This window comes from Tachyglossus aculeatus, chromosome 2, assembly GCF_015852505.1.
Source record: "Tachyglossus aculeatus isolate mTacAcu1 chromosome 2, mTacAcu1.pri, whole genome shotgun sequence".
Lineage (NCBI taxonomy): Eukaryota > Metazoa > Chordata > Mammalia > Monotremata > Tachyglossidae > Tachyglossus > Tachyglossus aculeatus.
This window is the reverse complement of record NC_052067.1, coordinates 90,076,812-90,220,990: the sequence shown is the minus strand read 5'-3', so window position 1 is coordinate 90,220,990 and position 144,179 is coordinate 90,076,812. Positions and strand designations below refer to the sequence as shown.

General features: G+C 45.7%; 1 protein-coding gene and 2 non-coding genes across 6 annotated transcripts; 1 reads left to right on the top strand and 2 right to left on the bottom strand.

The window, feature by feature from the left end:
- Nucleotides 1-17,854: 17,854 nt before the first annotated feature.
- Nucleotides 17,855-17,992, bottom strand: LOC119924990. Its single transcript, XR_005449663.1, has one exon. It is a non-coding gene; the product is annotated as a small nucleolar RNA SNORA7 (small nucleolar RNA).
- A 17,623-nt stretch (nt 17,993-35,615) lies between these two features.
- On the top strand, nt 35,616-35,748 carry LOC119925021. Its single transcript, XR_005449693.1, has one exon. It is a non-coding gene; the product is annotated as a small nucleolar RNA SNORA7 (small nucleolar RNA).
- A 17,853-nt stretch (nt 35,749-53,601) lies between these two features.
- SOGA3 (SOGA family member 3) lies at nt 53,602-139,142 on the bottom strand. 4 transcript variants are annotated; one of them, XM_038769246.1, is made up of 8 exons: nt 138,028-139,142; nt 136,612-136,836; nt 134,362-134,520; nt 94,920-94,991; nt 92,005-93,180; nt 88,900-89,221; nt 71,941-72,067; nt 63,836-63,886 (listed from the first exon to the last, which is right to left on the bottom strand). In XM_038769246.1, the coding sequence occupies exons 1-6, from the start codon at nt 138,802-138,804 to the stop codon at nt 89,111-89,113; spliced, it is 2,520 nt and encodes an 839-aa protein (XP_038625174.1). In that variant the 5' UTR covers nt 138,805-139,142; the 3' UTR covers nt 63,836-63,886; nt 71,941-72,067; nt 88,900-89,110. The 4 variants fall into 4 exon arrangements, with proteins under 4 accessions (XP_038625190.1, XP_038625198.1, XP_038625174.1 ...); XM_038769254.1 differs by having other exon boundaries at nt 92,005-93,177; XM_038769262.1 differs by lacking the exons at nt 92,005-93,180; nt 94,920-94,991; nt 134,362-134,520; nt 136,612-136,836; nt 138,028-139,142 and adding exons at nt 53,602-54,605; nt 57,642-58,992; nt 62,258-62,337; nt 62,425-62,748 and having other exon boundaries at nt 63,657-63,886; nt 88,900-89,100.
- Nucleotides 139,143-144,179: the final 5,037 nt, after the last annotated feature.

Here is a 144,179-nt window from a genome sequence, read left to right as displayed (position 1 = left end):
GTTGGACATAGTCCCTGCCCCACATAAGGCTCACAGTCATAATCCCCATTTTACAGATGAGTTAACTGAGGCCCAGAGAAGTTAAGTGACTTGCCCAAGGTCACACAGCAGACAAGTGGTGGAGATGGGATTAGAACCCATGACCTTCTGACTCCCAAGCCCATGGTCTATCCACTAGGCCATGCTGCTTCTCTAGGCCTCAGTTATGTCATTTGTTAAGACCGCAAGACCCATGTGGGACAGGAACTGTGTCCAACCCAATTTGCTTGTATCTACTCCAGCATTTAGTACAGTGCTTGGCACATAGTAAGTGCTTAACAAATACCACAATTATTGGAACTGTGAATAATAATAATAATGATGGCATTTGTTAAGCGCTTACTATGTGCAAAGCACTGTTCTAAGCACTAGGGAGGATGCAAGGCGATCAGGTTGTCCCTCGGGGGACTCACAGTTTTAATCCCCATTTTACAGATGAGGGAACTGAGGCCCAGAGAAGTGAAGTGACTTGCCCAAAGTCACACAGCTGACAATTGGCGGAGCCGGGATTTGAACCCATGACCTCTGACTCCAAAGCCCGGGCTCTTTCCACTGAGCCACGCTGCTTCTCTGTGAACAAGAAAAGGAAGGTGCCGGCCTCTCGAGGGAAGCTTACCATCTCATGAGAGACATATGTTCTAGGAGGAAGGACAGATAGTGCAAAATCAGAAATTTTCAAGTACATATGTGTCCTAGGTCTTGGCTAAAAGGTTTGCAGCATTCAGAACGGGGTTACTATTAATTAAATTCTCCCCTGGAAAGACAGTAAAGACAGTTCAGGGGGACACCCAAAAGCAGTCACTGTGAGCACCTGGAGAAAATGGGTCCAGCCCAAACTGAGCTCTGAGTGTGGTTTAGTGGAAAGAGCATGAATTTGGGAGTCAGAGGTCATGGGTTCTAATCCCGGCTCCACCACTTGTCTGCTGTGTGACCTTGGGTCACTTAATTTCTCTGTGCCTCAGTTACCTCATCTAGAAAATGGGAATTAAGACTGTGAGCCCCACGTGGGACAACCTGATTACCTTGTAATATCCGAGCGCTTAGAACAGTGCTTGACACATAGTAAGCGCTTAATAAATACCATCATTGTTATTCTGTTGTCTGGGCTACTGTTGCCCTCCAGTCCCTGACCCTCTAATGGGGAACATGGATAGAAACTGTTGAATAGATAATTGTTAAAAGAGCCAGAAGGCAGGTGTAAAAGCTTAGCACAATCCACAAGAAAAAAAAATGGATGCACCAGAGTAAGCTCATCTCTAGACAAGCTCATTGTGGGCAGGGAATATGTCCGTTTATTGTTATATTGTACTTTCCCAAGAGCTTAGTACAGTGCTTTGCACACAGTAAGTGCTCAATAAATAAGACAGAATGAATGAATGAAAGGCTGAGGTGACTGAGGGGATGTCAAGCTTGTTTACCAACTACCCAGTGCTTAGAACAATGTTTGACACATACTAAAAGCTTATCAAGTACCATAAAAGAAACAAACAAAACAACAGAATGGAGTCCCAAGCCTGGCCCAGGTTAAGGTTCCTTAGAGGTTGGGGAGAAGTGTGCTTCGAAGAGGGGAAGCTCTTTGCAGCATGGCTTAGTGGCTTAGTGGAAAGAGCATGGGCTGGGAGTCAAAGGTCGTGGGTTCTAATCCCGGCTCCGCCGCTTGTCAGCTGTGTGACTTTGGGCAAGCCACTTAACTTCTCTGTGCCTCAGTTACCTCATCTGTAAAATGGGGATTAAGACTGTGAGCCCCACGTGGGACAACCTGATCACCTTGTATCCTCCCCAGCACTTAGAACAGTGCTTTGCACATAGTAAGTGCTTAACAAATGCCATCATTTTTTCTTTTTACTTCCCTTTTTCAGCTTTATTTGGGTCCAAGTGCTAGCCAGCTCTGAATGTTTCTTTGGCTCTGTGTCTATTAGAGTGATGAAACAGCTCCTAAAACTCTTCCAGGAGCAGCTCTGTCTATCCAGGCCTGCACTGGTGCACCTGACTTCCTCTGTGGGGCTCCTACAGGCCCGGAGCCTGGAACAGAGGCTCTATTCCACCTTGCTCCCCCATCCACCTAATGTCAGCAAAGGTCATCCTAGCATTTTTTTGCCTCAGTTCAGCTTGGTATTCAAAACATGGTAGGCAGAGTATTATTTTTCTGAAGAGTACATCCTTCTACATGCCACCTGAACAAGTTAGGATACAATCAATCCATCATTTGGTATTTATGGAGCACTTTTTTATGGTTGCTGTTTAGCGCTTATTATGTGCCAGGCAGGCACTGTACTAAGCGCTGGGGTAGACACAAAAATCAGATGGGCACAGTCCATGCCCCACATGGCGTTCACAGTCTTAATCCTTGTTTTCCAGAGGAGGTAACAATCAATCAATCGTATTTATTGAGCACTTACTGTGTGCAGAGCACTGTACAAAGCACTTGGGAAGTACAAGTTGGCTACATATAGAGACAGTGCCTACCCAACAGTGGGCTCACAGTCTAGAAGGGGGAAACGGAGAACAAAACCAAACATATTAACAAAATAAAATAAATAGAATAGGTATGTACAAGTAAAATAAATAAATAAATAGGTTAATAAATATGTACAGACATATATACATATATACAGGTGCTGTGGGGAAGGGAAGGAGGTAAGACGAGGGGGATGGAGGGGGGACGAGGGGGAGAGGAAGGAGGGGGCTCAGTCTGGGAAGGCCTCCTGGAGGAGGTGAGCTCTCAGCAGGGCCTTGAAGGGAGGAAGAGAGCGAGCTTGGCGGATGGGCAGAGGGAGGGCTTTCCAGGCCCGGGGGATGACATGGGCCAGGGGTCGACGGTGGGTCAGGTGAGAATGAGGCATGGTGAGGAGATTAGCAGCAGAGGAGTGGAGGGTGCAGGGTGGGCTGGAGAAGGAGAGAAGGGAGGTGAGGTAGGAGGGGGTGAGGTGACGGACAGCCTTGAAGCCCAGGGTGAGGAGTTTCTGCCTGATGTGCAGATTGATTGGTTGGCATAGAGAAGTGAAGCGATTTTACCCAAGGTCACGCAGTATACAAGTGACTGAGTCAGAATCAGAACCCAGGTCCTTCTGACTCTCAGGCCTGTGCTCTATCTACTGGGCTGACTGCATAGCTGGGGAAACAGGCACAACAAATAAATTAAAGGTGGGCGGAAAGTCACCGAGTTTAAAGATGTGTGCGTCGGTGCTGTTCGGGTGGAGGAAGTGGAGCAATTACTAAGTGCTTAAAGGGTGAGGAGGTAGCTCAGTTCAGGGGAAATAGAGTGGGGAGATACGAGTTGAGTCAGGAAAGGATTCCTGGAGGAGATGGGATTTTAGTTGCGCTCTGAAGATGGGGAGAGCAGTGATCCTTTGGATGTGAAGGGTGAGAGGTCCAAACAGTAGGAAGAGTAGGAACAAGGGATCAATGGTGAGTGAGGGAAGAACAAGGCACAGTGAGTATGGTGGAGTTAGTAGAGCAAAGTATGTGGGATGAATTGTACTAATCATCATCATCATCATCAATCGTATTTATTGAGCGCTTACTATGTGCAGAGCACTGTACTAAGCGCTTGGGAAGTACAAATTGGCAACATATAGAGACAGTCCCTACCCAACAGTGGGCTCACAGTCTAAAATGACATTTGTTAAGCGCTTACTATGTGCAAAGTACTGTTCTAAGTGCTGGGGAAGGTGATCAGGTTGTCCCACGTGGGGTTCCCAGTCTTAATCCCCATTTTACAGATGAGGTAACTGAGGCACAGAGAAGCTAAATGACTTGCCCAAGGTCACACAGCTGGCAATTGGTGGAGTCGGAATTTGAACCCATGACCTCTGACTCCCAAGCCCGTGCTCTTTCCACTGAGCCACACTGCTGGGAGAGGAGTGTTAGGAAGGAGAAAGAAACAGCATGGCCTAATGGAAAGAGCACAGTCCTAGGAGTCAGAGGACCTGGATTCTAATCCCAGCTCTGCCACTTGTCTGCTGTGTGACCTTGGGCAAGTCACTTCACTTCTCTGTGCCTCAGTTCCCTCATCTGTAAAATGGGGTTTAAAGCCGTGCATGCCATGTGAGCCCCTCTAGACTGTAAGTTCGTTGTGAACAGGGAACATGTCCAGCAACTCTCTTACGTTGTACTTTCCCAAGAGTTTAGTACCATGCTCCACACACGGTAAGTACTTAATAAATACGATTGATTGATGTGGGACATGGACTTTTTCCAACCTGATTATCTTGTATCTACTCCAGAACTTAGTAATAATAATAATAATAATGATAGCATTTATTAAGCGCTTACTATGTGCAAAGCACTGTTGCCTGGTAAGATCCTTTAGACTGTGAGCCCGCTGTTGGGTAGGGACCGTCTCTATATGTTGCCAACTTGTACTTCCCAAGCGCCTAGTACAGTGCTCTGCACACAGTAAGCGCTCAATAAATATGACAATGAATGAATGAACAAATGCCATTAAAAAATGAGAGAGCTAATAAGAAGCAGTGTGGCCTAGTAGAAAGAGCACGGGCCTGGGAATCAGAGGGCCTTGGTTCTAATCCCAGCTCTGCTACTTGCCTGCTGTGTGACCTTGGGCAAGTCACTTAGCTGTTCTGTGCTTCAGTTTCCTCATGTGTGAAATGGGATTAAATTTCTGTTCTCCCTTCTACTGTGAGCAACGTGTAGGGCAGGAAATCTGTCCCACCTTCTTATCTTATACTTAAAAAGGGCTTAACAAGTACAATTATCATTATTATTAACAAGGTGCACACTTGGTACAGTACTCTGCACAGATTAAGTTCTCAATACTTTCCATTGACGATGATGATAACTGAGTGCCTTAAAGTTGATGATCAGGAATTTCTGTTTGATGTGGAGAGGATGAATAATGATTAAAAGATTTTGAAGAGTGGGGAAACACAAAACAATAGTTTAGAAAAACACAGATTCAATTGGTTGTAATAAAACCATGGATAAATGAGTATGTATTTGACGCTTTATCATGGCAGGAGAGTTTGCATATGCAGCTTGGCTCAGTGGAAAAAGCACAGGCTTTGGAGTCCGAGGTCATGGGTTCGAATCCCGGCTCCGCCACATGTCTGCTGTGTGACCTTGGGCAAGTCACTTAACTTCTCTGAGCCTCAGTTACCTCATCTGTAAAATGGGGATTAAGACTGGGAGCCCCACATGGGACAACCTGATCACCTTGTATCCCCCCAGCGCTTAGAGCAGTGCTTTGCACATAGTAAGCACTTAACAAATGCCATCATTATTATTATTATTATTATATGTTGATGAAGCTTAGAGCTATGCCATATAGGGTTTCCCATAATGGGAAGGTCTAAGCCGAAGCATCAGGCAAAGTCACTTCATTTTTGCTGGGTGGCAGCAGCATGAGAAAGAGTCAAAGGTGGATAATAATTAATAATTATGGTATTTGTTAAGTGCTTACTATGTGCTAAGCACTGTTCTAAGCCCTGGGGTAGATACAAGGGAGTCAGGTTGGCCCACGTGGGGCTCACAGTCTTAATCCCCATTTTACAGATGAGAACTGCGGCGCAGAGCAGTGAAGTGATTTGCCCAAGGTCACACAGCAGACAAGTGGCGGAGCTGGGATTTGAACTCATGACCTTTTGATTCCCAGGCCCATGCTCTAGCCACTATATCATGCTGCTTCTCCATCAAAACGCTGATCAAAGACAACGGCAGAAACTCAAGCTTTTCCTGTGCGGAAGAAAGCAATGGTAAACCACTTTACCTTTGCCAAGAAAACCCTGTGGATACACATATTCATTCACTCAATCGTATTTATTGAGCGCTTACTGTGTGCAGAGCACTGCGCTAAGCGCTTTGACTATGACGGAAGTGGGGACTGTTCTGAAGAGAGTGTGTTCATGGCGTTGCTATGGGGCAGAAACGACTCTACGGCATTTCAAGAAGATTCGAAGGACAGAGCAATACACACAAAAGCGCGAAAGGTTGCTGAACGTATATGAGTATTAAGGGTGGCTGTCGGAAGACGCAGCCTGGGGTGGTGGATGGCAATCAGAGAAGAAGGTTTTTCCTTGCAGAGAGGAGAGCTGTAGCTTGCAGATTTGAGTGGGGTGGGAGTTCCCAAACATAACCAATTGGTCAGAGATGGGAGAGTCAAGGTGGAGGCACCCCAAGGATGTTAGTTTGAGAGGAGTGGAAGGCATCCCCCTCTCCATCCCCCCCATCTTACCTCCTTCCCTTCCCCACAGCACCTGTATATATGTATATATGTCTGTACATATTTATTACTCTATTTATTTATTATACTTGTACATATCTATTCTATTGATTTTATTTTGTTAGTATGTTTGGTTTTGTTCTCCGTCTCCCCCGTTTAGACTGTGAGCCCACTGTTGGGTAGGGGCTGTCTCTATATGTTGCCAACTTGTACTTCCCCAGCTCTTAGTACAGTGGTCTGCACACAGTAAGCGCTCCGTAAATACGATTGATTGATTGATTGATCAACAGGATGACCCATCGCTGGGGAGCTGAGATCTCACAACCATCGAGAACAGCAGCCAGCCCTATGGCTCAGCGGGCGTTTCAGTTTGCTCTGCATTATACCTCTGTGGAGTAGCAGTCATGCTGCATTCCCTCATCACCATGTGGCAATAATCCAGTGACTGCCCATCTGCTCACTTCACTCATTCCTGGCACCAGAGGCGGCCTCCCGTCAGAGGTCACGAAATACGAGGGGCGATGTTAGCGGAATACCCCTCTAAAGCCAGGCTGGGAAATGCAAAACATTTGTTAACGGCTCCATCCCAAAATACAGTACAAGGGTGCTAAAACATCAGAGTGAAGGTATGTTTCCACACTGCTTGGACAGATGTGTTTTTAATTTGAATGCTTCCTTATTCCTTTGAAGGAGAGCACCCTTTTCTCCCTTCCCATTTCCGAAAAAATGGTCAACGGGATAGTTGTTTCCATTAAATAAGGTCAATCTTCCATCTTGATTTGACAGAATGGGTTTGATGAAATTTTAAGGAAGAGCATTCTGCATACCCTAGGTTGGTTTGGGAGATTGCTTTTCCCCCACTTCTAGACTGTGAGCCCCTTGTGGGCAGGGATTGTCTCTGTTGCTGAATTGTACTTCCCAAGTGCTTAGTACAGTGCTCGGCACAGAGTAAGCACTCAATAAATGTGATTGAATGAATGACAAGAAGCAGCTTGGCCTAGAGGAGAGAGCACGGGAATGGGAGTGAGAAGGACTTGGGTTGCAATCCCCGCTCCGTCACTTACCTGCTGTGTGACCTTGGGCAAGTCACTTAACTTCTCTGGGCCTCAGTTTCTTTGACTGTAAAATGGGGATTCAATACCTTTTCTCCCTCCGCGACTGTGAGCCCCATGCGGGGCAGGGACTGTGTCCAACCTAATTAACTGGTACCTACTCCAGCACTTAGAATGGTGTTTGACCCATAGTGAACACTTAAAGCAGGAAGGCTCTTATAGGTTTAGAATTTAGAACCTTCTTGGGGTGAAAGGGGGAAAATGTACAAAATGATGAAGATGATGAAGATGACATGATGGCCCATTTACATCTTCTGTAAAGTTCTTAGTTCTTCCTATGTGAGAGTCTTCAAATCAAATGTGAAGTGGGATAAAATAATTTCACAAGGGGGTGGACTAATAATCATCATAATTGTGTTAAGTGTTTGCTCTGTGCTGAGCACTGTGCTAAGCACAGGGGTAGATTCGAGATCAATCAGATTAGACAGCTCCTGTTTCCCATGGGGGCAGGATGGTCTGGGTAAACAGGGAAACTTGGGGGTTCTTATGGGATCTTTGAGCATGCAGGACCTTTTAATTGCTGCTACTGGTTATCTGTTTCCCACCACAGTATCATGAAATATTTGGAAGACCCAATTACTGTTAGTTTTTTTGTATTTGATAAGCACTTAGTTTGTGCTAAGCACTGTTCTAAGCACCAGGGTAGATACAGGGTATCTGGCTGTAAAATGGTAGTTGTTAAAGTGCTTATTGCGTGAGAGGCGTACCATGTGGGGCTCACACTTTCAATCCCCATTTTCCAGATGAGGTAACTGAGGCACAGAGAAGGTAAGTGACTTGCCCACGGTCACACAGCAGACAAGTGGCGGAGGCGGGATTAGACATCCTCTGACTCCCAAGCCCATGATCTTTCCCCTGAGCCATGCTGCTTTTCTAAAAGAAAGATTAAAATTATTGGTTGCCTTCCTGGACATCCATGGGTAGGAATGGACCATCTAACTCCCCTAAGTTTCCCTTCTTCATCCTTAACTTTCTTTTTAGATCTATGGTCCATTAACACATCCAAAATCTTCTGGAACATGATATTGTCAGCCTACACAACTCCAAATGGGAACAAATTCCTTATGTGCGCTCTCCACTCCTGAAGGGTCAAGTGTAAATAGGAAACTGGAAGTGGGTTTTCATGACACATTGTTTTAGGGACCATTACTTTTTAAAAAAAAAGGTAGTTGTTAAAGTGCTTATTGCGTGAGAGGCACTGTACTAAGCACTGGAGTAAATACAAGATAGGTTGGACACAGTCCATGTCCCATATGGGGCTCACAGTTTTTCATCCCCATTTTCCAGATGAAGTAACTGAGGCACAGAGAAGTGAAGTTACTTACTCAAGGTCTCGCCGCAGACAAGTGGCAGAGTGGGATTAGAACCCGGGTCCCAGGCCATGCTGCTTCTCAGCTTCTCTGTTATCTTGCTGGATAGGTTCAGTTTTGAAAAATCCAGTGGGCCCAGGACTTCATTCCCTTTGAATAATACGCATTGCCCCTTCTTTATTATTATTCCCTTTCCAAATTTTTCAGGGATCGGTTAGCACCAGTGGTATTCCTATGCTTTGGCACTGTCCTTATTTCAAAGGGCCACTCTTAGGAAGTCATGTCCAATGACTTTTTCAGGTACGCGTGTTTTCCTGGTCTGCTCTAGACCAGCCCTATCTATAGCCCCTTCTGAAAGAGGTAATAATTGCACCTCAGACCTCTCCCTCTAAACTGTAAGATCACTGTGGGCAGGGAATGTGTCCATTTATTGTTATATTGTACTCTCCCAAGCACTTAGTACCGTGCTCTTCACACAGTAAGAGCTCAATAAATATGACTGACTGACTGAATGAATGGAGCTAGATTGTAAGTTCCCTGAAGGCAGGGATTTTGTCTAACTCACTCTTTTGTACTCTCCTAAGAGTTTAGTACAGTGGTTGCACACATAAGTGCTCAACTGATATGATGGATTGATTGAGTGATTGAGAAAATCAGGCTAATGTTAGACCAGGACCACATGGAGAAGCAGCGTGGCTCAGTGGAAAGAGCACGGGCTTTGGAGTCAGAGGTCATGGATTCAAATCCCGGCTCCGCCAACTGTCAGCTGTGTGACTTGGGACAAGTCACTTAACTTCTCTGTGCCTCAGTTACCTCATCTGTAAAATGGGGATTAAAACTATGAGCCCCCCACCGTGGGGCAACCTGCTCACCTTGTAACCTCCCCAGTGCTTAGAACAGTGCTTTGCAATAGTAAGTGCTTAACAAATCACCATTATTATTATCTTTCACACTGCAAACAGTAGATGCTCAGTAAGTACTACTGAATTGAATTGAATGTGATAACAATTGATCAATCTTGCTCTTTTCATTAAAGAAAAAATTATGGGTTTGTACTCTGCAAGACTTTTCTGACTCTCTTCCAGGAGAACCAGGAGAATATGAGACAGGAACATTTGGTATCTGTTTGGGGACATGACAACTGGTTGCCCAGGGAACGAGTGTTCTTTTCTTTGTTGTTCCTCAGCCTTGAAGGTCAGAGTAAGGGGGAGGGAATGAAGAGGGCACTTTTCCAAGATTTTGGGGTAAAAGAAGAGTTGTTTCACAGGGATTTCCCCCAAACATCTTTTGAGGGGGGATGGTTCCTCCAGGAAAGTGTCTGAAAAACCAGTTTTACTAGACCATAAAATGAGGCACAAAACCAAGATCTTTGACCATCCTCATTTCTTCTGGCTGTCAGAAAAGCCAGGGTGCAAGACAATGTTTCCCAGGGTAACAAAATGTTGGGAATCAGCAGGCATTTCTGTAGCAAGGGGCAATTTTAATGTTTTTTGGCCCACAGTCACTATGATTATTGCTATCTCTCTGTTTTTAATTGAGAGTTCATATAAAACATTAAATACTTACAAAATTATTCATTACAAAAATATTTCTTCCACTGTGAAATTTGGCTGACATTTCCTAGTACAAGCCTTCACCTTCAACAAAATTATTAATGATGTCAAAGGATATCAATTATTATAATTCCGTTAGATCCATTGAGATCCAATCAAACTTTTTCTTCCAACCCACTTTTAAAAAATGTTTTAATTTCCATATGCTTTATTTTCCACTGTTCCTGGGAATAAGCTCAGTCAGTCAGTCAATCTTATTTATTGAGTGCTTACTGTATGTGGCACATTATACCAAGAGCTTGGGAGAGTACAATATAACAATAACAAGCCCACACTGAGCTTACAGTCTTGGGGCTGTCAGTCAAACAACAAATCCACTGCATAGGCTTTGTGCTGTAATCACGTTTAGATCATTTGAAGGATGCAAATTTCTATTAAAAATGCATATAGGGACACTATTAATAGGAAAGTTTTTCTTTTCTTTTTTTCTGAAAATTGCCTCTCCTTGCAAAATTTGCCAATGTAGGTTGGGGCGATACAGCCTTTTGGGAAATCCACCACTGCCTACCCAATCTCAAGTAACCAAATTTTTCCGTTCCTTTGATTATATAAGTCCTCCTCCCTCCCCCCCAGCCCGGGGCCAGATCTTACCAGAAACCCTGATATCACACCAGGACATATGTAAATGGAAATCAGGTAGCCACACAACAACACAGCAAACAAAGGGGAACAACACAACTTAACTTAGGCCCCTCAGGAAGGTGGGCGAAGCCCAGAAAAAACTGAAAGGTGACAAAGCAAAGTTGTCAGAACTTCACAACAAAAATGCCTTATTGATACAAGAACCCCAGATTGCTGGGAATAAACTAGCTAAAAAGTGCATGACTGAGGATAAAATGTTTTAACAGAAGAAATCTCAGCATAGGGACACTAAGGGTCTGCTCCTCTTTGGGATAACGAGGAAAAGGTAATATGCACTTAGTTCTCTCCTTACATGCACTGAGCTACATGCTTCCAATATCTGTTGGCCAGCAAGAGTAACTAACGATGTATAGGCAGGGCCAGTTTTAAACTATAGTAATCATAACTGTGGTATTTGTGTGGGGAATATGTCTGCTAATTTTGTTGTACTGTGCTCTCCCAAGCACTTAGTACAGTGCTCTGCAGAAAATAAATGCTCAGTAAATACTGATTGATTGATATTTAAGTGCTTACTATAATCATAATAATAATAATAATGGTACTTGTTAAGCGCTTACTATGTGCCAAGCACTGTTCTAAGCACTGGGGTAGAAACAAGTTAATTAGGTTGGATGCAGTCCCTGTTCCACATGGGGCTCACACTCTTAATCCCCATTTTATAGATGAGGTACTGATAATTTAAATGACTTGCCCATAATGACGAAGGTATTTGTTAAGCACTTACTATGTATCGAGCACCGTTCTAAGTGCTGGGGTAGATACAAGGTTATCAGGTTTTCCCACATGGGGCTCACAGTCTTAATCCCCATTTTACAGTTGAGGTAACAGGCACAGAGAAAGAAGTTAAGTGACTTGCCCAAAGTCACACAGCTGATAAATGGCGGAGCCAGAATTAGAACCCACGACCTCTCACTCCCAAGTCCATGCTCTTTCCACTAAGCCACACTGCTTTTCCATGTCCCAAGCGCTGGGGTAGATAAAAGATAAAGATAAAAGATAATCTGATCAGAAACAGTGCCTGTCCCACTTTGAGGTCAAGATGTAAGTAGGAGGGAAAGCGGGCATTGAATCCCCATTTTAGAGATGAGGAAACTGTGTCACTGAGAAGTGACTTGCTCAAGATAGCATAGCAGGTAAGTGGTGGAGCCAGGATTAGAACCCAGGTCCTCTGATTCCCAGGTCTATTCTCTCCCCAATAGTCCAGGCTGTTTCTCAAGCTACAGGGAAGAGAAGCAGCCGTCTCAAAGCACACTGTCAGATGGGATGGATAAGAGGCTACTGTGGTTGAAAATAAGAATAAGCCCAGGTTCCCTCCACTGGAAGCAGAGTCCGCACCTGGGAGGTGTCACTGGATTATGCCCAGAGACTCAGGGGCATAACCTACTATTCATTCATTCATTCATTCATTCATTCATTCATTCAATCGTATTTATTGAGCGCTTACTGTGTGCAGAGCACTGTACTAAGCACTTGGGAAGTGCAGGTTGGTAACATATAGAGACGGTCCCTACCCAATAGCGGGCTCACAGTCTAGAAGGGGGAGACAGACAACAAAACAACACATATTAACAAAATAAAATAAATAGAATATTAAATATGTACAAGTAAAATAAATAGAGTAATAAATCTGCACAAACATATATACAGGTGCTGTGGGGAGGGGAAGGAGGTAGGGCGGGGGGATGGGAAGGGGGAGGAGGGGGAGAGGAAGGAGGGGGCTCAGTCTGGGAAGGCCTCCTGGAGGAGGTGAGCTCTCAGTAATGCTTTGAAGGGAGGAAGAGAGCTAGATTGGCAGATGTGGGGACGGAGGGCATTCCAGGCCAGGGGGAGGACGTGGGCCGGGGGTCGATGGGGGGACAGGCGAGAGCTAGGTACGGTGAGGAGGTTAGCGGCAGAGGAGCGGAGGGTGCGGACTGGGCTGGAGAAGGAGAGTAGGGAGGTGAGGTAGGAGGGGGCGAGGGGATGGACAGCCTTGAAGCCCAGGGTGAGGAGTTTCTGCCTGATGCGTAGGTTGACTGGTAACCCCTGGAGATTTTCGAGGAGGGGAGTAACATGACCAGAGCGTTTCTGCACAAAGATGATCCGGGCAGCAGCGTGAAGTATAGATTGAAGTGGGGAGAGACAGGAGGATGGGAGATCAGAGAGGAGTGTTCCAGGCACTGTACTAAGCACTGGGGTGGATACAAGCAAATTGGGTAGGACAGAGTTCCTGTCCCATGTGGGGCTCACAGTCTCAATCCCCATTTTACAGATGAGGTAACTGAGGTACAGAGAAGTGAAGTGACTTGGCCGAGATCACAAGGCAGACAAGTGGCAGAGTAGGGATTAGAACCCAAGATCTGACTCCCAGGCCTGTGTTGTATCCACTACGTCATACTGTTTCTCCTAATAATGATGGTATTTGTTAAGCACTTACTATGTGCCAAGCACTGTTCTAAGCACTAGGGTAGATACAAGGTAATCAGGTTGGACATAGTCCCTGTCCCACATGGGGCTCACAGTCTGAATCCCCACCTTACAGAAGTAGAGAAGCAGCGTGGCTCAGAGGAAAAGAGCTCAGGCTTTGAGTCAGAGGTCATGGGTTCAAACCCAGGCTCCACCAATTGTCAGCTGTGTGACTTTGGGCAAGTCGTTTAACTTCTCTGGGCCTCAGTTACCTCATCTGTAAAATGGGGATGAAGACTGTGAGCCCCAAGTGGGCCACCTTGTAACCTCCCCAGCGCTTAGAACAGTGCTTTGCACACAGTAAGCGCTTAATAGATGCCATCATTATTATTATTATTAACTGAAGCACAGAGAAGTTAAGTGACTTGCCCAGGTCACACAGCAAGACATGTGGCAGAGCTGGAATTAGAACCCACGTCCTCTGACTCCTAAGCCCGTGCTTTTGTCACTAGGCCTTGCTGCTTCGCTGACTTGGGTTTGTCTCCTCTCTGCAGGCCCCCAAGGAGTAGCAGAGAACACTTCCCCCAACAATTATTCACCTACTTAGGGCTCGGAAACTCAGGATCAGACTGGTGAAGTGTCCTGGAGATTCCTAGCAGTGTTCTGGGGATTCGTCTGGCTTTATGCCAGAAGGTTTAGTTTTCAGCTGGCCTGTCTCCTGTTGGATTAACGTTGTGGGTAGGGAATGAGTCTGTTTATTGCTGTATTGTACTCTCCCAAGTGCTTTGTACAGTGCTCTGCAAACACTAAGGATTCGGCAAATATGACTGAATGAACTGAATGCTTACCGTGTGTAGAGCATGTGTGGGAGAAGCAGCGTGGCTCAGTGGAAAGAGCCCGGGCTTTGGAATCAGAGTCATGGGTTCAAATCCCGGCTCCGCCAATTGTCAGCTGTGTGACTTTGGGTGTGAGCCCACTCTTTTAGACTGTGAGCCCACCCTTTTAGACTGTGAGCCCATTCTTTTAGACTGTGAGCCCACTGTTGGGTAGGGACTGTCTCTATATGTTGCCAACTTGTACTTCCCAAGCGCTCAGTACAGTGCTTCGCCCACAGTAAGCGCTCAATAAATATGAGTGATTGATTGATTGATTGATTCTCTGGGCTTCAGTTACCTCATCTGTAAAATGGGGATTAAGACTGTGAGCCCCCTGAGGGACAACCTGATCACCTTGTAACCACCCCAGCACTTAGAACAGTGCTTTACACATAGTAAGCGCTTAATAAATGCCATTATTATTATTATTATTATTATTAGAGCATGCAACTACTTGGGAGAATGCAATGTAACAGACTTTCATTCATTCATTCAATCGCATTTATTGAGTACTTACTGTGTGCAGAGCACTGTACTAAGCGCTTGGGAAGTACAAGTTGGCAACATATAGAGACGGCTCCTACCCAACAGTGGGCTCACAGTCTAGAAGACTTGACAGACATGCACACTATTCTGTGTATAGGTTGGTCTGTAATTCATCAGTGCCATCCGTGGTCACCCGAGACCTTGTTATTCTTTTTCCTGAGAGATTTGGAATAAATTATTTAACTCAAGACTATGAGCAATGCCTAGTGGGAAGAGCCTAGGCCAGGGAATTAGAGGACCTGGGTTCTAATCCCAGCTCCGCCGCTTGCCTGCTGGGTGACCTTAGCCAGGTCACTTAACTCTTCTGTGACTCAGTTGCCTCGTTTGTAAAATAGGGATCCAGTTTATGTTCTCCCTCCTACTTAGGCTTGTAAGCATTATTTAGGACAGGGACTTTGTCCAACCTGATAAACCTGTACCCACCTCTGTGCTTAGAGCAGTGTTTGACATAAAAGTAAGCACTGAACAAGTACCATAATTATTGTTTATAAATAATAATAATGGCATTTATTAAGTGCTTAGTATGTGCAAAGCACCGTTCTAAGCGCTGGAGAGGTTACAAGGTGATCAGGTTGTCCCACGGGGTGGGGGGCGCACAGTCTTCATCCCCATCTTACAGGTGAGGGAACTGAGGCACAGAGAAGTTAAGTGACTTGCCCAAAGTCACACAGCTGACAAGTGGCGGAGCAGGGATTTGAACCCATGACCTCTGACTCCAAAGCCCGGGCTCTTTTCCACTGAGCCACGCTGCTTCTAAATGTCACACTGCAGGACAGTGTGGCCTAAGAAAGCAGCATGGCCTAGTGCAAAGAGCAAGGTCTTCAGAGTAATGACTTGGGTTCTAATCCTGACTCAGTTGTCTTCTGTGTGATCTTGGGCAAGTCACTTAACTTCTCTGTGCCTGATTTGTCAACTGTAAAATGGGAGCTCCATCCCCGTTCTCATTCATTCATTCAATCGTATTTATTGAGCGCTTACTGTGTGCAGAGCACTGTACTAAGCGCTTGGGAAGTACAAGTTGGCAACATATAAAGACAGTCCCTACCCAACAGTGGGCTCACAGTCTAGAAGACTTCCTAGACTTTCTTCTCCTTCCTACTTAAACTGTAAGCCCCATGTGGGACAATGCTCAGATCAGTCATTGAAACATAGTAAGTGCTTAGTAAATACCATAATAATAACAATAATAATAATAATAATAAATAATAATAATAGTAAGTGCTTAGTAAATACCATAATAAATAATAATAAGAAAAACACAGAGTCAGATGTCTGTCCAGTACGGCCCAGGACCCCGTTTTTATAGTGGCAATAAGACACTTGGAAGAATCATGTGATGGTTGCCCTCTTGGACTCACATTCTTATGGTTAATATGGATCTTCCAATATTCCTCTTCCATTTCTAACTTCTTATTCAGCCAATTTCTCTGTGCCTTTACTTCCGTGCCACTATCAATCCCTCGGTCAATTGTATTTACTGAACGCTTACTCTGTGCAGAGGGCCGTACTAAACGCTTGAGAGAGTACAATATAACAGAGTTGGTAGACGCGTTCCCGGCCCACAGTGAGCTTACATTCTAGAGGGGGGAGACAGACATTAATATAAATAAATTACGGATATGTACGTAAGTGCTGTAAGGGTGAGGGAGGGATGAATAAAGGGTGCTAATCCAAGTGCAAGGGAGATGCAGGAGGGAATGTGAGAAGAGGAAACCAGGGCCTAGTCAGGGAAGGCCTCTTGGAAGAGATGTGCCTGAGATAAATCTCTGAAGGTGAGGAGAGTGGTCGTCTGTCGGATATGGGAGGGATCATCATCATCATCATCATCATCAATCGTATTTATTGAGCGCTTACTATGTGTAGAGCACTGTACTAAGCGCTTGGGAAGTAGGAGTTCCAAGCCAGAGGTAAGACATGGGTGAGGGGCAGGTTCTTTGCCTGACCTATCAAGTGATAGTGCCACTAACACTAGGTAGTAGTAGTAGTAATGCTAACATTTATTGAGCACCCACTGGATACGCGGCATTGTGCTAAACTCTTGGAAAGTACAAAAAGCAAGCAAATGACTACCTTCTTGCTCACAAGGAGCTTGCATTCTAACGGGGGAGACAGACATAAGAGAATTTTCAGAGCAATTAAAATAAATAATTGAATGTATAATTTAATTGCTTAATGGTATTTATAAAGCCCTTACTACGGGTCAAGCACTCCTCTAAGTGCTGCGGTAGATGCAAGTTAATCAGGCTGTTAAACTCCCTACATGGGGCTCACAGTCTAAATTGGAGGGAGGAGAATTTAATCCCCATTCTACAGATGAGATAACTGATGTACAAAGAAGTTAAATGACTTTCTCGGTGTCACACAGCAGGGAAGTGGCGGGATTCAAAACCCAGGACCTCTGGTTTTCAGGACCGTGCTTTATCCACTTGGCCATTTCTTTCCAATAATAAAATGTATATATGTAAGTATTAAGGATGAATATAAGTAAATTAGTAAGTGCTACATACAAAATGGTGTACGCAAGATGGCTGGTAGGTTTGGGTGATTTGGGATGCTGAGAATTCATTCATTCATTCATTCAGTCAAATTTATCGAGCGCTTACTGTGTGCCAAGCATTGTACTAAGCGCTTGGGAAGTACAAGTCGGCAACATATAGAGATGGTCCCTACCCAACAACAGGCTCACAGTCTAGAAGCAATGCAGGGAAGGCATGTTGGAGGAGGTGGCCTTTCAGGGGGACTTTATTGGGAGGGTTGAACCTATTCAGTGGTATTCATTGAGTACTAACTGTGTGCTGGGTACTCTAATAAGCACTTGGGAGAGTACCACACAACCGTATAACAGACATAGTCCCTGCCCACAACTAGCTTACCGTCTAGAGGATGAGCTTATGCTATCATGGTTTTAGTGCACATTTCCTTGTCTCTCCTCAAGTCTTGTCTTGTCTTACGCTGTTGAGTCGTCTCCGACCCATAGCGATACCACGGATATATCACGCCCAGAATGCCCCACCTCTATCTGCAATTGTTCTGGTAGTGGATCCATAGAGTTTTCTTGGTAAAAATACAGAAGTGGTTTACCATTGCCTCCTTCCGTGTGTCTCCGCCCTCGACTCTCTCCCACGCTGCTGCTGCCCAGCATAGGTGAGTTTTGACTCGCAGCAGATTGCCTTCCACTTGCTAGCCACTGGCCAAGCTAGGAATGGAATGGGTATGCCTCTGCTTGACTCTCCCTCCCATAGTCGAGACTGGCAGAGTACTGGAAACTCTCCAGGTGTTACCCCGAGAGGGGATCTCCTCAAGTACCCCCTATCAAGCTATAAATCAATCAGTGGCATTTGCTGAGTGCTTATTATGTGCAGAGCATTATATAAGTACTTGGAACAGTACAATAGGATCTGGCCTTTACTCCACGACACTCACAATCAGCTCTCTCCCTCCCCTTAACCTCTCTCTTCTCCCACTACAATCCAACCTGCACACTTTGCTCCTCTAATACCAACCTACACAGAGCACCTGGCTCTTGTCATTCATACATTCAGCTGTATCTACTGAGTGCTTACTGCATGCAGAGCACTGTATTGTATGACACAATAATAAAACAGACACATTCCCTGCCTACAGTGAGCTTACGGTCTTACCTATGCATTGGCCTCTTGCTCTCCTTCTTGCCTGGAACTTCATTCCCCCTTCACATCGGACTGATTAGCCCCATCCCTACTAAAAGCTCATCCCTCCCAGAAAGCCTTCCCTGACTATCCTCTCATCTCCCCACCATATTTCCCTCACTCTATCTCCCCACATTGCACTCGTGAACATATCCTTACATACCCGGTTCCCTCAACTATAATTTATTTTACAGTTCGTCTCCCAAGCTGGACTGTAAGCTCCTTGAGGATCATGCTTAGCTATCATACTATATCCTCCCTAGCAGTTAATACAGTGCTCTGTCCAAAGTAAACATTCCTTAAAACCCACTGACTGAATATTGATTGAGAGCCTGCTGCGTGCAGAACATTGTATTGTTTTACATGAATGCAAGGCATTGTTGTGAAATGACCATTTAAAGGTTTTTTTGCAGACTATTACGGGGATAGGTCCTGAATGAACAGCATTTCCCACAATTTTTAGTGCTCTCTTCTGTCAATATAAAATCCAAACAGAGCTCTGTAATATGAATAATCCATTCCAAATTGCCATATTTATCCACTGTCTTAGAAATCTCTGGCTCCTTTTGACCAAAGTGTTCTAAGACATTTAAGCTCATTTCTGTCTGCCAGACTGTAAAAAGTGAATCACTCTCTCTGTCATTATCTTCATCATGGCTGTAGCCACTCAAATTCCATGAGCCAAGTTTCTCTATATGTGTCCTGGATGACAGTGAAAGAAAAAAGTCTAATAAACAAAATCATGTTAAAAAGTCTTTTAAACTATGTTTCAGAGAAGCAGTGTGGCCTAGTGGGAAGAGCTTGGGCCTGAAAGTTAGAGGACCTGGGTTCTGATCTCAGCTCTGTTGCTTGTCTGCTGGGTGACTTGGGCAAATCATTTAACTACTCTGTGCCTCAGTTACTTCATCTGTAAAATGGGGGTTCAGACTATGAACCCTGTGTGGGAGAGGGACTGTGTCCCACCCAATTATCCCTCGCAGGGTTTAGTAGAGTGTCTGGCACAGAAAGCACTTAACAAATGCTATTAAAACAAATTTCTCCTTTCTGTCACGAATGGAAACATGCATCCTCTAACCCAGACAACTTTACTACAACTTGGAAGGAAAATTTCCTAAGCAGCAAGCGGGCAAAGAAAGCTGAACCTTGCCCTGTCAAGGGAACATACATTTTTTTGATGTGTCAGATAGAAATATTAGACCCCCAAGACTCGAAGTTGCAAACTACCAAAGCTCAGCATGCAGCAGATGAAAATAACAAACAATATAGGTCAGGGGAAACTTTTTGCCAGGCGTCCTACAGCTTCATCTCATTGACAGGACCCTCCCTCAGAACTGGCAGCAGCTCATAGCTTTAGTGCTAACCTGGCCTTTCCTCCTACCATTAATTTCTTTCCACTCCACCCTGAGTATCCTCCAAGGCTCCAGATGGGAGCAATTGGGCAGATGTAGAACTGACAGTGCCAACTGGAATCTGCCTTTTATAACCATCACTGGATAATAATAATAATAACAATAATGATCGTGGTATTTGTTAAGCACTTACTATGTGCAAGGCACTATACAAAGCACTGGGGTGGATACAGGCATATCAGGTTGGACACGGATCCTGTCCCACATGGGGCTCCCAGTTTTCATCCCCATTTGACAGATGATGGAACTGGGGCTCAGAGAAGTGAAGTGACTTGCTAAGGTCATAGGGCAGACAGGTGACGGAGCCGGGATTAGGAGTGTGGCCTAGTGGATAAGGCCTAGAATTGGGAGTCAGAAGGACCTAGGTTCTAATCCTGGCTCCAATTCTGTCTGCTTGAGCAAGTCACTTCACTTCTCTGGGCCTCAGTTACCTGATCTGTAAAATGGGGAATAAGACTGTTAGCCCCATATGGGACAGGGACTGTGTCCAATCTGATAAGCTTGTATCTACCTCAGTGCTTGGAATAGTGCCTGGCACATAGTAAGCACTTAAGAAATACCATAAAATGGTCCTTCTGACTCCTAGGCCTGTGGTCTGCCCACTGTGCATCACAGTTTCTCTTCAGCAGCACTAGCAGTGCGGTCAGTTGGATGGGGCACTGGGTTGAGAGTAAGAAAGACTTGGGTTCTATTCATTCATTCTTTCATCCAATTGTATCTATTGAGCCCTTACTGTATGCAGAGCACTGTACTAAGCATTTGGGAGACTACAATATAACAATGAACAGACACATTCCCTGACCACAACAAGCTTCCAGTCTAGAAGGGGAGACAGACATTAATAGAAATAAATAAATTAGAGATATGTACATAAGTGCTATGGGGCTGGGAGGGGGGATGAATAAAGGGAGCAAGTTGGGGAGACGCAGAAGGGAATGGGAGAAATGGAAAAGAGGGCTTAGTTACGGAAGGCCTCTTGGAAGAGATGTGCCTTCAGTAAGACTTCGAAGCCTGGGGAGAGTGGTTGTCTGTCAGATTAGAGGAAGTAGGGCATTCCAGGACAGATGAAAGACGTGGGCGAGGGGGCAATGGCAAGACAGATGAGATTGAGGTACAGTGAGAAAATTAGCATTAGAAGAGTGAACTGTGTGGGTTGGGTTGTAGTAGGAGAGTAGTGAGGTATAGCAGGAGAGTAGTGGGGTGAGATAGGAGGGGGCAAATTGATTGTATGCTTTAAAGACTATGGTGAGGAGCTTTTTCTTGGTGCAGAGTTGGATGGGCAACCACTGGAGTTTCTTGAGGAGTGGGGAAACTTGACTTGAACGTTTTCGTAGAAAAATGATCTGGCAGCCGAATGAAGTATGGACAAGACAGACAAGAGGCTGGGAGGTCAGCATCAAGACTAATACAGTAATCAAAGTGGGATATGATAAGGGATTGGATAAATGTGGTAGCATTTTGGATGGAGAGGAAAGGGAGGATTTTAGTGATATTGTGAAGGTGGAACTGACAGGATTTAGTGATGGATTGAGTATGTGGGTTGAATGAGAAAAGAGTCAAGAGGAGCGAGATTGGAAGGATGTTGGTGCTGCCTACAGTGATGAGAAAGTCAGGGGGATGACAGGATTTGGGAGGGAAGATGAGGCAGCATGGCTCAGTGGAAAGAGCCCGGGCTTTGGAGTCAGAGATCATGGGTTCAAATCCCAGCTCCACCAGTTGTCAGCTGTGTGACTTTGGGCAAGTCACTTAACATCTCTGTGCCTCAGTTACCTCATCTATAAAATGATGATTAAGACTGTGAGCCCCCCATGGGACAACCTGATCACCTTGTAACCTCCCCAGTGCTTAGAACAGTGCTTTGCACATAGTAAACACTTAATAAATGCTATTATTATTATTATTATTATTATTATTATTATTATAAGGAGTTCTGTTTTGGACATGTTAAGCTTGAAGTGACCTGAGGACATCCAAGTAGAGATGGCTTGAAGGCAGAAGGAAATGTGAGACTGCAGAGAGGGAGAGAGATCAGGGCTGTAGATAATAATACTAATAATAATGGTATTTGTTAAGTACTTACTATATGCCAGGCACTGTACTAAACACTGGGGTGGATATGAGCAAATCAAATTGGACACAGTTCCTGTCCCACTTGGGGCTCACATTCTCAATTCCCATTTTACAGATGAGGTAACTGAAGCCCAGAGAAGTTGAAGTGACTTGCCCAAAGTCACACAGCAGACAAGTGGCAGAGCCGGAATTAGAATCAATCAATCAATCAATTGTATTTATTGAGTGCTTACTGTGTGCAGAGCACTGTACTGAGCGCTTGGGAAGTACAAGTTGGCAACATATAGAGACAGTCCCTACCCAACAGTGGGCTCACAGGTCCTTCTGATTTACAGGCCTGTGCTCTAACCACTAGACCATCCTGGTTCTTACGGTACTTTCTTCATATGGTGTGGTGCTGGGTTGCTGTAGAATTACAGATTAAAATCTTTGGAAGATTTGGCCATGGTAACCAGACAGCAGCTACTCAAAACTGGACTCGGGTTTTGCCATCCATTATGTAGCTGACATGACGAAACTCAGAACCTTTTGCTGGGTTGCAGTCCTGAACCATTCTGCAGAAGTGTTTCTCTGGGGACTGGAGATTTATCAGATTTCTGCAGCAAAAACTGGTGAGTTGGGCAAAGCTACATCTTCAAAGAAAAAAAAACATCATTGGGCCATCTGTCCTCAAAGAAAATCTACCCCAGACTGCCTTTGTCAAGATGAATGTGTCTACTCACATTCTGAGTGGTGGAAAGTGCTGGGAGTCAGAACAACCTGTGTTCGAACCCCAGCTCTGCCACTTGTCTGCTGTTTGATCTTGGGCAAGTCACTTCACTTCTTTGTGCCTCAGTTCCCTCATCTGTTAAATGGGGATTAAGACTGCGAGCCCCACATGGAACAGGAACTGTGTCCAACCTGATTAGCTTGTATCTACCCCAGTGCTTGGTATAGTGCCTGGCCTGCCTTGCAAAATACCATTAAAAAAAAGAGCCAAGACCTAGTGACACAGCAGTGGGTGGGCTCAGTGGCTACAGATCAGGTCATCAACCTACTAGGTCACTGAGGGTGTGGCATCTTACTAGGGTGACCTGCTCTATAATGACCTGCTTACCCCTCACTAGAGAATATCATCATCATCATCATCATCATCAATCATATTTATTGAGCGCTTACTGTGTGCAGAGCACTGTACTAAGCGCTTGGGAAGTACAAGTTGGCAACATATAGAGACAGTCCCTACCCAACAGTGGGCTCACAGTCTAAAATCAGGATTTCATTCTAAGGATACCTAGTCCTCCAGGGAAACTGGAAGAATAACACATTCAAAACCTTCCAAGCACCTTGGAAGACTTTTTGGAAAAATCAAAATTGCACTTGAGAAGGTATAGCTCATCTGGAGAATAGAGAAGCAGCATGGCTTAGTGACAAGAGCACCAGCTTGGGAGCCAGAGGACATGGGTTCTAATCCCAACCCCGCCACTTGTCTGCTTTGTGACCTTGGGCAAGTCATTTCACTTCTCTGGGCCTCAGTAACCTCATCTGTAAAATGGTGATTTAAGACTGTGAGCCCCATTTAGGACAACATGACTACCCTGTATCTACCCCTGTGCTTAAGCAGCGTGGCTCAGTGGAAAGAGCACGGGCTTGGGAGTCAGAGGTCATGGGTTCTAATCCCAACTCCGTCACATGTCTGTTGTGTGACCTTGGGCAAGTCACTTAACTTCTCTGAGACTCAGTGACCTCATCTGTAAAATGGGGATTAAAATGGGGTTGTCCATGTGGGACAACCTGATCACCTTGCATCCCCTCCAGCGCTTAGAACAGTGCTTCACACATAGTAAGCACTTAATAAATGCCATCATTATTATTACATAGTAAGCTCTTAACAAATACCATAGTTAGTAGTAGTAGTAGAGAAGTTTATATATGAGAATAGAGAGGAAACATTGGGACTTTTCAGTTTGGAAGGACAAAGGTTGAGATAGGACTGGATTGAAGTCTACAGAACCATGAAGGGCATAGACATGGGGAACACAGACTTGTTCTTCACCAATTTCACAGAATGACACAAAGGCACCTACTGGAGATCAACTGTGTGTCTTTATCCTTCTATTAAACGCTGAAGCTCTTGTTTCTTATGATTGAAATTGAGACCTCTTGGCTGTATAGACTCCAAACTAGAATGAAAACTAGCCTTCCTGTATTTGGGGAGATCCAAGGAAATCATATGATTAAGGCTGTCCATCACCTGGCCCCCTCCTACCTCACCTCCCTTCTCTCCTTCTACAGCTCACCCCGCACCCTCCGCTCTTCTGCCACTAATCTCCTCACTGTACCTCGTTCTCACCTGTCCCGCCATCGACCCCTGGCACACGTCATCCCCCGGGCCTGGCATGCCCTCCCTCTGCCCATCCGCCAAGCTAGCTCTCTTCCTCCTTTCAAGGCCCTACTGAGAGCTCACCTCCTCCAGGAGGCCTTCCCAAACTGAGCCCCTTCCCTCCTCTCCCCCTCGTCCCCCTCTCCATCCCCCCCATCTTACCTCCTTCCCTTCCCCACAGCACCTGTATATATGTATATATGTTTGCACATATTCATTACTCTATTTATTTATTTATTTTACTTGTACATATCTATTCTATTTATTCTATTCTGTTAGTATGTTTGGTTTTGTTCTCGGTCTCCCCCTTTTAGACTGTGAGCCCACTGTTGGGTAGGGACTGTCTCTATATGTCGCCAACTTGTACTTCCCAAGCACTTAGTACAGTGCTTTGCACACAGTAAGCGCTCAATAAATACGATTGATTGATTGATTAAAAGTTCTCACAGAGTTGAACCATAGCGTCCAGTCACGCAACGACTTTTGAAGCCACTGAGATTCAGAGTTACAAGATCAAGTTTGATCATCTGCTTCACAGAAATCAATTACAAGTGGCTTGCCACGTGGTTTTGTTGGAGTAGTGACTGGACAAAATTTTCACCTATAATCACCCCCAAATTAACTCACCTCTTTTTTTTTATTCCAGAGAGAAATATTTTACTATCTGGAACTTCTTTTGCTCATTGTGGGCAGGGAATCCTTCTGTTATACTGTTATGTTGTAATCTCCCAACAGTTAATTACAGTACCCTGCACACAGTAAGTACTCAACAAATACGATTGATTGATTGATCAGGAGATTCACTCATTCATTCAATCGTATTTATTGAGTGCTTACTGTGTGCAGAGCACTGTACTAAGCGCATGGAAAGTACAATTCGGCAACAGAGACAATCCCTACCCAACAATGGGCACACAGTCTAGAAGGGAGGAGGCAGACAACAAAACCAAACAAGTAGACAGGCACCAATAGCATCAAAATAAATAAATAGAATTATAGATATATACACATTATTAATAAAATAAATAGAATAATAAATATGTACATATACACACAAGTTCTGTGGGGCGGAGAGGGGGGTAGAGCAGAGGGAGGGAGTAGGGGCGATGGGGAGGAGAGGAGCAGAAGATGAGGTAAGGTCAGATGAAATGAGGCAGGCAAGCACAGCAAACCACATGAAACTCCAAATGAATGTCTTTTCCTTGCACTTCTAGAGGAGAACTCAGCCTTGCCCCCAGGGGAGTGGGTTATTCTCTTCTATTGGCAGAGGCGGCAGTCTTCTTGCACAATATTCCAATAGCCTCTGGGGAGAATGTAGGCAAAACCAGCCTTTTTATACCATAGAGTTTTATAGTCAAAGTAGGCTGGTTTTGAAAGGTTTCTAAAACAGCCCATTCCTGCCACGGCCTTGTACTCAAATAACTCAAATAACTCAAATAACTGACCCCTTTCTCCTCCCCTGGAACCCTGTTTGCCTCATTCGTATTTATTGAGCGCTTACGGTGGGCAGAGCTCTTTACTGAGCGCTTAGGAGAGTACAATAGAGCAATAGAGAGATGCATTCCCTGTGCGCTTATGGTCTAGACGGGGGAGACTGTAAGGTCGCTGTGGGCCGGGAATGTCTGTTATATTGTTGTGATGTACTCCCCTAGCACTTAGTACACTGCCCTGCGCTCAATAAATACGATTGAGAGTGTGCCCCTGCGACTCCCTTCCTAGGCCTCATTGGTGTCCCTTTTTCCTTTTCTCTCCTCCCCATCCCCCCCACCCTACCTCCTTCCCCTCCCCAAAGTACCTGCATATATGTTTGTGCAGATTTATTACTCTATTTATTTTGCTTGCATATATTTACTATTCTATTTATCGTGTTAATGATATGCATCTAGCTTTATTTTATTAATTCTGATGACTTGACACCTGTCCACATGTTTTGTCTTGTTGTCTGTCTCCCCCTTCTAGACTGTGAGCCCGTTGTTGGGTAGGGACTATCTCTATATAGCGCTATTCCAGCACTTAGAACAGTGCTTGGCACATAGTAAGCGCTTAACAAATACCAACATTATTGTTATTATTATACGTTGCCAACGTGTACTTCCCAAGTGCTTAGTACAGTGCCCTGCACACAGTAAGTGCTCAATAAATATGATTGAATGAATGAATGAATGAATAACTTCCAAGTGTCCTGAGGACCGCCATGAGCAGACCTCTCAACCTAGGCCAGACAATCATGTTTAAGGGGATTCTATCTGGCCACCTGATAGACCAAAGACAGGGTCCATTATGTGTTCTGCTTTAGGATAAAGTGGGGAGAGAAAGGACACAAGATCGATTTCCCTAATCACCATTGCTGAATGAACAACTTTGATTAACACAGAGGTGTTTCCAGTGTGGCCAGTTTTACTGTGCCTGGGCACCTGCGGTGGAAACCAGGGCTGCCAACAATTGCCCACTTAACAAACAGGTGGATAATGCAAATATGATTTTCAAACACTTTGATCAATGATATTTGTTGAGCACTTACTGTGTGCAGAGCACTGTAACTGAACACTTGGGAGCATACAACAGAGCTGGTAGACACAATCCTTGGGAGTCAGAGGTTGTGGGATCTAATCCCGGCTCCGCTGCTTGTCAGCTGTATGACTTTGGGCAAGTCACTTAACTTCTCTGTGCCTCAGTTCCCTCAGCTGTAAAATGGCGATGAAGACTGTGAGCCCTATGGGGGACAAACTGATCACCTTGTATCCACCCCAGTGCTTAGAACAGTGCTCGGCACATAGTAGGCGCACAACAAATACCAACATTATTATTATTATTTCCCACAAGGAGCTTCCAGTCTACAGATTAGGAGCATAATATTAGTCTTGCCTTCTGCAAACCCAGGCAGTTTCTGAGTTCATTCTCAATAATTACTTGTTGAGTTGTGAGCTACGACCAGCTCTTATCAAAAGGGAAAGTATTCTGCCTGGCTACCTCCAGATCAATTAGTAGTTGGTGCAATCTGCTTATTCACTGACCCTCTCATGGGCTGAGGACACATCTGCTTAAATGAATCTTCCACAAGACCTCTAGGTGTTTGTTAACATGGACCCAGGTGCTAATCAGATAACTAAGTGATGCTGAAATGACTCAGGAGCAGGAACAAAGTCTATATTTGCCTAACATCTGTTCTTCATTTGCTCACCATGTCTATTGATTCCAGAACGCATGCTCTTCGTAGCCTGCTGAAATGGTCTCATCCAACATCCAGACGTGGTTTATTGCTGATTTCCAGATGATACGTAATTCCATACGGTATTTTTCTGAACTTGACCTCTTTCTGAAAATTTAAAAAGAGTTTTTTTTTTATTTTGAAATCACACACGCTATAGGAGTTGATGAGTGGAAAAAGATCTGTTCTTTAACCAACCATTCTCAGTTACCCATTCTTGAGGTTGAAATATATTAAGGGAGAGCAGAGTTTCATTCAGACTTCCAAAGCCACACAAGCGATGTGCTCAGCTTGTGAAACCCACATCGAGTTAACCTGGTTTGCCACTGGTCCAATCTGATATTGTGAAGCAGGCTGCTTAAGAAGATGACAAGTTCCAGCATGAAAATTTCCAAATTGTGTGGAGTACCATGATCTTGGGCTGTCCGTCCATCGGAAGGATTAGATGGAGCTCATTGTGGGCAGGAATGTGTCTGTTTGTTGTTATATTGTACTTTCCCAAGAGCTTAGTATGGTGCTTTGCACACAGTAAGCGCTCAATAAATATGACTGACTGAATGAATGTATGCTTAGAGAACTGGAGCAAAATTTGTTTTGAACCTGTTGAGTGATGACCCAGCTCGTGATAAGCCTTATGTTTAACCAGTTCTTCTGGAGAACAACGTGATCAATTCAAACCTCTGTTAACAGAGAAATTGATTTCTTTGTTACTAATGTTTGCATTCAATATTTCAATAAGTGCTTAGTACATTGCTCTGCACACAGTAAGCGCTCAATAAATACGATTGAATGAATAGAAAAAAATAGGGTCTTCAAGACCCCACTTCAAGGCCACTGAAGTGGGAAAAGATGGTTCCAACCCTAAACCTTCCTACTCGTACTGTCACATCAACTGTGGCCGATGGATCTGTGACCTTTGGACATTTGGCATTCACCTCAGCCTCAATCCCACAGAACTTTTTTTAAATTTGTTAAATGCTCTGCACACAGTAAGCACTCAATAAATAACCCTGATTGATGGATCGTACTTTCTCACTTTTCTGGCAGCCTTGGGCTAGTTTTTGTCCATATCCTTGTATTTGATTGTTTCCCTTACCTGTAATAATAATAATAATAATAATAATAATAATAATAATAATAATAATAATAATGATAGCATTTGTTAGGTGCTTACTATGTGCAAGGCACTGTTCTAAGCACTGGGGAGGATGCAAGGTGACCAGGTTGTCCCATGTGGGGCTCACAGTCTTAACCCCCATTTTACAGATGAGGTAACTGAGGCCCAGAGAAGTTAAGTGACTTCCCCAAAGTCACACAGCTGACAAGCGGCGGAGCCAGGATTAGAACCCATGACCTCCGACTCCCAAACCCAGGCTTTTTCCACTGAGCCACTGCTTCCCCTAATCTGTAATCTATTTTAATGTCTGTTTCCCCCAGATGGACTATAAGCTCCTTCAGGGCAGGAATCATTTCTACCAACTTCATTCAGTCTTATTTACTGAGCACTTAACTGTGTGCAGAATACTTTACTATGTGCTTGGGAGAGTACACTCAAACAATAAGCAGACATATTCCCTTCCCACAACAAGCTTATTGAACTGCACTCTCCCAAGGGTTTTGTACTGTGCTCTGCACAAAGTAAGCACTCTATACATACCACTGATTGTTTGATAATTAATAATAAAATTGGTATTTGTTAAGCACTTATTATGTGCCAAGTACTGTTCTAAATGCTGGGGAAGATGCAAGCTAATCAGGTTGGACACAGTCCCTGCCTCACATGAGGCTCCCAGTCTTAATCCCCATTTTACAGATGAGGTCACTGAGGCCCAGAGAAGTGAAGTGACTTGGCCAAGGTCACACAGCAGACATGTGGCAGAGTTGGAATTAGAACCTATGTCCTCTGACTCTCCAGCCCATGCTCTTTTCACTAGGCCACACTGCTTCTAGATGTTGCCTCTGCTTAGCTGGAAACAGCAGTTTAGATACAAGGATAGAACCAATTTTTGAAAGTTAGTGTCCAAAGAGCCAGGGCATTGTTTAAACTCAAGGAAAGTCAATCACATTTACTGTGCTTACTGTGTGCAGATCACTGTACTAGGATCTTGGGAGAGTACCATCTAATAATATGACACATTCCCTGCCCACCACGAGCTTACAGTCTAGAGGAGAAATTGTCATCAGCAGTGAACAAACTTTCAAATTGCCCCTTACATGCGTTTCAACATCAAGATGTCAAATATAAAAATAGAGGGCAGGAAAAGTTAAAGATCCCAGCCCTCTGAAAGATGTAATCCCAGACTAGAGAAGCAGCATGGCCTAATGGAAAGAGCACCATCCTGGGAGCCAGAGAACCTGGGCTCTAATCCCTGCTCTGCCTCTTGTCTGTTGTGTGACCTTGGGCAAGTCACTTTACTTCTCTGTGCCTCAGTTCCCTCATCTGTAAAATGGGGATTAAGACTGTGAGTTCCATATGGAACATGTACTGTACCCAACCTGATGATCTTGTATCTTCCCCAGCACTTAATACATTACCTGGCACATAGCACTTAAATACCATTTAAAAAAAGATTGAGTCTAGAATATGCATGGGGAGTGTTACCCTAAGGCACCTGTTTCAAGCCTCAAACCTTAAGGCACCTGTTTCAAGCCTCAAATAAGTTCTATCCATAGAAGTCTTGGATATGTTCTCCCTAGTGCAAGAGTTTATGCTGCATCCCTGAGGTTCACATGAGAGGTCTGGACTCCTCTCCTAGGCTAGGCCTCAAATCTTAAGCACATTTTTCCCAGTTTCTTTTGGAGGTGTTGGAAGAAGCCACCCCAACATTCTCTCTCTCTGGACCCCAGACAGACATCACAGAATTCAGCCAAATGGCCAGAAGGCCCCACCCCCTGCATGTCTTGACCCATTGTCGAAAGTGACGGGCTTTCTGTCAGTCTTATAACTGCACCAGCTGTTAGTGTCCCTTTCTCCTTGCTCATGATGTTGCAAATTTCATCATTTGGATAAGAGATGATTAGCTACCGAAGGAAAGGTTAAGCAACTGATTGAAGGTTAAAATTGCCTCTGAGCCCCTGTCTTGCACAGACATCAAGGGCATGAAAGATCTACCCCATATCAAATGTGCTGCTGGCAGAGAAACTAACTGCCAAACTGTCATAAACTGGTTTGACCATCTGCTCTGCCTGAGTAATAACTATTGTGATATTTCTTCTGAGTGGACTGGGTCCTAATCCCAGCTACTCTACTTGCCTGCTGTGTGATCTTGGCAAGGAACTTAACTTCTCTGTGCCTCAGTTTCCTCATCTGTAAAATGGGGATTAAGATTGTGAGCCCCACGTGTTCAACCTGATTAGTTTGCATCTACCCACGCTCTCAGTACAGTGCCTGGCACAGACTAAGTGCTTAACAAATTCCATAAAAAAAAGCTAAACAAAAAAAACCCCACTGTGCTGGGGTAGATACAATATAATCAGATCAGATCAGATACAGATCAGACTTAGTAGACAAGTTCCCTTCCCACAAGGAGCCTAAAGTGTAGGGGAGAATTTACCCTTTCCCGGGTTTAAGTAAGGGAATGTGCATGGTCTTTCCCAACTGCCAAAGTATTTAGCTGGGCGGGCTGGGCTTGCCACAGAGACCACTGTCAATTTCTAGAGCAGTTCCCAGACTTAATGTCAAGTGGCCCAACAGGATCACAAATGATGAGGTCATTCACTCATTCATGGAACTAAGGCATTCAATTAGCATCAAAGCTATGCCTACCACATCATTCCTCACTGGGCTGGTCATGAGAATAGAATGGAAGTCAGAAGGAGATCTAATAGCATCCTTATGGTGGGCTGGAACGGGGGAATTGTAAATAATAGTAATAATGGTAGTAATTATAATAATAAATGTGGCATTTGTTGAGTGCTTATTATGTGCCAGCCACTGTACTAAGTGTTGGGGTGGATACAAGCAAATCACATTGGACTTTAGTCCTTGTTCCACATGGAGCTCACAGCTTTAATCCCAGTTTTACAGATGAGGTAACTGAGGCCCAGAGAAGTGAAGTGACTTGTCCAAGATCACAAAGCAGACAAGTGGCAGAGCTAGGATTAGAACCCAGGTCCTTCTGACTCTCAGACCCGTGCTCTAGATGATGAAACCAAGACCACAGACCATGAAGTAGTTGTGGAGAGTAGCAGACGGACCACTCTGGCGTGTGGCAAACAGAAATAGAGAGACTGCCTTGGAGCAGTGACTTTGGAAAGACCTATACTCTGCTCTGTTGGAACATGTTCGCACTGCACATTTTGGCTAGAATGGAATGTGGGTTCTAATCCCAGCTCCACCACTTGTCTGCTGTGTGACCTTGGGCAAGTCACTTAACTTCTCTGGGCCTCAGCTACCTCAATTGTAAAATGGGGATTAAGACTGTGAGCCTCACGTGGGACAACCTGATCACCTTGTATCTACCCCAGCTCTTAGAACAGTGCTTGGCACATAGTAAGTGCTTAACAAATACTATTATTATTATTAATTCTCAGAATCTGCAAAAACTCAACCTCCATGTTATAGGGGAACAGAGTGTATGTTAAAAATAGATATGGTCTCTGCTCTCTGGAGCTCTCTCCCTCGAAGGGGGTCATTATCTTCATCCCTCTCCTTTCGAGATTGTGCTTGTCAATTACAGAAGCCCTATTTGTGTTCTGTACCCCGGGATCACATTAATTTTTTTTAATGTTAGTTATTAAGCACTATGTGCCAGGCACTGTAGTAAGCATTGGGGTAGTTACAAGGTAATCAGATTGAACACAGTTCATGTGATAATGACAATAATGATAGCATTTACTAAGTGCTTACTATGTGCAAAGCACTGTTCTAAGCGCTGGAACCACATTGGGCTCACAGTCTTAATCCCCATTTTACAGATGAGGTAATTGAGGCACAGAGAAAGTAACTTGCCCAAGGTCACACAGCAGACAAGTGGCAAAGTTAGCATTAGAACCCAGGTCCTTCGGACTCCCAGACCTGTGGTCTATCCACTAGGCCATAAAACCTATTCAGCTACACTCACTTGGAGGACTTTTTTTGGACACAGAAGGGGTGTTGAGAAAAGACACAGCAGTAGGAAAATCTGGTTTGAAAATACCAGCTTTCCTTTTTCTTTCCGAGTTTCATCTTATCTCAGTTGGCTGGGTTTTGGGGCCTTTTCCTCATTCTCATCCCATCTGAGAGCATTGGCCGTAACCGCTAGGCACTGTTTAGAGGCAGGCTCTTCATGGCAACATAATTTATCTCTAATTATGTGAGAAAGCTTGTTGGAATCTCAGCTCTGCATTGGAAAAAGAATAAAGGATTTAGGCACCAGACGTCAACACCAAACCTGACCTTTTCTCCTGGCAATGGACAGAACAGGAATCATTTTGCTTCTAGGGCTTTGGATGGAGCCTGCTTGGCAATCTTTGAGGGTCTCTGTGCCTAAGCCTGCTAACTTTAAAGTTTCTTGACTGGCGATTAAACAAAAAAACCAAAAGACGGCTCCTAGTAATCACACAATAATTTGGAACCCTGAAGCATTTTCCACCTTAGAAACCAGGCTGAAGAGTGAAAGCATTGCTTCCATTAAGCCATTAAAGAAAATAAGATCAATGGCCATTTGAGGGTGGGTCCAACGAGGTAAACAGGCAGGATGGCTACATTGGATACGAAGCCCAGCATGGCCTAATGGAAAGCTCACGGGCCTAAGAATCAGAGGATCTGGGTTCTAATCCTGGTTCAGCCAGTTGTCTTCTGCTTAACCTTGGGCAAGTCACCTAACTTCTTTGTACCTCAGTTTCCTCATCTGTAAGATTTTTTTCTAGACTGTGAGTCCACTGTTGGGTAGGGACTGTCTCTATATGTTGCCAACTTGTACTTCCCAAGTGCTTAATACAGTGCTCTGCACACAGTAAGTGCTCAATAAATACGATTGATTGATTGATGGGGACAAAATATCTGTTCTTCCTTAAACTCAGACTGCGAGCCCCTTACGGGACAGGGGCTGCATTCGACCTGATTAACTTATACCTATCTCAGCGCTTATCAAATACCACGATACCAAAAACCATAAGAGACCAATCCACTGGGCGTGTCAATTCAACAAGGACTATCATTTGGTAAATCAGCCTGGATCATTCCACCCAGGGCTGGCTTCAACGTTAAGCCATTGTAAGGTAAGGAAAGTTTTACTGGCCCTCCCTTTCAAAATCATCTGCACCTCGTACTCTCCCAAGAGTTTAGTATAGTGCTCTGCACACAGTAAAGCACTCAATAAACATGATTGAATCGGGAGGAGTTGAAGTGGAGGCAGAGGATGTAAGCAAGCCACCAGAGGAGGTGGAGTGGAGAGATGGGAAGATAGCTGAAGCATGCAGCAGTATTCAGAAAAGGAATGTTTATGATAGGGGTGATATGAATGTGTTTGAAGACAGAGGGGAAAGAGCAAAGGAGGGAGCGGTTGATGATGGTAGTCAGTAGGGGTGAAGAAGAGTGAGAGTAAACTGTTTTTAGAAAATCAAAAGTGATGGGGTCAGAGGCACAGGTAAAGGAGCCAGACTTTAAAAGCAAGTGGGAGAGCTCTTGAAAGAAAGTTGAGAGGGTTGAGAGAGTGGATTTGGGCATGGGAGGCAGTTGGAAAGGGGAGGAGGGGATTTTGAGGTGCTCATGCCTAGTGGTTTTTAATAGGTCCACAAGGTAGACAACCAGGTCATCAGGGGCAAGATGTAAGCAGGGGTGGGGGCTTCAGAGGAGAGTAAAGGTGGGGTGTGTGGAAATGGGAGTAGTTGGCAGAGGAGAGATGAAATTTCCACATGGAAGAGAGCAGACTGGAAACTAGCTAGCAGTAATTCAGAGTGGCCCAAATTGACCTGGTGTCTGGATTTCCAACAACAGCACTCCACAGCAAGAGCCCGGGAGCTGAGTAAGAACTCTGGGGAGCTGGGCCTTGGTCGTGCGAGACTGGTCAAAGGGACTGGAGGATGGAGAGTTGGGTTTCGCAGAGGGGGCAAAGTTGAGGGCATGCATTTGTGCATAAGGATGGAAGAGATTGGGTAGGGAGTTCAAATGGGGCATGAGGGCCTTAGATAAAAAGAGAGGGTAAAGAGGTCAGAATTTTCTGTGAGGGAAGGAGACTGTTTTGTGAGGAAAAGATTTTCAACCAGCAATTATTTTATTAAGCCCAGAGGACTGCTCAACCTCTCTACTCTTCTCTGCTTCTCTTTGTGCTGTGTTCACTTACATTTAGAGGAGACTGGAATCAGCAGCAGAAACAGAATCACTGCGATTGACTGATGCAGAGAACTGAACTAGGTTGCTTGGGTTTCATGTGGAATAAGTAAAAAAACTTAACACCTGACTCCGTGGAGTTTACCGTTTAATGGAGGAGGCGAGACACTTCCATTGATAAATCTACAGTAGTTAAGAGAGGGTGAGAGTAGATATGAATGAAAGTTGCAAGTGGACAGATAAAATGCTAACTCACAAATAAACATAAGGTTGCTGAGTTGGCTAAAGAAAGGCAAGACCAGGACAATGGGAGGACTGATGGGGGAGGGCTCATTCATTCATTCATTCATTCAATCGTATTTATTGAGCACCTACTGTGTGCAGAGCACTGTACTAAGCGCTTGGGAAGTACAAGTTGGCAACATATAGAGATGGTCCCTATCCAACAATGGGCAATTCTAAAAGTACCCATAGGCGTGAGAGGATTCTACTGAAGAAACTTTGGGACTGCTTCCCTTGCTTCATGAAATCAATCCTCCCGAGACCAAAGCCTGACCCCATCTCACCACGGGGAAGGGTGAAGAGGGAGGTGTGGAACAGCCAGGTGGACAGAATTCTGGCTCCTTGGAGGAGGCGTTTTTACAAGGATTTTGAAAGCAGAGAGGGTCATGGTGAGAGGTGAAAGGGAGAAATGATGTGAAAAATGGGCCAGAGACAAGTCAAGAAGGGGTAATGTTTCAAAGTTCAGCTTGGGAGGAATGAAGAGCATGATCTGTGTTGAACAGACAAGCCCTCTGTCAAGGGAAAGTTATTGTGCAACATTATTCTTCTTCCCCAATTAGATTAATCTTCAGAAAGTCCCACAGGAGGTCAGCATACACCATAACAATAATGGCCAGTGGATAGAGCAGAGGCCTGGGAATAAGGAGGTCATAGGTTCTAATCCCTCCTCTCAGGGTCACACCTGGAGAGTCTCCAGTCCTCTACCAGTCTCAACTATGGGAGGGAGAGTCAAGCAGAGGCCATTCCATTCCTAGCTTGGGCAGTGGCTAGCGAGTGGAAGGCAATCTGCTACAAGTCAAAATAATAATAATAATACTTATGGTATTCGTTAAGTTCTTACTATGTGCCAGGCAATGTTCTAAGCACTGGGGTAGATACAAGTTAGTCAGGTTGGAAACAGTCCCTGTCCCACATAGGGCTCACAGTCTTAATCGACTCACCCGTGCTGGGCAGCAGTAACATGACAGAGAGTCAAAGGTGGAGACTCAAGTTGAGTGCGCCAAAGGAGACAATGGTAAACCACTTCCATATTTTTTATCGAGAAAACTCTCTGGATCCACTACCAGAATGATTGCAGATGGAAGTGGGGGGTTCCGGAAGAGATGTGTCCATGGCATCGCTGTGGGTCGGAGACGCCTTGATGGCATAAGGCCAGACGAGGTTCTAATCCTGGCTCTGCCACTTATGTGCTGTGTGGCCTTGGGCAAGTCACTTCACTTCTCTGTACCTCAGTTACCCCATCTGTAAAATGGGGATTGAGACTGTGAGCCCCAGATGGGACAGGAACTGTGTCCAACCCAATTTGCTTTTATGCACCCCAGAGCTTAGTACAGTGCTTGGCACATAGTATGTACTTAACAAATGCCATGATTATTATTATTATCACGTGCTGGTAATTGCACTAAATGCTATGACGACACCTGTCCACATGTTTTATTTTGTTGTCTGGCTCCCCCTTCTAGACTGTGAGCCCTCTGTTGGGTAGGGACCATCTCTATATGTTGCCAACTTGTACTCCCCAAGTGCTCAGTACAGTGCTCTGTACACAGTAAGCACTCAATAAATATAATTGAATGAATGAATGAATGCTAGGGTGGATAACCTAATTAGACACTTTCCCTGTCATTCATTCAATTGTATTCATTGTGCGCTTACTGTAGAGCACTGTACTAAGCACTTGGAAAGTACAATTTGGCAAAAAATACTGTCCTACGTGGGGCTTGCAGTCTCAATCCCCATTTTACAGATGAGGTAACTGAGGCACAGAGAGGTGAAGTGACTTGCCCAAGGTCACACAACCGACAAGTGTCAGAGTTGGGATTAGAACCCATGACCTTCTGACTTGCAGGCTCATGGTCTATCCACTACGCCATGCTACGTTCTCGGGTGGGAACAGGATATGTCCTGTGTTGCAATGCTGTTAATGCTAACAGCAATACTTCCCACCTAAGCTTTCTTTGCTTTATCATTTACAAAACATCTGGCAGGCATTAGCAGAGCCAACAGTGCTCCCTGGATTGATCCAACCTGATCTTCATAATGCAACCATTCTGTATCAATATCAGAGTGTTGCCTGAGTCCCCTGCTGTTTGCCAAACAATGAACTGGGCCATTGTGGGACTTACAGGAGAAGTATAAAATGCAGTTCTCCACCTTGGAGGGGCTTAAAATTTAATGGTAAAGATGATAGACATGAATCAACAAATAGATGGAAATTAAGAAGAGAACAGCTTTAAAAATAGACAAAAGTGAATAAATTACATCAATACAAACCTACTCGTTGTACTTCTGTCCCATCTTTCTCACCGCTGACCCCTCTCCCCATGTCCTGCCTCTGGCCTGGAACTCTCTCCCTCTTCATATCTGATAGACCACCACTCTCCCCACTTTCAAAGCCTTATTAAAATCACAGCTCCTCCAAGAGGACTTCCCCATCTAATCCCTCACCTACCTCTTTTGTCACCTTTGCACTTGGATTTGAACCCTTTATTCACCCCACCCCCTGCCTCCCAGCTCTTAAATACCTTCCATAATTTATTTTAATATCTGTCTCCACCTCTAGACCGCAGGCATGCTGTGGGCAGGGAACATCTCAACCAATGTTATATTGTACTCTCACAAGCACTTAGTACAGTGCTCTGCACATAGTAAGCACTTAGCAAATATAATTGATCGATTACAAATATCCAGGTGCTGAAGTGACTGAGGGGGCAACATTACTGGGAAGAAGGGAGGACTAAAACAGAGAAGGCCTTTAATAATAATGATGGCATTTGTTAAGTGCTTACTATGTGAAAAGCACTGTTCTAAGCGCTAGGGGAATACAAGGTGATCAGGTTGTCCCATGTGGGGCTCACAATCTTAATCCCCATTTTACAGATGAGGTAACTGAGGCTCAGAGAAGTTAAGTGAGTTGCCCAAGGTCACACAGCAGACATGTGGCAGAGTCTTTAGAGGGGTTGAGTTTCCAGAGGGTCACCCATTTCTCTGATAACATGGAGGTTATGATCTTGCCAAACACCTCATTAAGGAAAACTCATGCTGCCATTCTCACTCGGACTGATGCCCCACTCAGTCACCCAAACCCATAGGCCCACAAATGTTTCCTTCCAACACCACAGTGCACCGGATCCAAATAATAATAATAATAATGATAATAATAATAATAATAATAATGGCATTTATTAAGCACTTACTATGTGCAAAGCACTGTTCTAAGCACTGGGGAGGTTACAAGGTGATCAGGTTGTCCCACGGGGGTCTCACGGTCTTAATCCTCCTTTTACAGATGAGGTAACTGAGGCCCAGAGAAGTTAAGTGACTTGCCCAAGGTCACACAGCTGACAGTTGGAGGAGCCGGGATTTGAACCCATGACCTCTGACTCCAAAGCCCGTGCTCTTTCCACTGAGCCACGCTGCTTCTCGGTTCACAATAGGTTCACACAGTCAGGAGAACGTTCCCTAATTCCCCAACAACGTTCTAGCCAAAACACAAAGTGAAAACACATATTACGGCAAATCCTGTGTGGTTGATTCCACAGCAGACAGTGGATTTTGTGGGGAATGATTGCCCTATGGGATTCTGACAAAATTAATAGCCAGTAAGCTGTGAGCAATGACTTGCCTGTCTCTCCCTTTTTTTCCTCCACCAATCTTCTTCCAGATCATGTGATGGGAAACAAAATCAGTATTAACACGAAACTTTGGGGGAGTCCACTAGGCCCCTTGGGGAGATACTGCAAAGAACGAGGGACTGGAAGTCAGGAGATTTGGACCTTTTTTTCCCTTTAAGGTATTTGTTAAGTGCTTACAATGAGTCAGGCACTGTTCTAAACTCTGGGGTAGACACAAGGTAATCAGGTTGGACACAATTCCTGCGTTACATTGGGCTCACAATCTTATTACAGATGATGGAACTGAGGCACAGAGAAATTAAGTGACTTGCCTGAGCTAACACAGCGGACAAGTCGTGGAGCCAGGAATAGAACCCAGGCCGTTATGATATCCAGGCCTATGCTCATTCATTCAATCATATTTATTGTGTGCAGAGCACTGCACTAAACGCTTGGGAGAGTGCAATACAACAATAAACCGACACATTCTCTGCCCAAAATCTAGAGGGGGAGACAGACGTTAATATATATAAATTACGGATATGTACATAAGTGCTGTGGGGATGGGAGGGGGGAAGAACAAAGGGAGCAAGTCAGGGCAAAGCAGAAGGGAGTGGGAGAAGAGGAAAGGGAGGGCTTAGTCAAGGAAGGACTCCTGGAGGAGGTGTGCCTTCAATAAAGCCTTGAAGTAGGGGAGAGTAATTGTCTGACAGATTTTAGGAAAGAGTGTTCTCGGCACGAAGCAGGACACGGTCGAGGTTTCAGTGGCGAGGTAGGAGAGATCGAGGCACAGTGAGAAAGTTAGGATTAGTGTTGTGAAGTGTGCTGGCTGGGTTGTAGTAGGAGAGTAGTGAGGTGAGGTAGGAGGGGACAAGGTGGTTGAGTGCTTTAAAGCCAGTGGTGAGGAGTAGGTTTTTTTTTTTTTTTTGATGTGGAGGTGGGTAGGCAACCACTGGATATTTTTGAGGAGAGGGATGACATGTCCTGAATGTTTTGTTAATAATAATAATAATAATTATGGTATATGTTATGTGCCCAGCACTATTCTGCTTAGGCACTGGGGTAGATACAAAGTAATCAGGTTGTCCCATATAGGGCTCACAGATTTCATCCCCATTTTACAGATGAGGGAACTGAGGCACACAGAAGTTGAGCAGCTTGCCTAAGGTCACACAGCAGACAAGCGGCAGAGGCAGGATTAGAACCCATGTCCTCTGACTCCCAAGCCCATGCTTTCTCCACTGAGCCATGTTGCTTGATGAAAAATGATCTTCTCTGTCACTGACCTACTTTTGACCTTAAGCCATTTATTTAATTTCTCTAGGTTCTTCATCTGCTTCTCACAGGGATGCTCTGAGGATAAGGATGTGAATAGCACTTTGGAAAAGATAAAGATATAAATCCTTGAGCAAGTTGAGAAGCAGTGTGGTCCAGTAGATAGAGCATGGCCTTGGGAGTCAAAAGGACTTGGGTTCTAATTTCAGATCCAGCACTTTTCTGCTGTGTGACTGCGGGCAAGTCACATAACTTCTCTGTGTCTGTTACCTCATTTGTAAAATGGGGATGAAGACTATGAACCCTATATGGGATCGGGACTGTGTCTGACTAGATTATCTTGTATCTACCCCGGTGCTTAGTAAGGTGCCTAGAACATAGTAAGTGCTTAACAAATACCACAATTATTATTATGATACAAATCTGAAATATTATTGATGCCCAGAAAGCGCCTGCTTATCCTTACCCTTTGCTTTCCACGTTTTTAGCTTTGTTCATCGCAAAACGTTCCCTCCAATCCCATGATAATGCATTTTTGTTCATTTTCTTTGCAGTCTGGAACCTTGTCAAAGGCTTTTGGAAAATCTAAATAATCTCGTGCTTGTTGACCCCTTCAAAAAACTCCAGCAGATTGGTGAGCGTGGTTTCCCATTACAGAAACCATGTCGCATTCCCAAAACAAGTTGTGTGTGTCTCAATGCACCCTGAACCCCACATTTCTATTGGTATAGTCTACCAGTCGAGGCAGGATCTGACCTTGATTCTGTTCCAGAATGGTAGTCTTGTATTCCAGATCCAATGGACATGAAATGATGAGTGGATCTGTCCCACTCATAATCTTCAGACCTCTTAGATGTATCAAGGAGCACAAACACTCACATCACTAAAGATAAAATGCACCCCAAAGAACTCAGATTTGCTTCCCCATTCACCTGTTTGTAAGCAAAGAGGAAGGGAGAATATTTAGGTGTGAGGAAGTGATTATTTTTCAATAAAAAAATTGGATATACCTTTCATACATGTACTGTCTTTTGCTCTGTAAGTCAAGCTAGCTCACTGATCAAAAACAGGCCCATTCCCTTTCAAAGGGGGTTTCTTCACAACACTACAGCCATGACTTCATGGGGCATTTATTGACATCGTCTTGTTGCCCGGCTGCAGGCTGACTTGAAACTCAACCTGTTTGAGGTTGTCTGGGCAGTCCCAACATGGGCTGTAATTGGAGCTTCCAAACAGCTGATGAGAAATTGGAATAGCTATTGGGAAAAAAAGAGACAGGGTAAGAAAGAAAGACAGAGACAGAAAGAGACCAAGGTGCAGAGGGAGGGAGAGAAAGAGAAAAACAGACACAAAAAGAGGCAGACACATGAAGAGAGGGAGAGAAAGAGGGAGGGGGTGGGGGAGGGTGCAATAGAGTGATAGAGGATATTTTGGATCACAGCCTTAACTTTTCTCCATTAATCAATTAATTATATTTACTGAGTGCTTATTAAATGGTGTAGAGCACCGTATTAAGCTCTTGGGTGATATGCATTTATTCATTCAATCATATTTATTGAGCATTTACTGTGTGCAGAGCACTGTACTAAGCGCTTGGGAAGTACAAATCGGCAACATATAGAGATGGTCCCTACCCAACAACAGGCTCACAGTCTAGAAGGGGGAGACAGACAAATAATAAAACAGCTAGACAAGGAGCTTACAGTCTTGCCTAGTTTTTTTTATGTTATTTGTTAAGTGTTCACTATGTGGCAAGCACTGTACTAAACTCTGGGGTAGATACACGCTGATCAGGTTGGACATAGTCTATGTCCCATGTGTGGCTCACAGTTTTCATCCCCATTTTACAGATGAGGTATTTGAGGCATTTTTACTTGAGGCACAGACAAGTGACTTACCTAAATCGTACAGCAGACATGTGGCGAAGCTGGGATTAGAATCCAGGTCCTCTGACTCTCAGTCCAGTGCTCAATCCACTAGGTCATGCTGCTTCCTGTTACACAGTAAGCACTTAATATACAACCATAATTATTATTACGATCAGTGCTCTGCCTCGGGCATTACTTTAATATCTCCAGTGGATCCTCAATAAACACTCCAGGCTGACCTTGATGGTCTGCTCAGCTCCAGAATTAAACTGCCCTGCTGTGCTAAATCCGCAGCCCCAACACCGAAGAAGCCTCCATCTGACCACAATCACTGCAACAGCCTCCCTCTGGCAGAAACAAAGAGACTCTGTGGAAAATTCAAACTTTGCCGAGTTACTCTCCTTACTGCAAAAATTGAGTTCTCTGTCTGTTTGCAGGAAACCAAAGGGAAGATTTTATGCTGAAGTTTTTGGGGAAATCAGTCAATCAATGGTATTTTTGAGCACTTACTATGTGCAGAGCACTGTACTAAGCTCTTGGGAGCTTAAAATACAAAAAACTAACAGACATGTTCCCTGCCCATAATGAGCTTGCATGAACCAAGGGTTTCCTTGAGGCCTAAGCTTTCTTCCTTGCGCAGGACACTAAACTGCTTAGGTGCAGCATTGCTGGAATATTTGGAGTGAAAGGTACCAGACTGCTAGCATCCTCCCACATATCCCTGGACACAAGGACCATGGTTCATCCATCTTTCAGAGTCCTGACCACTTCAACCTGCAGAACACCATCCACTCATGATGTGCCCTATACGTGTCAGGTGAGTCTTTGGCTGGAGTTTCATTTTTCAAACAAATCTGGCAGAAACCAGGTATGCAGCTGAAAAGGGAGTGGGTGTGGGGAGGTGGAAGGCAGACAGGCTCTGCATTCTGGAATATACCGGCAGCCTTGGTGAAAATCACCCGGCTCTAAGGAGAGTCTCTCAGATGTTCCTTGCACACAACATTCTGTTAGTATGGGCCAGGGTGGTCTCCTGAATAATAACGATGATATTTACTAAGTGCTTACTATGTGCCAAGTACTGTTCTAAGCGCTGAGGTAGACACAAGGCTATCAGATTGTCCCACGTGGGGCTCATAGTCTTAATCCCCATTTTACAGATGACATGACAGACACAGAGAAGTTAAGTGACTTGGCCAAAGTCACAAAGCTGACAAGTGGCAGAGCCAGAATTAGAACCCACGATCTCTGACTCCCAAGCCTGTGCTCTTTCCACTAAGCCACACTGCTTCTCAAGGAGAGCTTCTCATCACTGGGGGAAAGGCTGAGGCTGTGAACTGTTGTCATCTGTTTCTTCTACAGCCACTGCCAATGCCCTAACCCTCAATCAATCAATCATACTTCAGCACTTACTGTGTGCAGAGCACTGTACTAAGTGGTTGGGAGAGTACAACAGAGTGGAGGCAGGGAATGTGTCTGTTTATTGTTATATTGTACTTTCCTAAGAGCTTAATACAGTACTTTGCACAAAGTAAGTGCTCAATAAATACAACTGAATGAATGAGTTGGAAGAAATGTTCCTTGCCTAAAGGGGTAGTTATCTCAGCTAACAAGTCCTTGGCCAGTTTAATCCTGTCTTTCAGGGAAAGTTCAGCGGGGCTACTGGGACCCGCTATTTAAAGAGGAATTGTTCTCTGGGGACATTTTCCAATAGCTCTCGTGTATTTTTTTATGGTATTCGTTAAGTGCTTACTATGTACCAAGCACTGTACTAAGCACTGGGGTAGATGCAAGCTAATCAGATAGGACTCAGTCCGTGTCCCACTTGGAGTTACATTCTTAATCGTCATTTTACAGATGAGGTGATTTAGGAAGAGAGAAGTTAAGTGACTTGCCCAAGGTCACACAGCAGACACGTGGCACAGCTGGGATCAGAACCCAGGTCCTACTGATTCCCAGGCCCATGCTCTATCCACTAGGCCACACTGCATTTATGTGAGAAAGCAACAATACAGAGGCCAATTCCTCCCTCCGATACAGGGAAAGTAGGAAGAGGAAGAGGGGAGAGGAAGGATCTGGGCAGAGGGAGGCTGAGGTAGCATCAGTTGTAATCCTGCAGAAAAATGGATTTCCCTTCACCTTCAGGATCCTCCTCTGTTCAAAGGGGAGAACCGGGCAGCATGAGAAATAAATACTACATGCATGTTCTGATGACAAGCGTGGCTTGCTACTGTGGTCTCTGCTGTTATCAGCACAAGAACTAACCTCTCTATCCTCTCAGCTCTTCAGATTTAGAAGGCCTGGGGAAAATTAAAATGTCTAAGTCCAAGATATAGGTCTAAGGATTCACCGTACTACGTTATCTGTAAATCAGTCAATCAATGGTATTTATTGAGTGTTTACTGTGTGCAAAGCACTGAACTGAGTGCTTTGGAGAATGCAAGACAACAAAGCTGGTAGGCAACTTTTTCTACCCACAGTGAGCTTCCAATCTAAAGGGGGAGACAGACAATAATAGAAATAAATTACAGATATATACATATCTGAGTGTGAGATACAGAAGTTCCCAGAAGGTACAGAATCCAATCAAAAGTGGATGTAACAGGGAGAAGGAAATGGGGGAAAGAGGGCTTAATTGTGAAAGGCCTCTTGGAGGAGACATGACCTTTGTAAAGCAAGACAAAGGTCCACATTTTGAATCCATTAGCCATGATACTTACAGTTGTAGCACCAATCCTTCAGTGCTGAAACCATTATCATCTGGGAAAGATAATGGCTCAGAAAGAGGTGGCATTCAAATTTTATAAGCATCCCAAAAGACTTTGCATTCATTACTATGCTGCCGAGATATGCAGCAGAGAGGTGTGTCCGTCTGTGCCCCATGCAAGGAAGGGTGGGGACAGGGGTGGGGACAGAGTTGAACATCTCCTGTCTGGAGCCCTCCTCGGTTGCCCCAAGACCCTGTCCAAGGGGAAGGAGGGAGGAGAAAGGGGCTTTGGATCTAAGCCCACCCTGCTGCCTGGATCGGTACACCAGTTGTCCAAGTGGGGTGAGCTGTGACCTCTGGTAGCTCCATCACTCAGGACCCATGCTCGTGTATTTGCTGTGCAGAATTGGCAGATTCTGAGCTCTTTGTGGGTGGAGCTCATGACTATTAACTCTGTTGTACCCTCTCAAGCGCTTAACACAGTGCTCAGCACATGGTAAATGCTTGATAAATACTACTGATAGACTAAAATATTCTCACATACCTCCTGCCGTCCTGGTTCATTCATTCATTCATTCAATCATATTTATTGAGAACTTACTGTGTGCAGAAAGCTGAACTAAGCACTGGGGAGAGTACAACAATAAACAGTCACATTCCCTACCCACAATGAGCTCACTGTCTAAAGGGAGGGGGAGACAGACATCAATACAAATAAATAAAATAACTGATATGTACATAAGTGTTGCGAGGGTGGAGTGGTGAGAGAAGAGCAAAGGGAACAAATCAGGGTGATATGCAGAAAGGTGCGGGAGATGAGGAAAAGTCGGGCTTTCTTTGGGAAGGCCCCTTGGAGATGTGCCTGCAATAAGGCTTTTAAGGGGGTGGAAGAGTAATTGTCTGTCATATTTGAGGAGGGAGGGCATTCCAGGCCAGAGGCAGGACATCAGCACTGAGACAGGTGAGATCAAGGCACAGTGAGGTTAGCACTAGAGGAGCGAAGAATGCAGTCTGGGTTGTAGGAGGAGAGAATTGAGGTGAGGTAGGAGGGGGAAAGGTGGTGGAGTGCTTTAAAGCCATTCATAAGGAGTTTTTGTTAGATGCAGGGGTGGATGGATAACCACTGGAGTTTTTTGAGGAGTGGGATGACATGTCCTGAATGTTTTTTGTAAAAAAAAAATTATCTGGGTAGCAGAGTGAAGTATGTACTGGAGTGGGGAGAGACAGGAGGCTGTGAGGTCAGCAAGGAGGCTGATGAAGTAATCCAGGCAGAATAGGAAGAGTGGTTCTCTTGCTCCTCACTGTCCTGTGCCCACCCTGCCCTCTTAGCTGTAGTCTCATCATCTCATCAATAGCCAGAGGAAATTGAAGCACAGAGAGCATAAGTGGTTGACTTGCGCTCCCACAGCAGAGCAGTGGCAAAGCTGGAACCAGTTGACCACAACTCTCCCTGTTTTCAAAGTCCTACTAAAATCAATCCATAAAATGGGGGTAAGACACCTCTTCTTCTGTCCTTTTAGTTGGTGAACCCTGTGTAGGATGGGGGACTTTGATCTGATTATAGCAGATCTATCCCGATGCTTAGCACAAAGTATGCATTGAATAAGTACAATAACAAGCCCCATTTGCCCCATAAGTCTTTGATCTTATTAACCATTGTTTTTCCAACCACGGAGACCAGGAAGCCATTCTCAGGGGTTAGTGAAAGACATCTGAGAATATTTTTAATAGAGTGAAAAGCCCAGCAGAAAAGTAACCTTTCACTGCCCCTCAACCCCAAGGTTCATGCGATTCCAACTAGTCAGCTTCCTGTATAATTTACCAGTAACATAACAGGACTGTAGTGTAGCTCCACAAGCCATACATATAAGACAAAGAAATTGGAGAGGACCACCACATTAAAAATTATGAACTATATTAAGCACTCAATGCCATGCCAAGCGTTGCAGATGATACAAGATAATCAAATCGGATCATAGCCTCTATTCCACACAGAGTTCATAGTCTAAGAGGGAAGGACAACAGGTATTTAATCTCCATTTAACAGATGAAGAAACTGAAGCATGGAGAAGTTAAATAATTTGCTCCAGAGCACAGTGCCCTACACATAGTAAGCACTCAATAAATACAATTCATTGATCATACAGAAGGCCAGAGCTGGCACTAGAATCCACATCTCTGGTCTCTGAGCCTTGTGCTCTTTCCACTAGACTAACGCTGCCTCTTTAGTGTCTACATGGCCTTTGTACAACCCAATGGGTTGTGTTCAGCATTTAATTTCAAGATGACAACAACTATCACTGCAATAACAAGATCCTGGGTCTTTGGAATGCTCATTGTAATGGCATTTGCTCAGCTCCCTGCCTGTTACTAAATGATCAGGGACTGTGTTCCTGAAGGAGGGTGATTCAGTCAGGGGCCTTACTAGTGATAAAGGTAAAATCATCCCCTTAGAAAGACACCTTCCAAACACTTGGGGCCAAAGAGGCTCTGCTTGGAACACCAGTCTCCTCATACACCAAACACTTCATTTGGCCTGGGTGAACACCAATTCAGAGAAAAATTCAAATCTGATCCCCACCAGCCTGCCATGCCCCAGTTCAAGAGGCTGATCAGCTATTAATCTCTTTCCTTTGGGTTTTATTGTTAATGAGGTTTCTTTTCTTTTAAAGGTCATTTCTACGAGCAAAATTAATAATAATAATAATAATAATAATAATGGCATTTATTAAGTGCTTACTATGTGCACACCACTATTCTAAGTGCTGGGGAGGTAACAAGGTGATCAGGTTATCCCATGGGGGGCTCACAGTCTTCATCTGCATTTTACAGACGAGGTAACAGGCACAGAGAAGTTAAGTGACTTGCCCAGAGTCACACAGCTGACAATTGGCGGATCCTGAATTTGAACCCATGACTTCTGACTCCAAAGCCTGTGCTCTTTTCACTGAGCCACGCTGCTTCTCTAAGTACGATTAAAGGTTTCTGGGCCAATTACTTATTGAACATTTTCAAGTTAGCATCATATTCCCTAAAAATCAAGCATGTCTGTACAGAATATGGGCAGGAGTAAATATAAATGCAAATTCAGGTTCATGGATTTCCTTAGTGACTACATTTTTTGGTGCAGGGACCCATATGAGGGAAAAGACTAAAGTGAACCATTGAGAGAACGTTGCAAGGGAAAGGCAGTTTCTATGGCACCAGGGAATGACCAGCCAGGGACCCAAAAGGCTGCTACCCATTATCAGTAATAATTGTGGTATTTGTTAAGTATGTATTATGTCCCAAGCACTGTACTAAGCGCGGGGGAACCAACAACACCATCAGGTTGGACACAGTACCTATCTCACATGGGACTCTCGGTCTAAGGAGGAGGGAGAACAGGTAGTGAATCCCCATTTTACAGAGGAGGAAAGTGAGGCACAGAGCAGTTGTGACTTGCCCAATGTCATCCTGCAGGCAAGAGACAGAGTTAGAATTGGAACTCAGGTCCTCATTCCCAGACCTGTGTACATTCCACAAGACCACGCTGCTTCCCACAATCATCAACAGTATATCACGAGTACTTAATGTGTGCAGAGCCTATACTGCAGTTCTTAATAATAATAATGATGGTATTTGTTAAGCGCTTACTATATGCCAAGCACTGTTCTAAGCAGCGGGAGAGATATAAGGTAACCAGGGTGCCCCACAACATGGGGTTCACAGTCTTAATTCCCATTTTACAGATGAGGTAACCGAGGCCCAGAGAAGTTACGTGACTTGCCCAAAGTCACACAGCTGACAAGCAGCAGAGCTGGGTCTATTGGGTCTAGTGCGGGGGCTGGCACAAATGCACTTAAACTGTGATTAAAATCAAATAGGTGATGATCATCCAAGGGAAAGCACTCAATAAATATGCTTGATTGATGTGGATGATGAAGATTCATTCATTCATTCAATCGTATTGATTGAGCGCTTACTGTGTGCAGAGCACTGTACTAAGCGCTTGGGAAGCACAAATTGGCAACATATAGAGACGGTCCCTACCCAACAGCTGGCTCACACTCTAGAAATGCTGATGTTAGAGGCCATGGAAGTCAGCGCTGTCTCCTGGAAAGAACATTCTTCTGGGGGTCAGGGTGTCTGGGTCCTAATCACAGCAGGCACCTGTGCCACCTCAGACAAGCTATTTCAACTCTCTGGAACTCAATTTTCTCATCTACAAAACTGAAGATAATAATTCCTCCCTCTCCCTACCTCACAGGGATGGTTTGGGAAATAATAAAAGCTAATTGAGATGAGAGTGCTTTGGAAAACAAGAAAAAAATAAGGCCTATTCCAAATTCCAAGTGCTTTTCTTTCCTCCCCTCCCACCCCCATGGTATTTCTTAAGCACTTACTTCGTGTCGGGCAATACGAGCCAATCAGGTTGGACACAGTCCATGTCCCACATGGGGCTCACGGTCTTTCTACGCATTTTACAGTTGAGGTAACTGAGGCACATGTGACTTTCCCAAGGTCACACGGCAGACAAGTGGTAGTGCCGGAATTAGAATCCAGGTCCTCTGACTCCCGGGCCTGTGCTTTATCCACCAGGCCTCACTGCCTCCTTTAGGTGTGGTGCTGATGATGGAGCAATTTCAAGCTCCAAACATCTAGGAGACCAACTAATGAGATGGAGTGGAAAATGGGTGCAACATAAAACAGAGGACTAAATTTCACAAAGGCTGCCTTTACCTCACATTCTGCTCCACTCCAAAGAGTGTATCTAAGGAATAAGTTCTTCAGATCATTCCTGGGTCAGATCAATGGCCCAACTGGCCCAGGAGCAACGGGAAACCATGTAATGGTTGCCCTTCCGGTCATAATAATGATAATGATGGTATTTATTGAGCGCTTATTATGTGCCAAGCACAGTCATCTAGTACTCTAGACCGTAAATTCCTTGTGGGCAGGCAACATGTCTACCAATTCTGTGGTATTGTAGTCTCCCACATGCATAATACAGTGTTGTGCAAACAGTAGGCACTCAATAAATATGATTGATTGCTCTAACTAACCTCATGGTAAGAGTTAAACTACCCATCACCTCTTACTCTCCCCTTTTCATCTCCATCTTTCCTTCCAGTAACCTATTATGGACCACTTTCCACAAATATATTCTGGTATTTTTAGATGCTTAACTCCCTGTGCGAGCAAATTCCATAGGCTTATCTTCCTCTGGGTGAAGCAGTGTTTGACACTGAATCACAACAAAAGAATTTGGGCATCCTTTTGGAGGCATGACTGATTTCATGCAGACAAAATAACCCATTAAATAGGACAGAAAGCCCAAGAATAAAATTGATATTTCCCAAAAAGGCCATTTAGCACAGGGTAGAGCTAGCCATAGAGGCAGCTAGATGATGGCCAGAATTACCTCTCAGACCTTCAGTCTAGTATGTCTGGCACCGAGCCTCTTGCCTTTCTGACACCTTCTGATGCAATATTTATACCTACTCTGCCTCCATGCCGTTGCCAATGTGAAAGAAAAGTTCACCACTGATTGCCCACCTGTCACTCACATTTATGACATCGGGCAACTGGCTTCATGTCAAGTCTCATGGCGGAGCGAGAAGAGCCTTAGCAATTACAGCATGTGTCTGTTATGTTGTTATGTTGTACTCCCCCAAGCTATGCACACAGTAAACGCTCAATAAATACAATTGATTGTAGTCAATCCTCTCTCTGTTGCTCCTTGGCCCTCTTTAAATGGCAATATAAGATCCCAAGCAATGAAGTTCTGGAACACAGTCTCCTAACACTGAAACTATGCTCACCTTAACCCAGCTTTGCTGGTTGGGACACATGAGCGGAATGAGCAACAGTAGGAAATTCAAACAGCTGCTGTGAAAGCTGGGAATTCATTGTTAGGACAGACCTGCATGGCACGCTTTCTAGACTGTGAGCCCACTGTTGGGTAGGGACTGTCTCTAAATGTTGCCAACTTGTACTTCCCAAGTGCTTAGTACAGTGCTCTGCACACAGTAAGTGCTCAATAAATTGATTGATTGACTGATTGATAAAGAAGGCTATGGCTCTCTGAGCAACAGCTTCATATGGAAACAGACGAGGAGGTAAAAGAGAAAATAGCGTTAGGTGCTACAAGCATTAAGGGGCAGAGTTTTTATGAGTTCGATGGAGCCAGGCTCTGTGGGAGTGCCTCTAGGCTCAGTTCTGAGTCCTCTTCTACTCTCTATGTACACCTACGCCCTTGGGGAACTTTTTCATCCTTTGGCTTCAACTACCAACTTTATGCAGATGATTTCCAAATCTACATCTCCAGCCCTAACTTCTATCCCTCTCTCCACTCTTGTATTTCCTCTGCCCTCATGACACCTCTACTTGGAAATCCCACCAACATGTCCAAAACAGAACTTCACACCTTTCCACCCAGACCCTGTCCTCCCCCGACTTACTTATCACTTTATACAACACCACCATTCTCCCTGTTTCACAAGCCCATAATCTTGGTGTTATTCTTCACTCATCTCAACCAACACATACACATATAATACCATGAAATCCTGATGGTTCAATTCAATTCAATCGTATTTATTGAGTGTTTACTCAAAACCTCTAGAATCTACCCTTTCCTCTCCATCCAAACTGCTACCACGCTAATCCTAGCACTTAAAACCCAACTTGACTACTGATCAATCTGCTCACTGACCTCCTTGTTTACCATCTTTTGCCTCTCCAGTTCATACTCCACTCTGCTGCCTGGATCAACTTTTAAAAACGTCTTTCGACTCGTGTCTTTCCACTCCTCAAATAGCTCCAGTAGTTGTCCATCCAACAGAAACTACTTACCATCGGTTTTAGGCACTCGGTCAGCTCCTTCCTATCCTACCTTACTGATGTACTGCAACCCAATCTGCACACTCCACTCCTCTAACTCCAACCTATTCTTTGTACCTCGATCTCATCTATCCTGCGAACAACCTTCCCACATCCTGCCTCTTGTCTGGAACTCCCTCCCTCTTCATATCCAGACAGTTACTCTCCCCTCCTTTAAAGCCTTACTGAAGGCACACTTCCTCCAAGAGGCCTTCCCTAAGCTCTTCTTTCCTCTTTTCCCACTCCCTTCTGTTTCATCTTGACATGTTCCCTTTATTTTCCTCCCTCCCAGCCCCACAGCACTTAATGTACATATCTGTAATTTTACTTAAATTTTATTTATATTAAGTACGCTCATTGTGGGCAGGGAATGGGTCTGTTATATTGCTATATGGAACTCTCCCAAGGGCTTAGTACAGGTCTCTGCACACAGTAAATGCTCAATAAATACCATTTCATTGACTGACTACCCACATCCTCCAATGGGCCTGGACACCCTCCCACTTCATATCCAACAGCCCACCACTCTCCTCACCTCCAAATCCCTCCTAAAATCACATTTCTTCCAAGAAGCCTTCCCCAGCTAAACTCCATTTCCTCTATACTCCTTCTCCTCTACATAGATTATGCACTTGGCTGTATACCACTTAAGCAGTTTGGTACTTCATTCATTCATATTTATTGAGCACTTACTGTGTGCACAGCACTGTAGTAATCACTTGGGAGGGTACAATATAGCAATAAATACACACATTCCCTGCTCACAAGCTCACAGTTAGCCCCATAGTACTCATGTAAATATTCTTATATTCTACGTCCCCTATCTGTAATTTATTTAATGTCTGCCTCCGCTCCTAGACTGTAAGCTCCTTTGCAGCAGGGATCACATCTACCAACTCCGTTGTATCGTACTTTCCCAAGTAAGCGCTCAATAAATAGCACTGATGGATTAATTGCCTTCTGCACTGGCCCTTTCAGTCAAACACATACTCACAGGTGAACTTCACTGTTAGAGGTGACATCTTCCAATACGAAGGACAACTACATATTTCCACATCTACTGTGAGAATGGAAATGGAATTATTTTTGAACTTAGCAATAATGTTGTTGGAAAAAAAGAAAAGACTCAATTTTTAATTTTTGTCATTCCCCCCTCCCCACTGGATATTGTTGTAGATGAAACAACAAGAAATAAATCTTATACTATATGCTACTTAACACCTTTGGAAAGCAGTTGATCTGGGATAGACACTTTAACATTGATTGTACTTTGAAGTTTGTATGTTGAAACTTTGCCAGGATGCAATAATAGTAATAACAATTGTAGTGTCTGTTAAGCTTATTATATGCCAGGCTCCGTACTAAGCACTAGGGTAGGTACATTGGGTAGGACAAAGTCCCTGTCCCACATGAGGCTCACAGTCTTAGTCCCCATTCTACAGATGAGGTAACTGAGGCACAGAGAAGTCGAATGACTTTCCCAAGGTCACACAGCAGACAAGAGGTGGAGCCGTAATTAGAACTCAGGTCCTTCTGACTCCCATGCCCATGCTCTATCCACTAGGCCGCACTGCTTTCTACACATTCTGGCTAGAACACAGAAGCAAACAACTCCAGCTTGACAGGAAATAGTCCAGGGTATTGTAATAGTAGAAGAAACTGTGTGCCTGCACTCGGCCATGAAGCTGATAAATAGTACGTGAGTTTAATATGGGACTCTGTAACAACACAACTCTCACATTAGAAAGAAACGGGTTGTACAAATTGGGGAGGTAGTTTCATTTTTTAAAAGTAATTGATTAATGGGATCTTCAATCACTTATCGAGACCGTACCCCTGTAGAGTCAAGGTTTTCCCGACCAGTCCATCCACCTCTCATCCTGCCTTTCACAGCCTCTCAGATCCCATCTCAATCCCAGCTTCCCTTCCTACTCTGCACCCCATCCCAAGCTGCCCTTCTGAGGGCGGGTAGAGCAGCTCAACCTGAGCAGGTGACCAAAGGAAACCATTCCTGGGTGCCTTGAATTGGGATATTTTTACCTGATCTTGCATTCCTGTTTCTTCTTTTTGGGTCTTTTGGAGTTCCCATTTTCTGTCCTCGTGACCAGGTTCCTGCTGCAGTGCTTTGAAGTAGCCCACCTTGTGTTGAAAACACTTGGTTTAGTAGGATGAAGTGGTCTACACACTCTCTAGACTATAAGCTCCTTGTGGGCAGAGCACATGACTACCAAATGTGTTAGACTGTACTCTCCCAGGAGCTTAATTCAGCACTGTACACACAGTAAGCACTCAATAAATACGATTGATTTAACCTTTCATTTATTCATTCAATCATATTTATTGAGTGTTTACTTTGTGCAGAGCACTGTACCAAGTGCTTGGAAAGTACAATTCAGCAATAAAGAGAGACAATCCCTGCCCACAGGGGGCTTACAGTCTAGAAAGGGGGAGACAGACATAAAAACAAGTAAACAGGCATCACTGAGTGTGCATTTACCTAGGATAGATCTTAAGAGTTAACCAATGAAGTTAGTTAGAATTAGTACAGCACTCTGCACATAGTAAACGCTCAGTAAATATCACTGATTGATCTGAAACCCAAACAGCATAGCTGGGCACCCCTGGAAAGGACATTTCAAAATAGAAACGTCAGTATGGTCTATTTTCAAATTGTAAAATAAACACAGAGAATCGATACGTATACATGGTGTAATTTCAACGTCCACACTAGCACATAAGTTTGTCTTGTCTAAATACATCCCAGGATACTTCCTGATGGAACACATGCACCTACAAACACATGGTCATGCATACAGCCTTTCTCTCTGCTGCTTGCAGGAAAGTTAGAATATACAAAATTGTACACTGTTTCAACTAAAAGAAGAAAAACAGGGACAAATCGGTGAGAATGGCATTTGATGGAAAGAAGATTCAAGTCAAAAATACGGGAAGATGTTGATTCCATCAATTGAAAAAACACTGAAGACTGATGGAAAGTTAAGATTCGAATAGTTTGTCTGGCATATCAAGAAATGAGATTGATGGCCTTGGGTGTTATCCGTTAGGAGCCGTCGGGGACGGAGCTAGAGAATGCTCCGTTAGGAGATGAGGCTTGGGATGGTCTTGATGGGCACCTGGTCGACCTGCCTGGGGACTCAGTCTCGCGACGCCTCCAGCTTCAGGGAGGCAGAATAGCTGATCGTGGGCCTGGAGGAGACGGGGGGCACAGAGAAGGATCTGGACGCCCATCGGGATGGTAAGCGACGGTTGGCTGGCCTGGCGGGCCGGGAAAACCCTTTCCCACTGGTAGATTTCACTGCTCCGGAATCCTAGAACACAAACACAACTATTCACCTGATTGTGCTGTAGTCTAAATAATGATAATAATAATAACTATGGTATTTGTCAAGTATTTCCTACGTGCCAGGCACTGTACCAAGTGCTGGGGTGGATAAAAGTTAATCGGGTTCTACATAGTCCCTGTTCCACATGGGGCTCACAGTCCTCATCCCCGTTTTACAGATGAAGTGACTGAAGCAAATTCAAGTGACCTGCCCAAGGCCACACAGCAGACAAGTGGCAGAGCCAGGATTAGAATCCAGGTCCTTCTGACTTCCAGGGCCAGGTTCTGTCACATGAAGGGGATTGAAGGATGAAGGTTCTCGGGGTTAAAAGGATTCAAGAAGGTCCCTATAGAATAACGGCCTGGAGCACTCCAGTCTCAGATATTCCCACCACAATTCAAGCAGGAAATAGGAAAAAACAAACACGGTGTATTAAAGGAAGATTCAAAACTGTAAGCCCTAGGCAAGCCACAAACCAATTGAGCAGCACCATCTTTTCTTTTGTTCTGCTGCTTCCAGAGGTGAACCATTAAGGAGCAGAATAACTGCCCAGAAACATCATTAAATTCAGACTGTTGCTGGTGAGTGGGACATCTAGCACTTCTGTACATATTTTTAAACTGCATTCTATAAATTACTTAGTTATTCATATTATGGTCTGTCTTTCCCCTCTAGACTATAAGCTCATTATGGGCAGGGAACATATCTGCTAATTCTGTTGTATTGTACTCCCCAAGCTCTTAGTACAGTGTTATGCACATAGTAAGTGTTCAATAAATACAATTAGCTGATACCTAATAGAACCCATTTCTTTCATTTTTCATAAATATGAATGAGGTATTTGTTAAGCACTTACTATGTGTTAAGCACTGTTCTAAGCACTGGGGTAGATACAAACCAATCAGGTTGGATACAGCCCATGTCCCACATGGGGCTCACAGTCTTAATCCCCATTTTACAAAGGAGGTAACTGAGGCTCAGAGAAGTTAAGTGACTTGCCCAAATTCACAGAACAGGCAAGTGGCGGAACTGGAATTAGAAACCTGGTCCTTTTGATTCCCAGGCCCGTGCTCTACCCACTAGACTATCCTGCTTCCCTTTTAAGTAGGCGCTAAGGGTGGAACCCTGTAGGCAATTAAAGAATGTAGTCCAGTGTGAAAAGAAATGGTTGTGCACATGCACATTCTTCTGGTCAAGGTGCAAGCAATAAACCATTAGTTTTCCTTCACAGAAGATTAGTTGGGAATGAAACCCACGCGTTCTGGAACTGACCATCCTCACTGTAATGACTCTTCCTGACCACCAGAGGGCTATCAATTGAACACTCATAATAATAATTATGGCATTTATTCATTGCTTATAATAATAATAATAATAATAATGTTGGTATTTGTTAAGCACTTACTCTGTGCCAAGCACTGTTCTAAGCGCTGGGGTAGATACAAGATAATCAGGTTGTCCCACGTGGGGCTCACAGTCTTAATCCCCATTTTACAGATGAGGGAACTGAGGCCCAGAGAAGTTAAGTGACTTGCCCAAAGTCACACAACTGACAAGTGGCGGAGCTGGGATTTGAACCCCTGACCTCTGACTCCAAAGCCCATGCTCTTTCCACTGAGCCATGCTGCTTCCCTGCTTATATTTTTATGGCATCTGTTAAGCGCTTATTATGTGCCAAGCATTGTTCTAAGCCCTGGGGCAGAAGCAAGTTAATCAAGCCAGATCAAGTCCCTGTCCCACATGGAACTCACAGTCTAAGCAGGAGGGAAAACAGGTACTGAATCCCCATTTTGCTGTTGAAGAAACTGAGGCACAGAGAAGTTGAGCGACTTACCCAAGGTCACAGCAGGGAAATGGCAGAGCTGGAATTAGAACCCAGCTCCACTGGCTCCCAAACCCATGCTTTACCCACTAGGCCACGTTGCTTACTTATCCCAGGCTAAGTGGCGGAGCGATATAAGGTTAACAGATCAGACCCAATCCCCGTCTGATTACAACTGGGGAAACACACACATCTATCACAATCTATCTCAACCCCAAGATGAATGCATTATTTCTGAGCTTGTGGCCTAATGGAAAGAGTAAGTAATCTGAGGTGAGAAAGGGAATCTCTCTCTTCCAAATAAAGTGAATTGTGTCAGTCCAAAGAGGATTTTCCTAGCTTGCAAAGAAACATCACATTCTGCCAGTCAGGGCCAAGGCAAGAGAAAAGACAGGATAATCGAGCTTCCCTTGGCTCTCTATTGCCATGAAAGGAGTTCCCACTGCATAGCAAAAAGGTCTGCACTGCACTTCTCTTGACCAGACAAGAAAGCCAAGTTGAGGTTGGGCATGGGGAAACACTTCCCGGTCCAATACCGTGAGCTCGTTCTCAAATCCTTTCCACAGGATTTGCTCCCCTTGAGTCTGCAGTTAGAGAATGCTATAAATCCAATTAACTAGCACATGTCTCTTGTGAACTTTAAAGCCCTCACATATCCTATAATCAGTGGTGCTGAGCTGCCAAAGTACACCACTTAGTTGGTCCCTGAGAGGCTCCTGAAGCCCATTTAAAGAAAATGGGCATTTTTTCCTTACATTTGCATTTTCCCAAGCAAATTCAAACTCAAAAAGTCTCACATTTGCTGAGAATATCTGAGCCCTAGACCAGGCAGATCCACAAGTTGCCGTCAGAATAGAGAAGGGAAGCAGCATGATCTGGCGGATAGAGCACAGGCCTGGGAGTAAGAAGGCTATGGGTTCTAATTTTGGCTCTGCCGCTTGTCTTGTGGGTGGCCTTGGGCAAGTCACTTCATTTCCCTGAGCCGCAGTCCCCTCATCTGTAAAATGGGGATTAAGACTGTGAGCCCCATGTGGGACAGTGTCCAACCCGATTAGCTTGTAACTATTCCAGTGCTTAGAACAGTGCTTGATGCATAGTAAGCTCTTAGTACTATCATCATCATCATCATGAGGAGGGAGGATGGAGCTGTTTTCTTCCCAATGGCTACCTTTGCACCGTAAACAGCTTTCCCCTCTTACCTCTGATGGCTTTTTCCTGTCTAGCCCTTGCCTGGAGAGCAGCCCAGCATGCTTGACAGGCTCCTTCCACAGGTCCTCTCCCCTTTCAGGTTGTCGCTGGGGCCTTTCTAGAACCTGGCTCCAAGCGCCCAGACCTCCCCCTGGTGATCCAGGGCCAGGCCTCACCCACTTCTCCGGGCAGCCCGGAGCCTGGCACCAGGCAACCCCCGCCGACGGCTCGTAGCTTTTCAGCAGCTTTTCCACGACGCCGTAGTTAGACCTGGGGTCGGCAGATCGCGGGCGGTCGCACAGATCGCTCGGCCTCCAGTCGCTTCCCGGAGGCCTCGGCCATAGGCCACAGGCTCCCGACCGCTCCCGGCCTTGCTTTGCTGGACCCGATGGGGGAGGGGATTTGAGGGGCTGATGGGGTCCGTTCTCCACGGGGTCCAGACTGGAACTTCCATAGCCGGGATCCGCTTCCTCACTGTCAATGGTCCAGACACCAGATGTGCCGCCAGGTTTGGCATCTCCGGGAGATTTCATGAACCTTTGAGCTTGCTGCCCGGAACTGGAGCACCTGTCTGTCCGAAACACGGTCCTGTTGAACTCATCTGTCTTCTCAGCCAACTTTTCATTGCGTGAGGGCCTCTCAAAATGGCAGTCAGAGCCGACAGGGTCACCCAGGGGCCCAGGGTGGCTCAAGGCGTCTCCGAAGTGCCTGCCCCAACAGGATGGAGTGGTAGGACCCAGGATCACCTGTTCAGAGGGTGGTAGTTTCGCATCTGAGCAGCTTTCCTGACACCACCTATGGGAAAGCAATCTGGGGTTTACATCTTCCCCAATTGTGTGGACGCCACGTGGCCCTAGGCTATGCCTGATGCCATCACTGCACTTGGTTTGGCCGACTATTTTTGCTACAGGCAAGGGAAGGGTGTGAGTAGCATCTTTCCGAATGTCCCCTTTATTTAGACAGGGTTCTTGCCATGTAGCCAGAAAACGATTATGGACCTTCTGTCCACTCCAGGCCTCCTGGGTCTCACTGTTGTTGCTGCTGCTGCCGCCGCCACCTGCGTTTCTCTTTGGGCCTCCAGCGGTCCGGAGACTTTCAGAGTGGATCCCTGCCAGATTTCGGGATGTGCTCCTCGGAGGGGGTGCTGGTGGAGGGTCGTGTTCTTGCCCAGGAAGGGCACCTGATCCACCTTTCACCTGATGCGGGGTGGCACAGGGCAAGTAGGCATAAGCTGGCTCCGCGCTCTGTTTCTGGTTTTCAGCATTCGGGCAGATCAGTAACGTCTGAGAGTTGACGCTGGCTTCAGGGTTCCCCTGAGCCTTGGTAGCAGTTCCTGCCGCCAGACTGGGGGTTGGCATCATCCTGCGTAGAAAGGACACATTGGGCGATAGTCAGGGGGTGATATTCTTATGGAAAAATACCTTCTAAAGATGGGGCGGCTTAAGCGACAGGCTGATGTCAAGAGGGAGTCAAGAGGAGCCCCTGCCCAGGATTAAATCATCATCATCATCAATCGTATTTATTGAGCACTTACTGTGTGCAGAGCACCGTACTAAGCGCTTGGGAAGAACAAGTTGGCAACATATAGAGACAGTCCCTACCCTTGAACGTCTAAGTGTGTACATTCTTTGGGACAAGTATGTCAGCAGTGCCAAGCAAGTGCCTAGGCCTCAAAGTAAGGGGGAAAAAATCGGTAACCAAGAGTAGTAAATGACATGCAGATCTAGCTTAGCGATCTGCATTTGTTTTAACATTCTCGATTTATCACGGGTGGGCCCCATAAATCGAAATGTTCTTTCTCTGAGACCGATTGTTCCCCGCTGGCCCCAGCTTCTGGCTGCCTTTCTCCAGGCAGAGACTCCAAAGTGAATCTTGTCTCTTCAGTCTTCCCTAGAAGAAACATTCCAATTTTCAGACCACTTCCTCCCCAACCCCTGGTGAAGTTTGGAAGATCATTTTTTTTAATGGTATTTGTTAAGTGCTTACTATGTGCCAGGCACTGTATTAAGTGCTGGGGTAGATACAAGGTTGGACACAGTCCGTGTCCCATGTGGTGCTCAGTCTTGATCCCCATTTTATGGATGACATTCCTGGGTTGCAGAGAAGTGAAGTGACTAGCCCAGGGTCACACAGCAGATAAGTAGAAGAGCCGGGATTAGAACTAGCTGTGAGCCCCTGTGGGACAGGGATTCTGTCCATCCAAATGTGTTGCGTCTACCACAGCACTTAGTACAGTGCTTGGAACACAGTAAGCACATGCCACCATCATCACCTAGCTGCTCTCTAGAGGGCCTTAGCCCCAAACATTCCTTTTTCCCAATCCAGGCTTGTTGGGGGGACAATCACAAGGCCTACCGGGAGGCAGAGACTGAATCCAGATGAGTATGAGGACTCGAGAGAGGGTTATCTAGGCAGTCTTCTCCAAAATAGTCTCCACCCAGCAACCTGAGGTGGACATGAATAAGGAACTTGTTCCGTTGTTTAGATAACCTGAATTCAATTCCTGCCCAGAGCCTACCCAGTTGTTGCTTTTTAATCAATCTCAGAGCCACGCTGATGATTCGGCTGTGGCTGTGAACCCAAATCTGTTTTTATGTGTCTGTCTCTATTGTCAGTGCTTCAGACATTAGACATCTTTTTAATAGAACCTCATGTACATATTTATTACTCTATTTATTTTACTTGTACATATCTATTCTATTTATTTTATTGTGTTAGTATGTTTGGTTTTGTTCTCTGTCTCCCCCTTTTAGACTGTGAGCCCACTGTTGGGTAGGGACTGTCTCTATATGTTGCCAACTTGTACTTCCCAAGCGCTTAGTACAGTGCTCTGCACACAGTAAGCGGTCAATAAATACGATTGATGATGATGATGATGTTCTAGGACAAATGAATGATTCTGAAAAATTTCCAGTATTCATCAGAGCAGCCCACCCTGAAAGAATAGCTGACAGAGTTTTTGGATAACTGAATAGCATGTTTGGAAGAGCTTAGATTAGCTAAATTCCAAGTGCTTTTGTGGCCAAAATAAAGGGTGTATGGACTGCAAAAAGATAATCCAATGTTGCAGGAGGAAAGGAGGTAACTTTTTACCCTAATGAGGATATTTAAAGACATTAGGAAAGGAATGGATACAGTTATTAAAATCCAGCTCTTACCCTGTGGTACTTCTTCAGATTCACTATCCACAGATTTCAAGAGACATCACGCCTCATCACCAGTATGTACTGAGCCCTACTGAATGCAGAGCTCTGTACAAGGCACTTGAGATAGCCTGATAGAAACAGAAGTTCTGGACACTGCACTCCTGTCTTTTGCTTCTTCTGTACTTTCCCGGTGTTTGTCTTAGGGCACCGCACTCAGAAGGCACTCAAAAATACCATCAGTATCACTACTATTACTACTACTAATACCACTACTCCCCTTAGGCTGGGTGCCCCATGTTGGACAGGGACTGTGTCCTACTTAACTTGTATTTACCCCAGCACTTAGAACAGTGCTTGACATATAGTAAGTGCATAATAATAATAATAATGATAATACTTGAAGAGTTTACAGGATTATGGGGGAAACAAAGCAGTTTACTCTGCCCAAATGGTCATGCATTAACAACATTTCTTCTCACAAACACCATAACTGACTAACCAGAGACTGTCTTGAAGGAATATTTGTATCAGCTTCTAACTGAATTCCTTAGATAACAGCAATAAAAGAAATACCCAGCTTGTTCTGAAGGTTTCCACCCTTGCCTTTACCCCACCCCTTCTCCTGCCCCTCTCCTATCACTGTCTTTCCTACAGTGGTCCCTGTTCTCTCTCAGTTGAATTTTCTCTCACCATGTGCTGCATTGTGCTCGCTTGTCTTCCCCCACTTCCTCATCTTCCCATTGCACTTCTTCCTCTTGGCCGGCCCAAGAGATCCAGCTCTTTCCTCTCCCTGGAGGAAACCACTGAGTCATCAAGAAGAAGCAGCGTGGCTCAGTGAAAAGAGCGTGGGCTTGGGAGTCAGAGGTCATGGGTTCTAATTCCGGCTCCACCACTTATCAGCTGTGTGTGACTTTGGGCAAGTCACTTAACTTCTCTGTGCCTCAGTTACCTCATCTGGAAAATGGAGATTAAGACTGAGCCCCAAGTGGGACAATCTGATGACCTTGTATCTCCCCCAGCGCTTACGTAGAATAGTGCTGGGCACATAGTAAGCGCTTAACAAATACCAAAATTATTATTATTATTATTACTCAGCTGTGACCCAATGACAACCTCTCCTTGATATATATATATATATATATATATATATATATATATATATATTTAACGGTATTTAAGTGTTTACTATATGCCAGGCACTTTACTAAGCACTGAGGGAGATACAAGCTAATCAGGTCAGATACAGACCCCGTCCCCCATGGCGTTCCTAGTCTTAATTCCCATTTTACAGATGAGGGAACTGAGGCACAGAGGAAGAGAAGTGACTAGACCAAGGTCACACAGAAGACAAGTGGGGTTAGAACCCAGATCCTTCAGACTCCCATGCCCATGCTCTATCCACTAGGCCATGCTACTCCTTTACATGAATCAGTGATTGGTGATTCTCCACCCTAAGAAAATCACAAATGGGCTTAACTTACCGTCTGTGGCTCGACTTCTTTCGAATTTCCTCTTGAAAGCTGCATAATTCCTCACTCACTCTGGCAAGTTCCTCAAGAGCCTTGATGTACAAACAGGAGCATGTTAGCACTGGGAAATGCACACACTTCTTTGGAAAATGCTTCCCTTCTTGTCCCCGTTTACTTACTACATTGAGGGCTCCGGTGCTGCTCCAGGGATCTGTCTCAGAAGTCTTCAGGGCAGACCAGGCCACACAATCCCATTGGCCTTTGTCTCCTGGCTTGTCCATAAATCCGTCCTGCTGTTGCTTGTGGATGAGAGGGGTTCCTTCCTGCAAGGGAAAACCTTCCTTCTTCCCGTCGCTGGCCTCACCAAATTTGGGTTTCGGTTCCATCGAGGCAACGATTCCAGAATCGGACGGAGGAGGAGAAATCTGCAGCACCTTGCTTCCCTTGATCCTCTTCTGCTCATTCATGTGGTTTTCTCTCCTGATCTTGACTTCCTGGTACAGCTGAAAGGACAAACCGATATTGATGAGTCCACAAACTCACTGCAGTCAACCTCTTTGCAGGGTCAGCTACTGAAATATCTGGAGGAAGCACGATCTAATAAAAAGAGGATGGAGCTGGGAATCAGGAGACTTGGGTTCCACTCTCAGCTCTATGACTGATCCTCTGGGTGACAGGCTAGCCCATCTCTCCATGCCTCAGTTTCCTGCCTCTCTATACCTTCCTAAAAGATATGTTGTGAGAATAAAATGAGGTAATTGGCATGACAGCGCTTTGGAAAAATAAAAACACTCTATAAATTCAAGGTATTATAAATACCACACCAGAGGTCACTGGAAGGCTACGATCTGGGACCAGTCAGTAAGTTGTTATTTGGGTTATGCCATTTCCCATCTTCCAAAGTCCTTTTCTCAGATTTTCCAGAAAAATCTTATGTCCCAAATCAGTGTTTCCTTTGGATTTTTCTGAACCAACATCCTCCAGGGGAGAGCATCTGCTGCAAAGAACAGAGTCCATGTGTTCTCTTAAGGAAAGAACAACATAGTTTAATTGCCCACTTGTAATTTGTTAATAAATGTTTATCCTACTCAGGCAGATCACGAGTTTACTCCATTAGCCTTGATAATCCAAAATCTTAAGTATAAATACTCACTTTGGCTTATATCTAGCCTTTTGAGATAATGTGGAAGTCACCAGGATTAAAATGGTAAATTTGACCTTAAGACCCATGCTTCAGCCAGACATTTAAGCTCTTAATGTGCATCCGGAATTATGAAATAAATTAAGTCCCCCTCAGCCTCTGATTTTAACTCATTCATTGTCTCAGTGCTAAATTCCAGATGTTCTCCTGTTAACCCAATTTAGATGTTTGTGGGAAAGGGAACAGAAATCAGAATAACCAGAGCGGCACCTCTTCTATTTTCTTCTGCATGACTTTCCACTGACTTTCCCACTCTTCCCTCTCGCTGTCAAAGCGGTCCAGTAATTCCTTCCTCTCCCGACTCCAGGTTGTCTCCAAGCTCTCCAGTTGATCACGTAGGTCCATGGCCATCAGTGGACTTTCAGGAAAGATGTGTTGTGGCTTTTTTTCCCCCTTCAGAAGTCTTTGGTTCAGCCAGTCTCTCTCAGCTTGGCTCCTGGCTTCAAAAAGAAAGCATAACATTGAATGCAACCAGAGGTCTGCTCCCTGACTCCCTGGCTGTCTGGAGATTCATTTTGATCTGACTTTCAGAGGAGGCTAACTGGAAACCAAAGAGCAAGTGATGACAATCTGCTTAAGAGAAAGAGTAAGTCACAAAACCCAAAGGACTTCTGTAAACAGGTAATAGTATCCCACACTTCCCCACTCCACTACTGTACCTCAATAAATTAGCAAAACAGCCTACAAGTTTCTGCCATGTATTTCTGATGCCTGTTGGCAACAAAAATCTAAAGACAGAAAATGTGTGAGTTGGAATCCTGAGGCAGGTAGTCAAGAAATCTTGCTGTTTATTTCACTCAATGATTTAACTGGGAGGCATGAAGACATTCCGAATGTTGGCTATGTCATTTTTACATGCACATGTGCGGACACACACACACACACACACACACACACACACACTTTTTCTGCCCTTCTTAAATTCTGAATATGCTGGCATAATTTTTGTTTTTCTTTTTTTTTTCCTACATACCCACAACCTTAAAAAAAATTCAAATGTTGCCCATTAAAACAGAGAAGTACCATGGTTAGTTGATAGCTCATGGGTTTGGGAGTCAGGAGCACCTGGGTTCTAATCCCAGATCTATCTCTTGTCTGCTGTGTGACTCTGGATGCTTAATAATAATAATAATAATAATAATAATTGGCATTTGTTAAGCGCTTACTATGTGCAAAGCACTGTTCTAAGCACTGGGGAGGATACAGGGTGATCAGGTTGTCCCACGTGGGGCTCACAGTCTTAATCCCCATTTTACAGATGAGGTAACTGAGGTCCAGAGAAGTTAAGTGACTTGCCCAACATCACACAGCAGACATGTGGTGGAGTCGGGATTCGAACCCATGACCTCTGACTCCAAAGCCCGGGCTCTTTCCACTGAGCCATGCTGCTTCTCACACATGCTTAATGTCACTGGGCCTCAGTTACTGCATCTGTATAATGGGGATAAAGTCTGTGAGCTCCATGTGGGACCTGGACTGAGCCCAAACTGATTTGCTTGAATCTATTCCAGTGCTCAGTACAGTATTTGGCACCAAGTACACACTTAAAAGATACCATTAAAAAAAAAAGGGGTTTGTTTTCCAACAGGCTGACCTCCATATTTCAAGGCCCCATTTTACAAGGTGCATATTGTTCACGAGGCATTTTTCCCCAATGTAATTATACTCACTGAATGTGGTCTTAGGGAGAAGAAAATATGAGCTGGGAATATTTTGTTGGGTTTCCTCCACATGCACACACATAAAACACTGGGTGTGTTTTGGTCTTGTTTCCCTAAATCATCTCCTGGATTCAACCAAAAAGTTTCTACCTATTTCTACTGAATCTCTATGAGTGGAAGGTTTCAGTGAATGATTCAAAATGTGCATAAAGATGTACATATTCAAGTCAAATAAGGATCTCAGTAACACTATTAGGGCACAATCAATCAATCAGTGGAATTTACTGAGCGCTCACAGAGTGCAGAGCACTGTACTATGCACTTGGGAGAGTACACTGTAATGGAGTTGGTAGTCACATTCCCCGCCCACAAAGAATTTACAGTCTAGAGGGATGGGAAGTAGTCCCCAAGTCTTGAATGCTGTGCATCTCTGAGGAGTCTTTGACTTGACTCCAAAAGGCTCCTATGCCTAGAGCTCTTTACCTTGTGTGTTCCAGCAATGTGGGGATAAATCAAGCTACCAGGCAGGACCGCATTCCACTCTGCTCCCTCAACCTCCCACCCACCTCCGTGTCTTGGATACTGTCTTTGGAAACAACCTCACAGCAAACATAAAAGAACACATTCCCCTCTCCCCGAAGAGGAAGGTAAGTGTATGGAATTTGTTCCCCTCAGGAAGTTGGACAGGTTGTAAATATCAGCAAGTCTAAGAGAGGATGGGATGCATTCACTGACAGTGAGATACTGGAATCAATCAATCAATCAATCAATCGTATTTATTGAGCGCTTACTGTGTGCTGAGAACTGTACTAAGTGCTTGGGAAGTACAAGTCGGCATCACATAGAGACAGTCCCTACCCAACAGCGGGCTCACAGTCTAGAAGGGGGGAGACAGAGAACAAAACCAAACATACTAACAAAATAAAATAAATAGAATAGATATGTATAAGTAAGATAAGTAAATAAATAGAGTAATAAATGTATACTTGCTGCACTGGAAGGAACATTTTGGAGGGGGTAGTTCAGGATGTTAGATGGGTCACTCCTTCGAATTAGGGTTATTGGCAAGGAGGGTGAGTGTTTTTTATAATATTTGTTATGTGCTCACTCTATGTCAGGCACTGTACTAAGCTCTGTATCTTGCTAGATATAAAATAATCAGGATGGACAGGCTCTCCCCCTCGTCCCCCAGACTGAGCCCCTGCCTTCCTCTCCCCCTCGTCCCCCTCTCCATCCCCCCATCTTACCTCCTTCCCTTCCCCACAGCACCTGTATATATGTATATATGTTTGTACATATTTTTTACTCTATTTATTTATTTATTTATTTTATTTGTACATATCTATTCTATTTATTTTATTTTGTTAGTATGTTTGGTTTTGTTCTCTGTCTCCCCTTTTTAGACTGTGAGCCCACTGTTGGGTAGGGACTGTCTCTATGTGTTGCCAATTTGTACTTCCCAAGCGCTTAGTACAGTGCTCTGCACATAGTAAGCACTCAATAAATACGATTGATGATGATGATGATGATGGACACAGTCCAAATTTGAGGGAAGAGGATTTAATACCCACTTCAGAGATGAGATAACTGAGACACAGAGGAAGTGAAGTGACTTGTCCAAGGTCAAACAGCAGACCAGTGGTGGAGCTGGGATTAGAAACCAGGCCCATGTTTTTTCCATGAGACCACACTACTTCCACAGTTCTTCCGGATATAATAATAATAAAAATAATGATATTTGTTAAGTGCTTACTATGTGCCAGGCACTGCAGTAAGCACTGGGCTGCATACAAGCAAACTGGTTTGGACACAGCCCCTGCCCCACATGGGGATCACAGTCTCAATCCCCATTTTACAGATGAGGTAACTGAGGCCCAGAGCAGTGAAGTGACTTGCCTAAGATCACACACAGAGTAGACAAGTGACAGAGCTGGGATTAGAACCCATGACCTCCTGGCCCCCAGGCCCATGCTCTAGGTGCAGCACGTATCTAATGAACCCAGCAGAGATAACATCCAAGTAGAGTGGGCTATTGGTCTAACTCAAGAACGGCAACACTGATATTCTTCATCATCATCATCATCATCATCAATCATATTTATTGAGTGCTTACCGTGTGCAGAGCACTGTACTAAGCACTTGGGAAGTACAAGTTGGCAACATATAGAGACAGTCCCTACCCAGCAGTGGGCTCACAGTCTAAAAGGGGGAGACAGAGAACAAAACCAAACTTCTCTCCCTCCTCTCTCTTTTTCTCCCTCCCCATGCTACTTCCACGCCCTACTAAAGACCCAAGCCAAACCACTTAGACCTGGACCAAATGTGTCAGTTTCCACCTCTGCAGGAAATAAAGAACACAGTTGTATCTTAAGGATACAACTTATCCTTAACTTATCCTTGGCTTGTATCTACTCCAGCACTTAGAACAGTGCCTGGCACACAGTAGGCACTTAACAATAACATTAAAAAAAAGAAAAACAACAACAAATATCAATCAATCGTATTTATTGAGCGCTTACTGTGCAGAGCACTGTACTAAGCGCTTGGGAAGTACAAGTTGGCAACATATAGAGACGGTCCCTACCCAACAGTGGGCTCACAATAATAATAATAATAATGATGGCATTTATTAAGCGCTTACTATGTACAAAGCACTGTTCTAAGCGCTGGGCAGGTTACAAGGTGACCAGGTTGTCCCACAGGGGGCTCACAGTCTTAATCCCCATTTTACAGATGAGGTAACTGAGGCACAGAGACGTGAAGTGACTTGCCCACAGTCACACAGCTGACAATTGGCAGAGCCGGGATTTGAACCCATGACCTCTGACTCCAAAGCCCGGGCTCTTTTCCACTGAGCCACGCTGCTTCTCTTAAGTGATTATGCATCTGGATTCAGGCCTCACTTTAAGAGAGAAGTAATTATATATAAAATTATATATACCCAAGGAATTCTGAGAGAAACGCCAGGGGCACACACTTACTGCTGCCTTCCTTGACTATGCCCTCTTTTCAAGTCTCTTTCCCTTTTGCATCATTAATGCAGATGATGTGCGTAGACAAGACAAGAGGTGGAGCTGGGATTAGAACCCAGGTTTTCATGACACCCAGGCCCGTGCTCTATTGACTTATTTCTCTATATTCAATGGGCAACATTTGAATTTTTTTAAGGTTGTGGGTGTGTAGGGGAAAAAAAGAAAAACAAACCCAAGGAATATTCTTCCAGTCGAGCGAATCCTGCCTCGATTTGCTCTTCGCCAAACTCAGCAGTTCCTGTGGAAGGCAGCCAGGCGCCCAACTCACATCTTGCTCATGGGCCAGCTCCCTTGTTCCAAAACACTCATGTCTTGCACCAAAATTCTTCAGTGCTGACAATCTGCAGCGATCAGTTTGCTTGAGAGAGTCCAGAGAACCATCTTAGTAGTGCGGTGTTGTTGAAATAGCAGGGCAGATTTTAATAAAACTACTATTCACTTGTCTGAAAAATAATTTTGGGTCCTGCAAAGATGGAGCACGGCCTAGTGGATAGAGCATGGGCCGGGAAAGGCCATGGCTCTAATCCTGACTCTGCCACATGTCTGCTGTGTGACCTTGGTCACTTCCCTTCCTCTGGGACTCAGTTCCCTCATCTGTAAAAAATGGGGATTAAGAGTGAGCCCAAAGTGGAACAGGGACTGTGTCCAACCTGATTAACCTGTATCTACCACGTGCTTAGAACAGTGCTTGGCACATAGTAAGCACTTAACAAGTACCATTGATATAATAATAATATTATTATTATTAATTCAAAATGGGTGAGGACTTTCCTTTCTCCCTTCTCCACTCAACCTGACTTGCCCCCTCTCTTCCTCAAGCCCCTCAACGTTGCCCAAGAAACATAATAATAATAATAATAATAATAGTAATACCGGTATTTGTTAAACACTATGTGCCAGGCACTGTTCTAAGCGCTGGGGTAGATACAAGCTAATCATGTTGGACACAGTCCCTGTCCCTCATGGGGCACACAGCTTTAATCTCCATTTTACAGATGAGGTAACTGAGGCCCAGAGAAGTGAAGTGACTTTCCCAAGGTCACAGAGCAGAAAAGTGGCAGAGCTGGGATAAGAACTCAGGTCCTTGTGATTCCCAGGCCCATGCTTTAACCCCATCAGGCCATGCTGCTTCCCTGGACAAGACAGATAAGGCCAAAATGTGCAGCAAAGGTGCACCTGTTCTGATGTCAGCCCAGAAGAGAACAGGCCAAATGTTAATCTGATACTAGCCATGGAGACTCATTCGAAAATAGCAGAACCTAAATGGTCCCCAGAGAAGGAAAGAAAGCATGGAGCGCTCATTGCACGGGGACATTCATTCATTCATTCAATCATATTTATTGTGCGCTTACTGTGTGCAAAGCACTGTACTAAACGCTTGGGAAGTACAAGTCAGCAACATATAGAGATGGTCCCTACCCAACAACGGGCTCACAGTCTAGAAGGGGGAGACAGATGACAAAACATGTAGACAGGTGTCAAAACCATCAGAATAAATAGAGTTATAGCTATATGCACATCACTAACAAAATAAATAGAATAGCAAGTGCTCCAAGGAAGCTCACCCTGCACAAGGCCTCATCCGGAATAATATCTTAGTAACGGCACTGAGGGATTGCTAAAAGTCCAGTTCTCCAGCCCACCTCTGGCTCCTTCTTACTGACCTGTCTGACTATGTGAAGGTGGTATGAGGGATCGAAACCTGGTGTCTGTCTCTGTTTGTTTTATGTTTATTAAGTGCTTACTATGTGTCAGGCACTTTAGGGCTGGGAGAGATACAAGTTAATCAGGCTGGACACAATCCAAGTCTCACCTGGGGCTCACAGCTTTAACCCCCATTTTACAGACAAGGTAGCAGACAAGGAGAAATGGAGTGTCTTTCCCAAGGTCACCCAGCAAAAAGGTAGCAGAACTGCAATTAGAACCCAGGTCCTCTGATTCCCAGGCCTCTGCGCTTTCCACTAGGCCATGCTGCTTCCACTACGGGGATCCCCATCCCATTCAAAAACAATGGCAAACAGCTTTCCCCCAATCTCCCTGCCTTTTTATTCCCTTGAGGTATCTAGCCTGGGGAGGGGAGATTTGCAGGAAGGGGAAGAGAAGGGAAACGACAGGGTTTTGAAAGTACAAAGACACAGCCTGGAATCAGCCAAAATTTGAACAGGTTTTCAGCTACACAGGGCAGAGTTGCCCAAATTAAACAGTCTCTGCCCCAAGAACTGACCCTAACTCTCCTCCTCTTCCCAATAAGGGATTTCAGTAGATTTCCACAGTCCTCTGGAATCCCCTATACATCTGGAATCAGTTGTATCCCTTTCTGGTCATGCATGGAGTCTAGAGCAGATAGCAGCAATCCATCAGTCAATCAATAGAATTTATTGGGCTTTTACTGCATGCAGAGCACTGTACTAACACTTGGGAGAGTACAATACAGCAGAGTTGGTAGACACATTCCCTGCCCACAATGAGCTTTCAGTGTAGAGGAGGAGACAAACATTAATATGTATATAGATAACATAGATATTTACATATGTGCTGTGAGACTAATACCAAATGCTCAAATGATACAGATCCAAATGCATAGATGACGCAGAAGGGAGAGAGTTGAGGAAAAGAGAGCTTAATCAAAGAAGGCAGCAATGAGTGTGTGCCCCTGGTGTTTCTCTCAGAATTATCCTCATCTTCCTTGCCTTTTCTGCCTGGATTGCACCTCCTATCTTCCAGCCTCCTCTGGGAAGAACAGGCATTTCTGTCTGCTGAGTCTCTTTTTGACACAGGGTACATGTGGACTTGGGTGGCCATTCTATATTAGAAAGGCTAAAGTCTTCCAAGGACACTTTGCCTGCCCACTTCTCTTTCCTTATGCTCCCTCGAGGATCCTAGCATAACACCCGTGTCTTTGGCTTGGCTGGCTTACCCACAGTCGGCAGGAGGCTCTGAATTTCTCAACTCATTATATATGACTTGAGCCATTCCTGCCAAACCTCAGCTGTGACTCCTCCCCACTTCGATTCCACTGGCAAATATCTAGTAATCAGGCCAGCCACGGTTTGATTTTTCCCTCTGGGTCAAAGCAGTGACTATTTTCTTGCCATCTCAGCATTTCCCACAATGTCTAAGTCTCACTAATATCCAGGAAACAATCAGCACTGCCGACTTCAAATTCCCCAATTACCCCACTTTCTTCTGCCTCCTTATCTTCCCAAAGCAAAAGATGACCCAGGCAAGTCAGTTCTCTCAGGCCATGCTGCACTGACAAATAAAGAAAACAGCCTCATCTAAATAAATCCCTCTTAGGGAGAAGGAGGATACGAGAGCATCAAAAACTAAACTGAGGAGGCATTATTTTTCCCCAGCAATTAGCCCGCGTGGATATGCAGACTTCAACTTGAACAAGGGCTTCACCAGCAGGAAAATAATAAGGAATCATTCTCTATGGAGGATGAAATTTCAGCACATGGATTTATTTGCTTGCTGTTCAGTTTTGAGGTTCTAAAAATCTCTTGGCTTCTGTACTTTGTTCTTCATCTCAAAAAATATCTCCAAGCTTTGAAAAATTCTAAGCTCAAGTTTGCAAAGGACGGGACTGTCAGTGTTCTCTTACTTTTAAAACTTGCTGCAAACTGTTTAACCAGCAGCTTTTTTTCTCCTAAGAGTAGCTCCCTCCTCCAACCTCCTGCTCTCAGACACAGATTCCCAATCACGGGAATGAGGCTGGTGTGTACATACATGTTTTAAGCTTGAAAACTCACATCTCTAAAACTCAGTGCCCGATCTTAGCTAGAGAAGAAAGAGACGTACCTCCTGTGGGGTGAGGAATCCTTTGGAAATTCTGTCAATCCATCTGTACGTAGAGCGGTGAAGAAAAGTGGACCATGTAGCTAGGTAGGGTAGAAGTAAAAAAGTTCCAGTTTGTCAGATCTTGCTCCTATAAGAGAAATGGGAACACCAAACAAGAATGGACTTATTCTACTGAGCCAGGCTGGAGGGTCATTCTGCTACCTATTTTTCCTTTCCCAAGCTGAGACATCAGCAGCTGGGTTTTGTGTAACGTCAGCTGCAAGGACCCTCCTTTTTAGCTTTTATAAAGGAGCCCGGGATTCTCGTGCTTGCCAAGCTGGGTTGAGGATACCAGAATCGAGCTGATGACTACAGCCGGTGCTCGGTTTCTTTAATCTGGGGGGAAAATCGGCTTTCAGTTTTCCAGAAAGAAGTTTTTACCATCCCACATGGAAAACTGAGCAATTCATTTCAGTGTCGCTGAGCACTCGGATTGATTCCCTGCACACAGATCTCCCAGTATGAGAGCTTGCTGCAGAAAGCTTGTTAACAGAGGACTGAAAGTTTAGCCAGCTCCTCCCCTTTTCCCAATCTTCCTAAATAGAAAACACACTTAGGAAAAGAACTAGCTCTGTACTCATCTCCCTCTGATTTGGAGTATTTTGAGTGCAATACTTCCACCCCTAAACTCTCCCACATTTCCTTCAGCCTGAAACACTTTCCTAACTGCACCGAACTACACCCCTCTCAGAGCCCTCCTATGAAATAACTTCCACCAGAAATCCTTTCCTGATTCATCTCTTCACAATCCCAGCTGTAATAATGATGGCATTTGTTAAGTGCTTACTATGTGCAAAGCGCTGTTCTAACTGCTGGGGGGATACAAGGTGATCAGGTTGTCCCACTCAGGGCTCACAGTCTTAATCCCCATTTTACAGATGAGGGAACTGAGGCTCAGAGAAGTTAAGTGAGTTGCCCGAGGTCACACAGCAGACATGTGGAGGAGCTAGGATTAGAACCTATGACCTCTGACTCCAAAGCCCGTGCTCTTTCCACTGAGCCACCCTTCTTCTCTATCCCCGCAGTAACCCTGTATGTATGTGTTTGTTTACTCCCTTAGGTCTATTGTTTATCCCTATGCTCCCATTCTTAACTGTGGTTTATTGGTCAGTTGATGCCTTCTGACTCCCTTCTTCTAAAGTGTAAGCTCCTTGAATGCAGGGAATAGTTCTGAAAGCCATGATACTATCTATATACCCACTAATGTTCAGTTGGTGCTTAATGTTACGTTTGCTCCAGAGTCAAAATATGGAATTTGAGAGAAAAAAAATCCTTTAAACATAGTGTCTGGGGTGGGCAGAAATAGCCAGGAGTTAGGTACTCACTCAGGTTTACACCCTCCTCTCTCAACTCTAACAGGTCCTTCTCTTTTAGCTGTGTTTGTCCAAGGTACCCCACAACAAGCAACACAGCAGGGGGAGACAGGAATCTATTTCAGACCAAATAATAATAATTATAATAATGTTATTTGTTAAGCACTTACTATGTGCCAAGCAACTATTCTAAGCCTTGTGGCAGTTAGATACAAGGTAATCAGGTTAGACACAGTTCCTGTCCCACATGGGGCTCACAGTCTTAATGATTCAGTTAGGCTGGCTTTGGGCAGGTGTTGCCTGTCATGGGGAGTTCCTTTATCAATCAATGGAATTTATTGAACGCTTTCTCTAACCCGAGCATTGTACTAGGCACTTGGGAGAGTGTAATGCAGTAGTAGAGTTTAGTCCCTGACTAAGCCCCCCTTTTCCTCTGCTCCCCTTCCCCTCCCCATCTCCCTGACTCGCTCCCTTTGCTTTACCCCCCTGCCCCCTCCACAGCACTCATGTATATGTACGTACTTATAACTCTATTTATATTAATGATGTGTATGTATCTCTAATTCTATTTATTTATATTGATGCTATTGATGCCTGTTTACTTGTTTTGATCCCTGTCTTCCCCAATCTAGACTATGAGCCCGTTGTGGGCAGCGACTGTCTCTATTTGTTGCTGAATTGTACTTTCCAAGTGCTTAGTACAGTGCTCTGCATACAGTAAGCACTCAATAAATGCTATTGAATGGATGAATGAGTTGATAGACGCATTGCCTGCCCAAAAGGACTTCTTAGAGTTGAAACTTTAAGAATCTTAAAGTTTCATGCTTAAGCTTAAATCCCCTCTACATTCTAGGTGCTGACTGCCAGAGTGTAAGCAGGGATCATTATCTACTATTTCTATTTATTCTCCGTGGCATGCTAATAGTACAGTTCGCTGCACACAGCAGACACATGATAAATACTGTGGATTTACTGAGTCTTAAACATGGCCCTCCTTAGCAAATGATCTTCATAACAACAACAAAACACTGGCCTGAATTATCTGGGTATTTTCTGTTTGAAGGATCTGTATGAAATTGAGGCCATGGCATAGTTTTGGACCTTGATTGTCTACATAATCTGAATGAGTTCACTAAGAATACTGTACTCACGTGCACAGCCCATCTTTTCCAAGTCTACTGCAATCAGTGTTTTATTTGGTTCTCAAAACCAATTAAGGTGTTTTGCTAACTCTGTCCTGACACTGAGCCATCTAGTGACTTATTTGGGTGGAATGAGAGACAATGTTATGCCAAGCTGTAACAGCTGTAACAATTTTTCGTCCTTTCAGTTTTACAGCAGGTCCCAGAAATCCCAGTTCAGAAATGTTTAACTGATATTTAAAGAAGAGCTATTTATGACACATTTGATTATTCTGCATTGTTTGTTATTTAGTCAGCCTTGGACTTGTTTTCCTCTTCTAATTTCTGCTTTCTTTTTGTCAGTTGTCTCAAATTGGGAGTCACACTGTCTAGAAGAGAAGGGCATAAGACCATGAGTACTGTAATCAGTCAATGCTATTTATTGAACGGTTACTAGAGCACCGGCCTGGGAGTCAGAAGGACCTGGGTTCAAATCCCAGCTCCACCACTTGTCTGCTGTGTGACCTCGGACAAGTCACTTCACTTCTCTATGCCTCAGCTACGTCATCTATAAACTGAAGATAATGACTGTGAGCCCCAGTGGGATGGGGGCTGTGTGCAATCTAATTAGCTTGTATCTACCCCAGCACTTGGAATAGTGCTTACATATTGTAAGCACCAAACGAATATCATCATTATTATTATTATTACTACTATGTGCAGAGCACTGTACCAAACACTTGGGAGAGTACAACAAAATTAGCAGACACCTTCCCACCCCATAACGAACTTAGAGTCTAGAGGGGGAGACAGATGATAATATAAATAATTTGTAATATATAAATTTAAACATATGTACATAATGATTGGGACAGACCAACCAATAGTACATCCAGTCCAGGATTCTGACTCCAACAGGGTCAACAGGACAGTTGGAAGATGGGGGAGTTGGTTGCCCTTCTGGACAGCCAACACATGCAATGTGGCCATGGACAGTCCAGATACCACCACGGTCAAAAGTCCAGCCTGGAGGGCAGCAATTGGAGGAAGGGTCAATCTGCTTCAGCAAAATCTTCACAAAAAGAAAGTTACCCTCAGACAGAGAACAAACCCACTAATGCAACAAGGATCTACCTTTTTTGGCTATCAATGTGAAAAGGAGTGTTTGGAAACAAGAGATGCAGAGGAAATATTTGAAAGATACAGAACGAAACTTCAGGCGATGCGGCAACTCAATAGAAACCTGTGAGACAACTGCATAGGCAGACCAGCATGGCATTCAGCAATCCAGAAAGAAGCAACTCTATTTGAGTAATGGCTTTGAACAGGATCGTGAGCCAAAGAGGGGAAAAAAATGAAAACAATGCAAGAGAGTGCAACAACAAACATGGCAGTGCAAATGAGAAAGAACTTTATGTGGCCTCTACAGTCCTGAGAGCCATGCAGTGGCCTTTTCAGCAAATTCAATCAATCATAATAATGATAATAATAGTAATGATGATGGCATTTATTAAGTGCTTACTATGTGCAAAGCACTGTTCTAAGCACTGGGGAGGTTATAAGGTGATCGGGTTGTCCCACGGTGGGCTCACAGCCTTAATCCCCATTTACAGATGAGGTAACTGAGGCACAGAGAAGTTAAGTGACTTGCCCAAAGTCACACAGCTGACAATTGGCAGAGCCGGGATTTGAACCCATGACCTCTGACTCCAAAGCCCAGGCTCTTTCCACTAAGCCATGCTGCTTCGCTGTAAATCAGTAAATCATAAATCAGTAAACCATATTTACTGAGCACTTACTGTGTGCAGAGCACTGTACTAAGAGCTTGGGAGAGTACAATATAACAGAGTTGATATAATTTACAGCCTAGGCCTGTAACTGTACTTCATTCTCAGTTGGTCTTCTTCAAGTGTAAAAGGCCACTGAATATATTTGGGGATACACCTAGGGAGATGACCATCTTGTTGTTCTTTTAAGCATCCTATGGCCACCATCAGAGACAGAATCTTAGGCTGAATGGAGCATGGGGCTGACCCACGAATACTGCTGCTCACAATCTTACATCCACAGTATCTGAATACTTTTGACATAAATACACTCCCTTTTTAAAAATGCTATTTTTGATTTAATGCTACATGCCAGGTACCGCACTAAGCAGTGGGGTACACACAAGTTGATCAGGCTGGACACAGTCCCTGTCCCGCATTGAGCTCAAAGTCTTAATCCCCATTTTGCGTATGAAGTAACTGAGGTACAGAGGAGTGAAGTGATTTGCCCAAGGTCACACAGCAGAAAAGTGGCAGAGTCAGGATTAGAACCCAAGTCCTTTTGACTTCCAGGCCTGTGCTCTAACCATTAGACCATGCTGCTTCCTGCTGATTTCCTTGAATATATGTATCTCCTACTAAGTCTCCTTCACTTGTATTGATTGAGCCAAATGAATAGAGCTCAATCCAATAAGTGTTTCACTCTGATTTCCATTAGCAGATGTATTTCCTATTTCTCTTCCAATTGTATTGATTGAACCAAATAGAAGGGCCATTGTGCTTCATCCAACTTGCTCCCTTACCCTCCTTCAGCAGTATTTTAGGAGAGAGAGAGAGAGAGAGAGAGAGAGAGAGAGAGAGAGAGAGAGAGAGAGAAGGAGAGAGCGAGACAGAGAGCAAGAGAGAATGAGAATGGACGAAATGACTTGAAGCAGAGCATCCTCCTCCAGGAGGCCTTCCCAGATTGAGCCTCCTCCTTTCTCTCCCCCAACCCCCCTTCACACCCCCCGCCTTTCCTCCTCCCCTTCCCCACAGCACCTGTATATACGTATATATGTTTGTACGTATTTATTACTCTATTTATTTATTTTACTTGTACATATTTATTCTACTTATTTTATTTTGTTAATATGTTTTGTTTTGTTCTCTGTCTCCCCCTTCTAGACTGAGCCCACTGTTGGGTAGGGACCGTCTCTATATGTTGCCAACTTGTACTTCCCAAGCACTTAGTACAGTGCTCTGCACACAGTAAGTGCTCAATAAATACGATTGAATGAATGAATGAATGAATCCTCTTTGGAGACTTTCGTGAAGAAGCTAATACACCTTACTGGTTTCACTGGAAAGCTACAGGCTCATGGGAAGGATGTGGGCAATTCTAGCTCATTGCATCCATGTTGCTACCTATTTGGCTTTGTGTCGATGGATTTTGGGTGCTGACTAGATTTTCCCCAAGCCTAAAAGCCTTGGGAAAGCTTGGAGTTAGGCCCATCCAAATTCCATCAAGGCCAGTGTGACATGGCAAATTATTATCATCCTCATCAACCTTATTAAGAACTTATTAAGTGTCTGTTCTAAGTGCTGTGGTAGACACAAGTTAGTCAATTGAACACAGTTCTTGTCCTACAGGCAACTCACAATCTAAGCAGGAAGGAGTAGGATTTAATCCCCATTTTACAGATAAGGTAATTGAGGCACAAAGAAGTGAAATGACTTGCCTTAGGTCCCTCAGCAGACACATAAAAGAGACGGGATTAGAACCCAAGTACTCTGACTCCTAGTTCCATGCTCTTTCCATTAGGCCACACTGCTTCTTCAAACCACCACAAACCATTGGTTGATGGGCTGTGCCCACCCACACAAATCTTTAACTATATTCACCGGGGTCCCTGCTTGAGAATGAGCAATTCTTAAGCTTTAATATTTACTCATTGCTCCTATCAAACCATGTCAGGGGAGCTTCAGAACCCTCCCTATTAACCCAGTTGCCCCAGAATGCATTTGGTTTACCTGCAATTTAGAGAGAAAATGAATTCAACCCAAATGCATAGGAATGGTAATTTGAAAATTTGGGGACTGTTGAAGCCTGGCCCTGATTGGTTTGGGCAGAGCCCTACAAGCTTCATAATGATAAAAATAATTGCAGCATTTGTTAAGCGATTACTACGTGCCAGGCAACTGCCAGAAACAAGCAAATCAGGTTGGACACAGTCCCTGTCCCACGTGGGGCTCATAGTCCCAATCCCTGTTTTGCAGATGAAGTAACTGAGGCACTGAGAAGTGCAGTGATTTGACCGAGGTCACACAGCAGATAAGTGAGACTTGCAGGTTGGCCCTAGAACAGGTACGGCTCCAGTTGGACAGATTAATGTGAGGAAGGCAGATTTGCTTCTGTTGTCCTCAATACTAGGGAAGGTCCTTGTCATCTTTCAAATATAGCACCCTCAGTGCATCTCCAGAGGAAGGTCTGAGAAACTGCCTCTGTGTAAAAAGGCTAAGGAAGCTGGGAGAGAGAAGAGGAATCTAACGTCTTGTTCTGATCCACCCACTGATTGCACTGGAAAGGATTTACGTTAGGAGACTGTACTGGAACAGGTTACCTAGAAGGGAATGGGGATAGTTTCCTGGAAAAAGAAAATCAGAGACTCTTGTTTCCTGCACTGATTTCCCTGTCTGATAAATCAAGGAAGAACTTGTCCATCTTTCCATATTTATGCTGCATTGCGTCAGATAGGTACTCAATCAGTCAATGGTATTTACGGAGTGCTTACTATGTGCACAGCACTGTACTTAGCTCTTGGTAAAGGTCAATTCAATAGAGTTGATAGATGTGTTCCCCCATCATTAAAATTTGGTTTTCCTAAAGGCCAAATTTTTCATAGTGATCACCAAATCACCTTTTGCTATCATTGTTTATCATATCAGCTTCCCTATCACTCCCACTTCATCGCAGCTCACCCTCTTCAGCCTTCCCAAGCTGATCTAACTGCTCCTTACTTGTCTATCTCCTGTTTCTAACCTCCCCTCGCCAACCCTTTGTTCACACCACTGACTTACCAGGACTGCCCTCCCCTCACAAAATCAATCAGATCCCCATCTCTCTCTCGATATTATGGGCCCACAATTTGTCAGATCCAACTGATCCCTGAGTCGTCCTAATCCCAAGTGCATCGCTATTCAGGGAAGACAGGATATCACTTCATTCCTCTAGGTAACAATTTACAGGAACCAACACATCTGTAACCCGAACAATGAATCCAACCGCGTTCGCTTAGGGCTCACTCATATATGATTGATTTAGCAGATGAGGTTGCAACCCCCTGACTCAGCGACAAATCACAATTCCTTATAACAAGTAGATTGGGTCCTGGTTGCACCTTGTACTGTATTTACACTTGTCGACTATTATTTTAATCAATAGTATTTTTAGGTGTCTACTAGGTGCAGGACACTGATTAAGTTCCTCAATGAGCAAAGAGAGACATGGCTCCAGCCCTCAAGGAGTTTACATTCTAAAAGAAGTGAGAACATTCAAGGTTTCTTTCCTACTGGCAGATACTATTCTTCTGATTCACAAGAACTCCTAACATCTTGAAAAGATATCTTGTCACATTTTCTATTATCTTATTATCTTGCCCCCAGTTCCTCCCCCTCCTCCTTCCCTCACCCCCAACGATCTGGCCTCCTACTTCTTAATAAAATTAAATCCATCAGGTCTGAGCTCCCCAAAATCTCTCCCCCACCTTCTCCAACCCCCGGGCTCTCAACGCTCTCTGTTACTCTCCCATCCTTCCCAGCAGTATCCTCAGAGGAGATCTCCTACTTCCTCTCAAGTGCTACTCCGGCCACCTGTGCTTCTGACCCTCTCATCTTATGAAATCTCTCGCTCCGTCCCTTCTCCCCTCCTTAACTTCTATCTTCAACCGCTCACCCTCCACTGGTTCCTTCCCCTCTGCCTTCAAACATGCCGACGTCTCTCCCATCCTAAAAAAACACTCTCCTGACCCCACCTCACCTTCTAGTTATCGCCCCATCTCCCTCCTACCATTCCTTTCCAAACTCCTTGAACGAGTTGTCTACATGCGCTGCCTCGAATTCCTCAACACCAACTCTCTCCTCGACCCCCTCCAACCTGGCTTCCGTCCCCTACATTCCACGGAAACTGCCCTCTCAAAGGACACCAATAACCTCCTGCTTGCCAAATCCAATGGCTCCTACTCTATCCTAATCCTCCTTGACCTCTCAGCTGCCTTCAACACTGCAGACCACCCCCTTCTCCGCAACACGCTATCCAACCTTGGCTTCACAGTCTCTGTCCTCTCCTGGTTCTCCTCATCTCTCCGGTCATTCATTCTCAGTCTCTTTTGCAGGCTCCTCCTCCCCCTCCATCCCCTTACTGTAGGGGTTCCTCAAGGTTCAGTTCTTGGTCCCCTTCTGTTCTCGATCTAAACTCACACCCTTGGTGACCTCATTCACTCCCATGGCTTCAACTATCATCTCTACGCTGATGACACCCAAATTTACATCTCTGCCCCTACTCTCTCTCCCTCCCTCCAGGCTCGCATCTCCTCCTGCCTTCAGGACATCTCCATCTGGATGTCTGCCCGCCACCTAAAACTCAACATGTCGAAGACTGAAATCCTTGTCTTCCCTCCCAAACCCTGCCCTCTCCCTGACTTTCCCATCACTGTTGACGGCACTACCATCCTTCCCGTCTCACAAGCCCGCAACGTCATACTCGACTCCGCTCTCTCGTTCACCCCTCACATCCGAGCTGTCACCAAAACCTGCCAGTCTCAACTCCGCAACACTGCCAAGATCCGCCCTTTCCTCTCCATCCAAACTGCTACCCTGCTCGTTCAAGCTCTCATCCTATCCCGTCTGGACTACTGTATCAGCCTCCTCTCCGATCTCCCATCCTCGTGTCTCTCCCCACTTCAATCCATACTTCACGCTGCCGCCCGGATTGTCTTTGTCCAGAAACGCTCTGGGCATGTTACTCCCTTCCTCAAAAATCTCCAGTGGCTACCAATCAACCTACGCATCAGGCAGAAACTCCTCACCCTGGGCTTCAAGGCTCTCCATCACCTCACCCCCTCCTACCTCACCTCCCTTCTCTCCTTCTACAGCCCACCCCGTACCCTCTGCTCCTCTGCCGCTAATCTCCTCACCGTGCCTCGTTCTCGCCTGTCCTGCCGTCGACCCCCGGCCCACATCATCCGCCTGGCCTGGAATGCCCTCCCTCCCCACATCCGCCAATCTAGCTCTCTTTCTCCCTTCAAGGCCCTACTGAGAGCTCACCTCCTCCAGGAGGCCTTCCCAGACTGAGCCCCCTCCTTCCTCTCCCCCTCCTCCACCTCTCCATCCCCCCTGCCTTGCCTCCTTCCCTTCCCCACAGCACCTGTATATATGTATATATGTTTGTACATATTTATTAGTCTATTTATTTATTTATTTTACTTGTACATATCTATTCTATTCATTTAATTTTGTTAATATGTTTTGTTTTGTTCTCTGTCTCCTCCTTCTAGACTGTGAGCCCACTGTTGGGTAGGGACCATCTCTATATGTTGCCAACTTGTTCTTCCCAAGCGCTTAGTACAGTGCTCTGCACACAGTAAGCACTCAATAAATACGATTGATTGATTGATTGATTGATTGATCTTTAGTTTTTCCTTTTCTGTTTGAGAAATGATTTTTTTTTTTTGGCAGTGGGGATTAGAACATTTGATCTGTGGCTTGTTACATTTCTCCCCATCACAGAGTATGCTCCCACTAGGGCTTCTCGATGAAGAAGTCATCTATAATTTGGTGACAGCGGGGTTACTGAGAAAATGATCAGAAAACTGTGGAGTGTCAAACTCAACATTTTTACCCCAACAGAGTGAACACCCTAGCACTCTATATCTATCCCAGCACTTATTTCGGTGCTTGGAAAGCACTTGACATATATTACACTTATTAACATCATATAGTCTTCATTTATAGTGAGCGTGGTAGATGGATAATGAATGGAATCTGTTCCCACAAGAAATCATGCAGCCAAAAATATCAGCAGATTCAAGAGGAGTTTGACTAGATCCATGGCAAAGGGGATCATGATAGATTAATAGAGGGAAAGTTAAGGATGGAGAGGGGCACATTAGGCTCTAAGGAGCAGGACTGGATCAAATTCTATTAGCTTGCTAGTCAGAATGTTCCCATTCCAACTTAGTTACGGTATTTATTAAGTAATGTGTGCTAAGCACCGAGCTTAGCGCTGAGGTAATTACATTACGTTAGATTAGACCTGGTCCCAGACCCACACAGGGCTCCCATCCAAACCCAAAATACCTGCCAAAACCCAGATGCTGAGAGAGGCCTGCAGCATTGAACTGGAACATCTGGACCCAAAGCACAAGCCCGCAGACAAAACTGGGACACAGTTCTGCAAGCGCAAAAAAATTCCACCCACATCAGAAAAAATGGGTTTTCTGATTAAAACCTCCCTCCTGACACTCCATTCTGAGCTGACAACCGCCTAAAACACCCCATTCCATTGGTGGGGGGCTCGGGTCCACAGGCCAACTCTCATTCCAGCCCCAACCCTGAAGTTTCCTTATGTTTTATGGGTCTGTGTCAGTTAAAGCTCAAAATAGCCAACTGCATTCTTTATATTGACGCCAGACTGGGAAACTATTCCCTTTAGTGTGGGCACGGTGCTCTTCAGTGAGCAGGCCTTAACCATTTCTCCTTAGAGCTGCTGATGACGGTGGACTGACTCCCTCAGAATGAAACTGTGTCCCCAAAACCCATCGCTCTTGCTGGCTCAGAATCGCCTCTGAGGTTCAGCTCTACTGATTTGAATGCAAGGCTCCACAGCTGCCTCCTGAAACCCTTCTTGTGGCAGGGAGAGACATGTTCTTTGCCACAGGACTTCCGATCCAGGACTCAACCAACACATCTGTGCTCTTCCAAAGCTTGGACCCTGAGGCAATGAGGGAATCAAGGAAATGGGGACATCCCAGGACAGAGAGGCCCCCGAATGAATCCATCAAAGAGGGAGGTGGAATGGGGCCGGCTCTGAAAGCAGGGTGGTGCTGAGGGTTTAGCTCCACTGCAACTGACTGAGGGGAGAATGGCAAGAAGAAGAGGATCAGTGGGAAAAGAGATATCTCTCCTCCCTGCTCCCCCACATACCATTTATGTACAGGACACTGTACAGTCTCACAGACAAAGCTTCTGTGGGTCTCCACGCACCTGGATTTGAGGACGTAGAAAGAGGGAGACTAGAAACAAGGGGTGCTTGCAATTCAGGGCTGCAGTATGGGGATCCCCACCTGGGCTCCGGCCACCTGGTAGAAAATAGCAGATGTAACTGACACTGACTCTCCCTGACTGAAATGAAGAACAACAAGAACGTTTTGTACAGCCAGGTGATTCCGTGAAGGAATATTCTAAAGAATATGAGATTTGTGCACAGGACTGCATCTTGGAGCAGGGCTGGAAGGAGATGGTGGGGAATCAGTGGTACTTACCGAGTGATTACTGTGCACAGAGCACTAAGCTCTTGGGAGAGTACAGTACAATAGATTTGCTAGAAACCATCCCTGCCCACGAGGAGCTTAAAGTCTAGAGGGGAAAAGAGACATTAAAATAAATTATAGAGGGGGAAATGGCAGAATGTGAGGATATGTATGTAATAATGATATAGTACTTGTTAAGCACTTTCTATGTGCCAAGCACTGTTTAAGAACTGGGGTTGGTACAGGCAAATCAGGTTGGACACAGGTTGGACATAAGTGGTGAGGGGGTGAGTATGAGTTAAATATCAAGTGTTACGAGGTACAGATCAATCAATCACATTTATTGATGATGACATCTCTTAAGCGCTTACTATGTGCCAGGTACTGTACTAAGCGCTGGTGGGGATACACCAAATAGAGTTGGACACAGTTCTGGTCCCATATGAGGTTCACAGACTCAATACCCATTTTACAGATGAGGTAGCAGGCACAGAGAAGTGAAGTGACTTGCCCATGGTCACACAGCAGAAACGTGGCAGACAGGATTAGAACATGTGACCTTCTGATTCCCAGGCCCGTGCTCTATCCACCATATCATGAGCCTTACTGTGGGCAGAGCTCTATACTAAGCACTTGGGAGAGTACAATATAACAATATAACAGACACATTCCCTGCCCACAACAAACTTACAGTCTAGACCCAAGTGTATAGGCAATGCAAGAAGGAAGGGTGAAAAGGAGAAGTGAGGAGGTAGGGAAGGCCTCCTGGAGGAGATGTAATTTTTATAAGGCTGTGGAGTTGGGGAGTGTGGTGGTCTGTCAGATATGAAAGGGAAGGGATTTCCAGGCCAAGGGGAGGGTCTTATCAAGGAGTCAGCCAAGCAGGTGGAAATTTGATGGAGGCTAATGAAGTTCCCAGGCTACAACTGACAAAGGGAAGAGTCCGGAGTCTCATGGTCGGGGAAGGAATTTCCTATTTATCCCTTCCCTCCACTGTGGACTCTGACACGGAGCAACCCAGTCCGAAGCAGCATGACCAAGTGGATACAGCAGGGGCCTGGGAATCACAAGGTCGAGGGTTCTAATCCTGGCTCTGCCATCTGTCTGCTGTGTGACCTTGGGCAAGTCACGTCACTTCTCTGTGCCTCAGTTACCTCATCTGTTAAATGGGGATTGAGACTGTGAGGCCCATGTGGGACAGGGATTGTATCCAAACCAGTGCTCAGTACAGTGACTGACACATAGTAAGCTTTTAACAAATACCACAGTTATTATTATTATTATTCGTTCGTAGCCCTGCCTCATTCAAAGCCATTTCTCGGAGACACTCCTTGAGAAAACCTGAAGGTGGCATCTGAGCACTACATGTCTTTTCTCTCTCTGTTTCTCTCTCTGTCTCTCTCTCTGTCTCTCTCTCTCTCTCCCTATCTCTCTCCCTATCTTTCTCTGTCTCTCTCTCTCCCTATCTCTCTCTCTATCTCTCTCTATCTCTTTCTCTCCCTCTCTAGGGCATCCTGCCAAGTAGAATGACACAGCAGGAGAGCTTGGGGTCTCCTGGGGAGGGAGGCCGCAAGGTAGCCGCCCGGCCCAAGACCTGAAAAATGGCCACCCTGAAGCCCCCAGTCCTACTGCTGCTCAGGGGGAGGTCTCTTTTCAGAATGATGCCAGCTTTTCTGCCAGGCTGGAAACCACCCTCTAGACTATAATTTTCAGGAAACGCTGGTCAGGAATGGGATGGGGAACCCGTATTTTCCAGGAAGAGTATGTTCACTGAGGAAAGTGTGTTCACTGAGGAAACAGAGGAGCAACATGAAATATTGGGAACAGAGGACCTTGGTTTTATGGGCCACTTGCCTGTTATGTGACTTTGAGCAAGTGTTTCATTTTCTGTGCCTCAGTGTCCTCTTCTCTAAAAATGGGGATGAAATACCTGCTCTCCTTCTCTCTTAGACTGTAAGTCCTGTGTGACAATCCACCCTGATTGTCTCGTATCTTACCCTAGTGCTTAGTATAGCGCTTGGCACATAGTAAGTGCTCAATACCACAGTTATTATCAATTTTTAAAATAAAAAAACCTGGAGATGGCATGCATCCAATCTGGTCTCTCAATTCCCTCTAAGTCCTGGGTGTTTCCCATATCTTGAGCCTGACCACTTCCTCCCTCTTTAGGGGATGGTCTCTGCCAGAGAACTGGACTCCACGTTAGGGAGGTCATTCATCCAGGTGTGTACACGACAGCCTGGTGTTCAGATAGTCTGTTCCCTGTTCAATCAATCAATCAATCAATCGTATTTATTGAGCGCTTACTATGTGCAGAGCACTGTACTAAGCGCTTGGGAAGTACAAATTGGCATCACATAGAGACAGTCCCTACCCAACAGTGGGCTCACAGTCTAAAAGGGGGAGACAGAGAACAGAACCAAACATACCAACAAAATAAAATAAGTAGGATAGAAGTGTACAAGTAAAATAAATAAATAAATAAATAAATAGAGTAATAAATATGTACAACCATATATACATATATACAGGTGCTGTGGGGAAGGGAAGGAGGTAAGACGGGGGGATGGAGAGGGGGATGAGGGGGAGAGGAAAGAAGGGGCTCAGTCTGGGAAGGCCTCCTGGAGGAGGTGAGCTCTCAGCAGGGCCTTGAAGGGAGGAAGAGAGCTAGCTTGGCGGATGGGCAGAGGGAGGGCATTCCAGGCCCGGGGGATGACGTGGGCCGGGGGTCGATGGCGGGACAGGCGAGAACTAGGTACAGTGAGGAGATTAGTGGTGGAGGAGCGGAGGGTGCGGGCTGGGCAGTAGAAGGAGAGAAGGGAGGTGAGGTAGGAGGGGGCGAGGGGATGGAGAGCCTTGAAGCCCAGGGTGAGGAGTTTCTGCTTGATGCGCAGATTGATCGGTAGCCATTGGAGGTTTTTGAGGAGGGGAGTAATATGTCCAGAGCGTTTCTGGACAAAGATAATCCGGGCAGCAGCATGAAGTATGGATTGAAGTGGAGAGAGACACGAGGATGGGAGATCAGAGAGAAGGCTAGTGCAGTAGTCCAGACGGGATAGGATGAGAGCTTGAATTAGCAGGGTAGCGGTTTGGATGGAGAGGAAAGGGCGGATCTTGGCAATGTTGCGGAGCTAAGACCGGCAGGTTTTGGTGACGGCTTGGATGTGAGGGGTGAATGAGAGAGCGGAGTCGAGGATGACACCAAGGTTGCGGGCTTGTGAGACGGGAAGGATGGTAGTGCCGTCAACAGAGATGGGAAAGTCACGGAGAGGACAAGGTTTGGGAGGGAAGACAAGGAGCTCAGTCTTCGACATGTTGAGCTTTAGGTGGCGGGCGGACATCCAGATGGAGATGTCCTGAAGGCAGGAGGAGATGCGAGCCTGGAGGGAGGGGGAGAGAGCAGGGGCAGAGATGTAGATCTGGGTGTCATCAGCGTAGAGATGATAGTTGAAGCCGTGGGAGCGAATGAGGTCACCAAGGGAGTGAGTGTATATTGAGAACAGAAGGGGACCAAGCACTGAACCTTGGGGAACCCCCACAGTAAGAGGATGGGAGGGGGAGGAGGAGCCTGCAAAAGAGACTGAGAAAGAACGACCGGAGAGATAAGAGGAGAACCAGGAGAGGACGGAGTCTGTGAAGCCAAGGTCAGATAACGTGTTGAGGAGAAGGGGGTGGTCCACAGTGTCGAAGGCAGCTGAGAGGTCGAGGAGGATTAGGACAGAGTATGAGCCGTTGGATTTGGCAAGCAGGAGGTCATTGGTGACCTTTGAGAGCGCAGTTTCCGTGGAATGAAGGGGACGGAAGCCAGACTGGAGGGGGTCGAGGAGAGAGTTGTTGTTGAGGAATTCTAGGCAGCGCGTGTAGACAACTCGTTCAAGGAGTTTGGAAAGGAATGGTAGGAGGGAAATGGGACGATAACTAGAAGGTGAGGTGGGGTCAAGAGAGGGTTTTTTTAGGATGGGAGAGACATGGGCATGTTTGAAGGCAGAGGGGAAGGAACCAGTGGAGAGTGAGCGGTTGAAGATGGAAGTTAAGGAGGGGAGAAGGGATGGAGCGAGAGATTTCATAAGATGAGAGGGAATGGGGTCAGAAGCACAGGTGGCCGGAGTTCAGTAGTTTGAGTATGTGTTGGGGTTGTGACACAGCAAAGGGGTGTAATAGTATTAATTAAACACCCAATGTGTGCTAAGCACTGTGCGAGAATGAACAGTGAGAGGCAATCGGTGCTACACTCCCACAAAGAGCTCCCAGCCACCAGAGGCCTGCCTACCAATCCATCATATTTATTGAACACTTACTGTGTGCAGAGCAGTGTACTAAGCACTTGGGAGGGTACTACACAACAGCCACATTCCCTGCTCACAACTAGCTTACATTCCGGGTGCCAACATTTAAGTCTATTTCCACCTTAGACCCAAATGTGAGGGCTTTGACTGCAAGCTGTGTCAATGACTACTGCCTTCAAACGTGGCTGAGGCCCCTCACCAAAGACCGCAGTTGCTGGATGATCACACATCAGATGCACAATGATGACCTCTTATTGTGTTTAAAGGGATGCTCTACGCCTGTGTCTGCAAAAGTGAAGTACCTAGTAACTGAGAGCTAAAAAGACACTAGAAATATCTGGATAATTCAGCATCCTAACCTTAAATCTCCACCCTCTGGCAAACCCATGTGTTAAAATGTAACCAGATAATCAAGGCTCAAATTATCTGAGAAATGATACCACATAATCCAGTCAGAAACCACAGTCTGGCCACTGCTACAGGCCACACTGTTAAAGCCTCCCTTTGATGTCAGGAACAAATCTCTTCTCTTGACATCAGGTACTTCCAGACCCTTCCACCGTGATATCACCGATGCCTGTTCATGGGGAAATGCTGTGCGGACCACATTGATTTAATCATTTAAATGACACATCCTAGCCAAGCTCTATTAGTTCCCCCAAACTACCAAAAAACATGATCGATGAATGAGCTTTTGGGCTAACACTAATACTTGGCATTCAAAGAAATCCCACCTGCCAGAAATCAGAAACACAGCATTACCAAGCCACTTTCTCAAAGGTTAGAGTCAGAAAAAGGGAAAAGGATACAGTACAGCCTTTCCTGCTCAAGACTGAAGAGCTCTACTGGACCTTTCAATTCTTGAATTTACCAAAGGGATTCCAGGATGAAAAAGATAAAGGTTATTTACAGAAAATACCTTTTCTTACCTGAAATATGTATCTGGTGGATACGATTCTTAAGCGGTTCAGTTGCTTCTGGAAGTGGGGATGTGTTTTTTTGTGTTTTTTCAACAAGCAGTCTTCAGTGTTTTTATAGCATTGGATACTACAGAAACTCTACTTCTCTTCTTATCTTGGAGGGTGAACAAAATAAACAAACTGAAAATGATACTACAACAGACAGGAAATGATGAAAGGTTTACAGTACAAAAAACAGTGTAAAAAGGAAGACAAGTTTAAATATTGTTGTATAAGAGAGGGATGAAAATAATACAAGGATGAGGATAAGTAAAATGATAGGCTGGAACATCTGGGGAAGGAAATACAAAGACAAAAAGAATGGTTCATTAGTGACCCAGCCAGCCCCAAGTCCCATCAGCTAAGCGCAACTGTTTCTGCTAAACAGAGGAGGAAAGAATCTCGTGAGAACCAAGGGGAATCAGGAGGAAGTATGTTTAAAGCCCTTTTTTCCTCCCTATCAGAGGTGCTCTTCTCTTTCCGGTGATTTTAATGAAAAGCCTCCAACTCAGAGCGCCTGTGACTTCAGCCCCAAGTAGAACTCAAAACCAGACTGAAAAGCCAATTATATATTTAGGCTTCAAATGTCACTCTCCAATACATTTCACAAGGGAGAAAGTCTTCCCCAAGATCATGCTGCAAAGAATCTGATAGACCAAGGTCAGAAGGGGTGCTATTTTTCTTGGGTTCTGAGGACTAGAGAAAAACCAGTGGTGTGTAGGGCTGGAATGTGTGGTGTCTCCCCCGGGAGAGGAATCAAAGCCTAGCTAAATCACCCTAGTACTCACCCAAAAAGAACTGTGGGCAGAATGACTCTTTGAGGTGTGGTGATTGTCATCCATCCCATGAGGATGTGTGCCAATTTCATGGAGTTAAAAGCAGGTCAATGAGGGGAAAAGCCATTGTTCACCCAACACCTTGTTTGGGCTTTCCCATCTCAGGTCTCTGACTACACCTGAAAACTTTGAGTAGAGCTTAAAAGACTTAAATCAGGTCTCTCTGGCCCATTACCTCACTGAAGCTGGCCTGCTTGGCCGCCCAAGCCTCTTCTGCTTGCTTTCCCCCACCTTCTTCTGCCTCCCCACAGCCAGTAAAAATGTGTATGACTGAAGCAGGATACAGACCCCTCTAGTCCATTGGTTTCTCCTCCTACAACAAGGGCCAAAAGATCAGCCGATGGCATGACTCCTTGTTGCTGGAGTTGTCCCTGCCGGACTGTGGACCCGTTCAGCACAGAGAATTGCTGCAGATTCTTCTGTTGCACCTCTAAAGCTATTAAGAAGGAAGAGACCTGCTTTTCCACTTTCAGACATAACCCCCCAAGAGATGGCTTATTTTTGGAGATACAAGGAGATGGCATGGTGATGTTTAAGGCTTTCAAATTATCTCCATCTCCCTCTCGGCTCAAACCTGAAACAGGGTTATAAGTTGTTTAAGGCAGGAAGATCTGGGATGCCATTGAACATCACTTCTCCCACTCCCGGGCCATACCTTCTTTGTCCTAGTTCTTATTCCAGTACTCCTGAGAACCCATCTAGACCAGGGCCTCTGAGTCAGGCCTCTAAGGCCTCCCCTGCTCTACAGGACCTGGAGAAAATTCCCGAGGCAATGAAATAAGAAGAAGGATATTGTGAAAACAAACCCAACCCCTAGGTGTAAAAATATTTGATAGTGTTAAGCTTCACTCTCAAGGAGAGAGGATGAAAGATCATTTAAAAAAGGAAGAGATGAATTAAGGAAAGTTCTGACCTGAAGAAGCACACAGGAAAAAATTGAGGGGGTAAGCAGAGTTAAAAATGTACCTAAGGTGGCACATAGGGGCAAGTGGAATGATTCTGTATCCCCTCTCTCCCTTCAACAAATTTCTGGGACTAAGGGAGCCAATCTGAAGGTGTCAGGTGTCCTAGCTTTACTAAGAGAAGCAGTATGGCCTAGTGGAAAAAGCACAGACATGGGAGTCAGAGGAACTGGATTATAACCCCAGCTCTGTCACTTTGCTCTGTGACCCAGGGCAAGTCATTTAATTTATCTGTGCCTCGGTTTCCTCATCTGTAAAATGGGGATTAAGACTGTGAGCCTGTGTCTAACCTGATTATCTCGTATCTACCCCATCACTTAGTACAGTGCCTGGCACATAGCACTTAACAAATACCACAATTATAATTAAAAAGGCTCTACCTTTGGAAGTTGGGGTAATTCTGGTCTTTTAGCATGGATCTTGGAGCACAAGCGCTGGGAGATGGAAGCAGCACTCAATGTACACATTAATCACATATCAGCACTCCCAGCATCCCTCAGGGGGGAAAGGCCCTCCTAGTAATAATAATGATAATGATAATAGTAATAGCAATAATAATAATAATAATAGTACTTGTTAAGAGCCAATATGTGCCGGGCACTGTTTTAAGCCCAGGGATTAGCTAACAAGCTAATTAGGTTGGACATCATGGCGCTCACAGTCTTAATCCTCATTTTACAGATGAGGTAGCAGGGGCCCAGAGACTTGAAGTGACTTGCCCCAGGTCACACAGCAGATGTATGGCAGAGCTGGGATTAGTAGCTAATCCCGCCTCTGCCGCTTGTCAGCTGTGTGACTTTGGGCAAGTCACTTAACTTCTCTGGGCCTCAGTTCCCTCATCTGTAAAATGCGGATTAAGACTGTGAGCCCGACATGGGACACCCTTATCACCTTGTAACCTCCCCGGCGCTTAGAACAGTGCTTTGCACATAGTAAGCACTTGATAAATGCCATTGTTATTATTATTATTATTAACTTTCTGACTCTCTGGTCTGTGCTCTAGCCACTAACCTATGCTGCTTCTCTAAGCTCCTTCCTCTTCCACCCACTTTTCTCCATCTTCTGCTCTCATAGATGCGATGGGTGGGGTGTTTCGGGGGCCCGTTCAGGGACAGTGGGCTTGGGGCTCAGGAGTCCCCAGTCATAGCGCCCCAAACTGGATGTCACCGAACGAGAGAGTCCAGGGACTTCTCCAGCAGCCATCCCCGAGTCCTGACACAGGACTGGAGGCACCCATGGACTTATCATTGGCTTCCAGAGGAAGGACCGTACCGTACCTGGCTGACTGACAGCGGCTCTTCCGCCCCCCGGTCATCGGCCGACTTGGGGACCTCCAGCCTGTCGATGAACGTCTGGAGCTCTTTCCGGAAGGCCTTCATCTGCGCGTTGATCCGGTACAACAGCTCATGCTCCCGGATCCTGCTGCCATCGTCCTCCTCGTCCATCAGTCCGAACAGGTCTCCATTGGCCACGTAAACGCGCGCCTCGCTGATGATGGTGCTGGTGTCTGAGATCAGCCGGTCGATGGTCTTGCCCAACCGCTCGGCTTCGGAGCGGATGTCCTTCATCTGTTGCCGGTCGGTGAAATTCTTGGGCCAGGTGGCGGGGGGTGGGTAGAAGGAGCGGGTAGGCGTCAGGCAGCGGATGTTGCGCACCTCTTCCGAGTCGCTCTCGCCGCCGATGGGGCCTTCGCGCTTGCGATGGGGCGGGCGGGCGTCGTCGTCGCTCTCCTTCTTGCCCGCGTCGCTCTCAGCGTCGCTGTCCCTGGGGCTGCCCCGGATGCCCAGGTGGGAGGCGAGGTCGTAGCGCTGCATGTTGGACATGAGCACCCGGTTCTCGTACTGCAGTTGCATGACCTTTCCGCTGAGCTCGTTGATCTGCAGGCGGGCGGCCTTCAGCTCCTCCTGCAGGGCCTCCATCTTGGCGCCGTCATGGTGCCGGTTGCTGTCGTGGGCGCCGGACTTGAACTTGTACTTGTTCAGCTCGGCCGTGACCCGCTTGTTCTGCTCCTCCAGGTCGGCCACGTTGCGCCGCAGCAGCTCCGTCTCGTCCTCCACCAGCTGCAGGTGCTGCCGCAGCTCCGACAGGGACTCGCTCTGCTCCCTCATCAGCGGGTTCACCGACCCCGAGAAGTCATCGCCTCGCAGGTCATCGAGCTCAGCCTTCAGGCCTCGGTTCTCCACCTCGAGCTCCACGATCTTCCGGCCCAGGATGTTGGCCTCCTCCTCCACCAGCCTCAGCCGCAGCTTGAGCTCTGCCTCCCGCGTCGTCGGCGGCCCCCCGGCCTCCCCCTTGGGCAGAGGGCTGTCCAGGTCCCCGTAGAATGACCTGTATTTCTGCAGCTCGTGCTCAAATCGGTCCTTCTCCTTATCGATCTTCGCCATCTTCTTCCTCATCAATGCCGCTTCCTCTTTGACGAACTGCAGCTGGCATTTCAGATCTTCACTGTCCTCCTCGTGAAAAGAAAATACGGGGAAAGAGAGAGAGAGAGGAGGGAGGGAGGGAGAGAGGATGGACAGAGAGGGAGGATGGAGAGAGAAAGAGAGGGAGATGGGAGAGATGGGGAGAAGGAAAAGAGGGAAAAAGACAGGAGAGGACAAAAGAGCAAGAGAGATGAGAGATGGAATGGAGGGAGGAGAGAAGAAAGAGAAAGACAGGAGAGGGAAACACAGTGAGAGAAATGAGAAACAGAAAGGATTGAGGCAAGATGTGGGAGAGAGAGGAGAGAATGAGGCAGGAGAAATAAAGGGGAGAAAGGGAGAGAGAGAGAAAGAGAGAGAATGATTTTATGGAAATAAAGACATCCAGCAATCAAAAGTACTCAGGATCAGACCCAAGGGAAACCATCCAGACTGTTTCTGGGAAAGTCTGCCATTCCTTGGCCAACTATATCATCATCAATCGTATTTATTGAGCGCTTACTATGTGCAGAGCATTGTACTAAGCGCTTGGGAAGTACAAATTGGCAACATATAGAGACAGTCCCTACTCAACAGTGGGCTCATATATTCAGGAAGGTTTAACATGGGATGAACACAGAAAGTGTAGGCACTGACATTACAGCCCCTGGCATGAGGCAGAACCTAGAATGATTCCCCATGCAGAATGGCTGCTCTGATTAAACCTGATGGCAGGGGCAGAGAGACCACTGACATAGTCAGGATAGCCAGAAGCAGGGACTGCAGGAGAAGGGATTTGGGTAACCCAAAAAGAGGAACACCAAAATGGTATCAGGTCACAGGGGTGGAGAGGGATGGTATCAGGTCATGGGGGTGGAGAGGGAGAGGAGGATAGAGTCATTTCTCTAGAGATAGCTATAACTAGGACTGGTGAATACCAGCCTGGGATGGGTTAGCTACTATTCTTCCTGAGGAATGGGGGAAGCAAAGAGACTCCTTCCACTCTGTTGAAGACATTATTTTCAATCAATCAATGGTATTTATCGAGCGCTTGAGAGAGTACAATAAAATAGAGTTGGTAGACTGCCCGGCCTACAAGGCGCTTACAGTCTAATTGATCAATCAATGGTATTTATTGAACGCTTACTATATGCAGAGCACTGTACTAAGTACTTGGGAGAGTGCAATACAACAGAATTAGCAGACACATTCCCTGCTCATAATGAGCTCACAGTCTAGATGGGGAGCTGGGTATTAATATGAAATAATAAGTAATTTATAATATATAATTTAAAGATATGTATATAAGTTCTGTGGGGTTGGAGGTAGGGCAAATATCAAAGTCTAGGAAGGTGTTTGCACTTTAGAGAATTGCCTCAAACATCCAGACTGAAGGGAAACAAATGATTAAGGCATTTTGCTGAGGGATTTGAGAGATAGACTTCAGTTTACAATCAAGGAAAGAGCTTTCCAGAACTGGGGAACTTAGACCCTGATCTCAAAGCAGCACAGAGTCCTTTGGGTGAGCTGATATTTATAGAGAAATCATTCAAACTTAGAGAGTGCTTACAGGATTAAAAATAAAAAAATCAAGAAAATATATGCTTTATGCATGTTCAGCTCTTCCAACTCCTTTAAATGAATAGGTTTTAAGACTTCACTATATGCCTCTAAGCAACAGACACCTTACACCTAAGCAGACTACAGATGAATGAACATGCAAGCACCCACTAACATGGGTATTAACTGTACAGAAAAAGGTATGGGACAAAGGTATTTTGATCTTGGCTTACCTCTGGGGGAGTTTGCTGTGATTTCTTTTCAGATTTTTGTAAATCTTTGCTCCCTCTTCTTTTCAAGGATAACTGCAACAACAAAACATCAGTCTGGTTACAGTTGGTTCAAAATAAAATATAACTATACTTCATTTTCAGGAACAGAGCTGTGAAACAGAGGCCCTTTAATGAAAGCAATGAATGCCAAACTAAAGGTGGCTACAAAGATGTCAAATCAATCAATCATATTGATTGGGGTGTGTGTGTGTGTGTGTGTATGTGTGTATATGTGTGTGTGTTTTCTGAGTCTTGAACTGCTTTGCCAAGTGCGGAGGGGAAGCTGAGACAAGTCAATTTTCAAGAAAGGCAGGCTGAAGAAGGGAAACAAAACTGGTTTGAATTCAGGACAAAACCTGGATGTGGTGACCTGAATTACCCTCCAAGGGTTGACCTCAAAGCCCAAAAGCCCGAGCTCCCAGCCAGCTCTACTGTTCATATCATGCTGGGAGGGACGCCAAGGCTCCAGATTCTTCTCTGATAGGTCTAGCAAACTTAAATGGCTCGTTACCTTGTTTTTAAACAATTAAATTCTTTTTTTTCTGAGAAAGGAGACATATATGGAGGTAGCTTACTCTTTGGTAATAGTTTCAGTCTTAAATTCTGAAAATAGAATACTCTTCTCACACCATTACTGCTGTCCTTTATCTCACTAAGCAAGCTCCTTAACCTCACTGAACTTCTGAGTGGGAATAACAATCAACTGTTCTTCCAACATCTCAGGGCTATTGTGAGAACATTTGCTATCACTCATGTTAGAGTGCTTTGAAAGTTAAAGTCCAAATATTCAGTTCTGCCAGGAGAAGCAGCATGACCTAGTGGAACGAGCATCATCCTGGGAGTCAGAGGACCTGAGTTCTAATCCTAGTTCCACCACTTGTCTTCCGCATGATCTTAGGCTAGTCACTTAACTTCTCAGTGACTCTGTTTCTTCATCTGTAAAATGGGGATTAAATCCTACTGCCTACTTAGACTGTGAGCCATATTGGTTGCATATAGTAAGTGCTTAACAAATGCCATGAAACAAACAAACAAACAAGTCTAAGTAGGGAATAGGATTTAATCTGATTATCTTGTACCTACCCCAGTTGTTAGTCCAGTGCACTTAACAAATACTAATATTTTTATTAGCACATGTTTTCATGCTGTGTTTTGGATAACATTAAGGAAAGTTCTTCAGACAACATGCATCTATCCGGATCAAACATCTTTATTAAACGCTTATGGTTTCCAATCAATCAATCAATCAATCAATCGTATTTACTGAGCGCTTACTGTGTGCAGAGCACTGTACTAAGTGCTTGGGAAGTACAAGTTGGCAGCACATAGAGACGGTCCCTACCCAACGGTGGGCTCACAGTCTAGAAGGGGGAGACAGAGAACAAAACAAAACATATTAGCAAAATAAAATAAATAGAACACTTTACTAAGCATTTGGGAGAGGACAAAACAATAGAGTTGGTAGACACGTTCCCTGCCTGTAAGGAGCAAACCGTCTAGAGGGGGAGGCAAACATTAAGTAAATTATAGATATAGTCATAAGTACTGGGAGGCTGAGGGTGGGGTGAATATCAAGTGCTTTAAGGGTACAGATAGATACAAGTGCATAAGTGACAGAAGGAAGAGGGAGTAGGGGAAATGAGTGATTAGTAGGGAAGTATTCTTGGAGGAACTGTGATTTTAATTAGGATTTGATGGTGGGGAAAGTGGTGTCTGTCAGATATGAAAGAGGAGGGAGTTCCAAGGCCTAAGGGAAGATGAGAACAAGGGGTCAGCAGCAAGACAGACAAAACTGAGGTTGAGAATGTTGCCATTAGAAGAGCTAAGTGTGTGGTCGGGTTTTAGTCGGAAATCAGTGAGATAAAATATGAGGGAGAGAGCTGAGTTTTTTTAAATCAATCAATGATATTAATTGAGTGCTTATTGGGTGCAGAACAATCAATCAATCAATCAATCGTATTTATTGAGCGCTTACTGTGTGCAGAGCACTGTACTAAGCGCTTGGGAAGTACAAGTTGGCAACATATAGAGACAGTCCCTACCCAACAGTGCTTGCGAGAGTATGATAAAACAGAGTTGATAGACGCATTACCTGCCCACAGCTAGTGTACAGTCTGAAAGAGGAACTGGTCCTAAGAAGTCTCTGTTTTGATGCAAAGGTGAATAGGCAACCACTGGAGGTTCTTGAAGAGTGGGGAATATAGACTGAACTGCTTTTAGAAAAAGGATCTGGGCAGCAGGGTGAAGTAAGGACTGGAGGAGGAGGAGGCAGGGAAGTCAGTGAAGAGACAGATTCACTAATTAAGGCATGATATGATAAGTGCTTGGATCACCATAGTAACTTTTAGCATGGAGAGGAAAGGGCAGATTTTAGAGGTGTTGTGAAGGTAGAACTGATAGGATTTCATGACAGAACGACATGGGTTAGTGAGACAGGGAAGATGGCAGAGTTGTCTACAGTGATGGGAAAGTCAGGGGGTGAATAGAGTTTGGATGGGAAGATGAGAAGTTCTTTTTCGGTCATATTAAGTTTGAAATGTCAGTGGGACATCCACGAAGAACTGTCCTGGAGGCTGGAGATGTGAGACTGTAGAAAAGGTGAGAAGTGAAGGCTAGATATGTAGATTTGGGAATCATCCGTGTAGAGATGGTAGTTGAAGCCATGGGAATGAATGAGTATAAGGGCATGAGTGTAGATCAAGAATAGAAGGGGACACAGAATTGAGCCTTGAAGGACTCCCACAGATCGAGTGTGGGATGGGGAGGAGGAGTCTGAGAAGGAGCAGCCAGGGAGGTAGGAGGAGAACAAGGAGAGGACGGCGTGAGTGAAGTCGAGGTTAGGTAATGTTTTCAGGAGAAGGGGGTCACCTACAGTGTTGAAGATAGCTGAGAGATCAAGAAAGATTGGGGTGGAATTGGAAAGTAGGAGGTCACTGGTGAACTTCGAGGGAGTAGTTTATGTGGAGTGGAGGGGGTGGAAGCCAGATTGGAGGGGGTAAAGGAGAGAACTGGAGGAGAGGAAATGGAGGCAGTGGGTATAGACAAATCACTCAAGGAGTTTGTAGAGGAATGGTAGGAGGGAGATAGGGTGATAACTGGAGGATGCCATGGCATCAAGGGAGATTTTTTTTTTTTTAGGATAGGGGAAAAAGGCTTTGGAGGAAGGAATCACTGGAAAGTGAAGGGCTGAAGATCGCAGTCAGGGAAAGAAGGAGAGGTGCCAAGTGGGAGGTGTGGCAGGATGGAGTCAGAGGCATAGGTGGAGGGAGTAGATTTTGAGAGGAGTTGGAAGATCTCTTTAGATACTGCTGGGGAAAATGAAAGAGTCCAAGAGTGAGTAGGCGGAAGGAGGGACTGGAGAAGTGTAGGGGAAATTAGGAGATTCATTCAATTGTATTTATTGAGTGCTTACTGTGTGCAGAGCACTGTACTAAGCGCTTGAGATCATACCTAATGGTTTCAATTTTATTGATGAAGTGTGTGGTAAGGTCGTTGGGGTCAAAAATGGGAAGAGGATGGGGGTTTGAGGAAGGCATGATGTGGTGTTGGAAGGAAACATTGGGCGTATGTTGGCAGCATCAAGACACAGGATGAATGCGATCGTGTGAGGTCTTTTTTAAAGTGGGGCTCTTAAGAATCCGGCTCCAGCTTGTAGACGGCAGAGAACATATCTACCAACTCTATTTTATTGTACTCTCCCAAAAGCTTAGTACAGTGCTCTGTACACAGTAAGTGTTCAATAAATACAATTAATTAACTGATAACTGGGTGTACATGCATTCAATATATTACTATAAACCATGGTTTTCTTTGTCATCAGTGACATTTAATGCATGCCTACTTAGTTCTAGGACCTAAGGGTTTGGGAGAAAACAACACTAGGAAGACACATGTTCCCTGCCTTCAAGAGGCTTACAATTGAATGGGGAAGACAGATAAAAATTATTTACATAATGAAAGGCAGATGCTTTTTTTATATTATTACACACTTACTACATGCTAGGCACTAATTAGTACAGTGCTTTGCACCCAATAAACGCTCAATAAATATGAATGAATGAATGAATTACTAAGCACTGGGTAGATATAGGATGACCAGGTTGGACACAGTCCATGTCCCACAAAGGACTGACACTCGTAATCATGATTTATTATTATTATTATAGTAGTAACAATAATAATTCTAATATTTGCTAAGCACTTACTATGTGACAAGCACTGTTCTAAGTGCTGGTGTAGATACAAGATAATCAGGTTGGACATAGGTCTTGTGTCACATGGGGCTCAAAGTCTTAATCCCCATTTTACAGATGAGGTAACTGAGGCAGGGAGAAGTGAAGTGACTTGCCCAAGGCAACATAGCAGACAAGTGGTGGAGCAGGGATTAGAACCCATGACCTTCTGACTCCCATACCTGGTAATAATAATCATCATCATAATAATAATGGCATTTATTAAGCACTTACTATGTGCAAAGCACTGTTCTAAGCACTGGGGAGGTTACAAGGTGATCAGGTTGTCCCACGGGGGCTCACAGTCTTAATCCTCATTTTGCAGATGAGGTAACTGAGGCACAGAGAAGTTAAGTGACTTGCCACACTCACAGGCCACACTGCTTCTTATGTATTAAGAGTGTCGAGGATAGGCTCAAACTGCCCAAGTGCTAAGGGTGGGCACTGGTCTGACATACCTCCTTCTTGCCTAATCCAACGGCTCCTACTCTATCCTAATCCTCCTTGACCTCTCAGCTGCCTTTGACACTGTGGACCATCCCCTTCTCCTCAACATGCTATCCAACCTTGGTTTCACAGACTCCGTTCTGTCCTGGTTCTCCTCATCTCTCTGGCCCTTCATTCTCAGTCTCCTTTGCGGGCTCCTCCTCCCCCTCCCATCCCCTCACCGTAGGGGTCCCTCAAGGGTCAGTTCTTGGTTCCCTTCTGTTCTCCATCTACACTCACTCCCTTGGTGAACTAATTCACTCCCACGGCTTCAACTATCATCTCTACACTGATGACACCCAAATCTACTTCTCTGCCCCTGCTCTCTCTGCCTCCCTCCAGGCTTGTGTCTCCTCCTGCCTTCAGGACATCTCCATCTGGATGTCTTCCTGCCATCTAAAACTCAACATGTCCAAAACTGAGCTCCTTATCTTCCCTCCCAAACCCTGTCCTCTCCCTTACATTACTGTCACTGTAGATGGCACTACCACCCTTCCCATCACACAAGCCCGCAACCTTGGTGTCATCCTTGACTCCACTCTCTCATTCACCCCACACAACCAATCAGTCACCAAAACCTGCCGGTCTCACCTCCACAACATCGCCAAGATCTGCCCTTTCCCCTCCTTCCAAACTGCTACCTTGCTGGTTCAATCTTTCACCCTATCCCAACTGGATTAGTGTATCAGCCTCCTTTCTAATCTCCCATCCTCCTGTCTCTCCCCACTTCAGTCTATACTTCACCCTGCTGCCCAGATTATCTTCTGTCTCCCCCATCTAGACTGTGAGCCCACTGTCGGGTAGGGACTGTCTCTATATGTTGCCAACTTGTACTTCCCAAGCGCTTAGTACAGTGCTCTGCACACAGTAAGCACTCAATAAATATGATTGATTGATTGATTAATTGATCTTTGTAAAGAAATGCTCGAGGAATGTCACTCCCCTCCTCAAAAATCTCCAGTGGCTACCAATCTGCGCATCAGGCAGAAACTCCTCACCTTCAGCTTCAAGGCTGTCCATCACCTCGCCCCCTCCTACCTCACCTCCCTTCTCTCCTTCTTCAGCCCAGCCCGCACCCTCCACTCCTCTGCCGCTAACCTCCTCACTGTGCCTCGTTCTCTCCTGTCCTGCCATCAACCCCTGCCCACGTCCTACCTCTGGCCTGGAATGCCCTCCCTCCTCACATCTGCCAAACTAGCTCTCTTCCCCCCTTCAAAGCCCGACTGAGAGCCCACCTCCTCCAGGAGGCCTTCCCAGATTGAGCCCCCCTTTTTCCTCTGCTCCTCCTCCCCTCCCCATCGCCCCCCCCACCATACCCCCTTCCCCTCTCCACAGCACTTGTGTATATTTGTACATATTTATTACTCTATTTTATTAATGATGTGTATATAGCTATAATTCTATTTATTCTGATGGTACTGACACCTGTCTACTTGTTTTGTTTTGTTGTCTGTCTCCCACTTCTAGACTGTGAGCCCCTTGTTGGGTAGGGACCATCTTTATATATTGCCGATTGTACTTCCCAAGTGCTTAGTACAGTGCTCTGCACACAGTAGACACTCAATAAATATGACTGACTGAATGAATGAACCTGGGATATTGTAAATTAATAGGAGAAACTTCCTGAAGGAGGTGGACTTTTAGGAAGAAAAGGATGGCTGGAGTCTGGTGGATTTAGGGGGAAGAAGAGTCCTGGTTTAGAGGAGCAGTATGAGAAAGTGGTCAGAGGTGGCAAAGTCAAGAGTGAAGTACAGGTAGGGGGTGAACTGGGGAGGAATAGAGTGCAAGTGAGGGGGTGGCAGGTGAAGATAGCTGATTTAAAATAATAATGATGGCATTTGTTAAGCGCTCTGTGTGAATAATAATAATAATAATAATAGCATTTATTAAGTGCTTACTATGTGCAAAGCACTGTTCTAAGCGCTGGGGGGGATACAAGGTAATCAGGTTGTCCCACAAGGGCCTCACAGTCTTAATCCCCATTTTACAGATGAGGTAACTGAGGCCCACAGAAGTTAAGTGACTTGTCCAAAGTCGCACAGCTGACAAGTGGCAGAGCCAGGATTAGAACCCATGACCTCTGGCTCCCAAGCCTGTGCTCCTTCCACTGAGCCACGCTGCTTCTCTTTATAAGATGGAGTAGGATGGTAATAATAATAATGGTATTTGTTAAGCACTTACTATGTGCCAGGCACTGTTATAAGCACTGGGGTAGAAACAAGACAATTGGATTGAACACAGTCCCTATCCCACATAGGGCTCATGGTCTTAATACCCATTTTACAGATGAGGGAACCAAGGCATAAAGAAGTGAAGTGACTTGGCCAAGGTCACACAGCAGACAAGTGACAGAGACAGTAACAGAACTCCTGACCTTCCTACTCTCAGGCCCATGCTGTATCCACTAGGCCATTCTGCTTCTCTAGAGAAAGAGCATGGGCTTGGGGGTTGGAGGGTCTGGTTCTAATCTCAGCTCAGTCACGTGCCGCCTGTGTGAACTTGTGCAAGTCACTTTGCTTCTCTGGGCTTCACCGGTAGAATGGGGATTCAATACATGTTCTCCTTCTTCGACTGAGCCCTACGTGGGACTGGAATTATGCCTGACCTGATTAACTCATATCTACTCTAGCACTTAGGACAGTGTTAGGCATAGAAACTAGAAGGTCGATATGGGTAGGGAACTAATGTTTCTGCTAATTCTGTTGTACTCAATCAATCAATCAATCATTCGTATTTATTGAGCGCTTACTGTGTGCAGAGCACTGTACTAAGCGCTTGGGAAGTACAAGTTGGCAACATATAGAGACAGTCCCTACCCAACAGTGGGCTCACAGTCTAAAAGGGGGAGACAGAGAACAAAACCAAACATACTAACAAAATAAAATAAATAGAATAGATATGTACAAGTAAAATAAATAAATAAATAAATAGAGTAATACATATGTACAAACATATATACATATATACAGGTGCTGTGGGGAAGGGAAGGAGGTAAGATCGGGGGATAGAGAGGGGGACGAGGGGGAGAGGAAGGAAAGGGCTCGGTATGGGAAGGCCTCCTGGAGGAGGTGAGCTCTCAGTAGGGCCTTGAAGGGAGGAAGAGAGCTAGCTTGGTGGATCATTCAGTAAAGACCCCTGATGGGTTGATTCCCTCCTACTTACACTGCTTAGAGTACTTAGACAAGGACAAATATCATCATCCTTCATAGCCCTACTGAGAGCTCACCTCCTCCTCCAGGATGCCTTTCCAGACTGAGCCCCCTTTTTCCTCTCCTCCTCCCCATCCCCCCAGCCCTACCTTCTTCCCCTCCCCACAGTACTTATATATATATATATATATATATATATATATATATATATATATATATATATATATGTATTTGTACAGATTTATTACTCTATTTTATTTGTACATATTTACTATTCTATTTATTTTGTTAATGATGTGCATATAGCTTTAATTCTATTTGTTCTGGCGATTTTGACACCTGTCCACATGTTTTGTTTTGTTGTCTGTCTCCCCCTTCTAGACTGTGAGCCCGTTGTTGGGTAGGGACCATCTCTATATGTTGCCGACTTGTACTTCCCAAGCGTTTGTACAGTGCTCTGCTGTCCCGAGGTGACCCTCGGGTACTGGCCATCTCAAGATCAAAAGCTATTTCGTGACCACCTGAGCCAGCAGGCGGAACTCGGAAGTGGGGGTGGGATACTGCCCCCATGACCAAATCTGCTAGATTGACGGCCCAAGCTGGGAATACAGAAGGTGTCCCTCGCCCCCCGTGCCAATCAAATTAGGTATGGAGGAGACGGGGAGGGCAGAGATTGGATAGACTGAGGCCGGAAGCTGGAATGGCCTAGGGGCACAGGCAATAAATACCTGTCGCCTCTGACCTTCAGGGTCAGAACACCAGGACACGCAGCAGCAGGAGCAGCCCACGTGTCTCTCCCTGCCCATAAGGCCAGATGCCCGTTCTACAACCAGAACCAACACACTGAGGCAAGGGCCGCGGGATGGGTGAGTGTCTCGTGGGTGGGACCCAGGTATCCCGCTGCTGATGGGAATTCTGAGTGGATTCCTCCCATGTAGGGAGAGCACATTGTGAGAGCTAGCCACCCACCACGTACGCGGGTAATGTAATGAATTCTTCCCATGTGGGAAAGTAAGTGGATTCTTCCCGAGTGGGAAGTGCACATGGGTGAGAGTTAACCAACTCACCCACGTGCGATTAACGGATGATTGTGTTCCTCCCGTGTAGGGAAGCTCTAATATTGCTAATTGATTATATTCCTCCCGAAAGGGAAGCTCAATCCATTGCGTCTAAACAATTACATAAATTCAATTCACCTCGCGGAATAAATTTTATATAAAACTTAGGCTTTCCGTCCCCGGCCTCTCTCTCTCTCTCTCGCCTCGCCGATCACTGAACGAACCCATCCCCGGACGACGGGTGACATCCGCACACAGTAAGCGCTCAATAAATACGATTGAATGAATGAATCATCATTACTAGAGCTTTGAAGACAAGGCTAGAGTTTCTGCTTACCCAGAGGGAGATGGGTAACCATTTAAGGTTTATGAGGACTGGAGAGCTGTGTGTCTAGTGATGTTATGAGAGGATGATTTATGCAGTGATATGGAGTATGCGTGGCTCAGTGGAAAGAGCTGGGCTTGGGAGTCAGTGGTCATGGGTTCAAATCCCGGTTCTGCCACTTGTCAGCTGTGTGACTTTGGGCAAGTCACTTAATTTATCTGTGCATCAGTGACCTCATCTGTAAAATGGGGATTGATTGTGAGCCCCCTGTGGGACAACCTGATCACCTTGTAAGCTCCCCAGCACTTAGAACAGTGCTTTGCACATAGTAAGCGCTTAGTAAATGCCATTACTATTATTATTATTAAATAGGGGGAGGCAGGGAGCAGAGGGGGAGAATGGTCAGAGGACATGGGTTCTAATCCCCACTGTGCCAGTTGCCTGCAGTGTGACCTTGTATAAGTCACTTAACTTCTCTGTGCCTCAGTTTCCTCATCTGTACAATATTCTCCCTCCTACTTACACCATGGGACCCGTGGTTTGTGTCTGACCTGACTGACTTCTATCTACCCCAGCACTCAGTACAATGCCTGGCACATAGTAAGCGCTTAACAAATACCACAATTATTAATACAAATAATGACAATAATAATAATAATAGAGACAAGTGAGGAGATTGGTGTGTTAGTCTAACCTTGATTTGACCAGAGCTTGGTCCAGGTCCCCAGCTAAAGCGCTTAAAGAAGTAGAGGAGAAGGGATAGACCTGGAAAATGTTAGGTAAGATTATTTCCTTGGAGGCAGGGAAAGTTCCCGTGACTCACTAATCATCAGACCTTCTACCAGAGGGCAATTTTGGCTCTAGGGATTCTGATGTTTGTTATTTAACAATGTTTATAGGTGAAGCAAGTATCTCGTTAGGGGAAAAAAATTGCACTTTGCCAAATTCAATTCATTCATTCATTCATTCAGTCAATCATATTTATTGAGTACTTACTCTGTGCAGAGCACTGTACTAAACACTTGGGAGAGTACAATATAATAATAAACAGACACATTCCCTGCCCACAATAATAATAATAATAATAATACTGGCATTTATTAAGCACTTACTATGCGCAAAGCACAGTTCTAAGTGCTGGGGAGGTTATATCCCATGGGGAGCTCACAGTCTTAATCCCCATTTTACAGATGAGGTACCTGAGGCACAGAGAAGTTAAGTGACTTGCTCAAAGTCACACAGCTGACAGTTGGTGGAGCTGAGATTTGAACTCATGAACTCTGACTCCAAAGCCCGTGCTGTTTCCACTGAGCCATTACAGTCTCCCATACCAAAATACAGACCATTTATAAGGTTCTGAATGAAGGAATCGATTCCGTTTCAGGGCTCAGGGAAACAGGTGGGTTGACTCAGAGGGACCAGGAGGCCAAATGCCCCATCCTTGCCTGTATTGCTTGCTCCAGGCAATGTCAGAAAACTGCCATCGGGGGTGGAGGGGGGGGGGAGGATGTGGCTTTCCCTGTGCTGCTGGAGCATTTTCTGGAATGCTGGGGGGAGTGGGAATTTTGGGGGCTGGATGCCTCTTCAGGGAGAAGGCGTGTTGACATGTGGCACAATTTCACTGGCTGGTGGTGGTGAAGGAGGGCAAAGAAGAGAAGCAATGTGGCTTAGTGGCAAGAACACGGGCATGAGAGTCAGAGGACATGGGTTTTAATCCCTGCTCTGCCACTTTGCTGTGTGACCTTGGGCAAGCCATTTAACTTCTCTGTGCCTCAGTTACCTCATCTGTAAAATGGGGATTAAGACTGTGAGCCCCACATGGGACAACTTGATTACCTTGTATTACCCAGAGCTTAGAACAGTGCTTGGCACATAGTAAGTGCTTAACAAATACCATTATTATTAGTAGTAGTATTATATTACCCAAAGATTCCACCGAGGCAAAGTCTTCCAGGTCTAAGAACTGTTATTCCAGCGGCCATCAGACCTTAGTGAGGGTCTGGTGACCCTAGGCCTGCCTCCAAATCAGAAATCCTGTGCCATTATCTCAATGTGCAGGCCAGACACAGGATATTAACCACATCTGGATGGACCTCAGTGCATCCTGAGATTCAATGTACATTGATATCATGTTGACAAATATGGAGATAACATTAGTCCACATCTCCTCCAAGAAGCCTTCTCCAATTACGCCTTCTTTTTCCCTGGCTACCTTCCCCTTCTGTGTCGACTATGCACTTGGATCTGTGACCTTCGGGAATTTGATATTCACCCCACACTCAACACCACAACACTTACGTGTATATATTTAAATTGTACATTTTAAATTATTTATATTAATGTCTGTTTCCTCTAGACACATTGTGGCCAGGGAACACATCTGCTAACTCTGCTGAATTGTACTCTCCCAAGTGCTTATTACAGTGCTCTACACATAGTATGTGCTCAATAAATATCATGGATTGATTGATTAATTGATCCCAAAGCTAAGTATCAGAGATCTGCTTTTGCCCAGAGAGAGTGTCAAGCATCAGTTTGTAGTTACAAACACAGTCTTGGGCTGCCCAGAAGGTTCTTAGTGGGAACCTGTCCAACCTAATCAACTTGTATCTATCCCAGCACATAGTAATGATGGCATTTATTAAGCGCTTACTATGTGTAAAGCACTGTTCTAAGCACTGGGGAGGTTACAAGGTGATCAGGTTGTCCCACGGGGGGGCTCACAGTCTTAATTCCCATTTTACAGATGAGGTAACAGAGGCACAGAGAAGTTAAGTGACTTGCCTAAAGTCACACAGCTGACAATTGGTGGAGCCGGAATTTGAATCCATGACCTCTGACTCCAAAGCTCATGCTCTTTCCACTGAACCATGCAGTGTTTAGTACAATGTTTAACACATAGTAAACACTTAAGGAATACCATAAAAAAGAACTGATAGATGCTCATATCATTCTTAAGGGCCAGACTGACCACTACTTTGACAGGAGCCAAACTTTCACTAGTGATAAAACCAGAGGGCCACAAAGTCACTTTCAAATGCACCAAATGGCACAAAGAAAGCATCAGCAAGGAATTTTCCACACAGAGAAGCTCTGTCTTAAAAACAACGCAGAAATAGATGAAGGAGTTCAGAAAGAAAGGATTGAAATGACCTGTAACTCAAAGCCTCAAGACCAGAAGGGTCAGTGCTTACCCCTGAAGTCATTTTTTGAATCAGAGTGGGTAGAATGCTAAAACAACACAACCATCAAAGTCAGGTGTTAAATGTGGCTGCGGCAGGAAAACCGACCCAAAGATTTAAATTTGGGCAAACAGATCATGGAGTTAAGTGGGCAAAACAGAATGAGAAGCAGCACGGCGTGGTGGATAGAGCATGGGGCTGCGAGTCAGAAGGTCATGGGTTCTAATTCCATCTCCACCACTTCATTCAGTCATTCATTCGATCGTATTAATTGAGCACTTACTGTGTGCAGAGCACCGTGCTAAGTGCTTGGGAAGTACAAATAGGCAACATATGAAGACGGCCCCTACCCAACAACAGGCTCACCTGTCTGCTGTTTGACCTTAGGCAAGTAACTTCACTTCTCTGTGTCTCAATGACCTCATCTGTAAAATGGGGTTTGAGACTGTAAGCCCCATATGGAACAGGGACTGTGTCCAACTTGATTTGCTTGTATCCACCGCGCGCTTAATACAGTGCCTGGCACACAGTAAGCATTTAACAAATACCACAATTATCATTATTATCATTATTATTATTATTATTAGTGTCCTGATTGTCTTGATAACATCCAATCATCAGATAAGTCTCATTTTCTGCTTGTTGGCTAGGTGAAGTCAAAGAAAGTGTTTATTGAGGGACTGAGCGAACTGCTGAAGTGCTCTACTCTGTCGAAACTAAAGAACAGGCAATATAAAAAGCAGCATAGCCTAGTTTAAAGAGTATGGGACCAGGAGTCATAGGACCTGGGTTCTAATCCTAGCTCCACCACTTCATTCATTCACTCATTCAATTGTATTTATCGAGTGCTTACTGCATGCAAATCATTGCTCTAAGCACTTGGGAGAGTACTCTATAACAATAAACAGACACAATCCCTGCCAACTTGTCTGCTCTGTGATGATGGGCAAGTCGTTTATCTTTTCTGTGCCTCAGTTATCACATCTGTAAAATGGGGATTAAGACTGTGAGCCCCATATGGGTCATGGACTGTGTCCAACCTGTTTAGCTTGTCCCTATCCAGGCACTAAGTATAATGCCTGGCATATAGTAAACACGTAACAAATTCCATCAAAAAATGGGCAGTCATTAGCAAAAATTGAATAATGTGCCCCACATGATTTAAGGGGCAATCAATCAATGGTGTTTATTGAGCACCTTAGTGTGTGCAGAGCACTGTACTAAGTACTTGGGAGATCTTGAAGAGACTGAGGCACAGATAAGTTAAGTGACTCGGTCCAGGTGATAGAAATTTCCATCATTGATAGCTAAAAACACAATCTGAATTATCCTATTTAGGCAGCACCTTGTCCAGAAATGCTTAGAAGATAAAGAAGTGGAAAATTGGAGAAGGGCAACGCATCTCTTGAGAGATGAACTGCCAAAGTATGGCATCAAATTTCAGACCAAACTCCAACAAGAGCAGAATTGTCGTTTCTAATCTTCTATTCACTTGTAAGACACAAACTACCACATCATCTCTCATCCACCAGTAACTTCTATATTTAACATCAGGTGTCAGAGGTAGAAATACGAACCATGAGACCATTAGCCCTGAAGGAGAAGCAGTGTTTCCTAGTGGAAAAAGCATGACCGGGAATCAGAAGGACCTGGGTTCTAATCCCACCTCTGCCACTTGTCTGCTGTGAGACCTTGGGCAACTGATTTGCCTCAGTTACCTCATCTGTAAAAGGAGGATTAACTCTCTGAGCCCTATATGGGACAGGGACTGTGTTCAACCTGATTAACTTGTATCTATACAAGTGCTTAGTACAGTACGTGGCACATAGTAAGCACTTAACAAATACCATTAAAAAAAAAGGAATCCTTAACACATAACCGTTTTTTATGCCAGTTGCTGAATGGCAGTAGAATTCCCAAATGAAAATACACAGGGAAGCAACCATAAGTGCACTGAGCATTGCTAATACCTGATTTTGAAAATCGTGGATAACGTGAGAGATGATACAGGAGGGGTCTTCAAAACCCACATTTCACTCTTCAATCTGACCCACACCTGGGGATATTGTCTTAAGGTCAAAGTCAATACCTTAAAAAGCGAAGGGCAGAAAGAGTGCTATCCTAAAGGTGTCCCCAGAAATCCAGATCATGTGTCAAGCCAACAAACTCAGTCAAGAGCCCTTCACATAGAAGAACATGAGCAAAGCCACTGCTGGTTAGACCAATAGTTCATCCAGGGTAATATTCTGTCTATCCTATTCACAGGGCTGAATTGATGAAACCTCTACATCTGCTATTGGCTGTAGAAACCGAGAAATGGCATATAAGTGTGTACTACTACTACCATTAATAGTTGTGGTATTTGTTAAGCACTTATGTGTCAAGCACTGTACTAAGCACTGGGGTAGATACAAGAAAATTAGGTCCCACACAGGACTCACAGTCTAAGTAGGAGAGATAAGCAAATCTCCATGTTGCAGAAGAGGGAACTGAGGCATGGAGAAATTGAGTGTCTTGCCCTGGGTCACACAGCAGAAAAGTGGCAGAGCTGAGATTACAACACAGACCATCTGGCTCCCATGCCCATGTTCTTTCCACTAGGCCATATACTTCTTTAATGTGTTCAGGTGCGTATGTATATTGAATATATGTGTTCAGATGTGTATGTACATAATGCTGTCAATCCTCTACTATCAAACCAATAAAATGGGGATTCAATAGCTGTTTTCCCCTCCTTAGATTATGAGCCTCATGTAGGACAAACAATTAATCACTGTAGTAAGAGCTTGGGAGAATTCAATACAACAGAGTTGATAAGGGACATACCCTGCCCACAAGGAGCTTACAGTACAGAAGGGGTGAGCGACATTAAAATAAATTATAGGTAAGTACATGAGGGTTGTGGGACTGAGGATAGGGCAAATATCACAGATCCAAGTGCATAAGCAATGCAGAAGGGAGAGAACAGAGGAGATGGGGCTTAACTAAGGGAGGCCTCTTGGAGATGTGATTTTAGTAGGAATTTGAAGATGGAGAGAGTTGTGGTCTGTCGTTTATGAAGGGAGATGGAATTCCATACCAGAGGGAGGAGGTGGACAAGAGGGCAGTAAGATAGATGAGACTGAGGTACAGTGAATAGGTTGGCATTAGAGGAGCAAAGTATGCAGTCTGGGGACAATCTAATTGAGTTTTTAAAACCAACTGCAAGAAGTTTCTGTTTGAGGTAGAAATGGATGGGCAACTGCAAGAGGTTCTTAAGGAGTGTGGAGATGTGGACCAATTTTTTTTTTAGTAACTATCAGTACAGCAGTGTAAAGTAAGGACTGCAATGGGAAGAGATAAGAGGCAGAGAGGTCAGAGAGGAGGCTGATGCGATAAATCAGGTGAGATGTGATAAAGGACCAGCACAGTAGCAGTTTAGAAACAGTGGACAGGACAAATTTTAGAGATGTTGTGACAGTAGAACTGGTGGGATTTTGTGACAGATTGAGTACGTAGGCTAAATGAGAGAGATGAGTCAAAGACAATTCCAAGAGTACAGGCTCCTGATTTGGGGTGGACAGTGGTGTTGTTCATGGTGAGGGAAAGACTGTGGGAGGAGAGGGTTTCGGGGGGAAAATGAGGAGTTCTTTTTTGGACATGTTAAGTTTGAGGTGCCAGTGGGACATCCAAGTAGCAATGTCCTGCAGGCGAGGGGAATGTGAGACTGCAGAGAAGGAGAGAGTTCAGGACTGGAGATGTAGATTTAGGAACCATCTGCATAGAGATGGTAGTTGAAGCCACAGGAGCAAATGAGTTCTCCAAAGAAGTGGTTGTAGATGGAGAATAGAAGGGGACCCAGAACTGAGCCTTAATGGTCTCCAACAGTTAAAAGATGGGAGGCAGAGGAAGTTCCTGAGAAAGGGTCTGAATGAGCAGTCTGAGAGACAGGAAGAGAACCAGGAGAGGATAGTATTAGTGAAACTAAACGTAAGTAGTATTTCAAGGTGAGGGGGTGTTCCACAGTACCGAAGGAAACTGAGATGCTAAAGAGGATTAGGATGGAGTATGGACCACTGGATTTGGCACTGATGGAGGCCACTAATGACCTTGGGAGAGGGCTGTTTCTGTGGAATGAAAGAAGTGGAAGCCAGATTGGAGGGGGTCAAGAAGGGAATTGGAGGAGAAGTGGAGACAACACGTGGAGACACTTGCTCAAGGAGTTTGGAGAAGAGTTGTGGGAGGGAACTGTGAAAACTGGACGAAGCCATGGGGTCAAGGGAAGGTTTTTTTTTTTTTAGGAGAGGAGATAATAATAATAATAATGGTATTTGTGAAGCGCTTACTATGTGCCAAGCACTGTTCTAAGTGCTGGGGTAGATACAAGGTAATCAGGTTGTCCCACATGGAGCTCATAGTCTTAATCCTCATTTTACAGGTTAGGTAACTGAGGCCCAGAGAAGTTAAGTGACTTGCCCAAGGTAACACAGCAGACAAGTGGTGGAGCCAGAATTAGAACCTACGTTCTCTGACTCTCAAGTCCATGCTCTTTCCACTAAGCCACCCTTCTTCTCTATGATTAACAAGATTAACAAGCATGTTTGAAACTTTAAGCGCTTAGTACAGTGCTCTGCACACTGTAAGTGCTCAATAAATACGACTGAATGAATGAAAGTAGTGGGGAAGTAGCCACTGGGACAGATAATTTGTCCACGCTATCTTGTATCTACCCCAGTGCTTATTACCGGGCTTAGCATTTAGTAAGCCTTAACAAATACCCCAATTACGCATCTCTGCTGGGCCAGGCATTTGAGAGAAATTCATTCACTCAATTCAATCATATTTCCTGAGTGCTTACTGTGTGCAGAGAAATGTCCAGGATCCCCAATCGCTGCTCTACGGTATACTAAAATGGGAAAACTAGAAACAGGGAAGACAGAAGAACCATTGCTTCTCTGCACTGAAGCAGTAGCTGAAATGGTATGGGGTATCCATGGGAAGTTGGGAGATAGCAGCAGTGGACAGATCAGCCTGATCTGATTCCCACAATCAGAAATGGGGGAACTCTCTTTGAACAGAGCCTATGGGAGGATTGCAAAACCCAGTGGGAAAATGAAAACAGTGTCAGGGACACAAATAAAACAGAACAGTTAAAGGAAACTCTTACTTGCCCAGAACCTGGAAGGAATCATGAAACGTTACAACCGTCTTACTCATCACAATAGCTTATGGCAATGTTGAAAGGTTTAAAAATGTTTAACTGGTGTGCTGGCAGTTTGAGAAGCAACATGGCCTAATGGCAAGAGCTCGGGCTTGAGAGTCAGAGGACATGGGTTCTAATCCCGGCCCGACAGTTGTCTGCTTTGTGACCTTAGTAAGTCACTTCTCTTCTCTGTGCCTCAGTTACCTCATCTGTAAAACGGGGATTTAGACTGTGAACCCTACATGGGACAACCTGATTACCTTGTATCTACCCCAACGCTCAGAACAATTCTTGGCACATAGTAAGCACTTAACAAATACCATAATTATTATTAATGATTATTCTACAAATCCTGTTTCCTATCCCCACTGCCCTGGACGGGAGTGAGCTTGAAAGTGCGGAAGTTGGAGCAGTTCAGGAAACAGGCTTTCAGGATCAGAGGTGGCCAATTAGCCAAGCTGAAAAGCAGCATGGCCTAGTGGATAAAGCACAGGCAAAGGAGTCAGAAGGACCTAGGTTCTAATCCTAGCTCTACCACTTGTCTGCTGTGTGACTTTGGGCAAGTCACTTCACTTCTCTGGGCCTTGGTTATCTCATCTGTCAAATGGGGATTAGAACTGTGAGCCCCATGTGGGACATGGACTGCGTCTGATTCAGTTTGTATCCAAGCTTGTATCCACCCCAGTGCTTAGTACAGTGCCTGGCACATACTAAGCACTGAACAAATGCTTTTATTATTATTAAAGAAGGTGCCATCTTTGCAGACCAAAGCTTCAGGGTTAAGTAAAATGGAAGCAGCAGGGTTGTGATTGCTATCAAAGAGACAGCAGTTAGCAGGTGCTGGGCTGATAGCATAGTCATGGGTTTGGGAGTCTGAAGGTCTTGGGTTCCAATCCCAGAGAAGTTGCATGGCTCAGTGGAAAGAGCCCAGGCTTGTGAGTCAGAGCTCATGGGTTCTAAATCCAGCTCCACCATTCATTCATTGACTTTGGGCAAGTCACTTAAATTCTTTGGGTCTCAGTTACCACATCTGTAAAATGGGGATTAAGACTGTGAGGCCCTTGTGGGACAACCTTATTACCCTGAATCCCCCCAGTGCTTAGAACAGTGCTTGGCACATAGTAAGCGCTTAACAAAAGCTATTATTATTATTATTATTATTGTTGTAATTAATCCCGGCTCTGCCACTTGTCTGCTTTGTGACCTTAGGCAAGTCACTTAACTTCTCTGTGCCTCAGTTAACTCAACTGTAAAATGAGGATTAGGACTGTGAGATCTACGTGGGACAGGGACTGTGTCCAACCTGATTTGATTATATCCATCTCAGCACTTAGTACAATGCCCGGCACATAGTAAGTGCTTAACAAATACCAGAATCATTAACAAATCCAGCACTTAGAACAGTGATTTGCACACAGTAAGGGCTTAATAAATGCCATTATTATTATACCAGACTTATTATGTGGCCCACCTGACATCACAGCCCCTTCCAGCCTTCCCCCCACCTCTCCCACCTCTTCCTGAAATATTTCACCCCCCACCCGCCCCCTCACACTTCCCCCCTCAGTCCCCTCTGCTCCAGAAAACCTGTTCAGGGACCTCATCTTATAAGACAGCCTTATGCAAGCCAGTTCTACCTTACTTCCAATGTTCTGGCTCAGAGTGATAACATTCTCACCATAAGCATCTAGGAACCTTTCCGAGTGCTACCTGTGACTATTCTCAAAAACAAAGCTCCCCGTGTCACAGTTACTTTCAATCAACAGATTTGGGGGGTTTTCCACCCAAAGGACTTCTACATCTTTTCTGATTCTTTAGCATTTCTAGGGAAAATTACTGTCCTTCTGGCAAAATTGTCCAGATGCTGTTTAAGACTGAACAAAGGGATGTCTTTTTAACAGCAGCAAAGGGAGAGAGGTTACGACTGCTAGTGGTTGTGGGTTGGAGGGAAGGAAGGGGAGAGGATGGCGGCAATATGGAGACAGATAGGGATTCATCCAGTAAGAAAAAACCTAATTTCTTTCAATGTTTGGTCTTTTTCCTTTATGATTTCAGCCTCCCTTCCCCCCTCCTTATTTTTATGCTGACACTAGAAATGCAACCTGAAATAAACCTGAACTTTAAATAAATGCTTTAAAAGTACAACCTTGGCTTCTCAATGGTGATTTCTTTTTTTCCTTTAATCAGAAGCCAAGTGTTCAATTAGCACCAGTGGGGTGACATATGTTCAGAGCTAATAAAATCCATTATGCAATCAAAGTCTATTATCTGGTTCAACAGTACAGCTAATTTTGAAATAAATTATTCTCCTGCCCTCCTCTACTCCTGTGTATTGCTTCAGTCGAGATAACCAGGGATTCTTGTTCTAACCACCCACAAAACACTCATAGCTGTCATTTTCTGATTTTGTCTTCTTGAGGGAGACCCAGAAATGGTTACAGAAAAAAAATCTCTTCCATACATCATCATCATCATCAGTGGTATTTTTTTGAGCACTGGCTGTAGAGCACTGTACTAAGCACTTGGAGGATGACAATACAACAGAGTTAGTAGACACATTCCCTGACCACAGTGAGTTTCCAGTCTAGAGGGCATACAAAGAGTCTGTCACTCTCCCCCAACAAGTCAGATTTCCTATATGCTTACTTTATACTCCCACCTACACACTAAAAGCCCAGGCACTCACAAACGCACCACAAACCCAGATATACACAACACCAGTCAAATGAAAACCACATTTTCAAACACATCCCGGGCACACATCACTCTAATTAGGCCCCAGTGTAAACCAGTGGCCCATCCAGTTTAGTACTGAGTCTGTAATGGTAATAATAATAATAATAATGATGGCATTTGTTAAGCACTTACTGTGTGCCAAGCACTGTTCTAAGCACTGCAGGGGGATGCAAGGTAATCAGGTTGTCGCACATGGGGCTCACAGTCTTAATCCCCATTTTACAGATGAGGTCACTGAGGCACAGAGAAGTGAAGTGACTTGCCCAAAGTCACACAGCTGACAAGTGGCAGAGCCGGGATTAGAACCCATGACCTCTGACTCCCAAGCCTGGGCTCTTTCCACTGAGCCACGCTGCCTCTCAGTAGACCCAGCAAATCTGTCAAAGGTTAAAGGCGCACCATTTAACATCTTAACTTTCCTCCTAGTTAATCGGTGAATGGTGTTTATCTTGCAGAATGCACTGTGACCTGAATGCTGTTACGTCCTAAGTGTTTGGAAGACACAATAGTGTTAATATACATGATTGCAGCTCAACAGTAGCTTACAATATTGAGGGGGAGATAGACGTTAGCATTAATTACAGACAGGGGAATTGCAGAGAATAAAGATAGGCAAAGCAGTGCTATAGGGCCGGAGGTGGGTTGAATATCAAGCGCTTAAAGAGTAAAGATCCAAGTGCATTGGACATGTCATTTTAGAGGGGCTTTGAAGGTGAGGAGAGTCGTGATCTCTTGTGTGACCTTGGGCAAATCACTTCACTTCTCTGTGTCTCAGTTAACTCATCTGCAAAATGGGGATTGAGAGTGTGAACTCCAAATGGGACAGGGACTGTGTCCAACTAGATTTGCTTGTAATAATAATAATAATTATTATTTTGGTATTTGTTAAGCACTTACTATGTGCAAAGCACTGCTCTAAGTGCTGGGGAGGACACAAGGTGATCAGGTTGTCCCATGTGGGGCTTACAATATTAATCCCCATTTTACAGATAAGGTAACTGAGGTACAGAGAAATAAAGTGACTTGCCCAAAGTCACATAGCTGCCAAGAGGCAGAGCCGGGATTTGAACCCATGACCTCTGACTCCCAAACTCGTGCCCTTTCCACTGAGCCACGCTGCTTGTATCCACTCCAGTGCTTAGTACAGTGTCTGATGCATAGTGCGTGCTTAACAAATACCATCATTATTATCACTATTATAGGGACAAATATACCACATGTGAACATGTAGTGTTCATTAGTCCTTCATCGTGTACGAAGCACTGTGAATGTGTGGTGTTCATTAGGCCTTCATTATGTACCAAACACTGTGCTAAGCACAGGATAAGATAGTCAGATTGGATGGTTCCTCTCACAAGGGGCTAACAGTCGAAAGGGTAGGGAGAACAACTATTTTATCCCTGTTTTACAGATGAGGAAACTGAGGCCCTTAGGGGTGAAGTGACTTTCCCAAGGTCACACTGCAGCAAGTGGCAGAGTCAGGATTAATAATAATAATAATAATAATAATAATAATAATAATAATGACATTTATTAAGCGCTTACTATGTGCAAAGCACTGTTCTAAGCGCGCTGGGGAGGTTACAAGGTGATCAGGTTGTCCCCCGGGGGGCTCACAGTCTTAATCCTCATTTTACAGATGAGGGAACTGAGGCCCAGAGAAATGAAGTGAGTTGCCCAAAGTCAAACAGATCAGGTTGTCCCCCGGGGGGCTCACAGTCTTAGTCCTCATTCTACAGATGAGGGAACTGAGGCCCAGAGAAATGAAGGGACTTGCCCAGAGTCACACAGCTGACAAGTGGCAGAGCCGGGATTTGGACCCATGACCCCTGGCTCCAAAGCCCAGGCTCTTCTCCACTGAGCCACGCTGCTTCTCTTAGAACCCACATCTTCTGACTTCCAGTCCTAGTAATGCCCTTATAAAACCCAATCACAAAGAATAGCATCCCTAAAGTGCTTCCAGGAGCGTTGACTTCAGAGGCAGGAAAAACAAAATGGCTTCCTTTCCTCAGGGAAACCATGCCGGAACCATGCCGAACCCTTGTCCATGTCCCGCCTCTGGCCTGGAACCTCCCTCCCGCTCTGTAGTCGACAGATTCAATCAATCATATTTATAGAGCTCTTACTGCGTGCAGAGCACACAGATGTTTACTCTCCCCACCTTCAAAGCCTTTTAAAATCACATCTCCTCCAAGAGGTCTTCCCCAGCTAAGGCCTCATTTCCTCTACTCCCTCTCCCTTTCTGCAGCCCCTTGCACTTGGATTTGTACCCTTTATTCACCCCTCCTTCAGCTCCATAGCACTTTCGTACCTATCTATAATTTATTTTAATGTCTGTCTCCCGCTATAGATTATAAGCTCTTTATGGGCCAGGAACACGCCTACCAATTCTATTATATCGTATTGTCCCAAGAGCTTAGTATAGTGTAATGAACACAGCAAGCACACAATAATATGATTGCTTATGCCAGGTACACAGATAACTGAAATGACCGTTTTACAGAAGTCAATCTGAATCTGCCCAAACCCCTGAACTGAGACTGTTTCCCCAAGAAGACTTCTGGACTCCCATCTTCTTGCTCCAGAACCAGTGTGGTCAGCACTTATGTACATATCAGTAATCATTTATCTCTAGACTGTAAGTTCATTGTGGGCAGGGAATGTGTCTGTTCTATTGCATTCTCCCAAGTGCTTAGTACAGTGCTCTGGACACAGTAAGCACTCAATAAATACAATTGGCTGACTGATTTAAGAGATCCCTAGTCACCCAGAGGCTGCTTCCAACTTGGACAGGGGGAGACTGGGCATTAGGAATTAGATGGTTTCCTCCAGAGGACTTCTGGTCTCCCACCTTCTTGCCCGAGAACCAGTATGGTCACCTACCGGGTCCCTTGTCACAGAGGCGCTGCTTCTGACTTGGGCAGGGGTGAGGCTGGACACTGCAGCTGTGCCCACCTCTCTGAGGTGGCCTTCTCTCTCACTTCTCCTGAAGTTGACCCAGACTTGCAGATATCTTTTACAGCCAAAAAAAAAACCCGACAAATTTGCAACTCATTCACTAGACTAGAGTTAGATGGAGATATTTAGCTTCAATCTAAGACCTCCTGCCACACAGAGATTCACATTTAAGAGGGATGGATTCATTCGTTCATTCATTTAATTGTATGCTTCTGTGGGCACAGCACTGTACTAAGCACTTAAGAGAGTACAATACAACAATAAACAGACACATTCCCTGCCCACAATGAGCTTGAATTCTATCACCCAAGCCATTAACCCCCAGGAAAAAAAAATGCCTCTATGCCCAATCTCTTTCTCATTTCTTCACATTAACCCATTGGCTTCTAAGAACCATCTATCTTTCATCAACTGGAACCGGCCTGTGGAAATGTTGGTTGGGCAATGACAGTATTCACCCATGGTGTAAGCGGAGTAGAGACTGAGGGATGGCCATTGTTTACTGTTTATACTACCCGGTTAAATTTTTACTCCCTCTGAGAAGATAATAATAAAAATAATAATACTGATGATGGTATTTGTTAAGTGCTTACTACAACCCAGACACTGTACTAAGCACTGGGGTGGATACAAGTAAATCAAGTTGGACATAGTCCCTGTCCCACGTGGGACTCACAGTCCCAATCCCCATTTTACAGATGAGATAACTGAGGCACAGAGAAGTGAAGTGAGTTTTCCAAGGTCAAAAAGCAGACAAGTGGCAGAGCAGGTATTAGAAGCCATGACCTGACTCGCAGGCTCATACTCTAGCCATTCACATCATGCTGCTTCTCAGCACTTAGAACAGTGCTTTGCACATAGTAAGCGCTTAACAAATGCCATCATTATTATTATTATTATTTGATGACGATGTTGTAAGAAGAAAGCTCTTAAATGGAGTGCTCTGCACACAGTAAGCATTTCCTAAATGCCACTGATTGACTGAAGATAGATTCAGTGAACAGAGTATGAGCTGCAGGTCTGGGAAAAACCTTCTCCAAAGAACTTGAACTTTTGGACTGATTCAGTCCCTTGCAGATTGAAGACGGAATGAATACAGAACTCTCCTCTAAGTTCAGAAACATCCCTCCATCTCACAGCCCAGGAAGCTGAGGTAGAGAAAAGGACCCTAATTTAGTCTTCTGTCTGAGAAACAATTAAGGATAGACAATAAGATCCTTGAGATCAGAGACAGAATCTCCTACTTTTACTGCATGCTCCCAAATGCATTGAATAGTCCTTTAGGCAAAGAAGGGGCTCTACATTACAGACAAGGAGAGTACAAGTCAACAACCCCATAATCTGCCAGAGGTCTCAGATAGAATTCAACCAATAATTGCACACTCATTATTCACATTGTGTATACCATGAAGGCACTGGCTAAAATATTTTGAAAAAAATACCTATTTTCAGGACTCTATTCTAGTACCTAAGAGCTCTGCTAAAACCGAAGACATTATTATATAATAAATGTGACGGGAAGAAAATATCGCAATCCTACTGAAGCTATGAAAAGTGTAGGAAGATAAACTGGGCCAGATTCCTACCCCATTGAACAAAATGAGAATTTTCCTCATTAATATAATTAGGCTAATTGAGAATTGGCCACAGGGCCCCAGGCTCCCCAGCCCGTGTAGAAGCTGTTGTTACATTTGGAAAGCTACCAACTGACAGAGAGCCACGTTTGACTCTGCTGTAAAAGGCATCTCCAGAAACGCTCGCTAATGTCTCCAGAAACACAAGGCAGTTCTTCCTGAAACAGAGGGCAGTGCCTCCAGAAACAGAAGACAGGGACACTGGAAATACAAGAGGATGCTTCTAGAAAACAGAAGACGGTGCCTCCACAAACTCAGTGCACACTGGTAGGCTGCTGAGAGGAAACCAGTGAAAAATAAACTTTAGCGGGTCAAAGAGAAGGAACAGCTACAAGGCACATCTACATAACCTCCAAGATGTGACTGTTCAATACGTGCCAGAATACAGTCATCGGAGGAGCTTCCTGATATCTTACTTTGTGAAGAGCAGTAAAATGAGCTGCAGTTAATTTCATTAAAACATTTGCCTCTGTGTTCAATTGGCTATGATAATGAAGAAGAATGACATGAATAATTGATTTAATAAAAAGATTACTATGGCAGAACTTGACTTTTTAATTGTAAGGATTTCCCAGGTAGTGTTAGACTGAAAATCAATTAGCGATAGATAGGTAGAGTAAATTGGACAGGTATAGAAGGCTAAAAGTGAAGTGATTAGGTATGGTCATCACAAAATAATATCTAACATCTGGCTGAAGATGGACATGTACAGTAACCATTCAATCGTATTTATTGAGCGCTTACTGTGTGCAGAGCACTGTACTAAGCGCTTGACTAAACTATCTAAAAATCAGCTGAGATGTGAGTAATGACATTGGACACTGACCTTACCTCCCACTAAAATACAAAGATCAAATGGTTAAAGGCTTCTTGGGGGCTCTCACATGAATCACACTTTCCAGGAGCCTTCCATCAGAGGCTAAAGTAGGAAAAATGTCCAAGTAATAATAACAATAATAATTATTATGGTATTTGTTAAGCACTTATTACGTGCCTAGCACTGTTCTAAGCCCTGAGGTAGATACAAGGTAATCAGGTTGGACACAGTCCCTGTCCCATATGGGGCTTAGAGTCTCAATCCCCATTTTACAGATGAGATACCTGAGGCACAGAGAAGTTAATTGACTTGCCCAAGGAGATTAGAACCCACAACCTCTGATTCCCAAGCCCCTGCTCTTGACCCTAGGCCATGCTGCTTCTGGAGTGTCGATCCAGAGGTCTTCCCAGACTGAGCCCCCTCCTTCCTCTCCCCCTCCTCCCCCTCTTCATCCCCCCCACCTTACCTCCTTCCCTTCCCCACAACACCTGTATATATGTTTGTACGTATTTATTACTCTATTTATTTATTTATTTTACTTGTACATATTTATTGTACTTATTTTATTTTATTAATATGTTTTGTTTTGTCTCTGTCTCCCCCTTCTAGACTGTGAGCCCACTGTGGGGTAGGGACCTTCTCTATATGTTGCCAACTTGTACTTCCCAAGCGCTTAGTACAGTGCTGTACACACAGTAAGCACTCAATAAATACGACTGACTGACTGGATGAATGAATGATCCTGCTGCCGCAGATGATAACAGGGGTGGCAGATGAGAGATGGCGAGATGGTGATGGAGGCAGCTTGGGAACACAACCCAGGGCCTTCAGAAGGAAGATGAATGAGGGAAGGTAGGGCTGCGGCTGCAGACAATCAAGAGAGAGCTGGGGCTGGGATGGGGCCGGGGACAGGATGGAGGTAGGATGGGGTGGAGGAGCTCCTGGACGCTGCAGCTCCTCCTAAACCTGAGCTCACAAAGGCAAGAGCGGGAACTGAACCCCACCAAAGGACCACCCAAAAGCCCAAAGGGACCACCACTCTCCCTGCAGCCAAAGCTTTTTCAGATCAGCTTGGTCATTCCAGTACCTTTTTTAATGGCCTTTAAGAGCTAACTCTGGGCTAGCCACTGTTGGAAGCAGGATTAGAACCCAGGTTCTTCTAACTCCCAGGCCTGTGCTCTATCCATTAGGCCACGCTGACTTTTTCTTTTACTGGAGTTGCTTGTAGGTAGGGGATGTGTCTACCAACTCTGTGGTATTGTACTCTCCCAAGTGCTTAGCATGCAGTAGCTACTCAGTAAATACCACTGACTGATTGATTGAGTTCTGATCCACTCGGCACCTTTTCAACACCATCTCCATAATAATAATAATTTTGGTATTTGTTAAGCGCTATGTGCAAAGCACTGTTCTAAGCGCTGGGGAGGATACAAGGTGATCAGATTGTCCCATGTGGGGCTCACAATCTTAATCCTCATTTTACAGATGAGGTAACTGAGGCATGGAGAAGTTTAGCGACTTGCCCAAAGTCACACAGCTGACATGCGGCGGAGCCGGGATTTGAACCCATGACCTCTGACTCCCAAGGCCATGTTCTTTACACTGAGCCACACTGCTTCACAGAAGTTGGTTGATCCTTAAACACCAGTTAAGCACAGTCTTTCTGAATATTAACTCCACCCTCAAGCTAAATCAAAACAGGTGAAAGGAACTGTCCTAAGCCAGGACTGAAGAACAAGTTTCCAAGCTATTTTCAAGGGAAACTGCTCTGGAGGAAACAGATGGACCAGATGAGTAATCTATTTTTTAAAAAATCAAGCATGGATGTCTGAGGCAACCCTAGAACAGAAAGAAAGAAATGAAATTTAAAATCTCCTAATTACATTAGCCTGTTTCCAGGAAGGAAAGGAAGACAATGCGTAAATATCTTGTCTTTACCCTCATTGAGTAGGCTGCTATTACCCCGCTACTAATATGTCTTATATTCAGTCTGGGGAATAAGAACCATTACTGAATACCTTCCCTACCTTAGCATCATCAAACCAACCCCCACCTTCTCCCCCCACCCTTGACCCCATGAAATAACTTCTAAAATGTCAGTGCCTCCAAGAAGCCTTCTTCGATTAATCCATCCACCTTACAATTCATTCATTCATTCAATCATATTTATTGAGCACTTACTGTGTGCAGAGCACTGCACTAAGCGCTTGGGAAGTACAAGTTGGCAACATATAGAGACGGTCCTTACCTAGAAGCAGGCTCACAGTCTAGAAGGGGGAGACACACAACAAAACAAAACAAAACATATTAACAAAATAAAATAAATAGAGAATAATACAAGTCATGCAACTCCATCAGTCATCTCATTACTCATGTGGTTTTCATTTTTTCATTCATGTCTAGTACTGACATCTTGTCTCTTACTCTTAACTATGCCCTATTTGTCAATTTAGATCTGTTTTGCTTCCATTAGGCTACTGGTGCCTCAAAGGCAGGGGTCACATTTTAGCCTTCTTCTGTGTGTTCTGCAAGCATGCCTAGGTGATGGTCAATCACCATGGTGGATACTGATGTTGTACAGTATGGATATCATATCGACAACCTTTCCTCTCTAATTCTGAGTTCTCTCACTGATGCTCGATAATTTTTCCTTAGCTTGATAATTATAGCATTTGTTTACACTTACTATGTGTCAAGCACTGTTCTAAGTACTAAGGTAGATAAAAGTTAATCAGGTCAGACACAATCCCCGTCCCATATGGAGCTCACAATCTTAGTAGGGAGAACAGGCATTGAATCCCCATTTTATACTTAACTCATTCATTCAATCATATTTATTGAGCGCTTACTGTGTACAGAGCACTGTACTAAGTGCTTGAAAAGTACAATTCAGCAATAGAGACAATCTCTGCCCACATCTGGCTTATATGAGGCACAGAGAAGTTAAATGACTTTCCCAAGGTCCCTCAATAGGAAAGTGGTAGAGTTGGGATTAGAACCCAGGTCCTCTGACTCCGAGACCCTGTGATCTTTCCACTAGGCCAAACTGCCACTTCATCAATGCTTAGCATACATGTTAAGGAAGGAGTTCTTGAAATTGGAAGTTGTTGCAAACGTAGGTCCCAGATAGAACCAAAATCTAGTTCAGTTGTTTGCCGTCTGCAGGACATCTACTTGGGATAAGTTCTTGCAATGGAAGGGACAATTATCTGTGGGGTCAGCAGCTGCCTGGCGTCCACTCCCAAACCTCCCCTCATCTCTTCTAACTCCCCACAGCCCACCCCTGGCAACCCCCAAACTTTTCAAGAGCCCAAACTCCAGGGAGAGAGGAAGCAGGTCCTGGAGCTCCTGGAGAGGTGGTGTCTTTTCCACCAGTTCCGGCAGGGCTCCGTTCTGAGAATCAGGTATTGCTCTCCTGATAGTCCAGTGGTGGCAACTGTCATCAAACCATCTGACATCGAGAAGCACCAGGGCCTAGTGGAAAGATCACGGGCCTGGGACTTAGAGGCCCTGGGTTCTAGTCCCAGTTGCTTGCTGTGTGACCTTGGGCAAGTAATATAGCTTCTTCATGCCTCAGCTACCTCCACTGGAAAATGGGGATTAATTTCTCTTCCCTCCAGCTTGGACTCACTGTACCTCTCATCCACATCACGCCTCTGTCCTGGAACACCCTTCCTCTTCGTATGCAAAAGATGATCACTCTCCCCACCTTCAAATCTGTATTAAAAGCACATTTTTGCCAAGAGGTCTTCCCCGGCTAAGCCCTCATTTCCTCTTCTACTCCCTTCTGTCTCACCTTTGTACTCTTGAACTTGCATCCTTTATTCACTCCTCCATCAACCTCACTGCACAGAGTGCTGAAGTGGACAGGGTACAGGCCTGGAGGTGAGAAGAACATGGGTTCTAATCCCAGCCCCACCACTTGTCTGTTGTGTGACCTTAGGCAAGTCACTTAACTCCTCTGTGCCTCAGTTACCTCATCTCTAAAATTGGGATTAAGACTGTGAGTCCCACGTGGGACCTGGACTGTGTCCAACACAGTTTGCTTGCCCAGCATTTAATACATTGTCTGGGACATAGAAAGGGCTTAAAAAATATCATACAAAGAGATGACAGTCATCTGTGGACTGATTGGCTGAAGTGGGAGTGATGCAGATAAAATAATCCTCATTACCTGGGGCTTTGACAGGCCTCCCGGTGTCAGTGAACCTTCATTTTACTAGTGAGAATCTGGAAAAGTAGCAAGGCCCATGTACTGGATCAGAACTCCTCCTTCTCACCTCACTAGGCTATATCAGCTCCATAGGCTTTCGGCTCAGAGAAACTCAATTTACAAAAATGTTTCCTCTTGTCATGTTAATGGATCACACCAACTATGGTGCACAAATTATATTTTAATGAAACAAAGGCTGGTTTCACCATGCATTTCAATTTTTCTCTCCGTTCCTATTCCCCATCTGAATAAAATTACCAACCACTTGAAAGGGGCATTGAGTTCTTCCATAACATGTATTTTCACTATGCGTTTTGGGCAGATTTAGTTTTTGCAGTATTTCTTAAGAGCTTACTATGTGCCTGGCACTGTATTAGGGCGCTGGAAGCTAATCAGGCTGTACAAAGTCACTGTTCCACGTGGGACTCAGAGTGTTAATCCCTATTTTACAGATCAGGTCACAGACACAGAGAAATGAAGTGACTTGACCAAGGTCACACAACTGACAAATGGCAAAGCTGTGATGAGAACCCTGGTCCTTCTTATTCCCAAGCCCGTGCTCTATCCACCAGGCCATGCTACAATACGGTGTTGGAAGGAAACGTTGAGTACTTGCAGATAGGGTCCACCAAACAGCATGTACTATAGTTCGAGCTTTTCTTAAGGTAGGGTTCATAATAACAACAATAATAATGATGGCATCTGTTAAGCGCTCTGTGCCAAGCACTGTTCTAAGCGCTGGGGGGGATACAAGGTAATCAAGTTGTCCCATATGGGGCTAACAGTCTTAATCCCCATTTTACAGATGAGGTGACTGAGGCAACGAGAAGTTAAGTGACTTGCCCAAAGTCACACAGCTGACAAGTGGCAGAGCCAGGACCTCTGACTCCCAAGCCCGGGCTCTTTCCACTGAGCCATGCTGCAAGATCTTACCTCATCTTAAGTGAAAATTGGCTCTATATTTCCTCACAAAGATTTCAGTTCCACTCTCAGTCCCATTCCTAAAATCCTCATGGAACATCTTTCTCTATACAGTAATCTATTTCCGCCTGAGTGTGTAATAATAATAACTGCGGTATCCTTGAAGCACTTACTTTGTGCCAGGCACTGTACAACGTGCTGGGGTAGATGCAAGCTAATCAGGTTAGACACAGTCTCCACCCACACAGGGCTCACAGTCTTAATCCCCATTTTACAGATGAAGGAACTGAGGCCCAGAGAAGTTGAGTGACTTGCCTAAGCCAGAGCCGACAGAGTAGACAGGTCTCCCAGTGTTTAGTACAGTGCTGTGCACAAAATAAGCACTCAATAAATACCATCTGCCTATTGACTGATTGAAATGAAATGGAAAACTATGACCATCAAGGCAGTCATAAAGAACCCCCAAAATATTAAACACCAATACTACCAGTTTGTTAAGGGAAAAAGGTGAAGTGAAAGAGGTCGCAATGTGTTTTAATTATCTACATCTGTGTCAAAAATAATAAGTATTCTTTGGTGACTGAGAAATTATGTCATATACCCTCAAGCAACCTGCCTTGCCTGCAATTCTCCTGGTATGAGGTTATTATGATGCGATATCAAAGCAACGCTGGACTTCGCATTTTAAGTCATACAGATTTTGTTTCACTGCAGCACCTGACATAGAGGCGCTCACGCTGCTCCATTTAGCACTTTTCAACAGAAAGACTAGCTAAGACTTCTAATATCTTTGGGTTAGCAGGGCTGGGAAGGCCTTTTCATCATTTTACAAATGGTGAGGCTGAAGCCCAAAGAGCTTAATTAGGCGACTTTGTCCAAGGTCTGGTGCCATTTGACTTTCATCCATGGCTCTACCCACAAGCTAATGAAGCTTTATTTTATTGTATCCTTCATGATCCTTCATCCAGACTCGATAAAAGTGCCATCCAAACACACAACCTGTGTGCTTTCTGGCTGAACTTAACTTCTCTGTCTAGTCTCCTCACCCTCTTTCCTTCCCTACATTCTCCAAATGGGAGATCACCGAACCCTCCTTCCTAACTTCCTCCTTTTTTCTCCTCCCTCCACCTTGTGTTTTCCAATCAGTAGAGCCGCAATGAGGGGGCTACACTTGTTAAAGTGGAACCCGAGTGGGAATCTGGCAGGAAAATATGGGTGAGAGATGTTTACTGATTTGCTTATGGCCCTTTATTTTAATGTCTCTATGCTGGGCTCTGCCATCTGAGGGGCATATATAGCAGATGTGAAATGTGGTTTTATATGATTAGACTTGGGTTTCCAATCAGCACTGCTGTTGATACATCGTATGCTAACATTTTCAATGTGTCCATCATGACCATGGGAGAAGAATTTCATAAATCACATCAAAATGGCATGTAGGCAGTGGTAATTATAATAAGAACATCATGGATTTGTAGAGCACTTTTTATTTTTCTCAAAGTGGTTTTCACATCACTTTTCTCATTTTGTTCTCCAAACACTCCTGTGAAGTCAGGAGAAGCGGATATCATCATCCCCATTCTTCAGATGAGGAAACTGAAGCCTAAAGAGATCAAGTAACTTGTCCAAAGTCACATAACAGACAATTCTGTGGGCAGAACTGGTACTAGACCCAGGTCATCCAGTTCCCAAACACATGTTCTATCCACTAGACCACACTAATTCCCTACATATCATCTGTCATCTTCCAGACCCATGGAAGCACAGCCTCACTGAAGAAAGGATCACTTTCGTCCAAACTGGGTGATTTTCTCTCTTTCGGATGAGGATTGCCTCCTGGGGCCAAAAACACTCACCAACCAGGCACTAACCCAGCACAGTTCCCCTAGAGTAACTCTGTGTTCCCTAGGAATGAAGCCCTATTCCAGCTATGTTGCTAGGAAACATGGTGTGCTACCTGCTCTGGGCTGATTTGGTGATGTATATAATAGACAACCTGGTTCAATCTCAGAATTGGGGAGTAAGATTAGTCAATCAATTAATCAATCAATCAATGGAATTCCTTGGCACTTGGTTCAAATCCCGGCTCTGCCACTTGTCAGCTGTGTGACTTCGGGCAAGTCACTTCACTTCTCTGTGCTTCAGTTCCCTCATCTGTAAAATGGGGATGAAGACTGTGAGCCCTCCGTGGAACAATCTGAACACCTTGTAACCTCCCCAGCGCTTAGAAAAGTGCTTTGCACATAGTAAGCGCTTAATAAATGCCATCATTATTATTATTATGTGCAGAGCACCGTTCTAAGCACTTGGGGGAGTACAATATAAGAGTCAGTCAGTCAGTTGTATTTATTGAGCACTTACTATGTGCACAGGACTGTACTAAGCACTCGGGAGAGTACAATATAACAGACATATTCCCTGCCCACAGTGAGTTTACAGCCTAAAGGGGGAGACAGATAATAATATAAATAAGACAAATTAACCAAGCAATTGGGGTGACTGATCCTGGGGAGAGGAAGCTAGGGGGCCTCCCAGATTAGGATGCTTCAGGGGTTCCCATCTGGAGAGAGGAGGCAGCTGGGAGCAGGGGAGAGAACTTTGCCCGAGGCACCAGGGATTTGGGCAAGATTTAAGTAAGAAATTTCCAGCATTTCAGGTGGCAGAGCTCTTTTGTGAAACAATCCTCTCCTGGGAGTTCCTCAGACAAGCTTTACCTGTCCACTCTTCCTCCCGGAGTGGGAAAACAGCACTGTCCCCCTCGACCTGAACCAAGGAAACCCTCCGCCCGCTCTCCTGCCGGCGCCCACACTTAGACGGGGAAGGAGGAGGTCAGGAGAGTAACACCCTGGTGCCCCTCCCCAAGGGAAGTAATAATAATAATAATAATAGTGGCATTTGTTAAGCACTTACAATGTTCCAGGCACTGGACTAAGTGCTGGGGTGGATACAAGTGGATAACTGCTTGGCACAGTGTTTTGCACAGAGTAAGCACTCAGTAAACACGATTGAAGGAAACGATTGAATACAAGCAAATCGGGCTGGACACAGTCCCTGTCCCTTGTGGGGCTGACAGTCTCAATTCCCCATTTTATAGATGAGGTAACTGAGGCCCAGAGACGTGAAGTGACTTGTCCAAGGCCACACAGCAGACAAGTGACGGAGCCAGGATTAGAACCCACGACCTCTGACTCCCAGAACTGTGTTTTATCTGCTACACCGTGCTGAAGTGCAAAGATCTAGCTGAGCCAATCAGAGAGGATTGGGGAGGAAGTAATGGGAACAGGTTGTGGGATGAGGAGAACCTTGGCCATCAGGAGGCAAGAGGAAATGAGCCTCGAGGCTTGGAGAGCAGGACACAGGGAATGTTCATGCTGCGATCCTGATTGGACCCGGGACACAGGGAGGGATTGGAAAGGATCCCAAATTAGGGTTAAGACACCTAGAAAGTTTGGGTTCCAGAGTTGAGACTCCAAAAGGAATGAGGTTCCTGCCTGAGGGGAGGACAGGCAAGTCAACTTGTACTTCCCAAGCGCTTAGAACAGTGCTCTGCACACAGTAAGTGCTCAATAAATACAATTGAATGAATGACAGGACACCTTGCATCTGTTTGGTTCAGAGAGGGTGAGACTGGAACTCGGGCTGCTCTGACAGAAGACCAAGTGAACATGAGCCCACAGACACCTACAGCGAAGTACACAGGGTCCCTGGGAGGGGGAAGTCTTAGATCCAGGGAATGGCAGTTTGAACCAGAATTGTTTTCTCTGTTAACGTATTGTTGAGATCTCAGATCTTGGTGTTTGCCTGTGATACAGGGTGGAGGAGAAGGTCAGGGTGCCAGGGAGACCCAGGAAGCCGTGGGTGCGGATGGGAACGCTTTCTCCATGAGCTTCCTGCAGCCATCCTGAGATGGGCATGGTAGGCTAGTCCCAGATGATCCCTCTGCCTTTGGGAAGACACCTGGGCTTCAGTCTAAGGTGTTGGTAGAGATAGGGGTACAGGGACATGGGGCACACTGGGTGGAAAAGGTCCTCAAACCTATGTTAAAAGAATGGGAAAAGTGGAAGTCTTTAGGATCCTGCAGAGGCCTGCTGAAGTCCAAGTGCTCTTGTCGTGATTACAGGGACACAGGAAAATGTGTGACTGGGTTATTGGGAGCTGCTTCACAGTTAATCAGACTATCGGCTTCAACTATGTCCCTCAGATGTGTTTTCTTGAGTGACAGTGTTGCTGCTAGCTTTCAGGATGGTAACCTGCGAGGCAGATGGTGAGTTCTGGCAGTATTAATCAATCAGTTCATCAGAGCCTGTTTATTGATGATGATGGTATTTGTTATGCGCTTACTGTGTGTCAAGCACTGTTCTAAACGCTGGGGTAGACACAAGGTTATCAGGTTGTCCAGTGTGGGGCCCACAGTCTTAATCCCCATTTTACAGATGAGATGACTGAGGCACAGAGAATAATAATAATAATGGTATTTATTAAGGGCTTACATTGTGCAAAGCACTGTTCTAAGCACTGAGCACTGTTCTAAGTGCTGGGTACTGTTCTAAACGCTGAAGTTAAGTGACTTGCCTAAAGTCACACAGCTGACAAGTGGCAGAGCGGGGAGTCAAACCCACGACTTCTGAGTCCCAAGCCTGTGTTCTTTCCATGAAGCCACACTGCTTCTCTGAGCATTTTATTGAGCACTTCCTGAGTGCAGAACACTGTACTAAGAGCTTGGGAGAGTACAATACAATACCAGCATCCCTCATCCATGCCACTGCCCAGCTGGATGGCACCCAGAACTTTGGGTACAGGAGAAAGGAGGCACACCACCACCAGGAAGACCCCACCAGGCATCTCCCTATCAAGTCTAGGACTCTTATGTCTGAAAGGAGGCATGGACTGGAAAAAGTTGGGCTGTGGGCTTTTTGGACCTTTCTGGTGATGATGGTGATGGCATTTATTAAGCACTTACTATGTGCAAAGCACTGTTCTAAGTGCTGGGGAGGTTACAAGGTGATCAGGTTGTCCCACGTGGGGCTCACAGTCTTAATCCCCATTTTACAGATGAGGTAACTGAGGCACAGGGAAGTGAAGTGACTTGCCCAAAGTTACACAGCTGACAACTGGTGGAGTCGGAATATGAACCCATGACCTCTGACTTCAAAGCCCGTGCTTTTTCCATTGAGCCACACTGCTCCAAAGCTGGTGAGCTTTCTGGGAGCCTCAGAACACACATTTAAAATTGGGCAGCCTCTCCTCTATTCGCTGTGTTTGGCCTGAGTGCAGGGATCAGCAGTGGTGGGGCATTCTCCTTTCCACAGAGTACCAAACTAGTTGGAGTGGAGAATTCATTCATTAAATAGTACTTATTGAGCGCTTACTATGTGCAGATAACTGTACTAAGTGCTTGGGAAGTACAAGTAGGCAACATATAGAGACGGTCCCTACCCAACAATGGGCAAATAAAAATTATGGTATTTGTAAATAATAATTATGGCATTTGTTAAGCACTTACTTTGTGCCAGGCACTGTACTAAGCTCCAGGGTGGACACAAGCAAATCGGATTGGACACATTTCCTGTCCCACGTTGGGCTCACAGTCTCATCCCCATTTTACAGGTGATGTAACCGAGGCTCAGACTCGCCCAAGGTCACGCGGAAGACAAGTGGCAGAGCTGGAATTAGAACCCATGACCTACAGAATATGGAATACAGAATCAGAGGAAGAGAATCCGCTCTGTTTCCACAAGGCCCCAGCAACCTCTGTCCCTCAATTAGGGTCCAAAATCAGAAGCAGACTCCTACTGAGGCCTGGAATTTATTTTTTTATGGTATTTGTTAAGCACTTACTATATGCCAAGCACTGTTCTAAGTACTGGGATAGATACTAAGCAATCAGCTTGGACAGAGTCCCTGTCCCATATGGGGCTCACAGTTTCCCACAATCCCATCTCTCCCATCACTCCTTTTCCTCAGGTTCCTTCTACCCCCTCCTGCCCTATTCCCTCCCTCCAAGTCTAAGGGAGGAGCTGGAAGATGTGTCCCTCCCAGTGCCCAAAACTGATTCGCCTATTGATTTTTCCAATAACTAGGAACTTTATCAGTGGGTCACTGATAGCCTAAGGGGTTAGTCATATTGCAAATGCATAACACTGTAGAACAGAATTTCTTGAGAAAAAGTTAAACCTTTTTCCATTCAGTCAAAATGTCATCTCCTTCCTCCTGGATGAACGCGCAACCTGCACTTTTATAATAACGGTCTTCAATTTCACTGAGTTTGGATCTGATGAAAGATAACTACATTTTCATCACAATGCAACAGTTCAGTTTTAATGAAACAAAAACTAAAAAAGAACAAAACCCAGAAATCTGCATTGTTACAACAACAGTTAATACAAGATAACTAGGAAGCACATTTAAGTGTAATTGACATATTTCTTTGTGAATGGATTTTTCCACTCTGAGCATTATCTATGAGTTTGTGTGTGTGTGTGCGCGCGCATGTATGCACATACACACACACATATGCGCATACACTCTTGTTACAGATATATATATATATGTACATACATATATCTGGGAATTTGAAAACCCCCTTATACCTCTGTGTTTTCTGTAAAATGGGTATAATATGACCAACCCCGCAGTTGGCCTATTAACTATTAACACCAGCTGCAAATCTGACTTCCCCACAACTTCAACCACCTGTATCCTGCAAAAGTGAATCTCTTCAGGTTCCTACGATTCACGTTTGTGCCCGTCCAACTCTTTGTAGTCCTGAATTGTTCTAAAAAAAGCCTACGCCACCTCCCATGTTTTGTATCTGAGCTCTTTCTCCATTCCCATCAGTGCAGAATTTCTTCTTACTGCTCCCTAATGCTTCTCATTAGGCTCCCAACAGTCCTGAGCAGTAGCTTGATGTTATTATTACCTCCAATTAAATGATGAGGAGTGGACAACTGGCATGACTATTACAAGGAGCGGGTCAATAAGTCACAGCAGAGACAGCTCTAGAACTTCTAGCTCATTAACTAGTGCTCTGTCTACTAGGCTAGTGCTTTCAATTGGGAGTTTTCATGGTGGCCGCACCCAGGTGAAGGCACTCCACTTACCTGATGCACGAGTGACAGGTGGCTACCTGCTCTTGGACAGTTTACGAACGATAAGGCTGTCGTTCCTCAAAGGTGCTCTCTCTTCTTTCCTCTGTTTTCATCCCTAGCTGTGCCTGTCTTCATTCCTATGTCTAACTAGATAGGACTGCCCACCGCCTTCCATGTCACCTTCAAAGTGGGCCAGTCCCTTGGTTTCTAATAGTAATAATAATAATTATTATTATTATAGTATTTGTTAAGCACGTACTGTGTCCCAGGCACTGGGGTGGATACAAGCAAATTGGTTTGGGCACAGTCCCTGTTCCACATGGGGCTCACAATCATAGCATGACTCAGTGGAAAGAGCACGGGCTTTGGAGTCAGAGGTCATGGGTTCAAACCCCGGCTCCGCCACTTGTCAGCTGTGCGACTTTGGGCAAGTCACTTAACTTCTCTGGGACTTGGTTACCTCATCTGGAAAATGGGGATTAAGACTGTGAACCCCCCCGTGAGACAACCTGATCATCTTGTAAACTCCCTAGTGCTTAGAACAGTGCTTTGCACAATGTAAGTGCTTAATAAATGCCATTTTTATTATTATTACCCCCATTTACAGATGAGGGATTGAGACATAGAGAAGTTAAGTGACTAACCCAAGGTCCCACAGCAACACGTGATGAAAGCGGGATTAGAAGCCAGGTCTTTCTGACTCACATGCCCATGATCTATCTGCTAGGCCACACTGCTTCTCAGCGCCTGGCTTAACTATGGGGTTGGTCTTATATTACCCATTTGACAGAAAACACAGAGGAATAAAGTGATTTCCCAAGTCCTAGAATTCCTTTCCTAAGACTACGAGCAAATCCCTTCCTGGGTCAGACCGATGGTCCATTCAGTGCAGGAATGTAATAATAATAATGATGATATTTGTTAAGTGCTTACTACGTGCCAAGCACTGTTCTAAGCCCTGGGGTAGATACAAGGTAATCAGGTTGTCCCATGTGGGGCTCACAGTCTTCATCCCCACTTTACAGATGAGGTATCTTGAGGCACAGAGAAGTTAAGTGACTTGCCCAAAGTCACGCAGCTGACAAGTGGCAGAGCCGGAATTAGAACTCATGACCTCTGACCCCCAAGCCCGTGCTCGTTCCACTAAGCCAAGCTGCTTCTCATGGAATATGTTTCCAACGGTGGCAACAAGATGCTTGGAGGATCTGTAGGACATCCTTTTGCACGGTTAGGGAAAACCCAACTCTTTCTCTCCCCAAGCCTCTATCTGTTCCCTTAACCCACACGCCAGCAAGCACCTCTGTCGGTGGTCTGAGCCCACCACAGGAAGCACTAAAAGCCAAATGGACTCATCCCATTAGCAAATATTTTGGAATGAGAGGCACTCCAAAACAGACCCCCAAATCTTGATGCAACACTGACCTCTTTCATTTTCTCCAGCTCGTTCTGCAAAGCCTGCTTGGCAATTTCCACTTCTATCAGCTGCTGCCTGAGCTTCTCGTTTTCATCTTCTGTGGTGGTTCGTTTCTCTTCCACATTCTCTAGTTCATGGTGGAGTCTCACCGAGACGTCCTTGGCGACCTGTGAAGGGATGGTCACAGCAAAAATAAAATTAAAGGCCATGCAGTCTCACTAGTAGCGTTCCTCAAATAACGTATGACAAATAATAATGAGGAACTCCATTCTGTGAATTGTTATACCGAAGTAAGAGCAAACTGTCACATTCTTAATGTCTCAGCTTAACTTTGAAATCAGGTATCCTGATTCGAAGCAATACTTTGCAAGAGGGACAGCTAGAACTTAGAAAAAAACCTTCCCAGGATCCCTGTAAGCAAGAGCATGGGGGTCTTTGGGGAAGCAGTGTGGCTCAATGGAAAAGAGCCCGGGCTTTGGAGTCAGAGGTCATGGGTTCAAATCCCATCTCCGCCAATTGTCAGCTGTGTGACTTTGGGCAAGTCACTTCACTGCTCTGGGCCTCAGTTACCACATCTGGAAAATGGGGATTATGACTGTGAGCCCCACGTGGAACAGCCTGATCACCTTGTAACCTCCCCAGTGCTTAGAACGGTGCTTTGCACATAGTAGGTGCTTAATAAATGGCATTATTATTATTGTTATTATTTTCCATTAAACCCATGGTCCAAAATATTTAAACTGCCCTCCCTCTCTCCCGCTCTGTCTTGCCAACAAATAATTAGTGGCTGCGATTGTAATAGCTTTATATTTTCCATCAACACATTCAAACCCGGGTGGTGATGGAACATTTCCCCCAAGGCTGGTGCCTGTGTGGAAAAGTCAGAGGTGGGACATTCTTTAGCAGAGGTGTAGGCCGAATGGGGCTTGGGAGTGGCAGGCTGGTTTCTAAGAACTAATGAACCAGAAAGCCCGAAGTCCAGCTGTTGGAAGCCCTCCTCAGAAACTTTCAGATGCAGCTGGAGACCTGAGCTGATGAGCCAGCTTAGGAGCCTAGTGCAACAGCTGAAAGGATGGAAACGCGATTCACCCCCACAGCTGACCTTGCCTCTACCTACCATTCATTCATTCAATCGTATTTATTGAGCACTTACTGTGTGCAGAGCACTGTACTGAGCGTTTGGGAAGCGTATGATCACACCATACAGTCCCCATCTTCCCTCATCTCCATCCCCCAGGGACCCATTATGATGGCTGGGGTGGCTGCGGTGGAGGGGAGGGAGGTGGTGGCAGCTAATGAGAGAAGCAGCGTGGCTCAGTGGAAAGAGCCCGGGCTTTGGAGTCAGAGGTCACGTGTTCAAATCCCGGCTCCGCCAATTGTCAGCTGGGTGACTTTGGGCAAGTCACTTAACTTATCTGGGCCTCAGTTACCTCATCTGTAAAATGGGGATTAAGACTGTGAGCCCTCTGTGGGACAACCTGATCACCTTGTAACCTCACCAGCGCTTAGAACAGTGCTTTGCACATAGTAAGCGCTTAATAAATGCCATTGTTATTATTATTAAGTATTCCAACTCTAACATATCCCCAGTCTCCGACCTGGAGAAAATTTGTTCATTCCACTGAGTCTTCTTTCATTCATTCATTCATTCATTCAGCGTGGCTCAGTGGAAAGAGCACGGGCTTTGGAGTCAGAGGTCATGGGTTCGAATCCCGACTCCACCGCAAGTCTGCTGTGTGACCTTGGGCAAGTCACTTAACTTCTCTGAGCCTGCTACCTCATCTGTAAACATGGGGAATCAGACTGTGAGCCCCACATGGGACAACCTGATCACATTGTACCCCCCCAGCGTTTAGAACGGTGCTTTGCACATAGTAAGTGCTTAACAAATGCCATCATTATTATTATTATTATTCATTCATTCATTCATATTTATTGAGTGCTTACTGTTTGCAGAGCACTATACTAAGTGCTTGAGCACTGTATTTCTTGCTTCCTGCTGTGCCACCCACTGGTTCTGTCACCCCAACCCCCTCTCTCCTGGGAGCCTGGCTACCCAGGGGCCATCCTGTCCCTTAAAGTTCAACTTACTGTTCCAGGCTCCTTCCACTTGCTCTGTCACCCCATTCCCTCTCTCCTGGGTCATGGCTACCCAGGGGCCTCCTCCGTGCATCTTGCGGCCCCTTTTCCTACAGTGCCAGGCTCCACCCACTGTCCCCATCACCCCACCCTCTCCATCCTGGGGGTCCATGGTGCACCTTGAGGTCCTGCTCCATGCTGCGCAGCAGCTCCCCATCGATCTCCCCGGTCTGGGCATAGCGCAGCCTCTTGCGCTCGGCCTTGCGCAGGCGGTACTGCAGGATCCGGCAGTTCTTATTGGCCCTCTCAAGCTCGTGCCGCATCTCCTGCAGCTGGCAGGCATCTTCCTCAAAGAAGCTGTCCCTCATCTCGTCCATCTCTGTCCTCAACTCATCAATTTCGTTCTTGGGGGGTGGAGGGGAGAAGGAAAGAGATAGAGGGGGAAATGCAGGGACCGGTGGAGAACACATCAGGAGAGGGAAGTATTCGGGAAGCCATGGGGGGAGGGGGTTCAGAGGGGAGCGAAGGGGGACAGAGAGGGTAAGGGAGGATGATGGGGAGGGGCGTGGCGAAGAAAGAGGCAGACAAACAGAGTGGGATGGAATGGAAAGCCGGGGGGTGCGGAAGGAAGTGATGGGAGGAAGATGGATGGTGGGCAATGCAAGAGAAGTGTGGTGCAAAAAGAAATGGGGAAAGGGAGGGGGAGCGGGAGCGGGAGGGAAGGATAGTGGGGCAGGGATAGAGAGGGGTAAGCCAAGGAGGGAGAAAAACATATGATGAATTCAAGCCTTCCCTTCTTCATCCGCCAAACCCAGTCTCAGAGGGATGAAAAGAGAGAGAAATAGAGAGAGAAAGAGTGTGTCTGTATTGGGGGGGGCGGGGGGGGGAAGGTGGATCTAGGAAAACAGGCCTTCAAGACCACTCCCTCCCCTCTCCTTCTCTCCGGGAAAATGCAGGCCAGGGTGGGCTGACTAGAGGCCCAGGGAAGGAATCCCACTGGGCTCGTGGGTCCAGAAAAAGAGGCCTTCAAGACCACTCCCTCCCCTCTCCTTCTCTCCGGGGAAATGCAGGCCAGGACGGGCTGACTAGAGGCCCAGGGAAGGAATCCCACTGGGCTCGTGGGTCCATGAAAAGAGGCCTTCAAGACCACTCCCTCCCTCCAGGAAAATACAGGCCAGGACGGGCTGACTAGAGGCACAGAGAAGGAATCCCACTGGGCTCGCGGGTCCATGAAAAGAGGCCTTCAAGACCACTCCCTCCCCTCTCCCTCTCTCTAGGAAAGTGCAGGCCAGGGTGGGCTAACTAATGGCCCAGGGAAGGAATCCCACTGGGCTCTTGGGTCCAAAAAAGGGGGCTTTCAAGACCACTCCCTCCCCTCTCCCTCCCCTCCAGGAAAATGCAGGCCAGGGTGGGCTGACTAGAGGTCCAGGGGAGGAATCCAGGACCAACCGCAGCAAAGCCCGGGGGAGAGGGAGAAATGAACCGGGAGGATGGGGGACGGGCCTCCCTTCTCCCCCTCCTTCCCGGCCCAATCTAGGCTTCTATCCCAACGACGGGCAGGCATCCCAGCCCCCCCCCCCATCCCATCCCCTCACCTTGAGCGTCTCGTTCTCCTCCCGCAGCTTCTCCATCTCCTCCCGCATCTCCTGCGGCGGCGGTCCCACCCCGGCGGGCTCCACGGGGGAGGCGCCGCCGCCCTTGGTTTGCATCTGAGCGGCGGCCAGGCCCTTCTTGAGGTGGAACTGGATGAGCTCAGACTGCAGGCATCCCTCCTGCCAGTAGCCTCCCCCGGCGGGGCTGGGCCCGGGGGTCCTGCCGCCCGCGGAGGGCGGCGAGGAGGAGGAGGAGGAGGAGGAAGGGGAGGAAGGGGAGGGGGCCGGGGCGACCCCCTCCCCTCCCTTCTGCGGCAACCTGCCGGCTTTGGCTCTCCAGCCCTTGGGCGCTCCGTCCCTCTCCCCCGGGCCTCCCGCAGCCCCGCCGCTCGCCCGCGGGGCCGGCTTGGTGGCCCCGGCTTCAGCACCGGGGCCCGGCTGGACAGCTCCCGGAGGGCCTCCCGGAGGGGGCGGCTTCTCCCCGGGCCCCGCCCAGCCGCGCCCGCCCCCGCCCGCTTTCGGTGGCTGCAGCGGGGGAGGGGGCGGCGGGCGGGGCGAGCCGCCCTTGGCCCCGGTGGCCACCGGAGCCCGGGCCGAGGTGGCCAAGGACGGTTGCCGCGGGGGGCTGTCCCGGGCTCGCGGCTGCTGCTGCTGCTTCCTGCAGCTGCTAATGCAGCTGCTGCTGCTGCTGCTGCAGGTGCTGCAGCTGCTCCCCTCCGGGTGCAGGCGAGGCTCCGCAGCCGAGGCCGCCGCAGCGCCTCCAGTCGGAGGCGGGTTCATCCCCGCGCGGACCTTAAGAGACGCCCATCGCCCCCGTCCCCCCCCCTCTCCGGGAGCTCCCGGGGATAGGGGGATAGCTAAGGGGGATAGGGGGGAGAGCTCCTGACGGTGGTTCAAGCCCTTACTATGCGCCGATCGCCGGGAGGGGATCCCACCGGGCTCTTGGGGACGGAAAAGAGGACTTCAAGTCCTCTCCCTCCCTCCGGACAGGGTGGGATGACCTGAGGCCCAGAGAAGGAATCCCACCGAGGTCGTGGGTCCAGGAAAAGGGGCCTCCAAGTCCACTCTCTCCGGGAAAATGCAGAAAGGGTGGGATGACTACAGGCCCAGAGACGGAATCCCACCGAGGTCGTGGGTCCAGGAAAAGAGGCCTCCAAGATCACTCTGTCCGGGAAAATGCAGGCAGGGTGGGCTGACTAGAGGCCCAGGGAAGGAATCCCACTGGGCTCTTGGGTCAAGGAAAAGAGGCCTCCAAGATCACTCTCTCCGGGAAAATGCACACAGGGTGGGCTGACTAGAGGTCCAGGGAAGGAATCCCACGGGGCTCTTGGGTCCAGGAAAAGAGGCCTCCAAGACTACTCCCTCCCCTCTCCCTCGCTCCGGGAAAATGCAGGCAGGGTGGGCTGACTAGAGGCCCAGAGAAGGAATCCCACCGAGGTCGTGGGTCCAGGAAAAGAGGCCCCCAAGACCACTCTCTCCGGGAAAATGCAGACAGGGTGGGCTGACCAGAGGTCCAGGGAAGGAATCCCACTGGGCTCTTGGGTCCAGGAAAAGAGGCCTCCAAGACTACTCCCTCCCCTCTCCCTCGCTCCGGGAAAATGCAGGCAGGGTGGGCTGACTAGAGGCCCAGGGAAGGAATCCCACTGAGGTCGTGGGTCCGGGAAAAGAGGCCTCCAAGACCACTCTCTCCGGGAAAATGCAGACAGGGTGGGCTGACTAGAGGTCCAGGGAAGGAATCCCACTGGGCTCCTGGGTCCGGGAAAAGAGGCTTCCAAGACCACTCTCTCCGGGAAAGTGCAGACAAGGTGGGCTAACTAGAAGCCCAGGGAAGGAATCCCACTGGGCTCTTGGGTCCAGGAAAAGAGGCCTCCAAGACCACTACCTCCCCTCTCCCTCCCTCCAGGAAAATGCAGGCAGGGTGGGCTGACTAGAGGCCCAGGGAAGGAATCCCACTGGGCTCTTGGGTCCAGGAAAAGGGGGCTTCAAAACCACTCCTTCCCCTTTTCCTCTCTACAGGAAAATGCAGGCCAGGATGGGCTGACTAGAGGCCCAGAGGAGGAATCCAGGACCGGTCGCAGCAAACCCCGAGGGAGAGGGGAATATGTACCGGGAGGATGGGGGACGGGCTAGGAAGATCAAGGTGGGCCCTGGAGATTTAATCCTCCCTTCTTCCTCTCCCCTCCCGCTCCATCACCCTCCTAGGGATGCCATTAGGAGACGCCCATCGCCTCCCTCCACCTCCTCCTCCTCCTTGCCCTTAAAGCTAAGGCAGAAACAAAAGAAAACCCGCCCTCGGTTTTACAGGGAAAAAAAGGACCTCCCCTCCTCCTCCTCTTCTTCCTCCTCCTCCTCCCCGGTGTTGCTCAGAAAGTAACCGACCCGGATTGGGTTTGGAAGGGAAAGCCGGTAGGGAGGGAGGAACCGGGCACGCAAATCCGCGCTGGACTTGGCTCTATCCTGGAGGCGTCAGAGTGGCCAGCTCGGGTGGGCACCTCTCAGCTCCCAGGCCTCGTGGACGGTTAGAAACTGTCACGGCCTCGCATGATGGAGGGGCAGCTAGACATGGCACAGGGGACATGCGTGGGGAGGAGGCGGGGAGCAGGAAAAGGAGGAGGGGAGGACAGGGAGAGGGAGGAGAGGGAGAGGAGCAGGGAGAAAGAGTGAGAGAGGGAGGGGAGGAGGAGGGAGAGAAGGAAAGGGAGGGGAAGAGGGAGGGAGGAGAAGAAAAGGAAGGAGGGAAGATGATGTGGGGTGGAGGGATGGGAGAGAGACAGAGAGTGCGCTCAGAATCAGGCTTTTTTTTAACCTAGCCTGTTCCAGACTGACTTTCTTTTCCCTCCTCTCCCAGCTGGCACATAGCTCTCTAGGCTGCTCCTCAGACCATTCTGACGGAAATGTATCTGTTTATTCTTATATAGTTCACTCCCCAGCGCTCAGTACAGTGTTCTGCACACAGTAAGGCTCAATAAATACGAGTGACTGACCCACAAAAATCATTTAACTGGAAAAATCGAGGTTATAGCCACCCACTGGGCCAACGACCCCCGAGAGAGCTGAAACCCTCCAACCCGTGATCCTTCCCTGCTAGGATTTGCTCTGATCCAACCGTTTTTTTCCAATCCGGAGATGGAGGACCCTTGCTCTGGGAAGATGGGGGCTTGGGGCTAACTCTGGTTGGCCAGCTACCTTTTCAGGAGCCAGCAGAAACAACCTCTGGAGATAAAGCCACCCGGCCACTGTGGCCCTGAACTGGGCGACTCGTTCCTCCCTTCCTTCATTCAATCGTATTTTTTGAGAGCTTACTGTGTGCAGACCACTGTACTAAGCGCTGGGCCATTAAGGTCGCGATGCTGCCTAGATCCGGATCCAACGCAAACTCATTGCATTTTCGTTCAGCACTTGGAGATTAATAACGATAATAATGATTGTATTTGTCAAGCGCTTACTATATGCCAAGAAGAGCCGGTTTCCCCGGAGGGAGGGAATTGCTTGGCAATTTCTTTCTCTGCTGCTGCTGCTAGAACAGTGCTCAGCGCTTAGGACAGTGCTTGGCACATTGTAAGCGCTTAACAAATGCCATCATTATTATCCACCCTCCTTCCTTGTCTTCCTTTCCCGACAGAATGACCCGGATCCCAGGAAAAAAAATGAAAATATTCATTCCGACCTTGGGTCCAAGGACAGTCCCGTAGCCCGGCGGTAAGGTCCGGGAGCGCCTGACCTTCTGTCGGTCATCTGGGATTCCGTCAGCTCATCCGGGGCTGATCGCCCCCCAGCCCACCCTCCCGTGGTCCTGGCCTCCCCTTTTTCCCCTCTCCTTCCCAACCGCTTCCTCGGGAAGGCGCTTTGCTTTGTTTCCTTATTTTTCTCCCCCTCCTCCTCCTCCTTTTCAAAGGGGATGCTGGTGAAAGAAGATACGGGGAAAAGTTGCACCAGCTTCTTCCCACGAATCAACCCTCTGCCCAGCCTTCCTGTAGTTTCCCCGCCCCAGAGTCGCCGGGACCCCCCAACTCCTCTTCCTCCTCCTCTCCCAGAGACCCGGCTGGCCTAGGATCTAGGGATCCTCTTCTCCAAGGCCCCCCACCCTCCTCCCAGAAAGTGACAGAGTCTCTGCCTTGTTCTCCCCGGGAAAACCGCAGCCAGGAGCCCTCCAAATAGCATCTCCCATCTTCATCCTGCCTTACCGAGCGCTTAGTACAGTACTCCGCGCACAGTAAGCGCTTAAATACGGTTGATTGAATGAATGCCCCCTTCCAGTTCCCCCCTCTTCACCCTCACTACCTCCAGCTTTTTCCCTGCCCCCCTCCCGGAGAGGAACCCCCTTTCCTATAACGGGGAATAATAGCAATAATAATAATAACAATAATAATGATGGTGTTTGTTAAGCGGGGATCCCCAAGGTGGGGGAGGGCTGAGTGGGAGCCCCCTTCCCTATAACGGGGATAACAATAATAGTAATAATAATAATAATGATGGTATTTGTTAAGCGGGGATGCCCAAGTTGGGGGAGGGCTGGGTGGTCCCTTGCCCCTTTCATCTTCCGGGGTATTGGGCTCTTGCAGCTGGAGGGAAGTTCAGCTAGGCATCGGGGCAAGGGTTCCCCTGGCTCTCTTCGGGGCAGGGTGGTCGCCCCCCACCCCACCTTCCATCCTCCATCCTCCATCCCCGGACAATGGAGAGGGGCGCAGCGTTACTTACCAGGCTGGGGAGGGGGTGTAAGCCCCCTGATGCCACCGCCACAGCTGGGAAAGCAATATTCATCTACAGCAATATTCATGAGCCGGATGACCTCACCGGGGAGGGGGCGGGGAGACAGAGAGAGAGACAGAGAGAGAATGGGGAGGGGGCAGGCGAGGGATGGCTGGGAGAAGGAAAGCGCAACACAACAGACAGAGCAGCCACGCCCGGGGATTCAGGGTGGATCTCTCTCTCATCCCCCTCCTCTCCCCCTGTCCACCAACATCCAGGGCTTCCAGCGCTTAGGACAGTGCTTGGCATCATCATCATTATTATTAAGAACAACGCTCGGCCCATAGGAAGCGCATGATAATTGCTTGGCACATAATTATTATCATCCCTGGGCTTGGAGAGGATCACCAACCCCGAGGAAGGACTGGGGCTGTGCCCAATCGTCCCGAACGCAGATTTTCTGGAAGAACAATCGATTCCGATCAGTTATTTATTTATTTCCCCCACCCATCCACCCTTCTTGTCGGGAAGGTTGGGAAGGGGAGGGAGGGCCCGGAACCAGAGTGCCTGGTGACGTCTCCGGGTGAGGCGACAGGAAGGGGCCGACAGTTGTCTTTTGTTCGCTCCCACGCGGCTGGGCCCGACACACAATAAGCCTTAAACCCACCGATAAATCCAGGCAGGTGCCCGCCAACCCCCGATACCCTCACCAGGCTGCAGGGTGAGGGCGCAGGTGACAGCTGGCAATGCCACGTGAACCCGAGCCTTTTTTTCCCCCCTTTCTCATCTCCTCAAGCGTGGATTTGTTTCCCCCCCCCCCCAACATGATGATGATGATGATGGCATTCGTTAAGCGCTTACTATATGCCGAGCACTTTTCTAAACACTGCGGTAGATACCAGGTAATTGGGTGGTCCCACGAAAAAATGGTCTTCTTTTTTCCTTTCAATCCCCAGGCGGAGATGGGAACTCAGTTAATCCCAGGTAGGACAAATCTCAGTTGAAACGGCAGGAGATTTGGGACCAGGGATAAATCAATCAATAGACTGGGCCTAACCGGATTAATTTGTATCTATCCCAGCGCTTAGAACAGTGCTTGGTGCACAGAAAATGCTTAAGTAGCGCTTAACATGCGAAGCAGCATGGTGTAGTGGACAGGGAACAGGCCTGCGAGTCAGAAGACCGTGGGTTCTAATCCAGCTCTGATCACTGTGATCTAATCACAGCTCTTTGCTGTGACCTTGGGCAAGTCACTTCATTTCTCTGTGCCTCAGTTACCTCATCTATAAAATGGGAATTGAGACTATGAGCCCCACCTGAGACAGGGGCTGTGTCCAACCCGATTTGCTTATATTGTTATTATTATTATTTATATCCACCCGAATGCTTAGTACAGTGGCTGGCACATAATAAACACTCAACAAATATTATTATTACTATTATTAATCCTATAATCATATTTATTG

Bases quoted from the DNA above. Each gene is read 5' to 3' on its own strand.
- SOGA3 (XM_038769246.1), bottom strand. From the start codon at position 138,804: ATGAACCCGCCTCCGACTGGAGGCGCTGCGGCGGCCTCGGCTGCGGAG. The intron at 136,837-138,027 runs GTGAGGGGATGG...CCACCCCCCAAG, and splicing joins AGGAGAACGAGACGCTCAAG to AACGAAATTGATGAGTTGAG. The intron at 94,992-134,361 runs GTCAGTGTTGCA...TTGTTGTTGCAG, and splicing joins AGCTGGAGAAAATGAAAGAG to TTATCCTTGAAAAGAAGAGG.